The sequence below is a fragment of the Artibeus jamaicensis genome, unplaced genomic scaffold, assembly GCF_021234435.1.
Source record: "Artibeus jamaicensis isolate MK-2021 breed Jamaican fruit bat unplaced genomic scaffold, CSHL_Jam_final contig_525, whole genome shotgun sequence".
Classification (NCBI taxonomy): domain Eukaryota; kingdom Metazoa; phylum Chordata; class Mammalia; order Chiroptera; family Phyllostomidae; genus Artibeus; species Artibeus jamaicensis.
The window spans coordinates 17,158,201-17,298,997 of NW_026521874.1; the positions used below are offsets into that span (position 1 = coordinate 17,158,201).

At 47.5% G+C, this 140,797-nt stretch overlaps 4 protein-coding genes and 1 long non-coding RNA gene across 11 annotated transcripts in view; 2 read left to right on the top strand and 3 right to left on the bottom strand.

Moving 5' to 3' along the window:
* Nucleotides 1–954: 954 nt before the first annotated feature.
* Nucleotides 955–6,535, bottom strand: LOC119064873 (uncharacterized). Its single transcript, XR_005085507.2, has 2 exons — nt 6,423–6,535; nt 955–1,501 (listed from the first exon to the last, which is right to left on the bottom strand). It is a non-coding gene; the product is annotated as an uncharacterized LOC119064873 (long non-coding RNA).
* Nucleotides 6,536–6,599: 64 nt separating this feature from the next.
* RNF185 (ring finger protein 185) lies at nt 6,600–42,250 on the top strand. Of its 2 annotated transcripts, XM_037166804.2 has the most exons (8): nt 6,600–6,734; nt 19,857–19,915; nt 27,273–27,496; nt 30,288–30,306; nt 32,202–32,314; nt 33,981–34,035; nt 37,703–37,820; nt 39,762–42,250. In XM_037166804.2, exons 3-8 carry the CDS (start codon nt 27,321–27,323, stop codon nt 39,857–39,859), a joined length of 579 nt encoding a protein of 192 aa, XP_037022699.1. In that variant the 5' UTR covers nt 6,600–6,734; nt 19,857–19,915; nt 27,273–27,320; the 3' UTR covers nt 39,860–42,250. The 2 variants fall into 2 exon arrangements, with proteins under 2 accessions (XP_037022699.1, XP_037022698.1); XM_037166803.2 differs by lacking the exon at nt 19,857–19,915.
* A 4,686-nt stretch (nt 42,251–46,936) lies between these two features.
* On the top strand, nt 46,937–101,226 carry LIMK2 (LIM domain kinase 2). Of its 2 annotated transcripts, XM_037166799.2 has the most exons (16): nt 46,937–47,096; nt 60,055–60,154; nt 83,222–83,357; nt 84,269–84,378; nt 84,958–85,146; nt 86,363–86,468; nt 86,831–87,027; nt 88,901–89,087; nt 89,893–89,979; nt 90,674–90,805; nt 91,049–91,105; nt 93,216–93,281; nt 94,190–94,364; nt 95,084–95,139; nt 97,393–97,550; nt 99,490–101,226. In XM_037166799.2, exons 1-16 carry the CDS (start codon nt 47,081–47,083, stop codon nt 99,632–99,634), a joined length of 1,917 nt encoding a protein of 638 aa, XP_037022694.1. In that variant the 5' UTR covers nt 46,937–47,080; the 3' UTR covers nt 99,635–101,226. The 2 variants fall into 2 exon arrangements, with proteins under 2 accessions (XP_037022694.1, XP_037022697.1); XM_037166802.2 differs by lacking the exons at nt 46,937–47,096; nt 60,055–60,154 and adding an exon at nt 74,084–74,547.
* Nucleotides 101,227–102,584: 1,358 nt separating this feature from the next.
* On the bottom strand, nt 102,585–113,300 carry PIK3IP1 (phosphoinositide-3-kinase interacting protein 1). Of its 2 annotated transcripts, none has more exons than XM_037166818.2 (6): nt 113,216–113,300; nt 112,245–112,361; nt 112,046–112,165; nt 110,977–111,177; nt 110,801–110,879; nt 102,585–104,325 (listed from the first exon to the last, which is right to left on the bottom strand). In XM_037166818.2, exons 1-6 carry the CDS (start codon nt 113,298–113,300, stop codon nt 104,121–104,123), a joined length of 807 nt encoding a protein of 268 aa, XP_037022713.2. In that variant the 3' UTR covers nt 102,585–104,120. The 2 variants fall into 2 exon arrangements, with proteins under 2 accessions (XP_037022713.2, XP_037022714.2); XM_037166819.2 differs by having other exon boundaries at nt 104,210–104,362.
* Nucleotides 113,301–136,100: 22,800 nt separating this feature from the next.
* PATZ1 (POZ/BTB and AT hook containing zinc finger 1) overlaps nt 136,101–140,797 on the bottom strand; it is a 17,881-nt gene continuing 13,184 nt past the window's right edge. Inside the window, exons 4-5 of one of the 4 annotated variants that reach the window (XM_037166775.2) lie at nt 139,083–139,220; nt 136,101–137,618 (exon numbers count right to left, since the gene is read on the bottom strand). In XM_037166775.2, coding sequence (XP_037022670.1) covers nt 137,203–137,618; nt 139,083–139,220 — 554 coding nt within the window. In that variant the 3' untranslated portion in view covers nt 136,101–137,202. Of the gene's footprint in view, nt 137,622–139,082; nt 139,221–140,797 lie in introns of all 4 variants that reach the window. The other 3 variants (XM_037166774.2, XM_037166778.2, XM_037166777.2) reach the window with 3 other exon arrangements.

The window sequence follows — 140,797 nt, forward strand, 5'->3', positions numbered from 1 at the left end:
CTGTCTACCCCAGTGCTAAACAAAAGAACTCCAATGTGAGCCACAGAAGTCATTTTCAATTTTCTAGTCACAGTTTAAGAAGTAAAAGAAACCACCCTGGCTGGTGTGGCTCAGTGGATTGAGCACCAGCCTGTAAACCGAAAGGTCACTGGTTTGATTCCCAGTCAGGGCACATACCTGGGCTGGGGGCCCGGTCCCCAGCTGTGGTCATGCGAGAGGCAACCGATCAATGTTTCTCTCGCTCATCAATGTTTCTCTTCCTCTCCTTCTCCCTTCCTTTTCCTCTCTCTAAAAAATAAATTAAAAATATTTTTAAAAAAGTAAACAAAACAAAACAAAACAGGTGAACCCTGGCCAGTTAGTTACGAGCATGGTCCCAATACGCAAAGGTTGCATGTTCAGTCTCCAGTCAGGGCACATACAGGTAGCCACCGATGAATGCATAAATAACTGGAACAACAAAAAATTGATGTTTTCTTTCTCTTTAAAAAATAGGTAAAATAAATTTTAATAAGATATTATAAATGATCCATGTGTAAACTATTATTTCAACATGTAATAAATATTTTTAAATTATTGAGCTACTTTACATTCTTTTTATACCAAGTGTTTGGAATCTGAAGAGTATCTCATACTTATCACGCATCTCAATTCAGATTCCACACTTCCAGCACTCAGCATCCACCTGAGGCTAAAGTCCACTGTATTGTGCAGTGCAGCTCTGTAGCTTTATCTGTGTGATGATTACATAGGTGGGTATGTAAATATTCATGGAGCTGAACAAGGAAGACTTGACCGTTTTGTATGTAAATTACAAGTCTTGAGAAAAAGAGTTCATTCCCAGGTTTCTGGCCTGCCCATGGGTGGACAGTGGGTGGGGAAATTTTCTGGTATGGGGGAGGCTGAAGGTGAATAGATGAGGTGCAGGGTGGGGAAAGTCTGAGAGTCTGAGGATCTTTGTCCCTTAGGTCTTTGTTGTTCCGGACAAGTTTCCAGTCCTCAGATCAGAAGCTGTGCAGACCTTGGCTGCCCCCTGGTGGCCAGGCAGCAGGTGGCAGGCACCAGTTGTCCTTGGTACCTAGGCCTGCCTTCTCCCCAAGACCTTAGAGGGCACTGCACTGTCATTCAAACTTCTTTTCTGAACCCCACAGTCCCAAGTTCTGGCGGTCCTGGCTGTGGCAGCCATGGGCATCCCCTCCGTCTAGATTAGCAAAAATAAAAGTCACTGAGTTATGTTTGAATTTCAGATAAACAACAAATACTTTTTTAGTATAAGAATGTCACATTTGTCGTGTCTATGGAATTCGATTTCACCAGGCATCCTGTGTTTCATTTGGCCACCCAACTTCTAGCTCATCCTCCAGGACTCAGAAGCACGAAATCCAGCCCTGCTTCCTCGGTGCATGGCACTGACCACATTTCTTCACCTCGCTGAGCTTCACCTTCCTCTTCTGTAACACGGCCAAAAATTCTTCCCTCGGTGATCTATTAAAAGGACTCACTGAAAAAACACAAGAAAAAGATCTCTCCATAATCCCTGACATGGGGTAAGCCCTAAGCAAACATTCCTTCCTTCCTGGGCCCCCTGCCTGCAGGGCAGACAGGCTGCTCAGGGAGTGCCCTGCCTCCTTCCCCACATCGCCCAGGAAGAGACCCATAAATGCTTAATGCCTTCCAGACTTTCCTCTCCTTCACTAGTTTTCCCCTCCCCTGGTTGTCTAGATTTTTGTCCATGCCCCAGCTGTGTCGGGAATATCCCAGAATACTCTGGTAAAAAGACTAATTCTCAGGGATGGGGTCCTCCTGACCCAGCTCTTAGAAGATTCCAGAATATGGCCCTCTTACCACCATGTCTCTAAACAGATAATCCTATCCAGACTCGAACCTAGGAAGTCAGGCTGGTTCACTCTGCCCCTGACCCAAGTGAGGCCCTGCCCTTGGCCAGCAGGGCCACCATGTAGACAGTGCCCTGGGCTAGGCCCCAGTGGGAGGCAGGATTAAGGGACCCTGAGCTGTCCTGGGGTGGGAAACTTGGTGGCAGTGGGCTTCAGCCTAACCCTAGGACCCACATACACGGAATGAGGAACCTGAGGTCCAAGGCTTAGGTAACGTGCCTGAAGGCACACAGCGAGGATTTGCACATTTGTCCCGGGCTGGGTAACCAGTGAGGCCATGCTCCTAACTGGCTCACCTCTTCCATGGAAAGGTTGGGGTTGAGAATTTGGGGGTGCTTCTTCTGACTTATTCTCCCCTCTTGTCTGCATGCATGGTCTTCCTCTCTGAGTTTCCCATACCCCAAAGGGCAGACTAATGCCAACGTGGGATGGAGACAGCCCAGATCAAAACCTTGCTTCCCTACCCTTCCCTCAAATTGCCTAACACAAGCCCAAATCCAAAATGTCCGTTCTAACCCTCTGTTACTGAGATACCCCATCCCAGCCCCTTCAACCCCACGTCGGGTGAGGAGACTGGAGCAAAAGTGATGCCACCTCCTCACCACCTGCCAGAGCTGGGCTGGTTCCTGGGATCTTCTCTCCCCGCATCAAACAGAGAAGAAAACGGGCCCAGGGAAGGGCAGGAACCTATGGGTCTTAACCAGGTTCTGGGGGGGCCAGAAGGTCCCCCAGATTCTTTGTCTCTCCTCACTTGGCAGATATACACCTGAGGCCTCAGGTTGTTAATCACACCCCGCTCCCACGCAGTAACTTGCCTTTTCCCAGTATTCAACCCTCCCCTCCCCTAAACCCTTGACTCGGGTCCCTGTTCCCTCCAAATGAAGCTCTGCAATGGCCTTCTATTTCTCTTGTGCTTCTAATCTCCACCACGCTCCTCTGCACCCTGGCAAGGATCTGAATGCCTCCGCACGGCCTCCCACACCCACTGCCCCAGACTTTCCTTCCTCTCCAGCCCCGTCCCTGCCTCCATCCCTTCCCAGACCCCACTCTCTGGCCCAGGCTGGTGAGCAGCATTTCAACAGGAACAGGTTTTGCAGGCAGATTTCAATCTTGAGACATTCTTACCAGCTGTGTGGCCTTGAGTATGTTGCCTAACTTCTCTGGGCCTCATGTTCCTCCTATACAATTATTTGCTTCATCATTTGGAGTGAAGGTTAAATTGCATAAAGCCCCGTGGCACATTAATAAACACTCAATAAATAGTAGCTGTCATTATTAGTATCAGCGTTAGAGGGGTCAGTGGGGGTGGGGCAGGAGGAAGGTTAGGGCTATTTAAGTGAGAAAGAACCCTTCAGATGCTCAGAGCAATCAGAGAAAGAAAGCAGAACATTTCTAGTTATTTCATTCTTTCCCACTGGAATGTTTGTTTTTTTCCCCCAGCACAATTCGTTGCAAACATCAGATAATATGAAACCCATGCTGGGTTCTAGCAGGAGAAATGCAAACACCACAAACAGGGCTTCTGAGGTCAGTAAGTACGTCAGTGGGCAAAGGCAGAAAAGATACTACTTGATACATTTTTGAAGCTGAAGTTCTTCAAGTCTGTTAGTTCCAATTCTGTTATTTCTTGATAAAGTTTTTAGTAACAAGAACATGAAGAAATAAACAGTGCAGGTTCCCTCCCATTAAAGCTTCAGGAACGTGGTTAGCTCTTTCCCGAAGAGACCACGAGAATGATTTCATTTCTGATGAAGGAAAAGTTGAGCTCTCACCTTTAGTCTGCCTTATAAACCCAACAAAAGGAGCAAAGGGGAATATGATCGGCAAGTTGGTCTCAACTGAAGCTTATGGCTTCAATGTCTTTTCACAGTGATGCTACTCTCTGACTTGTTTGAAGGAGGCAATAGCTCAAGAAGGAATTTTTTAAAGTATACTGAGAGCTAACTCAGTGCTAAGCCTATTCTGCATCCTTAACAACCTTCTCAGGTAGGACTAAATCTTTGCTCTTTACCAGACGAGGAAACAGAGGCTTCTGTAAGTGAAACTGCTGTCTGAAGTCACATAGCTAGTGAGCATGGACACTTTCAATGTCCTCCAATTAAAGACCTCCAGGAACACACCTGTGGTTGGACAAGTTGAGCACGTTGGGTTTCTTACTTCCTACAGTGGGATGTGGGGAGGATGAGAACCATGAGAAACGATGAAGCATTCCAGTAACAGAGTGTTAGAGAGATTTAATGATTTAATTAAATCATCAGAATGATTGCATTTGGGGGAGAGTGAAGGAAGCAGGTTTTTAAAAAAATATATTTATTTATTTATTTATTTTTAGACAGAGGGGAAAGTAAGGAGAGAGAGGGAGAGAAACATCAATGTATGGTTGCCTCTTGCAAGCCCCACTACCGGGGACCTGCCCTGCAACCCAGGTATGTGCCCTGACTGGGAATCAAACCAGCGACCCTTTGGTTCAAAGGCCAGTGCTCAACCCACTGAGGCACACAAGCCAGTGCAAGTAGCAGGGTTTTGATCTGGATTGGATACTGTCTATGATTGGGTGTCTTGATAAATCTTGTTTAGAAGGAGGGAAGATTAGACTGAGGCAAAAGCTGCATTGGTAAATAAGCAGCAATCTCCATATAAGTCAGGTTAGGTAACTTTGTTTTTGTGGTTTGGACAATGTTCATGTTTTGTCCGGTTCAAACATAAGTATGGAAAGGTCTTGTTATTGTCTTGTTTTATCACAGTCACAGAGTTGTCTTGCCTGATGTTGATGTTCTGTGACATTTTTCAGGTTCAACGGAACACCAAGTCCTACCTGCTAGTGCCAGACCAGCTCCTGGGCATCAGGAACCACTTTTCTTTTTATTGGAGCCTGGGCTCTAATCAATGTTTATGTGACTGGAAACATACTTTGTATTACTCCTTGAACTCAGGAACCTGAGAAGAGAGCTGGCAGATGAGGAATTTCATCTATGAGTTTACTTCATCTAGTACTTTCAGAACCAACCCTTAATATAATCCCTGAGATTACTGTAGACACTTAATAAATGTTTGTTGGGTTAATGAAACAATGAAGATGGGCATCAAGGATTCCAGAGGACAACTTATTGGTGATGACTGCAGCTTCACCATCTATCAATGTGTGATTTGAAAACTTAAGTGGTAAAATTATGTAAACTTTTAAAAGTTTTCCTTTACCCCTTTACAAAATGGAGCTAATCACCAAAACCATTCATAAGGCTGCTATGAGGATCAAATGAACCATTGTGTAAAGTGTGCTCAGTTAAGCTCAGTAAATGTCAGCTATTATTATACTCAAGATAAGTATTCCATTAGTTCTGTGATTGCATGTCTAGTATTTTTCCCTCTGGGCATGAAAGCAAAGGTCTTGAATTGTCTCTTATTACATCACCAGTGCCTAGCACATAAATGAATATAAGCGAATTGGCTAGGACCCAGGCACTTACCCTATTTGGGGAGTAAATTTTAATTTTTGTTTCATTTCAAACTCAAAGAAAAAAATTGCAAAAATTATCTAAGGAATTCCCATATACCCTTAACCTAGACTCATCACTTTACATTTTGCCTCATTTGCTTAACCATTCTCTCTTGAGCATTCTCTAGTTGTCTCTCTCTTTCTCTCTCTCTCTCTATATATAATATATGCATCTTTTTTGAGTCATTTGAAATTAAGTTAGAGACATTGTGCCCTTTTACCCCTAAATACTTCAGTGAATATCCTAAGAACAAGGACATCTTCTTAACATAACCACAATACAATGATCAATTTTAGAAAATTTAACATTGATATAATATTCTAATCCACAATCCATATTCAAATTTCATCACAAGTCCCAATATTGTCCATTACATCTATTCTCTTTCCCCTCCCTCCTCCCTGGTTGTGATTCAATTTGGAATCACTTACCAGAACATTTCCTCAGCTTTTAAACGTCTTTCATGATACTGACAGTTATTTTGTACAGGGTCCCTCGATTCTAGTTTATATGCTTCCTAATGAGATTTGGGTTATGCATTTTGGATACAAATATCAGAGAAGAGATGGTGTATCCTTCTCTGCACACCTTATCAGGAAGCACATGATCTCTACTTGACCTATAACTGGCGGTGTTAACTTTGATTACTTTGATTCACTTGTTCTGTGGTTTACTTCTGTCGATGTATTATTTTCCTTTTGTAATTATAAGTAATTCGTGGGAGACAATTTTACTACATAAAACATTATGTTCATCTAGTTTTACCACTTATTATTGATTTTCTAACTCCATCATGGTAGTTGTCATTCTCTCCCATTTATTTATCCACTACATTATTTATATCAGTAAAGACTTGTGGATTATCACTTTGTTCAACTAGTCAAACTCTTGCTATCATTACCTATTTTGATGCCAAAATTGCCCTGATTTGGCCAGCGGGATCTCCTTCGAGTTAGTTCCTCCGACTGATATTTCCATCATTCGGATTCCCATCCTTACATTCTGATGCAACAAGATGTTCCAAGCTTACCTGGTATTTTCCCTGCCCTGACCGAGGACTTTTGCAAAGCGGCCAGTTAGCTCCTATATTTCTCTGTTTTCTACACGCAGACGGAACCTTAGAGCCTGAGAATTGGCACGGAGAACAGCGGAGCGGACCAACCTCTTCCGGTTGAGGTCGGAAGTATCTCAGAGGTGGGCGGTTCTACGTCAAGTGGTCAGAGTCAGCGTAAGAGGGTTCCGAGGTCCCGCCGGGGAGGCTGACTGTACCGACAGACTGGCGGAACAGTCCACGGACGGAGAGGTTGGATCGTCCTCAGCGGTGTTAGCTGAGCAGCGGCAGGTACCAGGGGGGCTGGTGGGGATAGGGGGCCAGGTAAGGGCCATCGAGGTTTAGTGGCGAGGGACAGGGTTCCTCTTTCACGGGGCCCAGGGGCTGCGACACCCGAATCCAGGGTCGCAGAAACAACACGCCTGGTTCCGCCCCGAGCCCTTTGCTTCAGAAGAGAGGTTGGGCTGGCGTTGTGGTCTTCCGTCCCTTGATTACAGTTTGGGGAAGCTGAGGCCCGGAAACGGGAAAAGGCTCCTCACGGAGCTCTCCTTTTCAGGCAAGGACTCACTCTAACTCTTCCTGTCCCCCGCTCGAGGCCGCCTCTCCTGTGCTTTTAATGAGTTTACCCCGAGTGGAGAAGCCAAGGCCAGGAAGCTTGATGAACAGAGTTGGGCTTGGGAGTAAAGGACCCGGGTTCTAGACTTCGCCACCTATTGTGCGTTCTGGGCCAAATCCCATCCCTCTGCTGGGCCTCAGTTTCCTCATTTGTAAAACAGGACAGTGTTTCTCAAATTACCCTTCTCACACCCTCTGCTTTGAAATGCTCTGGAGATGCATGCTTTACCATGGGGACTCAAATAAGACCTCGTTTTTAGAATCTGGGTTGGAACCTGGGAAATCGGTGTTTTTATCTTACGCCTCGGGGATCCTCTACATACTGACTGATGTTTGAAGCCAACTGATCTCAAGTGCTTTCCTGCTTTTGAGTACTAGATTTGCTCTGAGGAAGCTGGAGCCTATTCAGGATCTTTGAAAGAATTTGGATGCTTATTCCAGAAAAGAGCAAATGAAGGGAACTGTCTTTAAAAACTGAAAAAGTTGTTATGGTGAAGAAGGCTTCCACTTCATCTTTGGATTTGAAAGCAGCAGAAGTAGGACTAATAGGTGGATTCTACAGGAAGACAAGATTTTGATTTAATAGAAGAATTTAATGCTGGTCAGAGGTGACCAGCAATGGAATTGCCTCCCAAGATAGTGAACTTCCTGTTGAAGGAGAAATACAACTATTAGATGGCAGCCTTTTCCAACTTGAAAGCGTCTGATTCTGAGTAGTTATTTTGAATCTCTCTGATGCTGACCAACTTCTTTTTTTCTTCTTGACATTTCCAGCCTACGTATTGTGGAAGTAAGGCCATTGGGTTTGAATGTCGTGTATCTTACGTAATCTCTTCTGGGTTGTCCTGGGAACTATCCTTTTCAAGGACTTTGGAATGGCCCATGTGATAAAGGCTCCTTAAAATGTTTGTTGAATGAATAACCAAGCAGGGTCCTCAGCCCATTGGTTTGTAGCTTCTTTTCATAGAACAAGTTTGAAATGCCTCTGAAGACTTTGTGTTTGATCAGAAGCCAGCGAACGCTTTGGATCACAAAAGTGAGGAGTCTCAGGCAGAAGAAGGGCTGTTCACACCTTGAGGTTGATCTGGCTAGCCTTTCCTCCTTAGATGTAAATCCTTCTTTAATCCTCTTTCCAGCACTGTGCTGTGTAGATGGTGTGTCTACCAAGAGAATTTTTGCCATCTGTCAGCTAACATTCCATCCAATATTTAAAACCAGCCCTTGTATGAACTTGACTAGCCAGTTCATGCTCATGGGTAATCCTCTGATAGTGCTTCTAGCATGCCTAGTTTTCTAGTCAAACAGCAGAGCTCCTTATATTGTGATTTATATAACCCCAAGCAGATCTCCTTTCCAAAACAGGTTAGAATACTTGGGTTGTCCTATGGAGCAAAGATTCCATATTGTGACCCAGTTCTGCTGACATGCTTCCCAGCCCGTGCTCCCCCCCCCCCAAGGGCTTCCTGTCTGTGTTTATCTTCCTGCCTCGAGTGTGTTTCCTAGGATTAAAGAAAAAAAATTATGAAATGCTTATGCAGGTATCATCCAGGTGCTGGGTAAAATAATTTTAACGTGGTGGTGGTGTTTTTAAAACTTCTTAATTCGAACATTTCTTTTTAAGAAAGAACCAAATTGGCATTTACATTCTGCTTTTCCAGCCACTAGTCCGAACGGATGCCTCTGAAAAAAGTGTTCTGTGGTAATAATAAGTTTGGGAAAAGCTTCATATCGTTATGACTTTTTGGAGCTTCTTACATTTAAGGCACCAAGACATCCTGCAATAAAGAAATGTGCCTAACCTAGTTTAATCTAGCATTGCCAAACTTAATCGGTGAGAAGCACTTTTGAAAAAAATGAAGCACACATGGGCAAATTCTGAGCAAGGGCAGAAGCAGTCTGCAGTCTGTGGGCTGTGGTCCAAATTTGGCCCCACTGCCTGTTTTCTATGGTTGGGGAGCTGGGACTGTTTTTTTGCATTTTTAAATGATGGGAAATAAATCAAGAGAAGAAGAATATTTTGCGATATAGGAAAACAAAACCACATTCCAGTGCATATAAGTCAGGTTTTTATTGGAACATAGCCATACTCGTGAGTTTACATATTGTTTTGGGCAGCAGAGTTGAGTTGTCGCTCCAAAGAGCACATAGTCCATGAAGTGTAAAGTTGTTACTATACAGCACTTTACAGGAAAACCTGCCGGCCCCTGACCTGTGTCACATACACTTTTTAAAACTTTTTATTTTGAAATAATTTTAGCCTTGTGAAAAGAATACACAGACTTCCTATATTCTCTTCACCCAAATTTTCCTAATGTTAACATTTTACATAATCATATTAAAGTTAGACAAGAAATGTAATATTAATACAGTAGTAGTAGCTAATTTATAGACTTTATTCATGTTTTATCACTTGTCCCACTAATGTCCTTTTTCTGTTCCAAGATTTAATCCCATTTCCCACATTGAGCTTAGTTGTCAGGTCTCCTTAGTATCTTTTAATCTGGTACTGTTCCTCAGTCTTTTTGGTCTTTCACGACTGTAAATTTTTTAAGAGGACTGGCTGATTATTTTGTAGAGTGTCCCTCAACTTTTTTTTAAAGATTTTATTTGTTTATCTTTAGAGGGGAAGGGAAGGAGAGAGGGAGAGAAATAACAATGTATGGTTGCCTCTTGTGCATCCCCTGCTGGGAACTGGCCTGCAGGGAACCGGCCTGTATCCCAGGCATGTACCCTGATTGGGAATGGAACCGCAGTAGTTTGGTTCGCAGGCTCCCTCAACTTTTTTAGGTAGAACTTATGTATTATAAAATTCACCATTTAAAAATGTACAATTCAGTATTTTTTTACTATGTTCACAAAGTTGTGCAACCATCACCACTGTCTTCTTTTTTCTTTTTTTTAAAGATTTTATTTATTTATTTTAGAGGGAGAGACAGGGAGGGAAAGAGAGAGGGAGAGAAACATCAATGCGTTGTTGCCTCTCACACTCTCCACCAGGGACCTGGCCGGCAACCCAGGCATGTGCCCTGACTGGGAATCAAACCATGACTCTTTGGTTCGCAGCCCGTGCTCAATCCACTGAGCTACACCAGCCAGGGCCCAAAACATTTCATCACCCCTAAAAGAAACTGTACACATTAGCAGTCATTCCCTGTTCTCCCTCTTCCCATTCCCTAACAACCTACGTGTTGTAGCGTGTATCAGTACTTTATTCTGTTTTGGTGCTAAATAACATGCCATTGTATGGATGTACCACATTTTGTTTATCCATTTATCACTTGATGGACATTTGTGTTATGTACGTCTTTTGGTGATTGTGAACAGTGCTGCTATGATAATTCACGTACAAGTTTTTGGACATATTTTCAGTTCTCTTGATATGTATCCCTAGGAGTGGAATTGCTGGGTTATACAGCAATTCCATGTTTAACTCTTTGAGGAATCACTAAACTGTTTTCCACAGTAGCTGCACCCATTTACACTTCCAGTAGCAGTGTATATCAGGGTTTTTTTCATTTTCACTACGTCCTCTTCAACATTTGTTACTGTCCTTCTTAAAAATTATTTTTCTATCCACTTTAGTGCATGTAAAGCAGCATCTCATTATAGTTTTTATTTACATTTTCCTAATGACTGGATATTGAACATCTTTTCATGCTCATACTGGCCATCTGTGTATCTTCCTTGGAGATATGTCTATTCTCTCCCTTTGCTCATTTTGTAATGGAATTATTTGTTATCGTGTACAGCCTTGCATGTAAATATTCAAAGAGTTGCAGATCCCCTGATCTGAATGGAGTTGGATTTAGACATGCTGAAGCTCAGAATAAAGTGTTCATTTGAAAATGCTGACCAAACAGAGCTTGCCTCAACCCCAACCCCTAACCTGCTGACTCTGCAGTGCTGGGGTGGCCATGGTAGTGTAAAAGGTACCACAGCATCATCCAAGATGTGGTAAGACCAGTAGGGGATCCTGCCATTTAGGAGCTACTGTAGTGTTTGGTCAGAGCAGGGAGAGAGGGGTCTGGTGGTTTGGAACATTTGGGACGGTGGTAGCCTTGGGCAGAGCCTGTGGTGTCAGAACTGCCAGCACCGATGCCTCTCTTGACCTCAGCATTTAACTGTAGCCAGACCATCTTAAACATACACTTAAAAAAAATAACAGTAATTGTAACTGTGAAAGCAATAGATGCTCATTTTAGACATTTTGGAAAATACTGAAAAGCTCCCTCCTTCACACACCTCAGTCATCTCCATCACCAGTATCTGAAGAGAGCCCTTATTAACAGTTGCTTTATCTCCTCCTTATTTCTCTCCCACTGGGTGCATATTGGATTCACTTTACAGTTCTGTAGCTTGCTTTTTTCTGTTAACATTTTCATGTTAATGTCTCCATATTTTTGCCAGCCTTTTCTGTGACCTTTTGTGGAAATGTTGGTATTTTCTATCACTTTTTCTCATTGTGGTAAAACACATATAACAATAAAATTTACTATCTTAACCATTTCTAAACTTACGATTCAGTGATATTTAGTGTATTACCACCATCCATCTCCAGAAATCTTCCTGTTTTGCAAAGCTGAAACTATATGCTCATCAAATAGGAACTCCCCATTCCCACCTTCCCCACAATTCTACTTTCTGTCTCTATAATTTTTTAATATATTTGATTGATTATGCTATTATGCTCCCATTCTCCCCCTTCATTTGCCTCTACCCTCTCTGTCTCTATGATTTTGAGAACCTCACATATGTGGAATCCTACAGTATTTGCCTTTTTGTGGGTCGCTTATTTCACTTAGTGTAATGTCCTTAAAATTTATTCATACTGTAGCATATGTCACAATTTTCATTCTTTTTAAGGCTGAATTATACTCCATTGTATGCATATACCACATTTTGCTTGTCCATTCATTTGTCGATGGATACTTGGGCTGCTTCCGCAGTTTGGCTGTCGCAAATAATGCACATACTAACATGGGTGCTCAAATAGCTCTTTGAGACCGCAAAGAGGTATTTGTTTTGGGTATATGTCCAGAAGCAGAATTGCTGGATCATATGGTTATTTGATTTTTAATTTTCGAGGAAGCACTGTACTGTTTTCCACAGCAGCAGTACCATTTTACTTTCCCACCAAAATGGCACAAGGGTTCCAATTTCTCGCCCTCTTCACCAGCACTTGTTATTTTCTGTTTTTCTTTCTGTTTGTATTAATAGTAGTTGCAATACTGTGACTTAGAAGATACCGGGGTTGACCAAAAAGTGCATATGGTGTTTTCTGTAAAATAAAAGACATTTTTCATTTTCACCAATAACTTGATTGATTTGGATGTTTTGAGTATATCAGATGTCTCCTCTGTGGTATAATATTGATTGTTCTCAGTTAATGTCTTCATTTGATCGCTATCAACTTTAACTGGTCCACCCAACTGTGAAGCATTGTTCATTGAGAAATCTCCAGCACAAAAACTTCGCAAACCACTTTTGACATTTTATCAGTCACAGCACCTTCTCCATACACTGCACAAATCTTTTTTTGCATTTCAATTGCGTTTTTACCTTTCTGGAAATAATAAGGCATAATATGCCAAGAATGTTGCACATTTCCTTCCATCCTGTATTAAAATGGCTACACAAGAATTCACCAATTTTAATATTTTTTTAAATGCATGCTAATATGACAGCTGTCACAATACAGTCTTAACAAAATTGTTTTGAATAAAGTTAGAGACAACTAAGCGCTACTAGAGCCATCTTGCAGGAAAAACCAAACAAACTTTTTGGCCAACCCAGTGTTTGGTCCTCAGCACAATTTCTGGCTCACAACTCCCCAAAACTCTTCAGATTTCCTAAATAAGGGGGTGGGTGTGAGGGGTTGTCTTTTGTTATACTAATGAGGTGACTTATGGAAAGCTGCTGAGGATGTGAGCTGATTGCCAATGGAGCCAAGCAAATGATTACAGGGATGGAACTTTCAGTCCCACCCACCTGCCACCCCCAGGCACGGGAGAGGGGCTGAAGACTGAGTTCTTCTGCCAATGGCTAATAACTAGTGACTAGTAAAGCCTCCATTAAAGACCCAAAGGACAGCTTATTGGCCCTTCTTTTCGGAAAGCTGCCACATTTTGAAACCATAATGCCTTCGTGTGCCATGGTGCTGGGCACCAAGCCAGGCACTGTTCATGAGGACAGAAGCTCCTTTGTTTGGGACCTCGCCCTATGTATCTCGTCTTCTGGCCGATGATTTGTATCGTTTAATGTCCTTTGTAATGAGTGGTAATCTGGTGAGTAAAGGGTTTTCTGGAGTTCTTTAAGTCTGTCTAGCAAGTGAATTGAAACCGAGGAGGCAGTCATTGGAGCCTCTGGTTCACAGCCAGTCAGTCGGGGAGTCCAGGTAACAACCTGGACTTGCCATCTGCATTCTGAATTCTGAACTGCAGCTCCTGGGGCAGGGACACAGCTGGGAGCCACGGCTGCAGCAGGTGTCTCAGGTGGGCAGGCCGTCTTGTGGGGCTGAGACCTTAACCTGTGGAGTCTGATGCTTGTCTCCAGGCAGTGTCAGGACTGACTTACATTAGTGGACACCCTGGTGATGTCCAGACATTGTTTTTGTGGGGGGGCCCACACCCCACATTGGAATTGGGTCTAGGGGCCCTGTCAGTAGCCCTCCTGATGGATGTGAGGTGATACCCTGTAGTTCTGATCGGCATTGCCCTAATAATTAGTGATGTTGAGCAGCATCTTTTGTGTTATTTTTTGCCATTTGCGTATCTATTCCTTTGTTCATTTTTGAATCAGATTTTTTGTTGTTGGATTTTAGGAGTTCTGTGTGTGTTTTGGGTATTGATCCGTCAGATACATGATATGAAAATATTTTCTTCCATTCTGCGAGTTGCCTTCTTATTTTATTGGTCATCTTTTAATGAACAAAATTTTTGAGTTGCCTTCTTATTTTATTGGTCATCTTTTAATGAACAAAATTTTTTACTTTTCATGAAGTCTAATTTGTTTGTTTTCTTTTGTTGCCTGTTCCTTTGGCATCATATCTAAGAAATCATTGCCAGAAGTGTAGTTGTTTTTTTTTTAATTTTATTCATTTATCTTTAGAGGGGAAGGGAAGGAGAGAGGGAGAGAAATATCAGCATATGGTTGCTTCTCATATGTTCCCTGCTGGGAACTAGCCTGCGACCCAGGCATGTGCCCTGACTGGGAATTGAACCGCAGTCCTTTGGTTCGCAGGCCCGCACTCAATCCACTGAGCTACACCAGCCGGGGCAGAAGTGTAGTTTTTCAAGTAGGCAGTGGCTTCTGGGTTAAAGTTCTCAGGTGGCCCTAATTGCTACATGGCTGTCATAGACTCTGCCCCTGTACTCTTCACTTCAGCTGAGGGTGACATGGGTCTGTCTCTTCTTTCCTTGAGCAGCGGGAGCAAAGCACCAGAGTGGCCATGCCCTCTTACCCCAGCTGGCCCAGGGACACGCAGAGATCAGAAGCAGCAGGCCATGCCCGCTGCTTCTTTGGAAATGGCCTGGGGGACTGGCTGTCCCTGGGAGCAGTCACCACGTTGACTTCTGTGGTAGCCTCTGACTGCTTAGTGTCCACACTCCCAGTTATTTCTCAGAACCACCTCGTGGTGTAGGCATGCCGGGGTGGGGGGGCGGTAAGTTGGACAGCTCTCTGAATATGGGCGTGGATGCTGGGCAAAGGCCCAGGAAAATTACTGCTTGAGGTGCTTTTTTAAAAAATAGCAGTTAAATTCTGACTAGATTCCTTGGGGGCAGAGAAGCTTGTCTGATTTATTTTCGTTATTGGAATTCTTTAAATGTTTTCTTTAAAACAGTCTTTAAATTGTACTAACAATATCAGATGGCTCTGAACAGAAGCCTGATTTTGATTTGTAAAAGTCAGTATTAAAGATTATTCAACATGGTGTCACTTTTTAAAAAATTATTATTTTTTAATCCTTATCCAAGGATTTTTAAAAATTTTATTTTAGGAAAAGAAAGAGAAACAGAGAGAGACATCAGTGTGGGAGAGAAACATCAATTGATTGCCTCCTGTAAGTGCCCCAACTGGGGATTGAACCTGCAACCTAGGTATGTCCCCTAACCAGGAATTGAACCTACAAGTTTTTGGTGTACGGGGGCAATGTTCCAACCAACTGAGCCACCTGGCCAATGTTTGATTTTATTATTATTTTAAGATTTTATTTATTTATTTTTAGGGGAAGGGAAAAAAGAGAGGGAGAGAAACATTGATGTGTGAGAGAAACATCAGATCAGTTGTGTCGTCTTTCTTTTTTTTCCAATAAAAATACATTTTTTTCCCATTTTAAAATTTTAATTGTTGTTAGAGTACAGATTTTTGCCTTTTACCCCCAGCTCACCCCCCTCATTTTCTTCTTATCTTGTCAGAGTATTTTAGAGGCCTTTAGTTCAGCCTCAGGTAGAATCTGAAATATCGAGATTTTGTAGAATCTGAATTAATAAGGACTTACCGACTGAAAACAAAAGCAAAACTCTCGTTTTGGAACTTTTTTTTTCTTTTTCAAATTTTCTGAGGTGACATTAGTTAAGAGGGTCATGTAAGTTTCTGTGATACATGATCTGTACATTGCATTGTGTGCCCAGCACTTAAAATCACCATCTATTTGGCCCCCTTTTCCCTTTACTACCTCCCAGCTCGCTTCCCTCTGGTAACCAGCATGCTGCTCTGTCTCTGAGTCACTGGGAAACTTTTCTGATAACAAAGGAAAGGCAGACACAGTTGCCCCGTTTGCACATGAAGATCCAGTAGCGAATAGCAGAGCTGAGGCATCAGCCTAGGTCCTCTGGTTCCAGGTTCTTCCTTCACTGTATTACACTAGAAATCCACAGCCCTTAACTGGGATCACTTCAGTCTGAAGATCTTTTCTTTAATACAATGTTTTACCCAGTTACCTTGGTTTGAATTGAAATTGTCAAATCACCATCATTCATTCCCAAACATTCATCAAACATTTACTTTGCCAGGCACTGTGCTTGTGGCTGTAGGAGGTATCTAACTAGAGTAAGTTTAGTGAATAATTAAACTCTGTGTGATGCTGTGGCGGGTGTGGCTCAGTTTGGTTAGATGTCATCCTGCAAAGCAAAGGGCTGCCAGTTCAACTCCCTGTTGGGGCACATGCCCAGGTTGCGGGGCATTTGAGGCAACCAATGAATGTTTCTCCCTTTCTTTCTCCATCCCTTCCCCTCTCTCTAAGATAGATAGATAGATAGATAGATAGATAGATAGATAGATAAAATCTTAACCCTGATCTTTTTTTTTTTTCATTCAAATTCAGGACAATCGTCACTTAAAAATTTTTCCTAAAATAATTATGTAACATTTCCAGTTCTGAAAAAAAAACCACTGAAGGTCTTGTTCTTCTAGAATACCAATGTTCCTCAGTGTAGTTGGCTAAATTTAATCATATTGAATTGTGTAGTTTCAAGTACTCCTGGCCATCGGATCCGTCAACCCACACACATTTATGGGGTGATCTTGAGGTGGCTGGCCCTGTGTTGAGTAAAGCACACCTGGAGGCTGGGTCCAAGTTGAGGAGACAGACACACGAACAGGTCACTGAGGTACTGTCAAACACATTGGCTTGGGAGTTGGGAAGCTTTGCCTCTGACTGGCCAGTGACCTCACTACTCTGAGCCAGGGGACGCTGACAATGGTGTCGTGTGCTTACCTCAAAGGCGTGCTGTAAAGATTAAATGAAAGAATTCACGTCATGGGTTGAGCAGAAATTACATAGTTTATGTTACCCATAGTGATAGTAAATAGAATAGGTGCCTCCTGATTTTACCACTTTTGAGGAAAAGCTGACTCGGCCTGGCTCAAATTAGGTATGCCTCGTTCTGGATTTCCTCACACACAGTTCTGATGTCTCATCTGCTATGCCTTCAAGGAACGGTGCTCATTCCGAAAGGGAAGCTGTGACTCATTCACTGAGCAGATTAACCAAGTACCTGCTGAAGGCATAGCTCTGTGGGGAATATAAAGAAACAGTACACTCCAGTGCACCCCGTGAGAAACCTCATAGTGGAGGGGGGATGTGAGTAAAACAAAGGCTCAGAGAAAATAACTCCTGAAGTCACAAAGTGGCAGAACTGATTTGAAAGCAAAGCTGTCAAGTTCTTCTGTGCCATGCTAGTTTTTAAGGACAAAGTCCTAAGTAAAAAGTTAAGGAACGTGATGATGAAACAGCGATACAAGGGGTGACGAAAAGCAGCCTCTTGGAGGACCATTAAGCTTGTGCCAGGGCAGTTCGACTCCTACTTCATCTTTTCTTATGGAACATGGTAAGCTTTAAGAGAAAGCTTAAAGTAAAACAAACAAAAATCCCTCTTGATTCAGAAATAGTGGAAGAAAATGTAAAGAAGAAGGCCCAGCTGGCCCAGCAGTCCCCACTCAAATATAAAGGGCACAAGGCTCTCTTCCCGTCTCAGTCCTAGCCCTTGCTGTCTTTCCACCCCTGTACGTGCCCTGGGCTCCAGCCACACTGAACTTGGCACAGTGAATTCATCCACTTGTCTTCTGTGTTCTCTGTGCATCCTCCCCGGCAGCCCAGCCTTCACACACTCTGTACACACTCAGAGAGCTTCGTTTCTATGTGTTCCAAGTTCCAATCAACTTACTTGGATTTCTTCCCACCCCATCCTTCTGTGAGTGTGATGTAAACATTCTTGGAATGCAGGCCCCATCTCTGCCACATGTGGTCCAGCAGCAGCCTCAAGAGCAGCGCCGACACGCTCAGGCGCACCGCAGTTACTGGCACGTATGAACAAGCATCTGCCCAACAGAACAAGACCTCTGCTGGGTCTCCTCTCGCATCATGTCAGCTGTTTATCACTCACATTTGTAATCTTTCTAACTAGAATGAACATTTCTAGATACCTCTGCACACGCTGGTCTAGGAATTCTTAAAAGAGGCAGAGAAGGCAGCTTATGAATACCTGCAGTGCTCTGGAACCTGAAGATTTCTCCATGAGATCAAGTTCCCTGGTGATTCCTGCAGGAGTGAGCATCTCTTCCGTTCTCTCCCTGCCCAGTTCCTGTGCGGTGGGCCTGGCCAGCTCTGGGGAGGTGATAAAACGAGGATGTCGGGTCGGGTCTCTGGTCCACTTTAGCCTCTAGGCTCTGTGTTCCTCAGAGGTCATTAAGCATTGGAAGTCTGTCTTAGTCCTGGCACCACATGTGCCACCTGGACACCTCACATTTAGAAACACTTAATGTGTTTCACAAGTAGGTATGAACTTGCTGGTAAGCTCTGTCCCGGATGGACCAGGTGCTGGGTGGTCTGCAATCTCAGCAGACTTTCCCTCACATTCCAGGTATATCTGACCTCTGCACAGTCCTTAAGGACTGTAGTTAGGGGTCTTGTATCTGAAGGACAGGCCCTCCCAAACTCTGTACTCTATTGCTTTGTGCTTTTGGTAGAGTTGTGTCCTGTTTGAGAGCTGGATTTCCAAAGCCCTTCATCAGAGAATCATCTGGAATGGGAATGAGGGACACTTAGTTAATGATAGAGATTATTGGCCCCTGTCTAGATCCCGATTCTGTTTAAATCCTTGAGGGGATCTAGGGACCAGATCTCTGAGAGGGTGTCTTGTTGAGGAAAATGGGGCAAGTTTGTTGGATCCCCCTGTTAAGAATTCTTGTAATCATCCACATATCTTCCTTAGCTCCTGTTCTAGACTCCAGAGCTTCAACTTGGCCTTGCTCTTCTTTGTGGCCCTCCACCACTCCACCCCTGGCCTTGAATGTAGTTGGTTCTGTTGATAGAATGTGTAAATGGATGAGTGATTTGCTTTGTACTCACTTCAAAGAACACCGAAATTACAGCATTGCCCAGTGAATTTGAGGGAAAACAAAAAAACAGATATTTAATTTTGTAAAGCTGCATATTAAAGAGTAACCTGTAAGAGTGAAAAGAGTGCTGATGTTGTGTTGGGAAATCTGAATTTGGCACTGTATGATGACCTGGACAAATCCCCTAACCCCCCTGGGCTAATGTGCTCCTCTGTAAAATGGAGTGAAGGTCAGAAGTGGTAAAAGATATGAGTGAATTTTTAAAACTAGAAAGTGGATTCAAGTCAGGAGTCAAGAATGGTCAGGATTGGGACAGCAGCACAGAACCGGCCACAACAAGGTCTCTATGTGGTCAGGTCCAAGTGTGTAGGTCTCTACAGAGACTAGGAAAAAATTTTAGTAGGATGACATGCTCAGGGCTGCTTCCCTTTTACTCTGTCCACTCCCTAAGTTGACCAGGGCTGTCAGTCCTCTGAGCCACTGTCCTAATCCTGCTGGACTCATTAAAATGTAGCCAAATCTTGTTGTTGTACGGGTGCTCAATGGACAGTCTCCAGGGAAGGCTGCTCATGTCTCCCATGCTGCTCAGGTGTGGTGAGTTTCCTGTGCTTGAGGGTAGGGAGGAGTTGAGCACAGGAGGCTCCAGGGATGGGTGAGCAGGTGGCCTGGGAGTTGACCAAGACTAGTCATGCATGCCTGCACCCACTCAGCAAATATTTGAGTGCCTTCCAGGATGAGACTACAGCCTAGGTAGAGACCATGTGGTCAGTCTACTAAGAATTAGAATGAGAGTGATGTGTGTGAGCTGGCTAGAGTTGGAATGTGCAGGCCTGTTCCAGTGCCTGGCATGATGCAAGGCTGCTGCTCCCTGCAAACTCTGAGCTGACTTGTTACTGTCCCCTTGCCATTCCCACCTGATACCTACCTTAACCCTGACTGTCCCCTTATGCCCATTTGTAGGAGTACACACCATGAAGAGCTTTGTTGGGTCCAGGGAGTGGAGAGGGCAGTGGATCAGGGTAAGTGGCATGTATGTGCATCTCCCCAGCAGCAACAGCCCCCTCTTACCTTGGCGGGCGCTGCAAGTTACTGTGTTATCTCACTGGGCCACTTAGCAGCCCTGACACCCTCCCTTCTCAGGTGAGAAAAACTGTTGAAGCTGCGAAGGTACCTATCCTGAGTCACGTGCCAATCAGTGGTGGAGTAAGGACTTGAAGTCAGAGCTTTTCAGGATGGGGGAAAGCTGGAACACTGGAACAATTTTTCCTCTTCTTTTTTTTTTTTAACTTTATTTATTTTTATAGGAGAAGGAAGGGAGAGAAACATTGATGCAATCAGTTGCCTCTCCACACTCTGACCAGGACTAAACCTTCAACCTAGGCATGTGCCCTGAGTGGGAATTAAAACTGTGAGTTTTCACTTGGCTCCATGACGTCCAACCAACCAAGCCACATTGGTCAGGCGTTTTTTCTTTTACCCTCACCTGAGAACATCCTTTCACTGCTTTTAGAGAGAGAGCGAGGAGAGAGGGAGACCAAACCACACCGGCCAGGGCACATTGGGGACATTTTTTTAATGTACTCTTTTGTTCGATTTCAAAATTAATACACATAAAAATGTCAGTTTTGTAAATGGGGAGCTACTACAAAGTATAAGTCACTACCTCTAAACCCCCACCAATACCAAGATAATTGCTATTAACAGTTCGGTATGTTCTTCTACATTTTTACAGACATTTACTAATATTTACATTCATTATTGTAACAAATAAAATATACATACATTTTATAGTTTCCTTTTTTAAAAAACATTACGGTAACTTTCCACTCTACCCAGAGAGGGGCCCTTACCGTGTTGTGCTTGGTTCCCGTGTAACTTAAAGGGAAACTTGCGTGATGCCTGGAGCCCTTGATGTCTGAGATCCTGAAGAGGTTGGAGAGGAAGAGCAGGCCACTGCTGAAAAGCTGTGACCAAGGAGGGACTTCAGGGCGGACACTCCAGCTCCCGAGTTCACTGCTGCTCAGCCCAAAGTCGCTGACTGGTCCGACGTTGTTGACACAGGTGCCCTCTGTGCCTGTTCAGCAGTTTCCTACTGAAGTCTGGTCTGCAGCCCCCACTGCGCAGGCCACGGAGTGGGTAGCAACAAGCACTGAGTGATCTTAAGCTGGTCTTCCCCAAACTCTTAATAGAAATAAGACCGATGGGAAATAAACAGTTTTGAAAAAAAAGTTACCGTAAAAGTAATACCTACTTGTCATAAAATATTAAAATAGGATAAGAATATAAAATTCAAAGTGCCTAGCCCTTATAACCCCAGAAATAATTGGTAGTTTAATGTGTGCCTTGCAGACTTTTCTTTGCATGTCCGTATGTGTATGCCCATTAATATACTTTGTTTTTACCCATTCATACTCATACTACTGCAGCCTGACCTTTTTAAAAATACCTTTCATTAAATAAATTTACATGCACATACAAAAATAAACTAATACAGTGAATTCCCATTCACCATCCAGCTCCAACAACCATCAGCTTTCTAGTTCTTATTTCATTTTTTTTACATGAGAAACATTTTATTTTATTTTATTTATTTATTTTTTAAAATTTTATTTATTTATCTTCAGAGGGGAAGGGAAGGAGAGAGCGAGAGAAACATCAATGTATGGTTGCCTTTCATGTGTCCCCTGCTGGGAACTGGCCTGCAGGGAACCTGCCTGCAACCCAGGCATGTGCCCTGACTGGGAATCGAACCGCAATTGTCTGGTTCGCAGGCCCGCGCTCAATCCACTGAGCTACACCAGCCAGGGCTTAGAAACATTTTATTTTTTATTTTTTAAACATTTTTTTATTGACTATGCCATTACAGTTGTTCTATTCCCCCCTCCTTTCCCCTCCACCCTGCACACCCCTCCCCTACCATTCCCCCCACTTTAGTTCATGAACATGTGTCTCAAGTTCTTTAGGTTCTGTATTTCCCCTACTATTCTTACCCTCCCCCTGTTACCAAACAAGAGGTCCGAGGGAGGGGCAATACGATATTCGGCCCACCTAGGGATGCCGAAAACTGCTATACAACAGGGGCCCCTCCTAAAAACAAAATACTAATATCTACTGGGCTCTTCTGTCCGCCGCCAATTGGAAAGACATCTCTCAATGCCAGAGATTTGTGAAAAGGAAACAAAATGTTTATTTAATGTTACTCAGGCCTAATGCCTCCACTAAAATATCAAAGTCCTTTAGGTTGTACACCTACACCCACACAGCGCTCCCTTCTCCCACTGTCCCAACTCCGGGTACCGTAAATCAGGAAAAAAGCACACGTCTGTGTTGCAGGTCGCTGGCACCGTCAGCTGTGTCGCTGTGCAGGATCTCGAGTTAATCCAAAGTACTGTGGTACCCTCTCATGGTCCACTGGCAAGAGTCCTTTGTACCCAGTTCCAGTCAAAGACTCTCTTGCTTTTCAGGCCCCGCGGCCAAAGGGGGCACCCAAAGCCACGTGGGCCTCTTCTACCAAAGCTGCAGGGGTCCGCACTCCACCAAAAGTATGTAGCTTTCTTCTTCACCTGGCTGCAGGGATCTCCATTCTGGCAAAGCTGTGTGGTTTTCCCTTTCACCTGGGAAAGAGGGGGTCCAGTCCGCACCCCGCCAAAACCACGTGGCTCCCTCTTTCACCTCACCAAGAGGGGGTCCTCACTCTGCTGAAACCGCGTGGCTCTCTCTCACCTGGGCAGTTATCGCCTCATGTCCCGGAGCCCATCTTTTCCGAGCTCTCACACAGGCCTTCTCACTCAGGAGTGCAGCCCCTAGTTTTCCTGAGTCCCCGCTACTCCCTTCTCCCTGGCTCCAAACTTGGCCACTGCTATTTAACATATCTATGAAACCAGTTAAAGGTTATATATATGTTAAATAACCATTCTAGAGGTTAGCTCCAAAACTGTTGCTATGCAAAACAGCTCTCAATGGCCTGGCTCCATTTGTTTCTTCCCCCTGGGGGGAGGTGTGAGGACATCTTATATGTCTCTCCAATATTCCTACACACTTTGAATTCTGGACACTATTCCAAATCTTTTTTTGGGGGGCCCCCCTGGCTGCACCCTGTATCACCCCCATCTATTTTCTATCTACTGTCTGTGCTACTTATTTTCTGTACTTTCTCCCCCCTTCTCCTTCTCCCACTCCCCTGTTGCTAATCCTCCACGTGATCTTCATTTCTATGGTTCTGCTCCTGATCTAGCTGTCCAGTTACTTTGCTTTTGTTTTAGGTGTGGTTGTTGATAACTGTGAGTTTGCTGTCCTTTCACTGTTCATCTTTTTTTTTATCTTTTTTTTCTTAGGTAAGTCCCTTTAACATTTCATATAATAAGGGCTTGGTGATGATGAACTCCTTGAATTTGATCTTATCTGAGAAGCACTTTATCTGTCTTAACATTCTAAATGAAAACTTTGCTGGATAGAGCAATTTTGGTTGTAGGTCTTTGGTTTTCATGACTTGGAATACCTCTTTCCAGCCCCTTCTTGCCTGTAAGGTCTCTTTTGAGAAATCAGCCGACAGTCTGATGGGAACTCCTTTGTAGGTGACAGTCCCCTTAGTTCTTGCTGCTTCTAGTATTCTCTCCTTCATTTTAATCTTGACTAATGTAATGATGATGTGCCTTGGTGTGTTCCTTCTTGGGTCCAACTTCTTTGGGACTCTCTGAGCTTCCTGGATTTCCTGGAAGTCTATTTCCTTTGCCAGATTGGGGAAATTCTCCTTTATTATTTGTTCAAATAAGTTTTCCAGTTGTTCTCTTCCTCTTCCCCTTCTGGTACCCCTATAATTCGAATGTTGGAACGTTTAAAGATGTCCTGGAGGTTCCTAAGCCTCTCCTTATTTTTTTTGAATTCTTGTTTCTTCATTCTTTTCTGTTTGGTCATTTTTTCCTTCCTTCTGGTCTACTCCCTTGATTTGAGTCCCAGTTTCCTTTCCATTACTGTTGGTTTCCTGTGCATTTCCATTAATTTCAATTAGTTTAGCTTTCATATGTTTCTCTAATTTGTGGCTATAATCAACCAGTTCTGTGAGCATCCTGATCACCAGTGTTTTGAATTGTGCATTTGAAAGTTTGGCTATTTCTTCATCACTTAGATTTATCGGCTTTGGGGTTCTGAGTTGTTCTTGAGCCATTTTTGGTCTGTTCGTGCCCGTTAAGTATGAGGAGCAGGAACCTTAGTTGTTTACCAGGGCAGGGCCACTCAGGTCACTGGTTTGTGATGCTATATGTGGGGGCGGGGTCAGAGAGGGTGCAGTGGCGGTCCTCTCCGTTCACCAGTCCGTCCCCCCACCCCGGCCTGTTTATCCGAGCGGAAAGGTGCGAGCCCTCCGCCCTGTGCCTTAAGGTCTCAATGCTTGCCTCTTCACTGTTTTATCTGCACACAAATGCTCCACCGACTGCAGACAGCCAGCTGTGCCTCTTCCCTGTGTCCGCCCGTAGCTAGCCCGCACGGGTACCTGGGATCACCGCACCTGGGATCTGCACCCTCGGCTGCTTGCGCACCACCCGGTTGGGGATCTTTTTTGCCAACCCGCTCTGCTGCTGGCTTCACTCCTCTTACCGATTTAGCTGAGCATTTCGTTGTCTTTGGACTCCGTATTATCGATTTTCTGTGTGGTTTGGTTGTGTTTATTGTTGTTAAAACTTTATTTTTAGATTTGGTTGTGCGCGGACGCAAGGTGTTTCCACCTACGCCTCCATCTTGGCGGAAGTCCTCATTTTTTTCTATTTTCACTTTTCTCCTGGAGTATTTTAAAGATTCTATTTATTTATTTTTAGAGAGAGGGGAAAGGATGGAGGAAGAGAGGGAGAGAAACATCAATGTGTGCTTGCCTCTTGCATGCCCCCCATGGGGGATCTGGCCCGCAGCCCAGGCATGTGCCCTGGCTGGGAACCGCAGCCCAGGCATGTGCCCTGACTGCAAGCCCTTTGGTTTGCAGGCTGGCACTCAGTCAGTCCACTGAGCCACACCAGCCGGGGCACTCCTGGAATATTCTAAAGCAAATCCCAAACATCATATCATTCCTTCGTTAAGTGTTTCTAGAAGTTGAGAATTTTTCAAAAACATTATCATACTCAATATTTACAATTCTTAATATCAAATAATACTCAGGTTAAATCTAATTTTTATCAGTCATCTCACAACTGTCTTTTTGCAGTTGGTTTGGTTTGGTTCCAGTGAGACTCCCACACTGCCAGTGGTCAGTATGTCTCAAGTTTCAGTCTGTAACCTCACATCCCTCCCATGCTGTTTATTTTCTGGAGGACTTTGGTTATTTGTCCTGTAAAAAGTCCCCCATTCTGGATTTGCTGACTGAATCTTCCTGGAGTTGACACATACATCTGTCTGTGCCCCATTTTTCTGTAAATGGGTAAATTCATTTAGAGACTTGATAAGAGTCCGTGTTTTATTTCTAAGACAAGAGTGCGTCATTGTTGGAGCCCTGTATGTCCAGTTGCATCACGTCAGGAGGCTGTCGTTAAGGTTGATCCGTGAACCTGACTTTGTCTTTCTCATCTGTACACCCATAACCCTTCATTTTAAATGTTTGGTTTTTTTTAGAGAAATATATGTATATAATATGTTAATTATAGCTCAATAAAAATAATTTAAAAAATTTTTTAAAGAGAAAGAAATACTTAAATGATTGTGTGCAGACACCTGCAATAAAGCATCAATTGAAAACATAAAAGAAAAAAGAAAAACACATGCGTCCAGTACTTGAACTAGAATGGCAAGGAAAGGCAATCAAGTGGTCCTCACAAGCAGGCCTCCTTCTATGTATGGAAAGGAGGAAGCTTGGGATATGGGGAACTTCTTGGAGCCAAGGCCAGCAAGGCCCTGATGCTGCCGGCAGCCAACTAGCTGCCCTTCTGGGACATTATGTAAAATGATGTAACTGAGTGAAAAAGTGGCCGGGAGTCGGTTTCCTCTCCCTGCTCCAGTCACTGAGCTGCTGTCATGGTGAGGGAAACTCGTGAGTCCAGCGTTCTGAGTCGGTGGTGCATAGGAAGGCTTCTCGGCCCGAGGGGACTGTGGATTTTTGGTCCTCGCCTCCTCGTACTTGGAAGCCAGAATCGGGGTGGTCGTGTAGTGCTCCAGTCTTGTTGCGGAACCATCTGCTTTGGAGAGGTGGGTAAGATGACCCTCAGTGGCACCTTTCGAGGCCATGTAGTCCAGTGCCTCAGTTTGCAGAAAACTGTGGCCCAGAGAGAAGAAGGGAGGTTCCCAAAACCACCTGTTGACTGGAACCAGCATCCAAACCTTCGGCTTTCTGTGCCAGCCAGCTAGCATTTTCTGCTTGGAGTTTCTGAGGTGGTGAGGGATCAGGTTCTTCACAGATTCTTAATCTGCACCGAGAATTTCCGAGTATCCTTTAGGGTTGGTCTTATCCTCCCGGTTCAACTCCTAGCAGGTTCTTTGATTTGGAGGAGGTAGCAAACAGCGGTCTCTTGCTTCCAGCGTTTGGGGGCCAGCTGGTCCGTTGTAGCACAGTCGTGTGAGTGCAGATGGGGTGCAGTGAGTCCCAGTCTCAGCTCCACCTTAGTCACCTCCCTGAGACATCTGGAGCCGCCGTTTCCTAAAGAGATTGGACCAGTTTTGCCCAAAGGTTGGTATAAGTGTGCCAAATGGTTTCAGGTAGTATGAGGATAAGAGAGTTTCCTTCATTATATTTATATTTGTTTTTCACTTTTGGTAAGTCATACTGGTTTTCCATTTTCAGCAGTGTCATAAGCCTCCTTTTTAAAGGTGTTGAGGCTAAAAAGCTGACAAATTCAGACAACATAAGGCAGGTGGTATTCTAACCTGGCAGAAGGGAGTGCAGAGATCGCATTGTAGAAGACATTGAACCAGGCAGCATTTGTGGTCCTTCCTAGCTTCCTAATCTTTCAAAGTTGACACGGTTGTCTTTATGTTCTGGCATATACCAGTCACAAACATTCTGGCCTGAGCAGATTCACCTGCCAGTATAGAGGCTATCAAAAGTTAGGGCACAGCCTGTGAACATTCCTTTGATTGAGTGTGTATTTATCACCTGGGGTGGTTGTCCTGGGAGAATGTGAAGACAGTGAGACCCAGTTTCTATGGGGAGTCATCTGGAGGCTGCTCTGTGTTGGTGCAGTTTGTACATTTGTGGTAAATTCTGGGCTGTGTTCTGGAAGTTCCTAAGTCATTGCTGTCTGGGTAGTGCCCCATGGCCGTCATCCTCGCAGCTCCTGGGAAGTCTGCTCAGGGGTTCAGTCATAATCTGAACATCTGGAGCTGAGAAAAATGGGGGTATTGACATGGAGGCCAGGGGAATGAGCTGCAGAAATGGGCAGTCAAGGGCTCTCTGCCTTTTAGGATTTTCCTGGGGAGAATCTTCACTCAAGAGTTTGCTGACAGCCAAGGATGGCAAGCAAGGGGCCCTCGGCCTCTGCGTCCCCTGAGAACTCCAGCGCCGGGGGACCCAGCGGCAGCAGCAATGGTGCTGGCGAAAGCGGAGGGCAGGACAGCACCTTCGAGTGCAACATCTGCCTGGACACAGCCAAGGATGCCGTCATCAGCCTCTGCGGCCACCTCTTCTGGTCAGTACTCCTGCCACCACCCCAGAGGACAAACTGCCAAGCTTGGAAAGCTTGTAGCCCTGGACAGCCCTGGAGAAGGTTTCCTACACAGTTTGGGTCCTGATACACTCAGACCCAAAGGCAGTGGCTTGGGTTCTCCTTCCAGCTCTATTACTGATGAGCCGAGTGACTTAGGGGCAAATCCTGTCCCAAACCTTGGGCTTTGTATTCTCCTCCCTAAAGTAATAACACGATTTGTGAGCACTTCCTGCGTACTACTTGCTGCACTAGCAGAGAGGCAGTATGGTGGTTCCAAGTGAGGACTGTGGAGCCAGACTGTCTTGCTGTGGATCCTGACTCTGCCACTTTCCTACCGGGTGACGTTGAGCAAGGCACTGACACTCTGCCTCATTTTATAAGATTATTTGTGAGCATTACATCACTTGAAATATGTAAAAGGCACATGGCACATGGTAAAATATTATGTGTTAGCTATGATGCTAATATTGTTACCGTATTTTATGTAGTATACTGGAATGAAGTGGCAGATTCAGTGGCCAGTCCAGCCTCGATGGTTGCAGAACCACCTCTTAGCTCTGAGAACCTGGATGAATGTTGAGCTCTTCCCCCACCCCCCTTGGTTTTGAGTTGGACCTTGAAGGGTGAATTGGAGTATTATAAAGGTGAGAATGCCAGGTAAGACAAAGAGAGTATCACCCTAAGACAGGCAATTTCTAGGGACAGGCATTGCCTTGTTGAATTCATCTGAGACCCTAAGGCCAGTCTGTAAGCACTGTGTGTGGGTGCCGTGGACTGAGGAGTGTTCGAATAGCTAAGGGAGGGTTTGGCCAGATTATCAAACCTGGATTTAACTGAGTAGGACATAGAGCTACTGGATGTTTTTGAGCAGGGAAGTGGTGTGAAGAAAGGATCATTTAAGCAATATTTAAGGGAATTAAATTTTCCACAGTGAAATGATTACTTAATTGATGAGTGAATAGAGTGAGGTAGAGATTTTTGTTCTGGAGTCTTTCCCTAATCATTAAGTTTTATGCAGAAACTGTTGTCATCAACCCTCTCCTAGAATTTGGTGATGCTCCAGTCTTGTGATGAGGGTATCATAAAAGCAAGACTTGAAATGAGTGACAAAATTAAGAATCAAGTCAGGGTATCAGTGGAAAGAACACCGACTTTAAAATGAAGCAGATGCTTCTGGTTGGAATGCCTGTCTCTGTGCCTCGGTTTTCTTAGCTGTAAAATAGAGATACTTGCACTTTCTCAAAGGTTAGTTTGACCATCCAGTGCCATTAACAGATGCAAAGCTATTCAGCCACAGACCGACACACAGTAGTTGCTTTGTGAATGGGAGTAGCCATCATCGTTGTAATCCTTGATTTTCCCCCAGAAAAAGTTATCTCCACTTCTGCCCCACAGCCTTTGAGGGAGGTTGCCAGTGGAGATCTTCCATGATTTGGGGTGCCCCTGGCTTAGTGTGGAATGGAGTTGCAAGGTTAATGCTGGAGTCAGATGTCAGGTGTCTATTTTGTCCAGGGAGATTGCGTATCTGGATTGTGGGGCTAAACTGTGGTCCAGGAATTGGGGAAGGAATTATCCTCTGAGTCTGCTCAGCCAGAGGAGGTCTGTTATTTGAGGGACAGAATCCACGTCCACATTTTCCACTGTCCTGGCATGTGTTAGGTCTGCAGTTGATATTTATTACTTGAATGAATGAATCGAAAGGGAAAAAGTTAAAGATATGGGGTTAGAGTGACTTTTCCTTCAATTCTGTAAATGTCATTTTTTTGTACCCACTGCTGGGTGATAGGAAGGACAGTGAACTGGAAGCCAGGGAACTCAATTTCAGTCCTGCTGCTGTAGGCGGTTGTTGCATGTTTCTGAGCTTGGTTTTCTCATTTGAAAAATGAGAGATTGGGTAGCAACCTGTGTAGTGTTGGAGCAGCCTCACTGGGCTGCAGGTAGCCCCTTCTGCTGAGCAGCAGCCTCCCATTCTTCTTGTTACTTAAAGATGTTTTTAACAGTGGACCTGAACTTTGTAGGTACTTGCTGCCCGCTGAGTCCTCTAGTCTAAGGATAGCCTGAAGATCTTGTTAACTGGATCTAGAGTTACACGTGCCTTTTGAGACTGAGGAGGCTACGAAGCCACTGAAATTGAGTCCAGAACATTAACGTGTGTGTATGTGTGCGTGGATGAGAGCATGAGAATGTCCCCATGAGTTTTTCTGCCAGAGGGTCTTTAGCTTTTACTTACTGGATTCCTTTAGAAGCCAAAACCCCCAGAGTTAGCCTCGTAGAGAAGTTAGGTGGCATGGTCTGGTGCGTGGGGGTCTTCACAAATAGGGGGCCCCAGTGGTGGAGATTGGTGTCTTGACTCCATTGTTTCATTTTTCCTGTGTTTTTAAGCACAGTCTGGTTTTTTTTTTTTTTTAGATTTTATGTATTTATTTTTAGAGAGAGGGGGAGGAAGGAAAACATTTGTGAGAGAGAAGCATTGATCAATTGCCTCTCTCGTATGCACCCTGACTGGGGACTGAACCTGCAACCCTGGCATGTGCCCTGACTGGGAATCTGGTGATTCCCAGGGCTGTAGCCCAGTCTTTTCTCATTTTTGACACCAGCGATCCCCTGGTGGACCAGCGGGGTGGCAGTGCTCCACAGTCCCATCCAGCTTTCCCATGCTTCCCATCTGTCTGCCCCCGCCTCGGTGTTTCTGCTAATGAAAGCTTTTTTTTTTTTCCTTTTTCCCCTTTCTCTTTTTCTCCTTGATGCCTGGTTGCTCTGGGGACTCTGACAGTTGGCCGTGTTTACATCAGGTAAGATGCATTTCATTTTACTTTGTCTTTCATCAGCTGTGGTTGCACAAGACACCCCTCGTCTCAGGAGACTACCGTCAGAAACTGCAATCTCCCCTGCTTGTGGGCTCATTTGCTTGCCTCTCCCCCAACCCCCATCACTTACCCACCCACTGACAGGCATTTGATGAAACAAGGGGTCAGTGTGGTACACAGGATGGTCCTGACTCTGCTACCGGTGGCCTTTGTACCCTTCTCAAGGCCATTCCCTCTCTGGGTCTCAGTCCCTCATTTGTCGATTGGGCTGGATTTGATCGTATGCTAGTTTTTCATTTTTGAGATTGTGCCTCTAGAAAGTACCTCCTGTCATATCAACAGTTCCCCCTACCTTTGAAAACGTTAGGAAGGAGGAAACTTTTTGGGTCTCAACAGAGGGCTTTTGTGAGAGGAAAAAAGTCTGTTGTCCCAGCATTAGATTATGATGAAACCAGTTAGTAAATATTCACCAAGACCCAGGTGCCTGCGTGGTGAGACAGACCAGGGCTGGCGGTCACAACTGGCTGTGAGTAGTCACTCCGAGCTGGCTGTCTCCGTGGTTGTTGGCAGCAGAGCCCCACAGTAGTAGGTGGCTTGGGCATGTGCGGAGAGGACGGAAGTTCCAGACCGCTGGAGCCTCAGAATCTGGGGGGGGAGAAAGTGGGGAAAGTGAGAGGGGTTCCTGCTGAGTTCGGGGCTGTGCATTCTGATCCCAGGGGAACCTGGCGAAACATGTCTGCCATAAGTTTATGAAGAGCACAATATACATAAGTTTTGAGGCTTTCGACAATAAGATAAAGGAAATAAGATATAAAATCATTGAACTACCTTCTCCTTGGCACTGAAGTCCTAGATTCACACATCTATAATGCCCTTTATATCATTAGCTCTAAAATGATAATGTATATTCTAAGATAAATGTTGAGAATGTACATATGAAATTACTTAATGTCTACAGGAACACTACAGGTAACATGTTTCCATCTTTTTATTTTGTTTTTAAGGAAAGTAAATAGGTGCACTCCTGAGCCTCTCTCATCTCCCTCATCCCCCACCAGGCTCGTGCCTTTGCCCTCCCCCTCCGGGGCTCCAGGGGCCCTTCTTTTGTTTCCTGAGTCTGTGCAGCCCAGCTGGCTCACTTCTTCTATTTTTGTTAACTTTCTAAATAAACTTTCTCTTATAATTTGAAAAAAAAGAAAGTTAAAAAAAAAAACCCAAAATGTTTGTAATGTAACCAGCGAAAGGGCCTGGGAAATCCAAAACAGGATTCTGGTGTTCTTCATAGTGAAAGAAATAGCTGAATGCAAAAATCAGTGAAAACACATTAAAAAAGCCACTAAGCAAATTTAGATAATGAGCAGAATGTACCCTTTAGCACATAGTAGTAAATCTCCAGAAAATGACCAGATTATATCTAGATGCTGCTGTGTAGAATTCAGAGTTGCTGAGGAAATGCCGTAGAAATGAGAAGTCACAGAAATACTTAACTGCCAGGGTGTTACGTTGGGCCCCTCGGGGTGGAGATACGAGTTTTGTTACACCTGCACCTGCAGCCTAAACTGAGGCTGTGTCTGTCAGACACCTTGACACAGCTCCAGGCTTACAGTTTCTTCCTGCTGTGTTGCTGCCTGTTCTCTCCTAGAGAGAAGAAAGCATGAAGAAGCTTGCTTAATTACAATGGTATTTAAAGGCCATTTCGGTTTCACCACGACTAAATATTTATTGAGTGGCAGGAGCAGGAATCAAAGTCAGGTTCTTTGAGGTGTTCCCTGTTGGTGCTGGTGTTTCCAGTTTGAGGCCTCTGGTCTGTGTTGTTCTAGCTCTGACAGTGCTCTATGGTGGGCTTGCACCACTAATGCCTTTTTCTCTCCTGCTTGCAGTGGTTGGAGACCAGACCTAACAGACAGGTGTGTCCAGTTTGCAAAGCCGGGATCAGCCGAGACAAAGTCATCCCGCTCTATGGCAGGGGCAGCACTGGGCAGCAGGACCCCAGGTGAGGCCTTGGGGCACCTCGCACACCCACTCTTCCCCTTTGGACATGAATTCACTTCATTCCGCACCAGCTCACCTCACCTTTTACTCCGCACTTGCGGATCCTCGGTTCTGAGGCAGTTGTGATCCAGATGGAAGTGAGCCAGGAGGGGAAGAGAGCCAGGCTGCCTGCCACTTGCTGAGCTGTAATGCAGATGCCCGCAGAGTATCTGCCAGGGCAGGCAGTGTGCTCGGTGCACAACACAGCACAATCGCAAGTGTACAAAGTGCTGTAAAGGAGCAGCCTGCAAAGCAGGGTGTCCAGCAGGAGTCTGCAGGGAAGTGGGTTGCTGTAGCAGTGCTTTCATAATGGGGGCGGGGTACAGGGGGCTAGGAGTCTTACAGAGTGGAGATTTCTGGGAATGGAGGTACGGGTAGGTCTGACATTCTCCAGACACAAGTACTGAGAGCCCTTTGTGATGTGGTGCGTGTGCAAGTATGCACACGCCCACACCTGAACTCCCACCCGCCCCAGCATGCCCTGTGCCCAGATGCATTGGACTTCTCTTAAAGGTTCTCACCTTTTCACATCCATGAGCCTTTGTATTTAGATCTTTGTTTTTTAAGATTTTATTTATTTGTTTGTTTGTTTATTTTGGGGGAGAGGGAAAGACAAGGAGAAAGAGGAGTGTGTGAATGTGTGAAACATCAGTCAGCTGCCTGTCTGCTGCCTCTTGCATGCCCCCCCCCCCCCCGGGGACCTGGCCTGCAACCCAGGCATGTGCCCTGACTGGGAATCAAACTAGTGACCCTTTGGTTCACAGGCCTGCGCTCAATCCACCGAGCCACACCAGCCAGGGCAGCCTTTGTATTTGTTTTTCCTTTGCCTCTTCTTCCCCCTCTGCCAGTTCTGTTCAACCCTCCTCCTCCTCAAACTTCTGCCCATCTTTAATGAGTAGCCCTGAAGTTACCTCCTCCTTGAAATGGCCCTTGTTTTCCACATTAGCTGCTCTCACCCATGCTCCCGCCCCATTTAGTTTGCACCTCTGTTAAAGAAGCCCCTTACCATGCTGTATTGGGTTTGGTTGTAGTCCCCTTTAAACCATGGACACACCTCAAGAGTAGGGTTTGTCCTCAGTCTTAGTATTGGTAACCTACCTTGCGCTTGATGGCTAACAAGTACTCAGTCCAGTATTTGTGGAACACGTGGTGGAAGAGGCTAGGACCCAGACGTAAAAAGCATAGTGTAAAGTATTTGTTCAAGAGTAGTGGGAGGAAAAGCTGAAGTAAATAGAGGCAGATCAGAGAGACCGTGAATCTCAGTCTTCTCTGCTGACAGACTACCCTGTGTTTCAGTTTGGATTTGGGGCTTTTTATTTGCATGTAAATAAAAATGTCCCAATATCACATGGTCCAGGGACAGGTGTCTGGCTGGCATTCTTCACCCATCTGGCTCAGGCTCTCTGAGAGGAGTAGGCTGAGTGCAGTCTGCTGAGAATCTTATAAACAAGCTGATTTTCTCCTTAATTTTCCATAGGTAGGTAAAAACAATTGCAAGTAGAATAAAGAGTTATTCAGTATTTGGTTTATTTTGGCATAGGTCCGTTCATGCACTAGGCAGGAAAAGGGGCATGACCCTGGCGAAGAACTCAGAGCAGTTCAAAACATTTTCACTGTTTCCGTTTCAGAGAGAAGACGCCTCCCCGTCCTCAAGGTCAGAGGCCAGAGCCGGAGAACAGAGGGGTGAGGAAAACTCTAGGAGAAGCTTCTTGTAATGAGCCCATAGCCTTAGAAGTGTCTCTCTTGACCCTGTACTTTTTCTTTCTTGATTATAAAGGTAAAGGAAAACTTGGAAAATACAGAAAGGAAAGGGAGGGAAACCACTTATAATCACACCTTCCAGAGATAATCATGGGAAATATTTTGGTCTATTTTCTTTTTCTGTAATTATGTATACATACAAGTTTTATAGATCTTTTTATGTCTGTATTTTTTATTTGTAGATGTGCATGTTTTTTAAAAATATTTGCCTCCTGTTTTGTAACCCCCTTTTAAAATTTACTCTATATTAAGTGCCTTCTGTGTGTGGAGCATCATTCTAGGCATGGATAACACATCCGTGAACATAGCAAAGATCTTGCCCTTGCAGAGTGTACATTCCTGCGGGGGCACTTTCAGTGACAAAGCTTCTGATTTTACACGTCAGTAATACTTTATGTGGAGTGTCCCCATGCTGGGACTTCACATAGTTTATTTAATCTATTGTTGGACATGCAGCGGTTTCCTTTTTTTCCCCCTATTTTAAAAATACTCTGATGAACTTACAGATTTTTGAGCAGGTTCATGATTATTTTACTAGGATAAATTCTTAGAGGTAGAATTATTGGCTCAAAAATTTTGCACATTTAAATCAGGCGTTAGTCTTTTTTTTAAATTTTTTATCAAGATATTTTTTAAAAAAATTTTAAGTAAAATATTTATCCACACTGCCAGAATCCTACAAGTATATTTTCATTTTTCCATCTGTATGCTGTGTATGTGTGTGTATATATCTTATGTAGTTGTCATCATTCTCTTCCCTGCTTTAAATTTTAATTTTGACAGTATTTTCCATGGTGTTCTGTAGTGTCCTCTTTATTATTATTATTATTATTTAAGATTTTATTTATATTTAGAGAGAGGGGAGGGGATGGAGAAAGAGGGAGAGAAGCATCTGTGTGTGAGAGAAACATCCATCGGTTGCCTCTTGCACGTCCCCCAACTGAGGACTTGGCCCGCAACCCGGGTTTGTGCCCTGACTGGGATCGAACCCGTGCCCTTTGGTGTAGGAGACGATGCTCCAACCAACTGAGCCTCCTGGCCAGGGCACTTTTTATTGTTTTTTAAAGGTACTGTTTATTCCATTGAATATTGGTGCATTTTAATTTAGGTTTTCACATTGAAGAACCTTTTAGTTTCTTCCAGATTTTGTCACAGTGGCCATCTTGGCACTTTTTTTTTTCCTATTTGAATTATGGCATTTTCTTAGGATTCCCAGGGATGGATTATTGAGTCAGGGGGTCTCTTCTCCAGATTACCCTCAATAGTAACAGCAACAAACACTTGTTGAATGATTATTATATGCAAACAATTATATGTAAAGGGCTTTATATGCACAATCTCATTTACGTTTCACATCAATCCGTTTAACAGAAGAACAAAGCGAGGCCCCATAGATGACTTGTCCGGGGTCTCACAGATAAGGGCTGAAATCCAGGGGGGCTGCTATGGAAGTGCCTGTCCTTGACCACCGGGCAACATCACTGTAACCTTCGCAGGCTCTGCTTCCCAACAGAGTATTAGCTGCTGACCCAGGAATCGGAGGCCCTGGCCCTGGTTAACTGCCATGGACACCTCCAGCATTTACAAGCACCTGCAGCCACCAGTGACACTTTCTGCCTCTGCCACCCTAGGAAAATAAACCCAAACGTGAGGATTTGCGGGACTGTACAGATGGTGTTAGAGAGGGTCCAGGAGTTAGCCCTGGGGAGTGCACTGAATGAGGCGGTGGTTCCTGATGAAGCAGTCAGTGCCTGTCTTGGCAAGGCAGCCTCGGTTCTAGGAGCTTCGGGCTCTCACCCATCCTAGGTCTAAATAGGAAACATTTTTGCACTGAGATGGAAACTGGTTGTTTTCCTTCCATGTGGGTTTCCCTCTTGTTAAATTGACTACTAAGCTTTATAGGTAGTGACACCTAGCAAGAAGTTTGGGACTGGGTATGCCAGGCTGCTCAGTACGGGACAGGGAGCAGTCACTTTCACGATCTGTGAAAGACTCACAAATGAAAGTGCTTTGTGGAGAGAGTTTGGCCCGCTCGTTTTTCTTCTTTTTGTTTTTGGGTTTTGTTTTTTTTTGTAATCATTTGTCCTAAAGATCTACCCGGGGATGCAGGAAAGGAGAGAATTTTTTTATTGTACAACATGCATAGTCATTAACGGCGTGGGCTTTCTGGTCATACTGACTTAGCTTTAGCTCTGAGCTTGTTACTACCTTCAAGTTATTTCACCTCTCCGAGCCTCAGTTTGGTCACTTGTAAAATGTGGGTGATGCTACTGTAAGAATTCAGTGCGATTTATGTCTCCTAGTGCTTAACATGCTGCCCGGCACAGAGGTAGCACTTAGAAAATGGGAGTTACCTATTCACAGTGTTGTGAGTCCTCTTGAATCTTGCCGTGTGGAAGGTGATGCTGTGTAGGACCTGCAGGGGCAGAGCTCAGGCTGGCCCACCGAGCAGCCGACAGTGGCTGTTAGAGGGCGGGGCTGTGAAATGGACGGTGGACACAGAGACCGTGGCTTCCTGTCAGGTGTTCCTGTAAGGTGTGAATTTCTTACAACAAGCATATATTACTTTTATATCTGAATATTGGAACTTCTCTAACTTACCAGAAAATTTGAACTTCTTGATATGAATAGAAGATTTTCAGAGAAGACACATATCCATATCTTGTCCACATACTGTCATGGACCTGTGACCTCGGCGCCCAGTCAGGTGCATGACTGCTTCATCAGGAACCACCACCTCATTCAGTGCACTCCCCAGGGCTAACTCCTGGACCCTCTCTAACACCATCTGTACAGTCCCGCAAATCCTCACGTTTGGGTTTATTTTCCTAGGGTGGCAGAGGCAGAAAGTGTCACTGGTGGCTGCAGGTGCTTGTAAATGCTGGAGGTGTCCATGGCAGTTAACCAGGGCCAGGGCTTCCGATTCCTGGGTCAGCAGCTAATACTCTGTTGGGAAGCAGAGCCTGCGAAGGTTACAGTGATGTTGCCCGGTGGTCAAGGACAGGCACTTCCATAGCAGCCCCCCTGGATTTCAGCCCTTGTCTGTGAGACCCCTGACAGTGCGGTTGCAGCTTTCCTGTGTTGCTGCGCGTCACCGTAATGGTCCTTTGAGAACACGTATCAAGACTTTTACCATGACCTCCATCGTGTTGCTGTTACCGATCATGTGTAGCTTGCACTGATGTTCCCTTGTAATTGGGTGTAAGAGTTGTCACCGATTTTGCTGTTGTAAAGCATGTGAAAGATCTCACTGGCTAGCATGGGACTCTGGGAAGGAACCTGGAGCTGCAAGTGCACTGACTTGCTGCAGCAGAGTGTTTTACTTCGGGTCAGAGCCCGTTCTTTCTGGGATTCAGATCTCCTTAGCTGGGACTCCTTGTAGACGAGAGGGGCAGAGGGGCCGCCAGGATTCAGGAGAAGTATCATGTGGTCTGCCTTGGGGTTTAGATAGGAGGAAAAGATGTCCCCCCTCGGAAACAGGTGGCAGAGGACAGGGAGGAGAGGTGGGTGCTGCAGGTAACTTGACATGTTTAAAAGGTTCAGGGAAAAGCTGCTTGTTCCGCTTCTTAATTGCATTTCTTTTACACAGGGATTTCAAGGGTTTGGATTTGGAGATGGTGGCTTTCAGATGTCTTTCGGAATTGGGGCATTTCCCTTTGGGATATTTGCCACAGCATTTAACATAAACGATGGGCGGCCTCCTCCAGGTGAGACCTCATTTCCTTGGTAATTCTACTTGAAGGCTTCTCAGTATGCGGCAGTGTATAGGGTACAGATAATTGTTACTACATGGATAATTAGCTTTTTCAAAATGTGCTGAACTCGCTCCAGATTACTGGGAGTCATACTGATGATACTGCATGCTTGCCAAGTATTAGGCATGTTCAGAGTGCTTTCTGTTACAGACTCGGGGTCCTTGTGATAAGCCTGTGGGACAGATATGTGATTAGCTCTGTTTTACAAATTAGAAAATACTCAGGAATGTCTCCCAAGACATATCCCATGCACATAAAATGGAAAGGTATAAACCTTTTTGCAGCTGAAGAAAAGCCAGGTCCTGCACATGTACCATGCCCCCAACCTTCACTTTGATCTTTAGGGGCCAGAACAAGCAAGGTGACCCACAAGGAGTCAGGGCCTCTCTGTTCTCTGGCATCTCTGTCCAGTTTCCCTTGGGACACACATGGGGCTGGTCCCAAACCCCAGCCCTTTGGGAACTCTGTGTACGTCTGCCACCTGCTGCTACCATTCTATCTCCAGTGAGCTTGAGACTTGCCGGTGTAGAGCAGGGCAGCAAGGTGGGTGCCCTCCTCCGTCACAATCAGACACCTGGGTCAGGATCCTTACCATGGAACCTGCAGAGCTGCTGAGATCAGCTGAGCTCTGCTTGCAGTGCCTGGAGCCCCGTGTGTGCTAGGCACAGCAGGCACCAGTGCCTAGTTCCTCAGTGCAGTCTAGAAACTTATGCTCTAGGGACAGTAACCCACACCTTGGGCCGTCCCATCGTCCCCTGCCCCCACCCTGGTGCTTGGCACATAGCAGGCAATCGACAAGTCTCTGTTGACTGGTTGTCTGCATGAATCCCTAAGAGTACCTACTTGGGGAATAGTACAGCACCAAGAGATCTTGAGAATACCCTTTCTTACCCCACCTACCTCAAAGGTTTCTCCTCTGTTCATATGTTTTCTATGAGGAAGGAGATCCCAAAGGGCGGGAAGACCTGATAGCTTGCTTCCTTCCAACCTGGTCCAAGGTTCACCTTGGGTTCCCCAGGTGAATGTAGTTCCACAGCCAGGCTGGACTCTGGATCTCTTTACCCTCCTGCCACAATCAGACAGTTTTCTCTTGTCATGTTTGGTATAGCTTGCCCATCAGGGTATAGAGTCTCGTAACTCTCCTTCCCCAATAGGCAGGACAGTGAGCTCTGCATAGCAGCTTTCCTCGAAGCAGAGAGGAGGGAGACCCAGTTTCTCAGCCCACTTCTGCCCCTAGTTTGCTGTGCGATGAGAGAAATGGGTCATCTCTCTCGCCCGTCTGGGCTCCAGCTCTCTCCTCTGGATCAGGCAGGCGCTCCAGGAAGTACTCTCTGAGATCCCTCCCAGTTCAACAGTGTCAGAATCTATAGACTCTGTGACTCAGGAGGTGGTGCTTCAGTTTCTTCCTTTTTAAAAAAACTTAAATCGAATTTATTGGGGGTGACATTGGTTAATGAACTTAACAGATTTCAGGTATACAGTTGTATACTGCATCATACCACATTGTGTGTTCACCACCAACTTTTCTTTCTTCTTACAGAAAATGGGACTAGTACCCACCAAGCGATAATGTGTGTGCAAAACACTTAGCACACAGGAGATGCTTAACAAACAGTAGCTTTTCTTTCATTATTCCCTCTAAGAGTTCCCTGTCTTTCTTGCACCAATAGGCCAAACCCCTTAGGAGACGACGTCCTCATTGTTATATTATTTCGCATGTTTTCATAATTCCAGTTCTGTTTTGCATGATGTCATTTGAAATTTGGAAATCTTTTTAGTGTGCAGGATTTAGTGTGAGGAGTGGAAGGCTGATGCTTCTTGGCTCTATGCCATGTGGGTAGTGTGCACGGCTGCAGTGTTCTGACACTTGTCTTCTCTCTCCTGTCTCTCTAGCTGTCCCCGGAACACCCCAGTACGTGGACGAGCAGTTCCTGTCACGTCTCTTCCTCTTTGTGGCCCTGGTGATCATGTTCTGGCTCCTAATTGCCTAATGTGGGGCTCCCCATCCATGGCAGGGCCTCTGTACTGGTGACACACCACCTCCACTCTTGATGTTTGGCTTCCTGGATAATCCTGACCCAGGAATCAGAGGGGTCAGTAACACATCAAGGAATTTTGCTTCTCCATCAGAGCTTTGGGACTCAGTACCAGTTGTCAAGAACACTGGAGTATGGCCACTGCCATAAACACTCTGCTATAATCTCAGGCCTTGGCGTTGAGTCGTCTCTCATGGGATACGCCATGAAACCCTATTCCAGCCAGCTCAGCGCTCCTGACTCTGCACAGGGAAGAGGCAGAAGAGAGAAACTGTCAGTACAGTTTCACCCAAGTTTAATGTAAGAACAAAGGGATGAACCAAATGTTACTTACGGAAGCTTTCTTTCATCTCCTTTAAATACCCCTTGGTAAGTGGCCTCCGAAGTCAGTTGGGGTCCTCATACAGAGAGAGTCCCCTTCCAGATCCCACTGCCGCTCTGTCCTGTTTCCTCCTCCCTCTCCTCTCCCTCTTCCTTCTTCTCCTCCTCCTCCTGAGCAGAGATGCAAAAAATTATAATTGCAGCAGCTGAAGCTAGAATCATATCATGAATTCACCAGAGACCCAGTGATCTTTTTTTGGCTCTGGGCCATACTCAGTGTCTTTGGCCCCAGAGAGTGGCTTGAATGACCTCCTTGTTTTCTGGTAGATAATCCCAGGAGACATGGCTTCACCCACAGATTTCCCATCAGCTTTCCCCCCAAAACTACACACATGTGCCTCTCTGCTAGAGAGCACACAGCCTAGACTACTGCTGTGCATCAGTGAAGACCTGCAGTTGGGACGCCAGTGGGACTCAGCTCTGATGCAGGGACAACCGCACAGGCAGCCTTGTCCCCAAGGCCGCAGAGGTTGCACGTTGCAGGCAGATCTGCCTGCCCAAAGGAACCTGGGGCTTTGTCAAGTCAGTCCAGCTGCATGTTGAAGATCAGCCTCCTCAGAAGCAAAGTTATCCTTAATGAAGAGGCAGGGAAGAGGGAAGACCTCCATTTTGGTATGGCTTGATGGACTTCCCCAAGAACTCCTTGCATTACGTGCTAAAACCAGGGAAGCATGCCACTCCAGAGCAGGCGACCCCTGATGATTTGTTAAAATGAGGCAACGGGCCTGGGGGCCCTCAGTACGGTGATATCATGTGGTCTTTGGAAATGAGGCCTGGGGGGCCTCAGCATGGTGATATCACGCGGCCCTTGATTTGTTTTTTGACTTCACAAGATTCTTCCTCCAAATCTGATTGAGGGAGTGTGGTGCCAGGCAGGAGGATAGTTCACTAGATAGAATGATTCTTGCTCTGCCTGTCTTTCTCTTCCTAGAAAGCTAGTCCGTTCCAGGAGACCCTAAGGGTGGGAGGAGATGGTCTTCCTCTGGAGCCTGGGTCACATCCCTGGTGCACAGTTTCTGGCTTACCTCCAGCAATAGCCAAAAAATCGTAGAAAGCCCCACCTGGTGTTTTTCCCCAGATATGGCTCTGCATAGCATGTGGAAACCAAGACCTTACCCAAGATGAGAGAAGCCCTTCACCCCTCTCCACAGCCCTTATCCATCCCCCTCTGTACCTGTCAATGCCAGAGTTCAGTGTTAAAAGACAATATAAGTATTGAATAGGTGGTTCGTTTGCTGATACATTTGGTAAGAATAAGCCACCACCTCTACAGTGATAGATTTTAAACATCTTGGGGGCACCCACTCAAGAGGGCTTTTTTTTTTTTTTATCACCTGGAAATCCTGAAAGTGGGAGGTGCCCTGGATTTTCTCAGCTGGAGAAGACTTGGGGAGTAGGGGCAGATCCCTCAGTGAAGTGGCTCCACCTAGTGGTGAGGGAGAGGACTTCAGTCAAATGGGCCCACCAGAAGAAACAGGTTTCCAGAAGAAAGGTTAGAGAAGGGATATGGGTGGGAAGATGAATCACTTGGACTCTTTATTGAAATGGAGTGAGCCCAGGAAAGCTCTGCCAGCAAAGATATTCCAGGAACCTGTTAGCAAACCCATGTTGGCTACATGCCCTTTGATTTTGAACCTTATAGGTCCCCACTCACCCTCCATCAGGAGCTGGGGCAGGAAAGCTGACTTGGGACTGCTGGCCCAGCCCTGGTAGGGAACCCCCCCTTTCCACCACCCATCATCAGGCTCACTACCTTGCCCCATTGCCAAGGCAGTTTTTCTTTTGTGTGTTTTTCTATGTTCTTAAACCCCCCCCCCGCCCCCGCTCCTGCCACCTTTGTGGATCAGGACCAGGTCTGAACCACAGAAAGAAAATGACACCATATACAGTGGCACACCTTGACCAGTCACTAATTTTCACTGTTGTGAAAGTGATTTGATTTAGAATTAAATGGTTTTACATTACTGTGGGCTGTGGACTTTGTCTGTGTCACGGGTCAGGGGTATGGCTGGGGAGCAGTCACACTGATCTGGCCTCTGGGAAGCACCCGAGCATCCTTGGGAATGTCGTACTGAAGATGAAAGCTTTCCAGCACCATCAATAATGAGAAATGAGAAGTGTCGCTGGAGACCTGGCCTCATACACAGCCCTGCCCAGGGTGTGACCTGTCTGACGGTAGCAGCAGTCCTGACACGTATGTGCAAGCTGCCACGACGGACCTTAGCTGGCGGCCCAGCAGAGAGCCTTGAGGACAATTACAGGCTATTCGCTGTCAGCATTTCTCCGCCTGTTTTGCGACAGGGCAGGTGGCAGGTGGCCTGCCCTGACACTCCGCAGAAGCTCCCCAGGAGCGGAGTGCGAAATGGAAGGTGGTAAGGTTACAACTCCAGCCCAGCCTCAGGCCCCCCGGCGCACCAGAACTACATACAGGTCATCCTTCTGGATGGGGCTCTTTTCTCCCTCTTACATGCTGACCCAATAGTTACCGGATTGATTAGCGCCAAGATATAGAAGGAAATGCAAAAGTGAGAGAACTCCAGAAACTCAAACCAAATAAAAAACAGGATTTTTGTTTCCAATGGAGAAAACAACATACACAGAAGGTAGAATAGGACAGTCAAGCTTCCACGGACCAGTCGCCCAGCCCCAGGAACCAGGAACTTCAGTCCAGTCCTGTTTCATTCCCACCTTCACACTTCCCCCTCTCCCTTACCTGGACTGTTTTGAGGCAAATTCTAGTCATATGTCATCTATTATTTCAATATATGTATCTCAATAAGGATTTTTTAAAACAACCAAAATACCACTTTATATACCTTTAAAAATAAGAATTCCTTAAGGTCATCAATCATTGTTCAAATTTTCCTAATTGTCTTAACTACTTTTTATGTAGTTTATTTAAATTGACATCCAAATCAGGTCCATACATTGCTGTTAGATGTCCCAAGTCTGTCATTACATCCACATGTTCCTCTTCCATCTCTTCTTTCCCTGGCAGTTTATCTGTTATAAAACGCAAGTTCATTTGTCCTGTCCAGTTCCCCACAGCCTCAGTTTTGCTATTTACATCACCGGTGTTAACAGGCTCCTCTTGTATTTCTTGAACATTTGTTGTTACATCTAGAGACTTGGCCAGATTCAGGCTTGATTTTCTTTTTTTCTAAGACTGTGTCATAAGTGGTAGTGTACAAGCAGGGTTGGGGGGCCCCCAAAAAACAGAATCATCTTCTGGAGAGCAGGCCCCTTGTAGCACAGGTTTTCCCTGCTAGGGGAGTGTTCTAGAAACCCATCTGTATCAGTGTGCCAGCCGGCTTTGTGAGAGGCTGTGTTTGGCTTCAGTGAATTCTTTTTTTAAGACAACACGTTTGCCCATTTCACGATGGGTGATTTATTTACAGGTACAACTGCCTGCATCGTGCTGAGTTTTCAGGAGTTTTTGACCAAAAACGGCATGGTCCCCATACCCCACCTTCCTATTCACCCAATCTCACCCCAAGCAACCTCTTTTTTGTTTCCCTGGGTGAAAAAGTCCTCAGGGAAATGTTTTGCCAATGTGGAGATGTGGAAGAGGCGAGACAAAAAAACGGCAGAAGCACTAAAAGGCATCAAACTCAACCAGTTCAAAAACTATTTTGAGCCCTGGCTGTTGTAGCTCAGTGGATTGAGCACGGGCTTGTGAACCAGACAATCGCAGTTCGATTCCCAGTCGGGGCACATACCTGGGTTGCAGGCCAGTTCTCAGCAGGGGACGCACGAAGGCAACCATACACTGATGTTTCTCTCCCTCTCTCCTTCCCTTCCCCTCTAAAGATAAATAAATGAAATCTTTAAAAAAAAAACCAAACCTATTTTGAGCAGTGGAGAAAAAGTCTCATAGTGCATCAAATGGAGAGCACTTTGAAGGTGACTGAAGTTTAACATGTGAAAAATACACAATTTTTTAATAAATAAATTCCAGAGTTTTTTGTCCTTCCCCCCACCCCCACCCCCTGCCATATACTTCTTACTGCATCATATCAGGAAGCACATAATGTCTGGTAGTCCCTCTTTGTGATATTAGTTCCTCTTTACTGATAGTCCTCCTTACTGATCATTGTCTAAGAGAGCATGCATTACTGTCCAATAGAACTTTCTGCCACGATGGAGATGTGCCCTGTCTGCACTGTCCAACACAGTAACCACTAGCCACATGCAGCTTTCTGGCCCATGAAATGTGACTAGTGGTCTGAGGAACTGAATATTTAGTTCTATTTTACTTTAAACAGGCACATGTGGCCAGTGGCTATCATACTTGTGCAGATTTAGATGAATTCATAGGAGCCGCAAAATGATATGATTGAAAATAACACTGTGTTAAGAGTTTAGAAGCAAGACCACTTTTGGGCAGAATGGGGCAACAAAAGTACGGAGAATATGGGGATGCCCGTAGTTATAGGAATGGTAGAGGGGTAACAACAGGGCAGGATGTGTTCAGAAGAAGAGCTGAGTCCTGAGTGAAGGGAGCAGGGAGAGAAGCCACAGAGTGAGATGCGGTTACCTCATGGGGGCCTGGTTTGCCTTTATTTTGTAGGCAACAAATAGGGGAGCGGTTGAAGGTTTTTGAGCAGAGATGTGGCAGATACAATTTTGGAAGATTAGTCTATTTTAGGTGGGATGATTCAGGGAGGGGAGAGACTAGAGACCTAACACTGGCTCAGTTGGAAGCAAGTGGAAGGGACACTGGGAAGACTGGTGAGGGACCAGTAGACTGGTTTTCTCAGGATGGCAGAGCCTGAACCTTAAGGTGGTTTTCAGGATCTGGGTTCTCATCATTATAGGCCCAGAATGTTGATTGTGAGTGAGCAGGATTTGGCCTCAAGGACTGACCAAGCCATTGTCAGGTAATCAAACTGGACAGGTAGCTCGGGTGCCTCCGCCTTTTCTGCCCTCCAGAAGCTGCCTTTGTGTTCACAAGTGATTTTGGAAGGGTCTTTGGGTCCATACTGAAAAGACATATCATTTCTACAGACTTATGCTCTTCCTTTACATTTAAACTTGCATTTCTCAAGAGTTATCTGAACTTCTCTAGAGGGAACTTGGGGTGCCTGGTTTCCCCCCACTGCTGCTGATAAAGACCATGAGGTTGCAGGTGGCAAGGAAGTGAAATGAGAGAGTCAAGAGACACAAGAGCCAGACCTGGGTGCCTTGCTGGGAGGTAGAGGGAGAAGGGTCTTGATTCCAAAGCTGACAGTGTCTGAGTGTCAGGGAAAATACAATGTAACCCCTCTCCATGTGCAAGGAGAATAAAATCCCCACCCCCTTTTTGCTAGTCATAGGTAGCCTGGCAGAAGAGGTCCCTGGATCCTTCTCATTTTAACTCAATACACAATGTTGTGTTCATTACAATCATAGCAGAAATTTCCTCTGCTCCGAGGAAATTGTAAAGCTGACTTCCAAGGGGGGGTTCCCAGGAATTACCAGAAATCATCGCTTCCCCAGTACCTCAGCACTTCCTGCAGGCACAGGACATCGGGAGCCACCTGCCACACGCAGGGGAGAAAAATCTGACCTGCATCCGGTTTGGACTACATGGGCAGCACAGGAAGAAGGAGAATTGTGCTCCCCTTAACTTACTTGAGTACTAGGACCAGAGACGGCTGGGTTGAACTTTGTCCTTGATAGAGGCATCATGATCCGTTTCCTTGGGCCCCCTCTCTGTCCATTCTGAGTCATTTGGACACTTTTCCCATGACCTAAATCTAATCTGAGGAAATGACAGTTGCCAAAAACTCAACATAAGAGAATCAGATGAGAGGAACCTCAGGGACCAGATGACATGGCCAACCCTTTGTCACACAGAGAACCCCATTCCCCTCTCAAGCCCAGTGAATGGAAGCGGTTCTCAAGGTCCCTTAAATCAGCTAGCAGCTGTTCTAGTTCCCTGTCCAGTGATCTATCCTCCATAAAGAAGAGCCTGCAGGGAAAATCCAGTCCACAGGTGTGTTTCCTTTGGACTACATGGTATTTTTAGAATTTTTTAATGTTCCCAACATTTTTTAAAAGTGGGAAATTTCGCCCAAATATCTAGCTTTTTGGCTTATCTTGAAAAATTAGAAGGTCTGGTGTACTGGGTTCATTATGTACCTATTTGGTCTGGCTAAGGATCTGACCTTGGAATGGTGGTTGCACATACCATCTTTGACCTAGAGATTGCCTCCTGTGTGTCTGCTTATCCATAGTGGCGCAGAGAAGTGGCGTCTCTGAGCTGGAAGCTTGTGAGAAAAGTCCACCCTTAATCTTCCTCCCCCAAAGCTACTTTGTAGGGTAGACCTTGTTTCTCCATGCTCACATTCTTGATTCTATTCTACTGGAAAGAGATTTTGAAAGTCAGGAGACCTGGGTCGCCATCCCAGCTTAGCTCCTAAAGAGCTGTGCCGTTTTGAAGAAGTTGAATTAGTCCTCTCTGGTCCTCAGCTGTCCCCATCTGTAAAATGGGCTGAGGGTCCTCAGTGTTGAGGGCACCCGCCTGCGTAGCATCATCCTTATCAACTCTGGCACACACTAGGGGGCGCCAGGGCTGCCTCAGAGTCTGAGCCAAGGGGGCGGGGCCTGTCCCGGGGCGTGGTGTCGTGGGGCGGGGCACCAGCGGGCGGGCCCTGGTGCCAGGTGCGGTTTGGTCCTCCCCGGGAGCCGTAGGCAGTGCATCCTGCTCCCGCCGGGGGCTGAAGTCCTCCGGCTCCTGAGGCGGCTGCGGGAGTTGCGAGTTGCTGCTACGCCGCACGTCTCTTCCTCCCCATTTCCGCGCCCCTAAGGACCATGGCCGCGCAGGCGGGTAAGGGAAGGGCCGCGGCATCCTGTCCGCCGTCATCTAGGAAGCCGGACCCCAGGGCGCCTGAGGGGAGCCGGCGGCTTCTCGGGGCGGTCCGGGCTCCTTAGAAGAAATTGAGGCGTGAGCACAGCGCTCCCAGAGACTCGGAGACTGTAGGACTCCGGGATTTGGGGGGCTGGAGACAGAGCGTTCCGAGGGAGAGGAGGGTGGGGCGGCTTCCCGCGAGTTAGAGGTCCCCGGGAGGAAGGATGCGGACTCTGCCAGAGGCCAGTTCTTTTGCGGGACTTGGGGTCCGCAAACCCTCAAATTAAAACTTTTGTAAGGAAGCCGAGGGGCCTGGGTTCTTGTGGAGTATGGACAGTACGGGCACCTCAGGGTTCGGGGCAGTTATGGAGGGACGTAAAGTTACCCCGGGTTCTGGGATTTCTGTGGAAAATGGAGGAGAGTTTGACTTCCCGACTGGACCCAAAGCTTCTCAAGGGTGTTTTGGGGCTTTTTGCATGAAACAGGAGGGTACAGATTTCCTTGGGGTTTAAGGCACGGACTGGGGATAAGGAGAGACCGTAGCATTCTTCCTGGGGAAGGTAGTAGTAGGGGCCCTGGGGTTCTGGGTTCTCCCTTAGCCTGTCCAAGACAAGAAATGTGGCCAAACACTTCCTGGATGGAAGAGCCGTCCAAGGATGAAGGGCAGCTTCAGGGTTAGGCTAGCTGGGCCTGCAGGCCCCTCTCGGTCACCCTGCAGCTTCCTGCCCTCCCCCCAACCCGGTACCTGGGACTCTCTGTAGCCTGTGTTTCCCAGCCACCTATGTGGGTGGCCCAGCCTCTAGGTCGACCAGGGTCAGCGTCCAGAAGCTTTCTAGAGGTGGCAGGAGGGAATAGTGGAGGAGGGAGCTTGTCCTGGACATCCGCCCCCACTTCCTGGCTTTCAGCCTGTGGACAGTCACTTCCTCCATCCTGAATACAAGGACCAGGCCACCAGGGGGTCACTTCCTCACCATGGGAGCCTGGGATTTTCTCCTCATTCTTGATAATAGGCTTCTAGAGAAAGAGAACTGGGGGGAGAAATGTGCCTGTCCCTTTGCTTTTTTCAGCTTCCATAGTTCTTCATCTCTGATTTTCGATGACTTTTTCTAACCTCTGTGCAAGACAGGTTCTCTGTCTTGAACCTTGATTCTCGGAAACTTGTGAAAGAGTGCAAGTGTTTATTAATTACACTTTTCTCTGACTGAACCAAAAAGCTGTATAGCAGCATTAAAGCCTCTAGGTGCATTAGTTTATACGTTCTTCCATAAGAGTATTTGTTGGTCTTATTTCTGTACCATGCACTTAGCCAAGCACTGAGGAGTATAGTGATGAACAGGTGGACATTCCTTGCCTCTGTGGTGCTCACAGCCCTAGAGATGGACAGTAAATAATTGAGGTAGCAATTGAGATAAATGCTCTAATAATTCAAAATAAATAGGGAGGTAATAAGAGTGCACCAGGGGTGGGGAGAGTGGATAGGGAATACTTTTTCTTAAAAAGTAAGTTAATGCTACCCCTGGGACTAAGTAGAAATAAGTCCAGCAAAAAAAAGGGCAAAAGGCAGAGGGGATGATAACATGAAAAGGCCCCGAGGTGGGAAGGTGTGTGGTGCCTTTGAAGAGCCGAGAGAGTCAGTATGGCTTTTCTAGGGGGGAGGAGACCAAGGTTCAGGAATGACTTCAAGGTTCCGTAGCCAAATAAATGGCAGTGGTCAGAGTTCATGTTTTCCAACTTCAGATTTAGCACTTCATCCCTCTGCATCACAAACACCAGAATGAAGTTGCACGGGGAGTCAGAGAAGGAAGTGGGACTTAAACTTTCACTCGTTCTGGCCAAGCTGTTCCAGGACAACTCCGATTCCTGTGTAACAGGAGAATCGGCTACAGAGAAATCAAATATTTACTGAGTGCCTGCCATGCCTGAGGCACTGGGCTGGGACAAGTTTTACCTCTTCTCAATTTTAACAGACGCTAGAGCCAGGAGAGACATGAGATAATGTAGCTCTCCTTGTTTTACATATGAAGAAACCAAGGCCCAGGGACAAAAATGGATTTGCCCAGGGTCACTCGTCTAGTGATCGAGCCAGGATTAACCTAGGACTTCTCCTTCAATTCTCTTTTCAGTTAATATTCCAGGCTGCTTGAGGCATACAGTCTGGTGCACACAGTGAGCCCTCAATAAATATTTGTGGGAATAAATGTGTGGTTTGTGTCTGCTTAGAGTAATTAAGGGGGCGCAAATCAAGAGAAGCTATATAAAGCCTGCATATGGTAACATGGAATTTCAGAGGTGAGGAAGAGCTGTATTGACACATGCGTTCTGCAGGTACATTGAGTGCCTACTGTCTGCCAGGCACTTCTGGGACCTGGGGGTACTCATGGAATGAAACAGACTGAAGCCCTTGGCTCGTGCTCTGGTGGGGAGAGAGACAGTAATTACATACATGAACATCATATGTGAGGGATAAATGCTCCGAAGAGAAGTAAAGTGGGATAAGGTTAGGGAAGCCTTTCCAGTTGATGACTTCTGAGCAGAGATATGGAACAAGGGTTTGAGCCATTTGGATATCTGGGGGAAGAACTTTTTTTTTTTAATTCTCACCTGAGGATGTGTTTTTTTTTTTAGATTGTTTAGTTGAGATTTTTCTTGTTGTTGTTTTTAAGATTTTATTTATTTATCTTTAGAGAGAAAGAGAAGGAGAGAAACATCAATGTGTGGTTGCCTCTCATGAGTCCCCTGCTGGGAACTGGCCTACAACCCAGGCATGTGCCCTGACTGGGAATCGAACCGTGATCATGTGGTTCACAGGCCTGCGCTCAATCCACTGAGCTATGCCAGCCAGGGCGAGGATGTGTTTATTGATTTTAGAGAGAAACATTGATTTCCTGTACCTGCCCCAACTGGGGATCAAACCCACAACTCAGGTATGTGCCCTGACTGGGGATAGAACCTGCAGCCTTTTAGTGTATGTACAGGAAGACACTCCAAACAACTGAGTGCCCAGCAAGGCCTGGGGAAGAAGAACATTTTAAACAGGATGAAAGAAAATGAGCAAAGGCCCTGAGCCAGGAATATGCTTGGTATATTTGAAGAACAACAGGGTGTCCAGGATGGCTACCAGATTTGGTCAGGGAATGCAGCTTAAAGGAGGTAAGATTGAGAAGTTTTAGGTGGTTAAAAAGGGTGGGAGGGGTTAATATCCTGATAGGGAAGAAACAGAGTAGGATTCAAAGCTGGACAGGTTTCAAGGTCTTCACAAAGAACGGTGAATTGATACAGGAAGGACCCCCCCAAAAGCTGGAATTATCTTCTGGCAGGCCGATCCTTGTAAGACAGGCGTCCCCTCTAGAGCGTTCTAGGAAACCATCTGTATCAGTGTACCAGCTGGTGTTGTGGGAGGCTGTGTTTGGCCTCAGCGAAATAATTTTTGAGGACTTTTTCAACACATTAGCCCATTTCATGATGGGTGACTTATGAACCTACCTGCTTACAGTGTGCTGAGTGTTCAGCGTTTTTGATGGAAAACAGCATGACCCCTCTGCCTCACCCTCCCTGTTCATCCAGTTTTGCCCTGAGCAACTTGTTTTTGTTTCCCTGGATGAAAACAAGTCCTCCAAGGGAAGCCTTTTGCCAGTGTGGAGGAGGTAAAATAACAGCAGAAGCACTAAAAGACATCAAAATCATTGGATTCAAAAACTGTTTTTGAGCAATGGAAAAAAGTCTTAATACGTGTATTGCATCAAATAGAAAGTATTCTGAAGGTGACTGAACTTTAAACATAAGAATAAATACACAGCCCTGGCTGGTGTGGCTCAGTGAATTGAGTGCAGCCTGTGAACCAAAGGGTTGCCAGTTTGATTCCCAGTCAGGGCACATGCCTGGGTTGCGGGCCAGGTCCCCAGAAGGGGCCACGTGAGAAGCAACCACATAGTGATGTTTCTGTCCCTCTCTTTCTCCTTCTCTTCCCCTCTCTCTAAAAAATGAGTAAAATCTTTAAGGAAAAAGAGTAAGTACACAATATTTTATAAATAAATTCGGGGTTTTCCTGGGTCTCCCCTCATGTGAGTGGTAGAGGCAAGGATTTGGAGGTGGAGGAGTCACAGGAAGTGGAAGGTAATGCTACAGTGTGCCTGAAGCCTGACTGTGGAGTGGTTTAATGCTGGGCTTGTGGGATTTTCTTGTCTGCATAGTTTTAGAGGCAGGACGAGTCATGATATGGGCATTTGCTTTTAGACTATCAGTCTGGCATTGGTGGCAGGATGAATTGGACCAGGGTGGGGAAGGGTACCGATCTGGAGGTAAATACAGTGGGACCTGAGCTGAGGTGTTAGGAAAGGAGAAGAAGGCACTGACCAGTAGGAAATGCCTAGTGTCATGGGCAGGGCAAGGTGACTTGAGTAACCCTGGGCGCTGGATAGACGTGTCAAAGTAGGGTCCAAAATGGCTATAAGATTTTAAAGCTCAATAGAAACCCATGACATTTGAGGGGCTGTGTTAGGCTTTCCACATTTCCGCATCTTTTGAAGGCTGGGTCAATTCCCAGCCCGGGGCTAGCTTCTGATCAGTGCTGCCCAGGGGAGGAGCTTAGTTTCAGGGGCAAATGGGGGGGGGGGTAGGTGCATCACTAGCATTTCAGTGACAGACCTGCAGCTGTAACAGTTACAAGTCTCTTACAGTCTCTTACAAAACTATGGTCTCTTTTTCCCTCACTCTTGATCTTTCTTTATACAGTAGCAAGAATTAGATTCTTTTATCTGTTAATTTATCTCCAGCAGTAGCTAGAACATGAAACCATTGCTTAGTTCTATTATAGTATACCCTGAATATCAGGTCTTTCTCTCTAATTTTTCAAGAAAGAAAGTGTAAAATGTAGTCAAATACATACTTTTGAGTTAGCAGACCTGTGTTCTTTAGTTGAACATTTCAGTTTCCTCTTCTGTAACATGGAAACAATAATAGTTCTTTAATACTAGTCCTTACCTCATGGGATCTTTGTGTTCAACTAATTCATGCTTGCATAGTGCTTAGGGCACTGCCTGGCACATACAGGGAGTCACAGTAGTTGGGATTTTTAGAACTGCTGTCTGGGAATGTACGAATTGGTTAACCAGTTTTTTAATAGAGATTCTTTGTAGGCCTTCCTCCAGATAAGAAATTGCCAACTCATTCACAGCTAAGTAAACGTACGGTTAGAAGTAAGAACCTGAGTGCCCTGAAAGCCACAGGAGCCACCTGTCTAGTCTGTTACTCTACCCAGTATCTTGTGACTCTGCCACGTTTACCCTGACCCTAGCACCTGGTTTGTCCCTCTCTGACATGTGTTGTTTCTTGTATATCTTTGTTCCTTACACCCAGCAGTTTGTGACCTAGTCTGTGTATTGCACACGGGCACATTAAAAGAGCTTTTGCTGAATTTATTTTGAAAATGTTCCCTTCAGATTTTGGAGGTTAGTATAGTAAACCCAACCTTTTCTCTGGCCAACCCTCTAGATATACATGGAAGATAGAAGAAAAGCTACTCACAATTCAGTTGTCCACTAAGTACTGGGCACTATGGTATGTGTGTTCACATATATTTTATTATTGTTCTTAATCCTCTCATTAATCCTGTGAGGAAGTGGAATTATCCTCTTTTAAAATATTAAAGAGACACACTCAGAGAGGTTAAATAATTTGCCTAAAGATACAGCCAAGTTTCATTCCCAGGTCTAACTCCAGTTTTTCTGCTTGACCCTTACAAATTTTCCCTAATGAACTAAAGGGCAGAAGAGAACAACAAGAATGAAACTTCCTGAGGTGCCTCTGTGCCTTAACCTGAAAAATGAGAGGCCCCTGGTTTGGTGTCACACAGACTCAGAGCCAGAAGGAATAATTTGATCCCTTCTTTCCTGAAGGACGAATCTAAGTTCCAGAGATGTCCAGAAGCTCCTTTAAAAATCATCTTTATTCCTCAGACACTCCCTTTGGTAACATTTGGTAAGGTAGTGAGGAGAAAAAACCCTTTGGATACAGGGGAGAGTACCCACAGAAATGTTCATCAATTCTGTTAGTCTCGTTGGTAGTCACTTCATTAAAATGTGCCCCCTCCTCGCTTACCCCCTCCCGGTTCCCCATTAGTTACTGCCCCTGCCCCTCTGCTTCCTGCTTTATCCCATAACAAGTGGAATTTGTACGCCTGACCTGCCAGTTCCCAGGGGCACAGTGGTCACCTTACTTGTTTTGTGCTGTACTGAATTGGCTTGGTTTTGTTCCTGGTTCTTATTGTCTAGTGGAATATGAGCAGCATCAAAGATTATTCTCAAATGAAAGGATAGAATCTGTGCGTGTTGGTTCAGGCCAGGCTTCATGGTCTCGTGAGCTCTCAGCATTTGGGAATTTCACAGCACTTTGAAGTCTGAAAAGGACTAGTTAGCAGAAACCCAGCTCTTAGACCAAGATTAAGGTGAATGTTAGTATCTTGTGGGAAATGCACTGGCTCTGAACTGGGGTACCAGGCCAAGCCTTTCCACTGAATGAATGATGAGTTTTGAGCAAGTCTTACCTTGCCTGAGGCTACACAGGGTAATAAAAATGGAACTGATCTGGTAGTCTCAGAACCCTTTTGAGCCCCTCTCAGAGCAACTTTCTGAGGGTGAGGATACTTGATTCTCCTTCTCCAAATGCAGTTTTCTTTCTTTCTTTTTCTTTTTTTTAAGTCAAATTGAGTAGTGGGGGGTTGTTTTCCACCTTTAGTGACATTAACTTTAGTTGAGTTCTGATAATACACTACCATCGGACCAGCACAGTTTTCTTTTTAAAAAGATTTTGTTGTTTATTTTTAGAGAGAGGAGAAGAGAGGGAGAGAAACATCAGTGTGTGGTTGCCTCTCACACATCCCCCTACTGGGGACCTGGCCTGCAGCCCAGGCATGTGCCCTGACTGGGAATGGAACCAACGACCCTTCGGTTTACAGGCCAGCACTCAATCCACTGAACCACGCCAGCCAGGGCAGAAGCCCAGTTTTCTTTAAGAAAAATGAAAGGATTTGATGAGGGTAGAGTAGATGATTTTTAAAGGCCCTTCCAGCCTTACCATCCTGCATCCTAGTGTCTGCCCAGTGCGTTCCCAGAACGTTCGAGGGCCACATCGCCAATTATGAAGTTGAGTGAGGGACGTGTATACACACCGAATGTGTTGTATACCAGTATCCAAAAACGCCTGGAGGTGAGAACCTCTGCACATTGCATTGCACATTGGCCACTTCCTAAAAGCAATGAATTCTTATAATGAAGGCACAGAGTTCTGATTATTAAACACCTAATAAAGGTCCCTTATTGTTTGAGGCTTCTGGGGACATTTACCTAATCAAGCTCCCTTTCTGGGCTCTGATAATCAGTAGCCACTGTTGATAAGTCTGCCCCTAGGTAAACACAAGAGAGGGAGGGGGTGAACAGCCTGGTACACGGAGGTGTTTTCCTAGTGGAAGAATGTCCCAGGGAGACTGGACTTGGACTCCGGATTGGTCTTCCATTAGGCCTCACTGAAATTTCCATAAACTTTGTATTATTATATTTACCTTACATTTTCTAGGATGAAGGTTGTAAAAGAGTTAGGATCATCAACTTTCAGGGCTGTTAGGGAGCCAAAGATTCCAAGAGTATTCATTTGAAGAATGTCCGGGCTTAGAAAGCTGAAGGCTGTGAGTAAATATCTTTGCTTGAGTACACCATGATAGATCTGTGTGTCTTTACAAGGCCCATGTATCTACCTGTGCCTTTACCTGTAGGTAGTCACCCTGGGAGCCAGACACTTATTTCAGTAGAATTATCCCCGCTGACCGTTGGAGCTTATCTCTGGAAATTACTTTTATAGTTGGCAGTTGGGTACAACTTTTCAGTTGGGTTCACCACACAAAGATTGCACCAGGCTTTATACTAGGCCCTAGAGATTTAAAGATCTTTAAGATGTAATCTGTGCCCCTTAGAGCTGGAGAGGAGGGGGCAGAGAGGGAGGGAGGGAGGGAAACAGAAACATAATAAACTTTAATTACAGAACAAATTATAAAAATCAAGTGTAGACAAAGTGAAACAAACACTGTTTGCCTTAGGGGGGACCATCAAAGAAGGACAGAAGTTCAATGAAGGGAAAAGGTTGGTAAAGTATTCTGAGCACAGAATAGCTTGAGGTGTGAGTGTTAGGATGTAAGAACAGGAACATGAGTGGCAAGAATAGAAAGTAGATCAAGATATGACCAGAGCATCCCTTTGTAAGGGATGTTGAACAGTAAAGGTTCTTTGGGGGCACTTTGTGGAGGGCCATTCCACCCCTCAATTAACGTTAGTGAGGGACTGAAGCAGGCCAGGGACAGGTCTTGGTTCTCCTAGTCCTTTGTAGTTAATAACAGCCAACTGTACTGGTATGTGAGGAGTTTGCATTCCTGCCTCAGGACCTTTACACATGTTTCCCCGAATCCCAGTCTCCAGTGTTGCCCTTCTCTCCTCTTTTTTGCCTCGTTAATTTAATATTTATCCTTTAGAGCTCAGCCTAGAAATTACTTCCTTAAGGAATTTGCCTGCCCAACCCCATTTTCCTATTTAAAAACCTGATGTTGTTCTTTATACCACTTGCCCCACTTATAATTAAAATAATTGTTATTGTTCAATAACTAATGTTTAATCTTGCTTTTGTTTGTAGCACAGCATTAGAAGAAACAAAGTTGGCATGCAGTAAATATTGCTAAAAAATGACAAGCCTGTCCATTGAGTTTAGCAATAAGCAGCCACTGTTGACTTTGGTAGACAATTTCTGAGAAATGGTGGGGATGGAAATTAGACTGTAGTGGATTATGCAGTAACTGGAAAGAGGAAATGTGGACAGCGATGTGCAGACAACTTTCTAATACACGTGACTGTGAGGAGGGGAGCAAGTGTGGTAGCTAGAGGAGAAAACAGGGCCCAGATATATATTTTTTAATCTTTAGAAGGGAAGGGAAGGAGAGAAGGAGAGAAATATCAATGTATGGTTGCTTCTGGTTGCTACACCAGCCAGGGCTCAGATATTTTTTTTTAATGGGAAAGACTTGAACTTAATTTAAGTGATAATTGGAAGGAGCAAACGGAGAAGGCAGTGGTGGTGGCGATAACTGTAAGTGCACATCTTCCAAGAGGTGGAGTAAGATGGAATCCAGAAGAGCAGTGCCATGCTAAGCAGTTGAGCTTTTGTTCTGTAACACTGGGGAGTCTGGGTGAGCCAGCTAATACTGTGCAGTCCACAGGGAGGAGAAGCCAAAGACCTGGGCAGGGAAGGATTGGAGAGACATTTGAGAGGTGAAACCAGGTGGATGCAAGAGTAGAGGTCTTGATTTTTGTGCCCGGAGTGCCCACCACAGGGTGCTATGTAAGTGTCAAGTGGCTTTGAATTTCTTAAGACTAGAGGAGACAGGGCAGGCTTTGGAAGGTGTAGCAATAAGTTCTCTTGAATAACCTCAGTGGAAATTTCTGATCTATTTTGCATTTTGAAAACAATCAGAAATCATTCAGAGCCAAGATACTGAGTTGCCGAGTAAGTGTGTGGTCTGGTAAGAGACTGTTACTTTTGGATTAAAAATTTAAAACAAGAAGCAAGGTGTGGCTTAACATAATGAAATTTTCTAGGGTGGGGTGGCAGTTCACAAACTGACTCTGAAAGCCCTTCCATGTGAGAGTTCCAAAAATGTCTCAGACTGGTACTTCCAGAACTTGGGAGATTTATTTGGATGTCTGTGTTCATCAAGAACTCCTTTCACTAATTCATTTTCTTACCCCTGTCCATAACCCATTTAAATGAGTCTCTCAGACTTCCTGCTTTGGAGTTTGTGAAGATGCTGGTGCACCCTGGCCCATACCACCCAAAGACCAAAAAGGCCTCCCAACCCTGGCTGGTGTGACTCAGTGAATTGAGTGCCAGTTTACAAACCAAAGGGTTGCTGGTTCAATTCCCAGTCAGGGCACATGTCTGGGTTGTCGTCCAGGTCTCCAGTAGGGTGTGTGCGAGAGGCAACCACACATTGATGTTTCTCTTCCTATCTTTCTCCCTTCCTTCCCCCTCTTAAATAAACAAACAAACAAACAAATAAATACATATTTTAAAAGGCTCTTTATAAGAGTCTGAGCAAAGTGTAGATCCAGGAGGTGATGGGTATGTACAAGGTCTGTCCGGAAAAACTCTAGCCATTGCTAATATAACAAGAAGAATTTGCGTGACATCAGTGTAGCCTGGCAGCCAAGGAGAGTGGTCTGGAGTGGGCATGCAACTTCCCCGTACTAGTCAGTACAGGCAGTAGACGCTGTCGAATGAGCATGTGTACTGTGTGGCTGTCACATTAAAAAATGAATGAGCAAATAGAGCAACGAATCTGCATCCAAGTTTTTTTTTAAGATTTTATTTACTTATTTTTAGAGAGAGAGGGAGAGAAATATCAAAGTGTGGTTGTCTCTCATACATCCCCAACTAGGGGCCTAGCCCACAACCCAGGCACGTGCCCTGACTGGGAATTGAACCAGCGACCCATTGGTTCACAGGCTGGTGCTTAATCCACTGGGCCACAGCAGCCAGGGCTGCATCAAATTTTAAGCTTGAACATTCCTCTGTGGAAACTATTCTGAGGATTCAGAAGGCCACAGCTCTGGGCAACTGGTGACTGGCAGCTTCATCACGACAATACACCTGCTCATGCATCACATCTCATGCAAAGTTTTTTGGTGAAACATCAAATCACCTGGGTGACTCAGCCCTCCTATAGCCCAGATTTGGCACCCTTCGACTTCTGGCTTTTCCCCAAACTAAGATCACCGTTTTGAAAGGGAAGAGATTTCAGACTGTGATGAGATTCATGAAAATATGACAGAGAAGCTGATAGTGACTGGGAGAACTGTATGAGGAGGTCACAAGATACCTGCTTTGTAGGGGACTGAGGTTTATTGTCTGTGTACAATGTTTCTTGTATCTTTCATGGTCTTCAATAAATGTCTCTTTTTCATATCACATGGCTGTATACCTTCTCGACAAACCTCATATATCCTGTCAGTGTGGAACTAGAGGAAAGGTGGGGTGGGTTGATGTTTTAAAACCTTCTGCCAGCTGATTTAATTCTCCTCTGGGGTATGAGGACAGCTGTTGATGCCCTGGCTGCCTCAGAATGCTGCTGAGCAGTCTGGAAATGTCCGGAGCCATGCATTGTCTATTTATGGCCCCTGTGCCTATGAAACAGGATTGGTGACTGTCACTGTGCCTGTGGCAGTCTGGAGTTACCCAGAGAGAACAAAGCTGCATACACAGAGCTCACAAGGGATTCTTGTAACAATCTTGTCCTGCTTTCTAGGGCTGAGGAAGGTACCACAGCTTGATCTGAGCTGTCCTCTTTATTTCAAGAAGTTGGCATTTGAACCACACCAAGTGTATTGTGTTTTATCCCTCCTGGAGGGATGTGGACGGACTCTGCTATTGTCCATGCTAACGTCTCGGCCTACACTGCCCTTCCCCATTCTTTCTCAGCCTTTGGTAAATCTTTTCCACCTTTCATGGCTCAGCTCAAGTGTCAGCTTCCCCTACAAAGACTTTCCTGGCTCCCCTAATTGGAATGAGTAGGAATTAACATGATGGGTTGGAAAGAGCGTGGGCTTTAGAATGAACCAGACCTGAATTGGGATAATAGATTTGCCACTTAGCCTGTCCCCTCTGGCCTCAGGTTTTAATTCTCCCATCCCTTAAATGAGTATATTATATCTGTCTCACATGGTTGTTTTGAAAATTAAATGAGAAAGTGCCTTCTATAGTTCTTGGCCTGTAGGAGGCATTCATGAAATGTTTGTTATTTCCCTTCTATACCCATAACTTCTTTTCTGAACTAAAATGGCAGTTTACTTCCACTTCTGAAAGAACAGCTAAGTGAAAAATTACAATATGAGAGGACGTTTCTTTTCTAGCGGATTTGCTCTCTGAGGAGCAGGGATGATGTTTTCCAACAGTCTTTAATGTAGAGTTTGTCGAAGACCCTTGATGTTGGTTGAATGAATGAGCTCCTGGACTAGGTGATGGAAAATCTGCACAACCAGGGCTTTTGAGGAATAGGAAAAGGCAATAGCTTGATTAATATAGAGAGAAGTTTTGGATACTGGTTGGGGGGTAGTTGTAGAAAAGACTGATCATCCGAAAAAGAAACCTCATTTATTTCATTAAGCAAGGACTGACACTCATAGAAAAGGCAGGTTTTGTTACAGTAGAAAAAGGAACAGTCAGAACCATTTTTTTAAGATTGTGGGTTTTTTAATAGAGAAAGAGAAGGAGAGAAGCATTGATGTACTAGAGAAACACTAATCAGTTGCCTCTCGCACGCTCCCAACTGGGGACCTGACCCACAACCCAGGCATGTGCTCTGATTGAGTCAAACTGGTGACCTTTCCGTTTGCAGAATGACGCCCAACCCACTGAGCCACACCAGCCAGGGCAGAACCATTTTTTAAAAAATGGAATGAAGCCCTGGCTGGTGTAGCTCAGTGGATTGAGTGCAGGCCTGCAAACCAGACAATCGCGGTTTGATTCCCAGTCGGGGCACATGCCTAGGTTGCAGGCCGGTTCCCTGCAGGCCAGTTCCCAGCAGGGGACACGCAAGAGTCAACCATACATTGAAGTTTCTCTCCCTCTCTCCTTCCCTTCCTCTCTAAAGATGAGTAAATAAAATCTTTAAAAAAAAAAATGGAATGAGACAACTTTTGAGGCCATGAATTTCCTCTCCTTGGGGAGATGAGCAGGCTGTGCTTCCCAGAGATCTTGTGGAGGAGGGAATTGTGCGTCTGGCTGAACGTTGGACTAACCCTTTCAATCTGAGAGTCTGTTAACTCAGACTTCACACATTAGGAATCCCATCCCCCTTTTCCTCAGTACTTCGGGCCTCTGAACCCCTCCTTGGTTTTGTGTGCAGGTGACGATGCCTGGAGGTGTCAGGGCTGTGGGGACCATGTTGCTCCAAGCCAGCGATGGTACAGGACTGCTCACGAAGCCTGGCACAGCTCTTGCTTCCGGTAAGTGGTCTGTCCTCCTGTTTTGTCAGTGCACTGCAGGCTAGGAACTATTTCATTTTCTGGAAAATACAAAAACAAGCTTTCGACTTGAGAGTTTTCATTTCGGTGGGTGTGGGGCAGGGAGGGATGTGCCAAGGGGAACGTGGAAGAGCCACAGCTGGGCCAGGTGCATCTAGGGTTGGGAGGGTGAGAGGAGGTCTTTTCAGGGTGTCCCAGCACCCTCAATTTTTAGGGAAGGAAACCGAGGCGCAGAAACAGTGACTTTCCCAGGCCTCCACTACTGATTCTACAGATGCCTTAAGGGGTGTTTTTAGCATAGTTGGCAAAGCCAGCTCTTCTTCACAGCAGGCTGCCTTCCTAATTTCCTGCTTCTTTAAAAGAATTTTATTTTATTTTATTCTACTCTTACTCTATTCTTATGTATTTATTTACCTGGGTTCGCTTCCCTGTCTCAAAGAAATGAGCAGCAGTTTGAAGTATAGAAAGAAAAAACAGTTTTGACATTGAATAGGCCAATACAGAGATGGGGCACTTATGCTCTAAAGACCTGACTCCCTGATGGCACATAGGTTACACATTATAGAGGGCAAAATCACAAGAAATCACAAGTTAGGAGTTGGAGTTGTGCTGGGAGCTGATTGGTCAGAAGTGAGGTAAGAGTAATAAATTGTTTTTTCAGGTCTTAAGAACAGTTCTGAAGTCTTTTCTGGGTCTCTCTGTCAGGTCTCCTGGGAAAGTAAGTAGCCAGGAGATTGGTTGTTCCACCTTAGGGCTCAGGAGCTGAAACGTAATTTAGGTCAAGTTGTTATCATTAGCCTGCCAGAGGTCTGACCTTGTGACCCTTAGTCAGGTCGGGGCTACTGGGCTACTGTCTTCTGCTGCCTGGGGAGTTGCTCATTGTCCTCTCCTGCTTTTTGTAATTAATTTTATTATGGTTCTTACTGTTTAGAGGCAGCACAGTTTCTTGAAAATAACACAGATTCTAGAGTCAGATTTGTTCCTGCTATTTAAGGCTCAATTTTCTCATCAGGAAAATAAGGACGTTAAGAATCTATCTCAGGCTTATTAAGATTGAATGGAATAATATATGGCAGGGGCCCAGCATATGGTGGGCACCCACTGAATGGTTGTTCCTTTCCCCTGTGAGATTAGAATCCTCAAGAGTGAGGGCTTGTCTGTGCATTCTCAAACATAAAACAGTGCCTGGCCTGCCGTCGTTCCTCATGAGAGGTTAGGTGGGCATGCGCGGCCCTTGGGGTCTGAAGTGGTGGAGCTGTCTGTGCTCACACTCTGAGAATGAGACAGACTGGCAGGCACCACGTGCTCTAAATTCCAGCACCCACATACAGCTTTTGCTACAAAGCGCCCCCCATGCTGATATCAAATAATTTAATTGACCTTTAAGCACTTGCACCCCACGCCCCAACTACGTGAGGGGTTGGCCTGAAGAGCGCTGGCCTCTGGAATCGTTGGAGAGAAACCAGCATTTTTTTGCCCTTTCAGCTCTAACTCGGAGCTCTTCAGTCTTCTCTGTATCTATCTGATTTCCTTGGTTCCTTCTCTTACTCTCAAGGAAGTTGATTGTATCCTTACTCTGCCTTTTAGTAAGATAGGAGTAGAGTTGTCAGAGTATAATGGACCTTATGGAGAAAGGCTTGGGCTGGCGTCTTTCTTTTAGACCTGAGGCTAAAGAGCAGTATCAGAACCTAATGCATTCCCAGGTCAAGGCTTGCCTTGACCTCTAACCCATGGTCACATTTGTCCCTGCTGTTTTCCCATTCGTGTGGATATTTTCTATCCAAAATAAGCGGGACCAGATAGGACAAAGCTACTCTTTGGAATTTATGGATTCTCCTGTAACTAAAGAAGTTCAGGACTAGAAGGGACTGCAAACTGTATGATATAACCCTTTCACATCAAAGATGAGAGGCCAGAAACCAAAAAGACCAAGAGGTACACAGATAGGCCATGGGCAACAGGAGGTGGCCTTGGAACTGAAGTCTTGGATTATTTGTAGGTCTGGGTCCGTTGCTACCTTGTTGGATAGCACTCTGTGTGTGTGTGTGTGTGTGTGTGTGTGTATGCGCATGTGAGAGATACACACAAATATGTGCTCATAAAGAGGTAAGGCACCTGGCTGGTATAGCTCAGTGGATTGAGCGCGGGCCTGGGAACCAGAGGATCGCGTTCGATTCCCAGTCAGGGCACATGCCTGGGTTGCAGGCCAGTTCCCAGCAGGGGACGCATGAGAGGCAACCACACATTAGTATTTCTCTCCCTCTCTCCTTCCCTTCCCCTCTAAAGATTTAAAAAAAAAAAAAAAGAGAGGTAAGGCACATCATTATCACAGTAGGTAAGAGTGAGGGCTATTCCATAAGAAGGTCCAGTTTCAAATCCTGGCTTTGCAATTTCTTAACTGGCCTTAGATAACTTCCCTGAGCTTCAGGTGCCTCATCTATAAAATGGGACTAAGAATAGTACTCATCCCACAAGGTTGACTGGGAAGATTAGATGTATAATCTATATAAAGTGCCTAGCATAGCACCTGATACATAGAAAACTTGTAGTAGTTGTTAGTTTATGTTGTGAGGGTATGTCTATATACTTATGCATACATTTTTTCTTATGTATACACTCATTGGCCATCTGATGTGGGGCCTCAGGGATTAAGGTTAACTTTGAACTACCCTTGCATGATTAAAGCGAAGATCATGCCTGTGGGGTAAGTAGAGCACCCAGGTTGTCCGCTGTGGACAGCTTCGTCTCAAGGGCAGAGGCTTCCTAATCTAGCACTGTTAAAGGAACATACTGAAATATCTCCTGACTCCTGAGCCTTCCCACACAAACTGGATGACCTGGAGCCTGGTCATTTGCCCCAGGGAGAAGAGCTGTTTTGGAGCCAATTTAACTTTTGCCCAAGTGGAAGGAAGGACTGTATTATCTGACTCCAGAAGTAACCTGGGTTATGAGGAGCATGAGGCATCAGCCTGAATGGTCTTTTAAGGTGTCTTCCACCCCAGTTTACCTGTAATTCTCTGATGAATTCAGAGTCTCTGGGGGTGCAGGCCTTGTAGAAGCAGGACCCTCCCTCCAATCTCTCAAATAAAAGCATTCTTCCTGACGCCCCCCCTTCCTCTTCCCCTTGCTCTAACCCAGCTGGGCTGTAGTTACAATAAAGGAAATGACTTTTCTTCTCCCCTTCCCCCACACCTTTGTTTTCCTAATCACAGGGCGGGGCTGGATATTGAATGGAGAAACTTCTGGGGTTTGGCCCAAACTCCTCCCCTCACTTCTCCTTATTCTGCTCTATCCTGTCTGCAGCCACATCCTTAATCCTGACTCTGACAGCCTTCTGCCAGTTTGTCCGGTCCCTGGGACAATAGAAAGCCAGTTAAGGCTGGATGGAACCTGGGACTGTACTTGGGGGCCAGCTGACAGATCTCCTGGAAGTGGCCGGAAGTAGCCTGGTCTGTAATGGTGCTGGTCCAGTGGGGCACCCGGCCAGGATCCCTCTGATCTCTGGACACCTGGCTGACCAGACCTCTTGCTTCCTTTCCTCAGCCTTCACAAGAGACCTGTTTAGATTCTAAATACCTCTGACCTTCCCTTTCCTTGAGCAGTGCCATTGGTTCTAGAGCTGGGGTCATTCTCTCTGAAGTTTTCCAGAACTGGCTCCCTCTCATGGGGGGAGGCCAGAAAAGTAGCGGGACTGCTTGTTGTTTTGTAGCTGAAGTTAAGGTGTGGAGCTGTGAATGGTGACCTGGCCTCTTGGCGTATTTGCAAAACAAAGAACCTTGACCAGTTTTCTGACTTGTTCTTTCACTCTTGTCAGAGATGTTTGGCTCGGGAGGAGGGAAAAGCTGCCTCTGTTAGTCTTTATGGCCCCTACCCTGGGATTCTATTACTTGACCTCGTTCCTAACAGCATTATCAGAGGGGAAAATCCACCATTCTTAATTAAGGCTCTTGGGAACTGTTATGGCCTTCTTTTCTCAGGATCACAAACACATACTATTTGTTTGTTTTAAAGATTTTAATTTATTTTTAGAGAGAGGGGAAAGGAGGGAGAAAGAGAGGAAGAGAAACATCAGTGTGTGGTCGCCTCTCGTACACCCCAAACTGGGGACCTGGCCAGCAACCCAGGCATGTGCCCTGACTGGTAATAGAACCAGGGACCCTTTGGTTGGCAGGCCAGGGCTCAATTTACTGAGCTACACCAGCCAGGACCAAACACATACTATTTGAACTTTCTCTTTTGAGAAGTGATTTCTCATGCCTGTGCTCTAGAAAAGGGGTAATGCAGATAGAAAAATGTTATCACTTCATCAGGCAGCAAACCGTTCTGCTAAATTTGTGTGAGGAAATTACACTCATAGTGACCAGAGACTGTGATGTAATAGGCTGGCTGATGACCAGAGTGTTTTCTGTGATGCTGAAAATCATGCTCATTTTCTCACACAAAATCCCATCTAAACAAGCACAGTAGAATTATAATTACAGAGATAAGTTCCATTTATTGAGTGTTTACTCTGCACTAGACAAGTTCCATTTATTGACTGTTTACTCTGCATTAGACAATTTCACGTGTATTATCTCATTTAATTCTTACAACAGCCTAAGAACTGTAGAACTGTCTTAACCTATTTTACAAGTAGGGAAATTAGAGTTACTTGCTCACAGTCACAGAGCTAGTAAGTAGCATAGCTGGGATTTGAACAGACTAACTCCTTACTTAGAAGAGTCTCTTTGCGTTTTTGAATACAGATATGTCATGTAACCTCTTTGAGGCTCAGTTTCCTCTTCCGTAACTTCAGGGTAAAAACGCACACCAAGCCTGCCCCACACTAGGTGTCAGATAACATTGAAGGGTGTTGGTTCATGAGTTCTCAAATGTCAATAAAGGGGCTGTTAAGTTTCTCCTGGGTCTCCAGCTCCTGGATTCAAAGTCAGTGGAGCAACCCTGCCATCTACTGTTGTACTGTTGATGTTGCTGCTACATTTATTGACTCAAGCCTTTGATTCTGGTTTATCTCTAAGGAAACAGCCAGCCAGCAGGTCATTAAGGCTAGCTGTCCAACAGGGGACTGGGACCTTCCTGACAGAGGAAGGGAAGGATAGCACCTGGGCCTTTCTCTGCCCTCACAGGGGACACCAGCATTAACATACAATGGGCTCTTAGTATATAGCAGCAGCATGTAGCTTTCACGTGCCTTAATCTTGCTCTCTTCTTTGGGAAGAAAGAACTAAGACCCTATAGAAGCCCCACAGCTGCTGTTCTTGGCAGAGATGGAGAGGGGTCGGGGTGGGGATGGGGGCAGAGATGGATAATATATATATCAAGCACTGTATTGGGAGTTTCACTCACATTACCTGATTCAGCCCTCACAATAACCCTGCAACCCCATCTTATAGTAAAGTAGGAAGGCCCAGGAAGGTGGAGTCACTTGCCCAGGGTCACACAGAGCTGACGTTTGATCTCAGGTCTCTGTAGCTCTCAGGAGGGTTCTCTTTGCACTGCGATTCCCAGGAATCAGAAGACAACCTGGATTTTAGTCTTAACCGAGCCAGGCTAGTTGTGTAACTGTGAGCAAGTTCCTTTGCCCCCGTGAGCTTCAGTTTTTTTATCTGTAACGTGGTGAAAGTAATCCACCTCATGGGGCAGTTGTGAGGGTTAAGGAAGTAATGGAGAAGAAAGCACCGTGAGAAATGAGAATGGCGCAAGGTCTCAAGGGTTATTAGCAGCACACTGTGCTTCCCAAACTAACAATTCGCGTATAATTTTGAGCGTCTTCTGCTCTGTTAAGGGCACCAAATGAAATGCTGTTGGAGATGTGGATTTGACCTACTGGCCTGGTCTCCTGACTGGCTCCCTCATATAGCTGAAAAACAGGCAATAATATGGAGTGCTCCTAATAATGGTCTCTAGAAAGAAAATTGTAGTGGACTCTCGTTTGGTTTCTATTCTATCTCTACCTGAAACAGTATTCTGGTAGTAATGTTCCAGAGACAGACTCAGCGGCCCACCCCTGGCCGCTTTTCAGTGTTCGTCTTATAAGACCTCCCAGACTGCATTAGAGATGGTGGAGAAAAGAGAATCTGAGTTTGGAGTCAGGCTGCCTAAGTGTCCATCCCAGCTTCTCTTACCAGGTACCTGACCTTGAGTCAGCTGTTTAATCCTTATTTGCCAGTTTCCTCATCTGTAAAAGGGGAAATGGTTCTGACCTTAAAAGGTTGTTGCGTAGCCCTGGCTGGTGTAGCTCAGTGGATTGAGCACTGGCCTGTGAACCAAAGGGTCGCTGATTCAACTCCCAGTCAGGGCCCATGCCTGAGTTGTCCAGGTCCCCAGTAGGGGGTGTGTGAGGCAACCACACATTGATGTTTCTCTCCCTATCTTTCTCCCTCTCTTCCCCTCTCTCTAAAAAATAAATAAATAAATAATTTAAAAATGGAGATGGCTAACTGTACTAGTTTTCCAAAAGGAGGAAAAAAAGATCCAGGAAAAAGACCTTTTACCTTGACTCCTTCGCAAAATTCTGACAGAATTTTGGGGACAAATTCAGTGGAATTTTGTAGATGATGGAATAGGTGGACAGTGAGTACTTAGAAAAGGGAGCTAAGGATACAACAGTAGTGAATTAGTCATCACTAATTAGATTTTACTTCATGATTGTTAGTCATGAGACTCTTGATTCCACAAGCCATTTGATAAAATCTTTCATGCTACCCTGATAGTAAGAATGTGGGCAGAAAAGTCTAGAAAATTCAGATGCAGGAGTTCAACATACCCAGCAGTTTGGGGCCCTGTATTGGAGAGACGGGATTCCTGAATGCCTGGCTAGGGCTCCTGTTGAGGAAAGGGCATAGGGTTCGAGGTCAGCATAGCCAGATTTTAAATGAAGTCCCACAATTCCCAGGAGCAACCTTGGATGAATTACCTAACACCTCTGGGCTTTCCTTGCCCTTCCTGTGCTATAGGTATTTCTTGATAGATTATTTCAGGGACTAAACTAGGTGATGATGTAAAAGACCTTTGCAAAGTGAAAATGCTTTATAAATGAGTTATTCTCACTGTTCTAGTATTGTAGTTGCTCATAATGGGGATCCTGAAACATGTTTATTTATTAGACATCTAGGTGTGGGCCTCACATAGTTCAATCTTCTGGTAGACAGATATTGTCTCTGAGCCATTCCTATGTGATGTGCATGGGGACATGTCAAGGGAGCCATTCCCAGAGGAAGTCTGGAGCTCGGTAGGAGTTGGACCTGGATAAAGGAGGAGATGGTCACCAGCTAGAGACACAGAAGGCTGCAGAAGGAGCTAAGAGAGGAAAGGCTTAGGTGCTGCTGGGAAGAGGAGCCTTGTGTGGATGGACCTGGAAGTGGAGTGGGACAGGAGGTGGCTGGATGGCGACCCCGGCAGGGAAGCTGAAGAGAGCCTCAGGGATCCGAGAGATCTCTCAGGGATCCTGAGCGCAGGGCTCCCAGGCAGGCTTTGCCTTTGGACAAGAGCTCTAGGAAAACATGTGAGGAGGCAGTTCTAAACCGTGGGGCTTTTTTTTTGTTTGTTTTGGTCCATTTATCATTTAAAAAAGCAGCACTTAAGTGTAAGAAAAAAATGTAACCGATATCAAAATAGGAGAAAATAAATACTATTTCATCCCTGCTTCTTGTCTCACTACTTTAGGGAGAAGCCGATAGCCATGTGGCAGGATCTTCCAGCGAGCCTCTAAGGATTATGTACATAAACTTTTTTTTTTTTAAGATTTTATTTGTTTATCTTTAGAGGGGAAGGGAAGGAGAGAGGGAGAGAAACATCAATGTATGGTTGCCTTCGTGTGTCCCCTGCTGGGAACTGGCCTGCAGGGAACCAGCCTGCAACCCAGGCATGTGCCCTGACTGGGGATCGAACCGTGATTGTCTAGTTCGCAGGCCCACACTCAATCCACTGAGCTACACCAGCCAGGGCTTGTACATAAACTTTTTAAACAATGGGATTATACACTGGACTCTTTCTGACACTGGATTTTTCACATGACACTTGACCCAGGACACTTCTGTTGTAGTACCTAGGGTTTACCTCATGATTTTTTGCAGCTACACAGTATGTCGTTGTGTGGATGTGTTATGGTATTTAGCCCACTCCTAGTGATGGGCATGTGGATTGTTCCTAATCTTTTGGTGCTTTTTAAAAAAGATTTTATTATTTATTTTTAGAGAGAGGAAAGGGAAGGAGAACAAGAGGGAGAGAAACATTGATGTGAGAGAAGCACCAATTGGTTGTTTCTTGTTTGCACCCTGACCAGGGACCAAACCCACAACACAGTCTTGTGCCCTGACTAGAAATTGAACCAGCAACCCTTTGCTTTACTGGAGGATGCCCAACCAACTGAGCCACAGTGGTTAGGGCCTAATCTTTTGGTGTTAAACAGTTCTAGACACATGTCTTGGTATATCTGTAGGAATATTTCTCTAGGTAAAATTTTTAGCAGTGGAATTTCTGGGACTTTCATTTTAGAAAGCCAACCACTGCTATAGTATAGAAAATAAGTTGAGCCCTGGCTGGTATAGCTCAGTGGATTGAGCACGGGCCTGTGAACCAGACAATCCCGGTTCGATTCCCAGTCAGGGCACATGCCTGGGTTGCAGACCAGTTCCCTGCAGGCCAGTTCTCAGCAGGGGACGCACAAAAGGCAACCGTACATTGATGTTTCTCTCCCTCTCTCCTTCCCTTCCCCTCTAAAGATAAATAAATAAATAATTAAAAAAAAAAAAAGAAAAAGAAAATAAGTTGAAAGAAAGGAGGAGCAGGGCAGGGAAAATGGTCAGTATTGGGGGTATCAGAGCTTACCTTGCAAGGTTCAGAAGCTACAATGTCTCCAGGAGCTGCCTTCCCTCATTGGAGTCCTCCCGGCCACTAGTGGGCTCCACGTGAACACAGTTCCTAGAGACACCTTATCTGGTTTCACCTTATCTGACCAGAGCCTTCTTCAGAGGAGAGATTGGGTTATTTATTCACTCACCACTGCTCCCCAGAGTGCTCACTTGGGGCTCTTGGCTCTGAAGGCTGATGTCTCCAGCCTTCATAGGTGCCTTCAAGCCCTGCATCTGAGCTGGTTCCCAAGAGTCAGTTTGCTTGGCTCCCCACCATGTTTCCAACTTGTGAAATGTGCAGGAGATTAACACCTTTCTTGCCATCTTACCCTGTCCTTAATGCTAGTCCAAGAATCCCTGCAGATGCCTCTGGTAGCTGTAACTGATGAATCTTCTGCCAGCTGCTTTGTGGGCCTAGAAGAGCAGCTTTCCATGTAGAATTGGTATCTAAGGGCCAGAGGGGGAAATATATCCTCCAGTGTAACCATTCACCTCCCAATTCTGGGTGGTTTGGGCCCTTTGAGGTTGGACCTGAGGAACCACAGCACACTACAGTGTAAGTGGCCAACATGGTCTAAGTGAGAGCCATAGGTGGGTAGCTCAGTTGGTTAGAGCATTGTCCTGATACGCCAAGATTGTGGGTTTGATACCCAGTCAGGGCACATACAAGATTCAGCCAATGAATACATAAGTAAGTGGAACAACAAATCGATGTCTCTCTTGCATGTACATTCTCTCTTCTTTCCCCTCTGTCTAAAATCAATTAAAAAATATTTTTTAAATATTATTTATTTATTTTTGGAAGGGAAGAGAAGGAGATAAATATCAATGTATGGTTGCCTCTGGTGCATCCCCCGCTGGGAACTGGCCTGCAGGGAACTGGCCTGCAACCCAGGCATGTGCCCTGACTGGTAATCGAACCGCGATCCTTTGGTTCGCAGGCCTGCACTAAATCCACTGAGCCACACCAGCCAGGGCTAAAAAATTTTTTTTTAATGTGGCCAGCAGCTTATCGCATCTGGTGATAAGTCCTTCAAGGGTTCCTCCTGAAGTCTGGATTTATGGGAGTCAAATGGGTTCCACTCAGGAGGGGCTGTTGCTTCATCTCAGAACATGGAGCGATATCTGCCCCTCTTCTGGTTGGTTTTCATGGCGTTGAGAAATCGTCTCACTAGTTACCCACACACTCACCCACCCACCTACCCACTGAGTCCTATGAAAGGGGAGTGGGGGGAACAGAGAATGCCTGCAGCCTCCTGCTCGCATTCCTAGACACCGACTCACTGCGCCCGCCACCGCTGGAACAGCAGAGCTGTGTGAAATGTCAAGAGGAGTTATGCTCATGCGCTCCCTGGCCCCCGTCTCTTTGTGGCTTACACTTTCTTCCATCCGTGCTCTGTTCATCAGATGGAAATTAGAGGGTGCAATTAGAAGATAATTTGCTAGTTCCAGACTTAATTTTGGCCCCCCTTCTTGCTTGATAGAATTACAGGGGAACATAATAGATTTTTGGTGAGAAATAGCTGGCTCTGTGGCTGGGAGAAAGAGAGCTTCCAGCCCTCCAGCTGGGCAGCCCTTTCAGTGTCCTGTGTGTTGTTCCCCCACCTTTCATGCTGCCCCACCTCTTGTCTTGTGTGGCTCCCCCAGTCCAGGATCCTGATCTCCTAGGGCTGGCTCAAGAAGTTTAAACTCAGCTTGTGACACAAGGAAAACAGGGAGCCCTCTGTAACATCAGAGGGCTGAAAAATGTTGAAGCTGGAAGCTATTTAGAGATCTAGCCAAGGCCCAGACAGAGGCAACGGCTTGCTGAAGGCCACACATAGCTAGCCCATAGTGGTAGTAACAATAGCCTTAATGATATTAGCAGCTAACATTTATCAGCCTTTAATGTGTTCCAGACTGTGTGCCAAGGGCTTATGTGCAGTGCATTGTCGTATTCAGACCCAGACAGTCTGGCTCTGGGCCCAGGCTTGGTTCCAGCACAGCAGTGGTAAAGTTCACTATAGACAGCCTGGGTTCGAATCCTGGTTTCACGTCCCGCTTACACAGCTGTGGCCTCAGACAAGCAATTTAAACTCTCTATACCTCCATCCCTTCCTCTGCAAAGGGGAAAGTCACAGCACTAGTGACTAGTGTTGGTTAAAATTCGTGTGTGAGTGCTGCAAGCAGCACTTGGTGCAAGGTGAGTGTCTATCTAGTGCCCTTCCTGCTGCCTTTGCAGCTTGAGTGTGGTGTGTGTGTGAGACAGATACAGCTGAGTTCGACACAATGCCAAAAGCTGGTCTTCACTATTAGGGACAAAAAAAAAAAAAAAAACAGAGGTTGAGCCCTGGCTGGTGTGGCTCAGTGAATTGAGTGCCGGCCTGTGAACCAAAGGGTTGCCTGTTTGATCCCTGGTCAGGGCACATGCCTGGGTTTTGGACCAGGTCCCCAGTAGGGGGCACAGGAGAGGCAACCACACTTTGATGTTTCCCTCCCTTTCTTCTTCCTTTTCCTCTCTCTAAAAATAAACAAATAAAATCTTTAAAAAAAATGAATAAAGAGGTTGAGTGCCTTGGCTGTAGAGCAGAGGTCATCAGACTGTAACCCCACCACCAGTTTTTGTACATCCTGTGATTTTCACATTTTTAAATGTTTGTGGGGAGCAAAAGAGTATTTTGTAGCCCGTTATTCAGATTTCAGTGTCATAAATAAAGTTTTATTGGAACACAGCCACATCCATTTGTTTACCTTTTACATGAGTAAATATGGCCACTTTTATGCTGCAGTGACAGTTGAGTAGCTGTGACACAATCTGTATTTGTGTGGGCCAGCAAAACTTGAAATATTTGCTCTCTGGCCTGTTACAGAGAACATGTCCCTGCTCTAGATTACACTTACTGGGTTTGAAACCCAGTTTTGCCATTTACCAGCTATTTATCTTTAGGCTAGTGACATAGCCTTTCAGAACCTCAGTTTCCTTGTCTATTAAATGGGGATAAACATCCACGCATTGGCGATGTAAGTATGATAGGTAGTAGACGCAGCCCAAACAAACTTGCGCAGTTGTCTGTGGAGAGGCTACATGGCTTAATGGGTAAGGTGTCTAATTCCGCGTCAGAAGATAGAGAATTCAAGTCCCTAGACGATCGCTACTAGGTATGTTTTTCTCCCTTTGCTTAAAATTTCCCCCCTTTTGGGACTGGGTCCTGCTTGGGCCTCTAACCCTGGATGTGCCAGCCACCCACCTTCCCACCCTTTGGACATAGCCCTGTGCCTACAACTGTGGAACTCACCCATAGGACTCAGGGCCAAAATTTCATCTAGGGTACTGCAGGACCAACATGGGCCGGACTCTGGGCAGACCGTGCACCCTGAAGCCACTTGCTGGAGTCCTGGGAACCTACTGGGGACTGGTTACATGAATTAAAGTTCAGACAAAGAGAAGTGTGGTGAACAAGGGGGTGGCCTGGGGTGGAGTAGAGGAGTAGCTCCAGGAGGGTCAAAGGACAGATGCATTTTAAAATGTAATAAATTATTGTGATGAAAAAGGCTTGGAAATAGTGGTGATGGTTGCACAATATTGTGAATGTAACTGATGCCACTGAACTGTACATTTAAAAGTGGTCGTAATGTCAGATTTAACATTTTATATCTATACTTACCACAATAAAGGCATTTTTGAAAAACAGAGGCAGAAAGCATAACACAGGGCCTGGAACATATTAAGTACTAAATAAATGATAGCTTATAATAGAGTACAAACACTACCTTGTCACAGTCATTGTTATCTCTGTTCCCAGTCAGTAGGGGAAGGGAAAAAGGCCCCTTGTAATCCAGTCACCACTTTTGGCACAGGGCTGTGTGCCAAAAGCACTTGACTTTCCTGTCGTGGTGACAGGGTGACTTCAGTGGGGAGGAGTCTGTGCCTGGTGCAGGAGAGCTGGTATCACTCCTTCAAGTTCAGCTGTGGTCTCTGGACACTAGTGCCCCAGTCTTCTCCAGCAGCCTTGCATTTCCCCTCAGTAATCCTACAGGGAGGTGGATAAGGGGCTTTCTCAGTGGTGGGCTCTGGTTTGGCCATCCGTAGCTGAGGCTCTTCAGGCAGGCTTCCACTCCAGTTACCCAGCCCCATCATCCCCACAGGCTCCTGTGCCTGACTTCCATCATGCCCCATTTTTTCAGTTTGAGAAGCCTGGTTACCATGGCCACAGTGAAAGAAGTCCCATTGCCCACTAAGGCTGATGGGTGGCATTCTGGAATGAACAAATGAATGAAAGAGAGGGGGCAGATGACTTGGGCTCTAGTCCCTGTACTCTCTCCTACTTGCAGGAGGGCTTTGAGGGAGCTGTTTTCCTTTGAGGCTGAATGAAGCTCAGGGGTGGAGGGCTCCGGAACGGGGGTCACATGGGCCTACATTTTAATCCCAGCCCTGCCACTGACTAGTTTTTTGGCCTAAGGTAAATTACCTAATCCCTCTGTGCCTCACTTTTCCTGTTTATGAAATGGAGATGATTTCCATCTCAGAGAAATAAGAGAGTGCTTATACAGTGCTTGCCACATAGAGAAACATTTAAGTGTCAGTTAACACTCTGGGCCTGCTTCCTCATCCATAGTGATTCCCAGAAGAGGAGTGGCAGCCCCCATTGGCCAGCTCTGGAGTTGTCCCCAGGCCAGGCAGAAGGAAGGGATGAATGGGGAACCTAGTGCCAGGAGCAAGTCGATGCCTGACCAGAGAGCCCAGAACCCAGAGGACAGTTCTCTGGTCCTGTCTCTACTGCCTGAGAGCCCCTCCTTCTGGGGGCGTGGCTTGGCCTGGAGCTGGTATCCTGGGGTTTTTCTTCACCTCCGAGCAGAGTTTCCATCATTTGGGCACCTTCTCAGGCTGGGGAAACTTGGGGGCTGATGTGCTCACACTCTCTCCTGCCCTGCCCCTCGCTGAGCTCACGGATGGACACTCAGCCAGCCCTGGTTATTGTCTGCTGCGGCGCCTGCCTACAGCCTCCCTCTAGCCCAGCTCCACCCCTTGCCTGCAAGGTCTGTTTCCTAATAGCTGCTCCAACCACACACCTCGGTTCCGCGAGGAGTCCCTCCTCTTCCTCCCTCCCTCCCTCATCAGGGGTGGGGCCGAAGGGAAAGGCTAACTTGACAGCAGCGCTTCTTTCTTAGCTGGTCACCGGCCCCTGCCCAAGAATGCCTGTGCGTGTGTAGCCTCCGCAGAGAGGTGTTTCTCCCGAGGGTCTGCCTGAGCTTGAGAACTGGGGAGGAGTCATTCCAGCCATGAGCCCCTTTGGGAATCTTTCAGGGGGCAAGTGGCCCAGAGTCCTCATGCCTTTTCAGCTGCTCCGGAGGGAGAGGTGAGCGCTGGGCAGCCGGCCCGAAGCCAGAGGTGCCGGGATCCCCGGGCCTGTCATGGTGGCGGTCTGCAGCCAGCCTGAGGCACTCCCAGACGGGTTTGCAGCTGAGCTGGTTTATCTGGTGTGGGAAGAAGATGGGGAGTTACTTGTCCATCTCGGCTTACTTCACCTCCAGAGACCCCTTTCGGTGAGTTGGGGTCTGAGTCCCCCTCCCTGTCTCCTCTTCTGGTCCTGAATCTTCTCAGATTTGGCATGTCCTCTGACCACTGGTTCTGTCAGGCAGAAGCCAGTAGACTCTGTTCCCAGGCAGAACAGGCCTGGCGAAGGCTCCCCACCATGATCTGGGAATGGTGAGGTGAGGGATCTGCCCAGAAAGAGGCTCCCGGGGAATTCTGGCTCTCCTTCCTTCCCAGACACACCTAGAAGCACTTCCAAAAGATGCTGCTTGCCTGCCTGTTCCTGGTGTTACTGCTTCTGGGGGAAGAGCACAAATAGAGTTCTGTTCTTTCAGCTCTCACATATCTTACCTGCAGGCTGTGCTGCCTGCCTGGGAATTTGTCCCAACAAGCAGGATGGACAGGTTTTGCCAAACAGCATGGAAGCTGACAGAATCTAGGTGTGGTTAGCCTGGTATACAGTAGGCATTCTTAATGGCAAGCACATGTGTCTCTGGCCTTTAAAGGCTTCTGAGCTCCCAGGTGAGTGCAGTTGCTAGGGAAAGGCTTGGGTAAGTTCTTCTGAGACTGGGGCATTTGGCTTTGGAGTGTTCCTGAGCTATAGGGTTAGCCCCTACGTATGCCAGGTCCTCCTGCCTGAGTCCCTCTGGGGCCCTCTTTCTGCAGAGCTTCTCCGAGGAAGGTGTAGAAACTTTCTCACTACCTCAAACCTACCTTTCTTTGCTCTCTGCCTCACCCCACTTCCCACAGAAACTCCCCAGGGGGGGTTAGTGGCCCTCAGGGTCCCTCCAGAATGGAGTCATTCCTGGCTGGGGTGGGGCTTGTTTTCATTTCTTGAGAACAGCCTGTTGTTCCAAGGCCTGCCTCCCCCTCACCAGTGGTCCTGGTTGACTTCTCTCTCTGGCTTCCCCAAACCAGCTCCATGCCCAGACCTCGCTACTGGGGTACTAGTCAGGTGGCCAGGCCCTGGGCAGAAAAGCAGAACCCCCATGTGGTTTCACAGAATCACTGGACCCTGGTAAAGTGGGGGGAAGCCTCTGGATTGGGGGCTGGGGCAAGGAACTGGTCGTCAGTGCTGATTCTGCCAGGCATCCTGCTAGGCACTCTGTTGTTTGATCTCAGCAGCCTAAAGACATTGTGTATCCCCATTTCTCAGATGAGGCACCCGGTTTCAACAGTGAACATGTGGAGTCTCTGGCCAGCCCTTCTGTCTTCCTGAGTTTTTCTCATCTTTCTGAAGGCTGTACCTGTCCCAGAGGCACTCTAGGTTTGTTTTCCTCTTTCAGCAGAGAGGGCAGAAAAAAAGCCCCTGGAGGTTGCCTGGCACGTCAGAAGGATGGCAGAGGTTCTTTTCTGAAGAGCTGATAGGAATCGATCTTGAATTTAGGAGGCAGATTTTACCGAGTGGAATCGAGATGCCAAGTGTTTGAAGTGGCCACTAGTTTCAGCCAGGATCTCATTAATCCCTTTTACTCTTAATCCTGGAAAGGCACTTTGGGGGAGGGGTTGTTCCTTAGGAGTCAGGAATGCTGAGCCCTTTTTAATCTCTGGGGGCAGGACCTAATTTCTCAGGAGCTAGAGCAGATAATGAACTCTCGACCTGGACCTTTGAGGGCCAGGCTAATGATGTTCCCCTGGTCTTCCTGCCTGTCCTTTGTCTTGTTCTGCTCTAGCCCCTCTGGGGAACCTGACAACCCCCCACTTCCCCAAACTCTGTTTGCCCAGCTGGAAGGGTGAGGGGGGGACTGACTCACTCACTACAGACCCTCTCCCATCCCCCAAATGGGAGGCCACATTCCTGAAGCCACTTCTGAAATGAAGGTCAGCACTTATGGCTCTCTGCCCCACAGGAAGGGGCGACCCAGACCCTCCTCTCCCAGGTATCAATCTAATCAGTCACCACTGTCATTGCTGGTCAGAAGGCTGCTTCCACCAGCAACTCCCTTCATTACAGGGTGTCCACAAGGGCTGACATCTGACCAGGTGCCTGACTCCTCCGTGAGCCTTCGTTTTCTCCTCTGCGGAGCATAGGGGCTCGTGGGCTCCTAGACATGACCCTTGCCAGATTCTGTGGAACAAATTATGTCCTTGACCTCAGGCCTCTGGGGGAGTACAAAAGTCCACAGGACTTTTGAGGCTGTAGTTGCAAGGAAGATGACGAAACCAGATTCCATGGGGACGTGATCAGGCGTGACGGCCTTAAGGGAGGGCAGAGGGAGCAGGGAATAAAGAATGTAATTTCTGCCTCCTGGCAGAGACCTCAGCAGAGTGCACTGTCTTCCTCTGCCAGTGCCACTTGTGTCAGGAGTGAGGTGCAATTACAGGTGTGCTCCCAATAAGAAAACACCTCAAAAAGGAATTTACAGAAGAGCAACTTTTGTCTGACATCTTTAGAGGATTTTTTTAATAGAATTTCCCTTAATGTCCAACATTGATTTAATGGGCTTGGTTTACACATTGTCTCTTGAAGAAATCAAGTGCATCTTTGTATTTTAAAGCAACCCATGTTTAAAGGGAAAGTTGTTCTTAACCCTCCCCGGTTTAGCAGAAACTTTTGGCAGCTGCCTTAGGTCCTCTGGGATCTTTTTCTCCTCATCTGAGAAATGAAGGACTTGGATCAGGTAAATGGTTCCCAACTCTGCAATTCATGTGGCTCCTTGGAGACACACAAACTCTTTTCCATTTTTTCCAAATCACGAAGCTTTATCCTTAACTGCAGTACAACTGTCCAAGTTACTTGAAACTACAGGCTTCCTGGCTTTTGGTTGGAACTGAATCAATGCACTCTGGTAACACTTATTTCTTGCTGACCAGAGGCTCGTTGTGTGTTTGGTTACTTTTTTTAAGTACAGGACAAAAACATGTTCTATAATTATTATAGCTTAAATTGGCAGCCTATCTCAATCTATAGGGTCTACAGGAAGGAGGAGTAACAGTGGGATCTTTGGTGGTAGAAAACAGGGCTCTGATGGACTAGAGTCTTTAGACCTCTGTTATGTCTGCCCCTCCAGGCCCTGTGGTTGAGTTGGCATCTCATCCCCAGTGGTGACACTCTTAGGCTGAGCATCAGCCAGGCCGTTACCAGGACATGGGAGGGCTTGTTCTTTAACCTCTGTAAATCCACTGTAATAATGACTGTTCGGTTCCATTACCACATAAGTTGAAAATTTACCTGTAGACATTTGGCCTGAATAATTTGCATGTGAGTGAGGACTGGGTCTATCTTATTTCACTTGGCATCTCCCAGCACAGTACCTTGCCTGTTTGGTCTTGCACATCCACATAACTATTTCCTAATTAACAGGAACTGATTCCAATCTATTGATTAGATAAATAATTCATTGTAGGGTCTTCTCTACTCACAAAAACCTGGCTCTGGGCCAAGAAGCAGGTCCATATTGCTTGGGCTTGGGAGGAAAAGGGGTCTGCCTCCTTTTGCCCTTGGGGTTCTCAAATTAAAGAAGGGAGGGAGGGAACTGAACACGTACTGGGCACCTGCTGTGAGCCAGGCATCATGTTAGGCATTTGTACATAATTTAATTCTCAAAACCCCGTGAGGTTTTATCATCACCCATGTACAAATAAGGAAACAGGTTCAGTCGTGCAGTAACTGGCCTCAGATGACACACAGTAAATGGCAAAGAAGGAACAAGGACCCACGTCTTGAAAGAGTTATTTGTGAGAAACTCAATTGATTATCTTTTTATTTTTAAACCTGTTTGTTCCCTGCTGACTCAAAAGACTTCATTTGGGATATGAGCTGCCCACTGAACTGACTACCAGCATTTGGTACACTTGGTAGCTACCCAGTGCTTTGGAAGCACTGGGAGCTCCAAAGCCTCTTCCAAAGCTACCCACTTGGTGCTTTGGAAGAGGAGTTTCAGGGGTCTTCCTCACTGTGTATGGGCTGATCTCCCCTGGCTGAAGGGCTTCAGCTCTGTCAGCTCTGGCTGCTCTGAAGAGTGCGGTGACTGATGCCTTGGCCCTGGGTTCAGGGTACTACCACATCTAAGCTGGATGGCCTGCAGCCAGGGCAGATTGCGACTTTTACCTGAAACTTGCAAAAATTGAAAACGGGGGGGAAAAAATGTTGGCTTCGCAAATACATTGTGGCCACAGCCACTGAGTATCTGAGGTGGGTTTTTTTATTTTTTATTATTTTATTTTTGAGTAGCACCTTACATTTCCAGAGTGTGCTTGGATTCTTTTCTTAAAAGGGTAGAGACTGCTGGGGACTACAGGAGGCCGCACACTAAGTGAAGGAGGAGAATCTTGCCATTTAACATCCAGTACTGGGGCTTAAGGAAAAGCCTCGTGGAGTGTTAACACTAAAGGGACTTGAGCTCTCAGGGCTCCAGTCTCCTCCTTTTCACAGATGCAAATCCGAGGCCCAGCTTATTAGATGTGCGCCTTACCCAGGGGATACAGCACCGTGGAAATGGCTTCATGGCCAAGTGCACATAGGTTCAGATTCCACCTCCTTCGTGTGAGTATTAGGTGACCTGCAGAAATTACTAGCCACGTTTTTGAGTCTCCTAGTTTAACCTTTTATATCTCGTGGCGCACATAAACTAATTAGTAAAATTCTGTGGCACACCAAAAGTTATATATGAAAAAATACCAATGATCTCACCTTTACAAAGCAAACAACAAAACAAACAAGCAAGCAGAAAAAAAAAACCCCAAAAAACAAAGACACTGAAATAGAGAAGGGAAACAGAGGGGAGAAGAAGGGAAGAAGGGGAAAAAGGGGGAATTGAAAAAAAGAAGAAAAAAGAGAAAAAAAACTACTTGAAAATAACTAAATAAAATTAAAATTAAAAAAAAAAGTTATATTTTTGACTGATTTGACCGAATAAAGGTATAATTTTGATTCATTCACATCAGGAGGCTATTGTTGTGTTGGCTGTTGTAATTTTTTTTTAATTTGCCAGTCTAAGGGAAAACAGGTCAGTGTCCCTGACTAAATAGTCAGGTATTGCATGTTTTAAAAATTTGTGTAGCACACCAGTTGAAAATCATGTTCTAGTCTGTAAAATGGCTAATCCTATCACCTAGCAGGGTGTGATCAGGATTAGGGATAATATATAAGGCATCTCATAGAATGCCTGAAATATAAGCTAGGACTGTAAGTTTACAATGGCAACTTCTACAGTGACCTAAGAAGCCGTTGTGTTCTAAAGAAAAACAGCTTGGGGGCCCATAGCCCTCCTATAAGCTGTTCACCTTCCCATTCCTCAGACATTTGTGGCAGTCGACTTTGGTAATGTTGCTGGGTGTGCCTCTCAAAGGCATTCCTTGACACAGATGTGTGCATCAGTGATATTGTTCTCCAGCCAGGTGTTCTTCCCAGCAGGCTGGCATGTCTCCTGCATGCCTGCACTGGTTTCTCTCCCTGCTCCCATCCTGGGCCTGGCCAGATCACTTGCAGCAAACAAAAGCAGGATATTGACAATGGAAGGGAGGACGTGTTCTGGTGCTCCCATGCCCTGCAGCACGCATACCATTGCAAGGGTGTAATAGAGCCCAGGCCTGCAGTTGGGCACAAATATACCTGCACCAGCTTTTTTCCACTGAAGCCAAAAGAAGGGCAGGATCTGGTGACCATGAACCAAGAACCCTTTTTTTGCTTCAACCTAGACTGCTGGTTCTAGCCATGCCTATCATCAGGCCCTTTGCTAGGTGCTGAGTCTCCCAAGATTAAATGGGACACTGCTTCCATCTTCAGGGAGCTGACAATCTAGTAAAGAAGAAAGACAAGTACCCAGGAGCTTTAAGTCCAAAGGTGGGAGGCAAGAAGGAAGCTCCTGCTTCTAGTGCTGGCCCTCTGTTAGGCACCTCACAGTCATCCAGAACTCACTTAATTCTACTCTGAAATTAGGTGGCGATGTTGCCATTTCACAAATGAGAAGTGAAACAGCTGGCCCAAAATTGGTTCTGTCTTAAGTGGTGGTGCTGAGATTTAAACCTGGGGTCATCCATGGGAAAACATAGATATGCGCAGAATTGAGGGGATCTGTAGTATAGTGTAATCCCCTCATTTTATAGGTGGGGAAACTGGACCCAGAGAGACAAAGGGGTTAGTTAGTTCAAGAACATATAGCTCCTAAGAACTTGAACCCACATCTCTCCCAGTTCGGAATTCATCCAGCAGTCCTTTTACAGGAAGGAGGTTGAGCTGAATGTGCAGGAAATGGTCTTCCTCTCAGTCTCCTATAATGCATGGTTTTCGGTGTGTCACTTCTAGGCACTTCATATCCATACTCTTGATACCATACTAAGCTCTCAAGACCCTGAAATTCAGCATGCATAGGAGAAGTAGGAAATGCTACAGGGTCAGGCTGGCTGATGGCAGAAACCGTCTGTGTTTGTTGAGTTCGCAAGGGAATTGGACACTCCATAAAGAGGGATTCTCAGGATCCTACTTCTCTAGACCTTCCTAGCTCCACAGCCATTCCTGTCTCCCTTCTCTACCCTCTGCAGTGCTGAAAAGTAGTAATACTCATGTGGACTTTTACCTTGCATTATTAAAATTAAGTTTTGTTTAGACATTATCTTTTCCCACCATTCTAAGTTCTTGGAAGGCGTCCTGGGGAACCTTTTATATTTGTCTTTTATGTCTGCAGTGCCTAGCAAGTCACTGCATTAATATACTTGCCTTGCCCATCACAGTTGGCAAAGGCTTTCCTTAAACATTAACTTACTTAGTTATCACAATAACTCTTTGTAGTTGGATGCTGTTGGGCCCATTTTGTCAATGAGGAAGAACTACCGAGAGTCATCCAGAACTATCCAGATAGTGGCAGTAGGCGGCAAATAGTGTTAACTACCACCATCATCATTTTCATAATTAACACGTACTAAGCTCCTACCGTATTAGGTCTTTTATATGGACTGTGTATACTTTAATACATATGATTTCACTTTTATAGTAGTCCATTTTACAGATGAGGAACCTGGGTCAGAGAAGGGAGCTAAGTCGCCCAAGATAACATAACTAGTAAATGTCAGCGTCAGGATTCAGGCAGCACCTCAGAAGCAAGGATGTGGCCAACGTGCCTGGTGTGAGGCCTTGACAAGAGTAGAGAGTCTCTGAACTAGAAAGAAAGTGGTGGCGTGGGCCCAGCAGGCCAGGGAGCTCTTACCTGGGAGGCTCAGAAATGAGGAGGAGCTGTCTGTGCAGACATGGCCTGCAAACACATACCTGACCTGACTTAGGTGGAGCTTCCCAACTAGCTGACTGGCGGAGAAAGGGGCTATGGGTTTAATACACCGTGTACAGTGGTAATGGAGTTCTGGGTTTTCTTCCTCAATATTTTATTTTGAAATTTTTCAAATATGTAGAGAAGTTGAAAGAATAGTTCAAAGAATACTCATGTACCCCTCACCTAGATTCTTCTTTTGTTAACTAATTTATAATTTAAGCCATTTTATCTGTCTTTTTGAGCACACACACACACGGTGTTTGTTTTTTTCTGAACTGTTTAAAAGTTGTAGGTACCTTGACTTTCACCCTTAATTACTTTAATATGGTTCTTCTAAGAATTCTTCTATGTTATTATATGTAAGAAAATTGACAGTAATTTCACAATATAATCTAATGTATAGTCCAAATTCACATTTCCTCAGCTGTTAAAAAAAGTGTCACTCATGCTGTTTTCTTTTAAATCCAAGGTTTAGGCATTGCATGCAGTTGCTGTATCTCTAGGCTTTTTTTTTTTAATGTTTTAGACTTATTATTATTTTTTATTTATTTAACTTTAGAGGAGAAGGGAAGGAGAGAGGGAGAGAAACATCAATGTATGGTTGCCTTTCGTGCGTCCCCTACTGGGAACCAGCCTGCAACCCTGGCATGTGCCCTGACTGGGAATCGAACCGCTATTGTCTGGTTCGCAGGCCGGCGCTCAATCCACTGAGCTACACCAGCCAGTCTCTAGGCTTTTTTAATCTCTGTGCCACTCCCACCCGCCATGGCATTAATTTAGGAAGAGTCAAGACCAGTTAGTTGTCTTATCAAGTGATCCACATTGTAGATTTTAATAAAAATTTTATTTATTCATTTTTAGGTAGAGGGGAAGGGAGGGAAAAGGAGAGGGCGAGAAATGTCAGTATGTGGTTGCCTCTCGTGCGTCCCCTGTTGGGAACTGGCCTGCAACCCAGGTTTGTGCCCTGACTGGGAATTGAACTGTAGTTGTTTGGTTCACAGGCCCACACTCAATCCACTGAGCTACACCAGCCAGGGCCACATTGTGGATTTTTCTGATGGTTTCTTTATGCTTAGTATTTGGAGGAAAGAATGCTACACTAGTAATACTGTTGGTGAAGGGCAGGTGACTGAACTTCTTTGGTTCATCTGGAGACCTGGCCTGCAACCCAGGTGTGTGTCCTGACTGGGAGTAGGACCAATGACCCTTTGGTTCGCAGGCCGCCACCCAGTCCACTGAGCCACACCAGCCAGGGCTAGACCAGAGGTTCTTAAGTGGGGCCATGATTAGGCCTCAATCTTTGACATACCTGTACTGTGTATACAAATTATATGCCCATGTTCCTTGTATATGTACATGTTCAATGTGTATTTTGCTGGGAGAGGCTTGTTGGCTCTTATCAGATTCTCAGAGTTTCAAGACCAAAACAGGTTAAGAAACACCGGATCTAGGAGAGTTTCTCTTCTTATCTTGCCTTCAGGTGTTCGGAATGCCAGGAGTCCCTCACCAACTGGTACTACGAGAAGGATGGGAAGCTCTACTGCCACAAGGACTACTGGAGGAAGTTTGGGGAATTCTGTCATGGGTGCTCTCTGCTGATGACAGGGCCTGTCATGGTGAGTGAGTCCCTCCATCTCTGCTCCTCTTGGTCCTCAGAGTCCACTGACAGTGTCTCCAGTTCCCCATGGTCGTTCATCTTCTGGTCTTTCCATCAGCCAAGGCCTCTCCCTTATTCAATCATTTAACAGAAGTTTGTTGAGCACCTGTTAAATGCTAGGTAAGATCCTTCCTCAAAGACTTAACAGTTCAATGTTGGGTGTGGGTGGGTAGGCAGGCAGAGGGAAGACACAATACAGTGGGATGAAGGCCTTAAAGAAGAGTGTTACAGCGCCGTGACTAGTGTAGCTCAGTGGATTGAGCGCAGGCCTGCGAACCAAAGGATCGCAGTTTGATTCCCAGTCAGGGCACATGCCTGGGTTGTAGTCCAGTTGCCAGCAGGGGACACCCAAGAGGCAACCATACATTGATATTTCTCTCCTTCTCTCCTTTCCTTCCCCTCTAAAGATAAATAAATAAAATCTTAAATAAAAAAAAAAAGAAGAGTGTTACAGGTTGAGATGAGGATACCCCTAAGCTGTGTTCAGGAAATCAGGGTGACTGGAGTGGGCCAGCACTTCCCCAGCCAGAGGTTCCACCTCCCCTACCTGCTCTAAACAAAGGGCTTTAAGCCTAGTCACAGACTTGCCAGCTCTGTATTGGAGAAACTGTGAGTCTTTCTAATTGGGATATTAGTTCTAGGGACTTATCCTCATGGCTGAGACTAAAACAGTTTTTTGCAATCTCAAAAATGATAGAGAGGCACCAACCTGACACTTCCTCTGGAATCTCTAGGAAAGGAAGTGTAAATGTACGTTATTGCCAGGATCTGTAAATCCTTGATTGGAGGTCACCCACCCACCCCTACCCTCACTCTAGCAACAATGAGGACTCACTTTCTCCATCTACCTTTCTCCCCTCTTGCTCACAGGTGGCCGGGGAGTTCAAGTACCACCCAGAGTGCTTTGCCTGTATGAGCTGCAAGGTGATCATTGAGGATGGAGATGCATATGCCCTGGTGCAGCACACCACTCTCTACTGGTAAGAGGGTGGCCCTGTGTCTTTCTTCCCCTACGAAAGTGTCCGAGAGAGTGACAAGGGCAGCATGAATTGGGCAGAAAGACTACTGAGGTATCAGAGCACTGGATTCCTGTCACATGAATGCTCTTAATCAGCTCTGTGACCTGTAAGCAAGAGAATTAACATCTCTCTGACCTCTGTCCTTACCTGCTCTGAGAATAATGACACTCTGCCCTGCAGTCCTCCCAGAGGGAGAGAATGGCTGGGAAGATGCTCTCAGAGAAGGATACCAGAACATTAAAGACAAAGGCCCCTTAGTGCTCGCTCAGTCCAACTGTCTTGGTTGAGGCCCAAAGAGAGAAGGGGGCCGGTTCTCACTGAGTCAAAAGCAGAGCAAAGAGAACCCAGGCCATCTCACTGCCAGGCCCAGCCCACCCCAGAGGAGCCAGGCTTCTCATTCTGAGCAGCCAGCTGCGTCATGGCAAAGACCCAGCAGTGGAACTACAGGTATTATTGCTTAAAACCACATGGTGCAGTGGTTGCTGGGGGCTTCCAGGTGGGGCTCCAGGGTCTTAGCCCCCTGTATGCTCCTCTCCACAGTGGGAAGTGCCACAACGAGGTGGTGCTGGCACCCATGTTTGAGAGGCTCTCCACGGAGTCTGTTCAGGACCAGCTGCCCTACTCCGTCACACACATGTCCATGCCAGCCACCACCGAGGGCAAGCGGGGCTTCTCCGTGTCCGTGGAGAGTGCATGCTCCAACTATGCCACCACTGTGCAAGTAAAAGAGTGAGTATTTTGAGAACCCTGGGGCCGGGGTTCTTGAGCAGAGCCCATAGATGGACCTCCAGGGGCCGAGAACTCCAAAGTCTTGTGCTGAGTTCCCTTTATCCTCATCTTATGTCTTCTTTCTGGCACTCACTATGCTGTAACCACACCTGGGCCTTGGCACTTGTTCTCTCTGCCTAGGCTGCTTCGTATGGATACTTAATGCCAGAACCACTCACCTTGTGTGTGTCAAGTTTCAGATCATGTTTGCTCTTTGAAATTATCTGGCTTGATTACGTGTATTGGTTTGTTTATCGTTTGTCCTTTCCACAAGTTCCTCCTGAGACTCATCTTAGTCTTACTCAGTACTGCATGCCCAGGGCCTGGAACAGTGCCTGGCATACAGTAGGTGTTCATTGATTATTGTTATGTTGATTGAGTGAAGGAACAGAGGGAGGAGAAGGAGGTTAAGACTCCATCCTAGGTCTAGGCCAGATTCCAGATGGGGAAAGAGTCTGTGTCCATCTTAATACCAGTAATGAGGCACCTGTGGCTGCCAGACAACCCTGTAAATCATGACTGGGCACTTACTGTGTGCTGGGCACTGGGTGCTTGCAGTATAGATAAGAGTTACTAGGACTGGGGAAGTCAGAAAAAGGTGAGGTCTGCTCTAAAACCTCATTAGATGAAAAACGGAGGGAATTATGTTTAGGGTAGAGGTAGGGGTCTGTGATTGTGTCTGGTGTAGACTGGGTGGTTGGGAGTAGCCAGAGAGCAGGCCGTTAAGTCACAGAGGGCCTGGATTGTGAAGACTCAGCAGGTGTATTGAGGAATTAAAGCAGCAAAGTGATGCCGTCAGGTTAACATTTTATAAGGACTGCTACTGTGGTTGTTGGATGGGCAGGGAGCAAGCCTAAAGATATGGAGACTCGTCAGGTCCTAATGATTTGGAGGCTGTTGCAAGATCCAGGGGAGAGACGTTAGTAAGTATGGTGTTGGAGAGAACGCAAAATTCTCCAAAATGGCAAGGGTTGGGGGCAATGAGGGAACTCCAATTGGGAGGATGACATCCAAGTTCCTGGCTTAAGCCATTGGATGAATGCCCTTTCTCTGCAAGTGGCCTAGGCCTGGGGGGCCAGTAGGGGCCTGGGCCTGGTGAGCCTTCCCTGCACAAGTAAAATTGGTCAGGCAAGTTTTTAGGATGCCTTCACCCTTCTTCAACTCTTGTCTGGCCTAGGGTCAACCGGATGCACATCAGTCCCAACAACCGCAATGCCATCCACCCCGGGGACCGCATCCTGGAGATCAATGGTGCCCCCGTTCGCACACTCCGAGTGGAGGAGGTAGAGTGTGTGTCTAGTCTGTCTTGTGGGGATTGGACATGGAACAGACCCTCTGGGAGATCAAACTATGGTCTTTACCTTTCCCTATTCCTAGTCTATCTCCTTGTCTTGCCATTGAGCCTGTGACCACCCATGACCTCCTGTGCCATCCTGGTGTGTTCCCAGGGCTGCAGGGATGGCCTTACAGTTGGGGAGGCTGATAGGATGCCAGACAGAGGGCACTGTGTGGCTACTGACATTTGGAGGCCACCATTAGCCAAGTTGAGCATTGGCCACACTGTGCTTGGATCATCTGGGCTGACAGTGGGTGGCCTGGGATGGACAGCCTGTGGGAGCCAGCCTTATACTGTTCTTGGTTACAGGTAGAGGATGCAATTAGCCAGACTAGCCAGGCACTTCAGCTCCTGATTGAACATGACCCCGTCTCCCAGCGCCTGGACCAGCTGCGGCTGGATGCACGGCTCTCTCCCCACATGCAGAATGCTGGACACTCTCATGCCCTCAGCCTCCTGGACACCAAGGAGAATCTGGAAGGGACACTGAGGAGACGTTCCCTAAGGTGCCACCTTTCACCCAGGTTCTCTGTTGTCCTGTGCCTACGCCTCAGATGAGGCAGAGCTGGCTTTTGGAGACCAGCAAAGTTAGGAAGGGAACCAGCTGGACAGGCATGGGCTATGACGATTATGCTGACCCAGCTCCCTTCATGGAAATCACAGTTCATAGCCAGGACCTGTGAGTGATCTGACCCAGCTGTCTGTAAGGTCCCCTTAGACACCAGAGGGTCATACTATCCACTGAACTCCAGAGCTGGACAGGAGGCAGTGATACTGGACCCGGAAGGGCAGCCTGGCCTGTGGGAAAAGCATGGGACTCAGAGGCTGGAGTGGGGGCATAGATAGGATTGACGATTATAAATAAGGACATTAAAAACTATAAAACAAGAGATGCACGCAAATTGTTTACGATTTGAGGGACCAACAATCAAACACCGGTTTTCGGAGAGAGCAGGCACCAAGCAGGGAGACTGAAAGAACAGGAGTCTAGAGTACTGGATGTTTAGGCAGCCACTCCCATAATGGCACCTTTGAGCTGAGCTCCCTCTCTTCACAAATCATATCATCTCTGCTAGCCTCCTTCTGCATCTGTGAAGTGGAGCTGCAGATGAAGGTGGCTATCTCACCAATTATGTTAGGATTCTGTGTGGGAAAGGATGCAAAGTAGCATAGTGCTGGCAGAGGGTCGGCACTCGGTCAGTGTGAGGTGTTGTTAGTATTACTAGGTATCAGGTTCTTTATCCACCCTCCTCCCCAAACAGACTGAATCACTCAGGGCCCTCTTGGCTGGCATCTGTTAGAAATAGGGCCCTCCCGACAGGTGGCTCCTGTCACTCCTGGCTGTCCTCTTGGCCTCAATCAGCATGAAGCACGCTGACAGAGGCACGGTGCCAGAGGTCAGAGAAGGCCTGAGAACACATGGCCTGGAAGAGGGAAGATGTGGGTGGGGGGTGGCCAGAGAGCTGCTCAGATACCTAGAGGGCCGTCATGCAAGACGGGGTGACTCACCTTGTTTGCTTTGCCGGCACACTCGGCAAGAGGCAGAGCAAGGGCTAGGAAGCTGCAGGCAGTCCTTCCTGGGTCGCCCAGGGGAAACAGGAGTATGCCCAGAGAGCAGGCTGCAGGGTTGCAGTCCACCTTCAGTGCTACAGGCTTCATCCATCTTGTCCCTTCTAAGATTTTATTTTACTTATTTTTAAAAGAGGGGAAGAGAGGAAGAAAGAGGGGGAAAGAAACATCAGTGTGCTATTGCCTCTCACACACCCTCTGCTGGGGACCTGGCCGACAACCCAGGCATGTACCCTGACTGGGAATTGAACTGGTGACTTTTTGGTTCACAGACCAGCCCTCAATTCACTGAGCCATACCAGTCAGGGCTGTTACTGGCTACTTTAAAAAATATAAACCTAATGGGTTTATTGCTATAAAAACTATGCATTTACTATTTTAAAGTTTAGGAAATGTAGAAAGATACAAATGTGCAAATGTCCAAAATCCCATTTGGTCATTTTTTGGATGGCAGTAGGCTATCACTCTGACCCAGTTGGTGTCTCGAATCAAGCAGACATGGAAGGTGGACCATCATCTACAGTGCTGTCCTGTGTTGAGCACTATAGGCCTGTAGCATGTAGTCAGTCATTCCAGGTGAGAAGTACTCAGGGTTCTCACTCTGAATGTGTGTTCGCTGTGCTTAAACTACTGATGTCTGCAGCCCCCAAGTGGCACATCTCTCTGATATAAGAGGCCTCCCCCCCATCATAGCTCCTGAGCCACAGGCATTGGAATGGTTGGGGTAGCCCTAAGATTCTTGCTCCCAGGGTTTCCTGGCAGGTCTCTGAGGACTGCCCTGTCCATACCACGATCTTTCCTCATCCTCAGGCGCAGTAACAGCATTTCCAAGTCCCCTGGCCCCAGCTCCCCAAAGGAACCCCTGCTCTTTAGCCGCGACATCAGCCGTTCAGAATCCCTTCGCTGTTCTAGCAGCTATTCCCAGCAGATCTTCCGGCCGTGTGACCTGATCCACGGGGAGGTCCTGGGGAAGGGCTTCTTTGGGCAGGCCATCAAGGTAAGCACAGGCGGCAGCTGCTCTGCTCCTCTGCCCCCCATCCCTCTCTCACCTCCTTTTGGGGAGTTTTTATTACGTGGTCTCACCTCACACCCTGTGTGACAGCAGGCCGTCTTCCTAGCTGCTGGGAATGGTGTGAGGGCTGTACCCCTGCCACCCCAGCCCTCCCGGCCACTTGGGATGAGCTGTGCCCATGGCCCTCCTGCCTACAGTCAGTGGGTGTTTTTAGGTTGCCCAGAGGCCTCAGTGCTAGTCATGCTACAGCGGGTACATGGGGGAGTGGCTTCTGCCTCCCTGATGAACAGTAGTCTCAGGGACTAACCTCTCTCTCTTTCTTTCCTCCTCTTCCTCTACTGAGAGCTGGGAGGGGGGGTCAGGTAAGCCATGTGTCTCAGCTTTTGGAGCATTGGGGCTGGAGAGCTCACCCCCAACCCACCCAGCCTCCTAGCGCATGTCTACGGCATTGACCTTCCTGTCCCCAGACTTCTGTTCACCCAAGGGACTCACTCCCTTGTCAGATAACCAGAGCCCCTGCTTGGCTTGACAGCCCCTTCCTGCCTCATTCCACACTTCCCTTTTCTGGATTCTTGCCTCTCCTCTGTGCATGCCCAGCTCTCCAGGAAAGGGGGTGTGCTCCTCTCTGAGTCTCCTGTTGCCCTGTGCCGTGCTTCCGCACATGAACTCTATCCATCTGATCTGGCTCAGTGTGTTCTTCAGGGGATGGGATGGGGAGTCGCACAGATTTCACACAGTTCCCCAGAACTCCCTCTGGTCTCTGCACCTGTGACAGTCATCCTCTTTGTAGGTAACACACAAAGCCACGGGCAAAGTGATGGTCATGAAGGAGCTAATTCGGTGTGATGAGGAAACACAGAAGACTTTTCTGACTGAGGTGAGAAGGTGGGGTTGAGTTAGGAGTTTGATGTCACCGTTGGAAGAGGGAAGGCTTGACTAAAAGTGGTTTCAAGAATAAACTTTACTTTGGAATCATTTTCTTAAAGGCTGAGCAGAAAAGAACACTAGAGTAACATCCTTGCCCCTCTGAATTATAGCATTATTTCCTCAGTGACACATACTGAAGACAACACGAGCTGGGTACATGGGATGCAGCAGCAAATGAGGTCTGGTTCAGAGGTGCTCGCAGATAATGGGGCGATAGACATGAGAACAAACCATTCAGTGCAACTAGATGCTAAACACCCTGCTGAGGGAGCCTAGAGTGGGACCTCCCAGAGAATTGACATCCCTTGAGCATTTGCTGTTCCCATCGCCTCTCCCAAGTTGCTCCATTAATTCAGCTGGGTACACCTGTGGTCCAGGTGCTGCCCTCCAGGCCTCTGTTCACCCTTGGACCCTCCCATTCTAACCACACACACCCCGCCCCCACCCACATGTAATTCCTAGTAAGGCAAGATCCTGAGGGTAAGGCCCTCGGGGCCCTCCCCAACTGTGCAGAAGTATTTTTCCCTGTGACTTAAGATAGGAGGTAGGAGATGCAGGTAACACTGATCAAGCTGACTCCTGAAGGGAAGGGGTGAGGAAAACAATGGGAACTGCTCACCCTCCTTGGCCTTCCCCACCCCCAGGTGAAGGTGATGCGCAGCCTGGACCACCCCAATGTTCTCAAGTTCATTGGCGTGCTATACAAGGACAAGAAGCTGAACCTGCTGACAGAGTACATTGAGGGGGGCACATTGAAGGACTTTGTGCGCAGTGTGGTAAGCATACCACCTCCATGGTCCCTAAGAGCTTTGGTGGGTTGCCAGCAGGGCACCTGTGCCACCACTACCCTGAACCATGATAGCCAGGGAGACTCACTGCTTTGCCTTTGAAGGGCCATGATGGGTGGGACTGGGCACAGGCAAAAAAGGTTCACTGGCAGACCATGTTGACCTGCGGGGCCTGGACCATGAATGGAACAGGGCCCAACAGCCTCTGATGGACATTCCCTCATCCTGTAGGACCCGTTGCCCTGGCAGCAGAAGGTCAGGTTTGCCAAAGGCATCGCCTCTGGAATGGTGAGTCTTGGCAATAACCTTGCCAGCGGGTTGGCAGAGGAGGGGTGGTTGGGGCGGCAGTCAGGAGAGATGCAAGGATTGCAGACGCACTGGAAGGCAGGTTGTGGGCTGGGCAGCTCTGTACTGAGCTTCTCTGTGTACCAATGAAGTTGACCCCAAATGGCTGTTCTCAGCTCACAACTTGACTCTCAGAGAATCCAAGTGTTCAAGGGCAAACAGGACACGGGCAAGGCAAACTGGAGAAGCAGACTAGCACAGGGTGGCCTGGCCTTGCTGGCACAAAGGTGTGCAGCTGCTGAGGGCACTTGGGGCAAGCAGAGAACCTCGCTGCCTAGGAAATCTGAGAAAGGGGAAGTGCGTTTCTAGTGAGCCCCGAAGGATAGGTCAGGACTGGATAAAAGTTCCTTTTGGCATAGAGGCCCCCAGGGTTAAAGAGATGACAGCTAAGACCTGGGAGGAGAGAGGAGGAAACAGTCTGTTTTACTTGGGAAGAATGATACCGATGATAGCAGTGATGGGCCATTGTTGAGTGCTTTCTGTGTGCCAGGCACGAGCTGAGGGAATAACATGCATGTGCCTGTTTATTCCTCATGACAACCCTGGCTTCTAGACGAGATGCTGAGGCCGGAAAGGGGCAGAACTAGGAGCTGGGGCTAGTCAGTCCTGAGGTTTTAATAACTGCTCTTCATGTTGGGACTGTGAAGACAATATGAGTCTTGGGGGTACATTAAGTTCCCTGTATCTCAAGCTAAAGAGTGTGGCCTTCACTTAGGAAGCCAAAAAGACAGATGTAGATTTTTAAGCAAGTAAGTTTTTGTGGCCAGAGCTGTGCTTTTTTGTGCATGAGTCTGGTGTGGTCAGTAGGTTGGAGTGGAATTGGGAGAACTCGGGGCAGGGAGACCTGGTGGAGGGTGTGCATAATGAAACATTTCAGGTTTCTGAGTTGGGGTATGGCTAGGGGACAGGAGACTGGGAGGGAGGGCAGAGTCAGAATGGAAAGCCGGGTTGGCAGTGAGGGAACAGGTGAAGGGGAGGAGGAATCGCGGTCGGCTTGAGGTACCCAGAGAAATGTTGGTGTCATTTACCAGATATGCTTTGGAGGGGGGAGTGGCAGTGATGGTTGGGAAACACATTTGGGAAGAGCCAGGATTAGGTGTCTGCTGAGGCTGATGTGTGGTTTGTGGGAGTCAGCACATGAAGAGAAAATGACTTTGAGAAGGGCTGACATTGAGGAAGCTGGAGGGAAAAGCAGGCACACAGGAGTCTCAGATGAAGGGAGCATGGGAGAGGTGTGGCTGGCTACCTTTGAGGTGGGGATGGGCAGGTCACAAGCTACAGCAATTCAGGAAGAGCCCCCTGGGTGTGAGCGGCTCTAGGAGCCTAGGGGATGGAAGCGGTGTTGCAGGGGGCTCAGAAGGGGGGACATGACTCCTTCCATATTTGCTGGGGAAGAGGAGGGAAGGAAAAGGAAGTGGCTTCAGAGAGTGACAAGAGCCAGAGACGGAGGCCTAGAGGGGGAAAATAGCAAGTGGATTTATCTGGAAACATTTGGATGGGAAGAGAAAGAGGTTAAAGTGTAGACAGAGAGCACGGAGGGTGCCACATCTCAGGGGAGGGGAATGTCCGGAATCTAGAGCCTGCTGATCCAGGAGGAGATCACTTACCCCCCTGTCACAGGCAAGAAGGATCCAGGTAGCTGAAGCCAGAGATTGGGAGGAGGGGCTAGGAGCAGTGCATCTGAGGGTGCTCACTTCAGATATCCTGGATGTAAGTAAATGGGTCGAGGGCATGCAAGGGCTGGTGCCCAGTAAAGTTAGAGACTTCATGAGAAAACAGTGAGGGATCATTGATCCCACTGGGTTGGGATCAATGAACAAAGAATGGGCAGGAGATGGCAGCAGAGAGAGAGGAGGCCAAGGGAGCCTTTGGCTTTCCCCTGGTGTTGGGACAAGAGAGTGACAGCAGGAGGACCTGGGCTTTGGGGTCCAGGTTGGGCTCTGAAGCTGGGTTGAGGATGGCCTGGAAGAAGAGCCCGTTCTATGGCCCAAATTCAGACTCAGCATCTGGTTGATTTACTGGCCATTGGCCTCAGCTCCTAATTCTGTTCTAGGCCTATTTGCATTCCATGTGCATCATCCACCGGGATCTGAACTCACACAACTGTCTCATCAAGCTGGTATGTTTCACCTGTCTGGGCTTCCCCAGGGCCAGCCCGCAGGGCTTCCTTGTCACAAGGGAGACTGACTGTGCCTTGTTGCTTTAGACCAGAGATAATGCCTAAGGCTCCTATCTTGCTTTTTCCTCTGCCTCTGATGCCCTCTTCTGTCTCCTAGGCTCCCAGACACTTGCAGATACAGTTCCACCTTTTCCTGGTAGCAGCCCTTGAAATCCTTTGGATAGAAGGGTTTCTGTATACAGAGCCCTGTTGCTTTCCTTGGTTTTGCCCCATGATGGTCCCGTAAAGCAGCTCTCAGTGGACCCCATTTTGTATCTCTGGCACCTGAGGCCACAGCACTGGTAGATGTACAGTGACTGGGTTGGGGCCTGTATTCCTCCCACCGGCCGGTCAGCTCTGGTTGTTACAATGTTATTCCTCCTTTTGACTTGCAGTCTGGCTTCCTGAGTGTCCACTACATTGCCCTGGCTTCACCCTCTGGACCCACACCAAACAATCGTAATCCCTTTTCCACATGACTGCCGGGTAGCTATTTGAAGAGCTTGTCTCCCCCAAGTACCCCACTGGCTGCTTCCACCTTGTCTTTTTCGGTCTTATCCTGGTTCTAGCCATGGCCTGAAATCTTCTGGGGAACAAGACAGGATGGGGAACAAACAAAACCAAAGAAATGCCCTGAACTGTCCTGAGTTCCGCTCTCTAGGTCTCAGGGCTGTACCCCTCCAGGCCGTGAACACCTGGGCTCTGCTCTGTGGAGATACCAAACTGTTAGAACACACAGGCTGAGCCTTGTCTGTCTGAGAACTGCAGCTGTGTCTCAGTCTGCTTTGCTACACATCTTCTCTCCCGTTCTCAGTGACTTCTCTTGGAAATGTCCCCACCAAGTCCTGACCTGGCCTTTGTCTTACCAGGACAAGACTGTGGTGGTGGCAGACTTTGGGCTGTCACGGCTCATAGTAGAGGAGAGGAAAAAGCCCCCAGTGGAGAAGGCCACCACCAAGAAACGGACTCTGCGCAAAAATGACCGCAAGAAGCGCTACACGGTGGTGGGAAACCCTTATTGGATGGCCCCTGAGATGCTGAACGGTGAGTCCTGATGCCCTGAGGGGACATGCTCCAGAGGGGAGTCGGGGGCCACATCTTGCAGCAGAGCTCTGGGAACTCCAGGGAGGCCTGTGAAATGTAAGGCCAAGTACGCAGAGCTGAAGGATGCGTGATTTTTATCCCTTGCCAGACTGGGCTGCATAAACTCCTTCCTCCCTGAGTTTAGGCCTACTAGCTGGTCAGTGTTTCACCCAAGGCTTAGGGGAAGGTCTGACTGTGGCCTCTATGCCCCAAGGGTAGGAAAGAGCTCAGTTATTTGTTGAGCTCTAGCCTTTAGTCTCTCTCCATGCTGAGAATTGAAGTGTGGTGCCCTCTTGTGGATAATGCTCAAACCAGCCAGAGATGCTGGCTGGGACTCTGGAACCCCATAAGGTTGTAAGGCCTCAAATAGTCTCACAGAACCCTTTTCGGAATCTCAGGCCCAGAGAAGTTCTGTGGTTTGCCCAGGAGCACACACCCTGGTCCAGTTCCTTTTCACTGTTCCATGTAGTTTCATCACAGGCACTGTTGTTTTATAAGATTTTATCTGTGCAGCCCACCCAGGGCTGAGGAAAGGTGATTGTTGGGTAGAAGGCCTTTGGAGCATCCCCACAGATCCTGTTCTAGTCCTGGTTCTTGGCTGTGTCCTGGCTTGGCCCTGGACTCAGTGCAGAGCCGGTAAGGGACCAAACCTAACAGCCAGCTCTCCTTTGTTCCCCAAGGAAAGAGCTACGATGAGACGGTGGATGTCTTCTCTTTCGGGATCGTTCTCTGCGAGGTGAGCTGTCTCACGTAGACAAGGCCTGAGGCAGCTGGCCCAGCAGCTCCGCCCTTCCCCAGAACTGGCACTCCCCCTCCTAAAGATGAGGGACTCACAGTGAAATCAACACAAGTTTAGGGTTGTACAGTTTATCGCACATCTGTTAACACAACTGAGTCTCGTGGGTCCCATGAGAAGGACGCAGTAGAGTTTTTCCAGGTGAGGAAATGGTCTCAGAAAGGGGAAATGCCTTGCTCGGAGCCACAGGATCAGTACGGGGCAGGTGAGACTGGGAAAGTCAGGCGATTATTCGGGTGGCTCTCTGGCCAGAAGCAGCCTTTCCCCTTCCCAGGCCCTAGAGGCGTCTCTGCCCTCAGCCTGGAAATGGAAGTAGTCACTCCAGGAAGTGCCAGCCCACCTCGCACAGTGCTAGGCACTGTGGGTAAAGAGTGAGTCTTGGAGACATGCCTGCCCTTAGGAGCTTAGCTCAGTCTATCTCAAAGCATTTAGTTGAACACATACATTCAGAGGTTTCTGTAATTTTATTTTATTTATTTATTTTTTTAAAATTATTTATTTATTTATCTTTAGAAGGGGAAGGGAAGAGGGAGAGAAACAACAATGTATGGTTGCCTCTAGTGTGTCACCTGCTGGGAACTGGCCTGCAACCCAGGCATGTGCCCTGACTGGGAATTGAACCGTGATCCTTTTGTTCGCAGACCTGTGCTCAATCCACTGAGCTACACCAGCCAAGGCTGTAATTTTAATAAAGTGGTGAGTGGCAGAGGAGAGACAAATGGTGACTGGAATAATGAAGAAAGGTTCTTTAAAAAATTGTTTTCTTGCCCTGGCTGGTGTGGCTCAGTGGACTGAGAGATGTACATAAGGTAAAGGGATGTTCAGGTTTTTCCAGTTTCTCTTGAGTGCCAGTCTGCAAATCCAAAGGTTGCCGGTTTGATTCCCAGTCAGGGCACATGCCTGGGTTGTAGGCTCCGTCCCTAATTGAGAGCACGGAAGAGGCAACCTATCTATGTTTCTTCTTTTCCTCTCTTTCTCCCTCCGTTCCCTTCTCTCTAAAAATCAATAGGTAAAATCTTTTATTTTATTTTATTTATTTATCTTTAGAGGGGATGGGAAGGAGAGAGGGAGAGAAACATCAACGTATGGTTGCCTTTTGTGCGTCCCCTGCTGGGAACTGGCCTGCAGAGAACCTGCCTGCAACCCAGGTTGTGCCCTGACTGGGAATCAAACTGCGATCCTCTGGTTCGCAGGCCTGTGCTCAATCCACTGAGCTACACCAGCCAGGGCTAAAAATTTGTTTTCTTTCATAGAAGGCAGTTGAGCATCTACTCTGTACAAAGTACTAGGCTGGCACCAGAAGGTCTCAGGCATGACTGAGACCCAACACCGCACCGCCTAGGGCCTGAGCACTGGCAGGGAACACAGACACGGGGGGCACTGCAGGGCCGAGTGGGGGTGGGAGCTGCCCCTCCAGGTCTGGAACATTGTGCTTCTGGGACAGTGAGGCCTCTTCAAACCCTCCTCAGTGCACTCTCCCCCTCAGGAGCACACCACACCTCGCCCCCACCCTTACCCCCTGAGCTTCCATTACCATTACCTTCCTCTTGGGTAAGTTCCAAGGGCCCTTCTTTTGTTTCTGTAACTCATTTCCTGAGCCCATTCTTCTACCGCTTACTTCTATCTCTGTGGCTTTCTAAGTAAACTTATTTTAAAAAATCCTCCTCAATAATCAGGCTCTTAGTCAAGAGACAGGTATGAGGACAGCAAACTCACAGTTGTTAACAACTACACCTAAAACAAAAGCAAACTAAGAGGACAGCTAGATCAGGAGCAGAACCATAGAAATGAAGATCACATGGAGGGTTAACAACAGGGGAGTGGGAGGAGGAGAAGGGGGGAGAAGGTACAGAGAATAAGTAGCATAGACGGTAGGTAGAGGGTAGATGGGGGGAGGGCAAGAATAGTATGGGAAATATAGAATCTAAAGAACTTGTGACACGTGGACATAAAAGGGGGGATGGTGGGGGAAGGGTGCGCAGGGTGGAAGGGAATGAAGGGGGGAAATGGGACAACTGTAATGGCATAATCAATTAAATATATTTTTAAAAAACATTAAAAAAATGAGGGGGACAGTTCTTTAACCTCGGTTTCATCTTCTGCCCTCCCTTCCTGTTTACAAACCAGCGTCCCTCTCCCCTACTGTATGGCCGCACTCTCCCCAGTCTCTGACCAGCCGTCTTTTCCCTGCAGATCATCGGGCAGGTGTATGCAGATCCTGATTGCCTGCCCCGAACACTGGACTTTGGCCTCAACGTGAAGCTTTTCTGGGAGAAGTTTGTCCCTACAGACTGCCCCCCAGCCTTCTTCCCCTTGGCCACTATCTGCTGCAAACTGGAGCCCGAGAGCAGGTTGGTATCCTACCCCTGCCCCTAGCCTTCGGCTGTCCCCAACCCCTTCTCAGGCATAGGAGTGGCAGAAGCCTTGAGCTCAAAGATGTGGCTGTTGGCCACTCAAGGTGCCCCAAAACTCTGACATGACAGGTTGGGGGTGGAGCATGAGGGCATAGTGGCAAAGTGTCCTGGGTATAACAGAGATACAGCCATTAAAAGAAATTGTAACAGAACTCACCCAAACCTATACCATTCTAACAAATTAAGTGTCTTCATGTCTCCATATTCCCCTGTCCATGTCCACCTACACACTTTTTAGATTCTGACCTCAAATAGAGAAAGATTTTATATTTTGCCCTGCATTTTCCTTGTTACCATCCAGCCTCCCTATTTATCATTTGTTAACTACATGAAATTCTGTTAAGAGGCTCCCTGAACATATAATATACGTAATGTAGAGAGATGTTCAGGTTTTTCCAGTTTCTCTTTACAGTAAGTGTTACTACATTGAGCATCTTAATGCATTTAACTAATTTTCTCTGTTAAAGAAATCTTTTTAAAATCACCGTAGCCCTGGCCATCACGGCTCAGTTGGTTAGAGTGTGGTTCCTGACCAAAAAGCTATGGGTTCGATCCCCGACTCGGGCACGTGGGAAAGGGCAGCCAGGTGATGTTCTTTTTTCACATCGTTTCTCTCTCTCTCTCCCCTCCCCCCCTCTCTTTTCTCAAAAAGCAATGAAAAAAATGTCCTTGGGTGAGGAAAAAAATTACCTTAATTTTCTCAGGTTATAGCTTTCATTATTACCAAAGTTTCCCCAGGTCCTTTCAATTTTGGGCATTACAAAACTAGAATCTTGTGCTTTTTTCCCCTATCAAAAATCATGTTTCTTTTAAAAAACAAAGTCAAACATTTCTGAAATGCCTAGCACAGGAACTATACCTCTTCTGTAATCTGATCAGTGTGCCCCTCCACACACTCCTCACTCCCTAACTCCGTCTCCCCAAGGCAACCAGCAGGCACATCAGTTGTGTTTTTAAATGATTCCCTAAGGTCCACTGGAGAGTCGGGATTGGCCGGTAGGAGGCTCCATATCTTGTTCCTTCATGGGCCAAAGGACCACAATCCCTTACTAACACCCGAGTAAGAGCACGAGGAAAAATGTGAATTTACGTGGTATTTGTTCGGTAATACCCCTTCTCTCGAGACAGTCATTCTAAATGTCTGTCTAAAATACCTGCTGAGTGCCTGCCACATGCCAGATACTGTCCTGAGCCCTTGGGAGACAGCGGTGAACAAAAACATGCCCTGCCCTCTGGAACTCACGGTCTAGCGGGGAGAAGAAACCGGACTGAACTTTGGAAAGGGACTAGTGCTCCGCACAAAGGGTCCGGCTGAGGAAAGACAGTCGTTTGGGATACAAGTTGTAAGCTTACGTGTAGCGATCAGAGTGGGCTGAGAAGGTGAAGATGTTTAAGTAAAAACATGGACGGGGCGGAGGAGTAAGCCTGAGATGTCTTCTTAGGGTCCCAGGGCAGCTCGGTTACTTCCACAGCACCAGGACCTCACTGTGCGCTTCCTCCTTGGGAAGGGTGCTGAGCCTCTGACAGGCCCTTTCCCAGGCAGACCCATTGATGTGGAAACAGTCCAAGGACTGGAAAGGATCTTTTAGAAAGGCCCTTAGTCCAATTCCACCTTTGATGATTGCTTTGTCTCCCAGACATGGGAGGAGCTTTTTTACTCTTAGTTTTATTCTTAAACTAACCCCCAGACCATGCCAGCCTCCTTACAGTGTTATCTATAATCTTTACAGCAAAGCTGTTTCCCACAAAGGCACTGGTTAAGGGACTTGCCTGAGGTCACACACCTAGGAAGTGGTTAAGTCACATGCCTGGGGACCTTCTATACCACCCCATGATCCTACCCGTATTTCACCTATTTCACCCCATCTTTTCCTAGGCCGGCATTCTCAAAACTGGAGGACTCCTTTGAGGCCCTCTCTCTGTACCTGGGGGAGCTGGGCATCCCACTGCCTGCAGAGCTGGAGGAGCTGGACCACACTGTGAGCATGCAGTACGGCCTGACACGGGACTCGCCCCCCTAGCCCTGGCCCAACCCCCTGCTGTGGGCAGGGCCCTCCTGGCTTCCTGTGGATTGGCACCTTGTTTAGAAGCAGAACAAGCCATCCCTACTACCTCCCCAGGAGGCGAGCGGGCACAGCACCAGGGAAGTGCATCTCCACAAGTTTTGGGACCTGGTTACTGTCTATAAATGCAACACTCGCCTGAAAGCTGTGAAGAAAAAGAAGAAAAAAAAAGCCTGGCTTCTGGGTCAGGAGGAGTCTGTTACTCGTGACCACTCAGGAACTCCCTGGGATTCCGGGATTCCGGGCTAGTCAGTGTGATCTGGACCTGCTGGGCAAGATTCCAGGGGGAATCGGCCCCTGGGCTCTGAAGTGTCTGGTCCAGCTGAGGACAGGAGAACTTCGAGTGGTAGTGCGGCTGAGAGAAAGACTGGTGGCCAGGCCGCAGTCCAAGGATGTGAAATGACAGTGGTGCTACCCTCCTGCTCCCTGTGCTGCCCTCCCCTGGGCGGGGTCAAGGAAGTAGGTTTTGAAGAGTCCCTTAACTTGTGGTGGAATGGCCAGGAGTCGGGAGAAGGGCTGGTTTCTGTTCACCTCCCAGTCCACGTCAGGGTCAGGGCCAGTGTGCATCTTGTGCTCTCCAGCTATACTGCTGGAGGCGGGCTGAGAATCTCTGGGTTGGCACCCTTTCTGCCTGCAGCAAGAAGCCACCCACAGTGCAGGAGGAGGCTGGGCACTGGAAAGAGGCCCTGCCCTCTAGAAAGCCCATACCCTGGCTGCTGTCACTCATATTCCAGTGGGCACCTCAGTCAGAAGCTTGAGACACTTTGCCTAGACGTAGATGAGTTCTGGGGGATGGTATGGCTTGTCGCAGGCCTAGTGTATAAGGCTAGGGGAGTGGGAATCTCAGCAGTCTCTTGGCCTTGGGGTAGCCACTCCTCACCCTTCCCCATCCCTGGTTCAGGCATCAGCTTAGGTGGAAAGAGGTGGTAGCAAGAGTCCCAGAGCTTAGATGCTAGGAGAGACACCTCCCTGAACTGGGCCATCTGGCTTCTGCTTCACCTGCTGGCTGGCCCACATCGCTAGCTCCTGGCTACAGCCTCCTGAGTCACAGCCATGGGTGCAGAAAAACTCTGGGGGTGCCCTCTTCCTTGGCTCCCAGATCTCCAGGGACTCAACACAAATAGATTTGCCTCTTCCTAAGCATCTGTGAGCTTAGGCCATATTTAACAAATTGGGAATGGGTTTGGGGTATTACTGCGGCGTGTGGTGGTTGTATTGGGGGTGGGAGGGAGGAGGTGGGGTGGGAATGATTTGGGAGACTGGTTGTTGTTAATACTATCTTGTTCTGTCTGTCGGGTGACATGTGAAATACTGTTTATAGACCTGATGAGTTGTGGGATTAGCTGTCATCTCTGGCTATGCTGTGTAGACCATGCTTATGTATGGAGTGTGCAAGCTTGTGAGGTTTGAGCCCTGGGCTTGCAGAGGCAGCAAGGTCAGCACCATGTGGCTGGTTGTGCCTCAGCTGTCCCCAACGTACGTGGGAGTGGTGGGCCCAAGTTGGACCATTGAGCAGACCAAATAAATTAAGCAGTGAATAACTGAGAATACTGAGAGTGGAAAGTGACTTGGGGCCTGGCTCGGGGAGACACCTGGGGAGCGAATGCTGGCTTGTCTGCCTGGAAGTGCGAGGCCTCCCCTGCTCCCTTCTGGAGAAAATGCTCCTGGCCACCTTCAGGTCCAGGTCACCACATGTGTCTGGTCACGACCAGCATGACTCCCCATGGCAGGGAGTTCTCATGCTCCCTAATTTTAATTCTCTTTCCTTATGTAGCCACCAGCCCGCTCTTGAGAACGTTGCACATCCCACCTGAGGCAGCCCAGTCCTTGAAGCAGGGCTGACTTTCACCTTCCAGCTGAGTCATTTCTTTGGGTCCCTACACTCCCACCCTCTAATCCACCTACAGCCCTAACGCCTGGATATCCTAGAGCAGCTGTCCCCAACCTTTTCGGCACCAGGAAAATTTTTTCACGGAAGACAAATTTTTCTGGGGACCAGGATGGGGGGGGCGTGGTTTCGGGATGATTCAAGTACATGGCTTTCAAGCTCACCTGCTGTGTGGCCCAGTTCCTAACAGGCCATGGACCAGTACCAGTCCATAGCCCGTGGGTTAGAGAGCCCTGTCCTAGAGTCTTTGCAGGGCTGGGTATCACCTTCACAATGGGGAAAAAGATGAATGCAAGTTACCTTCACCCCCTGTGTTTCCCTACAACTGCTTGAGAGCAAAAGACAGTTCTTGCTTCTGCACTTAGGGGATATTGTGGAGGGGTGGCCAATGGGCGGGGTGGGATGCTGCCATCTGGTTAGTGGTTATCCTGGGCAAATATAAATCTATATACTCAAAGCTTGAAGACAGAACCTGGGTCCTACAAAAACATGCTTGGGGGTGCCCTTTGCTGTTAGATCTAGAGAGAAGTGTCTGGGCTTGGGCAGAGACCACTCTGCATGTTCCCAGAAGCTGAGAACCTGTTGTTGAAATTCCCTGCTCAAAGTCCAGCAAACACTCCTATCCACAGCTGCTTGCAGGGACCTTCCCCAGCCCAGAGCTGTTCCTGGAAGCCCAAGGGCTCATCCCTCTCTGCACACCTATCTTTTGGCTACCACAGCACCACCACCCACTACCAGTTCCAGCTCCAGCTGAGGGCTGCCTGGGCATTCATTTTAACCTCCTACCTTGGAGAGAATGTGGAAGGGGAAAGGATCTGCCCATTGAGACGCCCACACACCCATCTCTGCTGCAGCTCCAACCTGAAAGACTTGGTGATGACTGCAGTTAACCAACCATTCAGCTTTTTGCCACCTCCCAGTGACAGCCAGGGCCACAGAGGTGCTGACAAGGTAACCAAAAGCTTCCCAACAAATGGCAGGAGTGTTCCTGACACCCCACAAAAACTCGGCAATGTGGATTCCTTTCTTTTTTTAAAATTTATTTATGTAAGTCAAATGCAGAGCAATTTCCTGCACTTTATATGCAGGTGTCAGAATGAGGTATATAAGACATGTACACAGAGAAAGGCTTTTATAGAAAAGTAGAAACCAGTAATATTCTCTTCAGCATCACTTAACACCCAGGGACCCCCCGAGGCCTAGGTTCCCTCAGCAAGTCGCCCCTGTAAACAGCCTGCTAAAGAGAATAGTCCCCACTGATCCCCCTCTCCACATGGGGCAGTAGAAGGGCTTTGGGGGAGAAAACTCTGGGTAGGGAGCATTGCTAAGGCCTCCAAGTGGGACACCAGGACCTGGAGGCCCTGCTGAGCTGTGGGCACGGGGAAACGGACTCGCCTTGGCCGTGCCTATGACTTTCTCTATAATCTCGGGTGTCACTTTCCCCCTCTGGGCCCCTCTGTCAAAAAGGCTTGAGGAACCCTAAGATCCCTTCCAATGATTCTAACTTCTGCAAGTTAGGGGTTGGGCCCCAGCTCTAGTGCCTTCACTGGAAGGTACTGGCCTGGAAGCCACAGAGCAACCTACAAACTCAGGCCACTGCAGGGGCAAGTGCTGAAGCACTTGATTACCTGGCTTCTGAGCTTAGTTTCCAGGTTAACCTCTCAGAAGCAGCTCACAAGGCCCCAAAGTATGATTCCTGTAGGTTAGCTGACTGTTGTCCCTACAAAATGAAGAGAGGTCACTGTCCACCCTGGAGAGAGACTGGGGTACCCCAGGTCCACCTCATGTCCTGTGGCCTAAGGCAGTCGCGGATCCTTCTCTCCCCTCTTCCTAAGTGGAATGTTCAGTGCAGTTCTTCCTTTTTGAGGCAGGAAGAGTCCCTGGGCCCAGGCCCGGCCCATTCTCGTCAAGGCACATTGCTGCCAGCGAGCTGGAGCTCACCCAGTAAACCCCAGCCTCGATCCCATTCTCAAACCACAGGTCTGACTTGTACAAACGCATTTTGGGTTCTCAGAGGTCAGTAGGGAGTTCCATCCCAAATACTTTTAAATGAAATATATATTTTTAAATGCTCCCTCTTGACCTGCTTGACCTGAAGGATGAGTAACAGTGTGCGCCACGTAAGCCCACAGAGAGCAAACAGAAAGGTGGAGAATGAGGCCACCTTAGATAATGAAGCACAAAGGAGCCTGGGGGAGCTCCCGGTCCATCCCTGATTCAGTTCCGGGGCACAGGCAATGTCTGGAAGCCCTTGTTAGCAGCACTGCTATGGGGGCTGCCACTGTCTCCATCCACGGGCAAAACCCTGCTCCAAGGGATGGAGAAAGAGCATTGGTGGGACCCTACCCATCTTTGCCCCTCAGCCCACAGCCCACAGCACCACCTGCTTCTTTCTGTCTTAGGAGTTCCCCAAAACAAAACAAACGAACAATAAAAAAAAAAAACACCTCAGGGGAGAGTTTTAACCACAACAAAAAGTGTAGCTCCTCCCAGCTGTAGGAGGGTAGGCCACCCTGCACCAGTCCCTGCATGGGCTCCTGCCCATCGTGGGGGTGCTCAGGCCCCAGGAGTGCCTGCCTGTCCCATAAGGGGGGCACTGCCCTCCTGAAGGTCGACCGGCGTCTGACTGGCATGGACCACAATAGTCTTCTCATCCACGATCTCACAGGTGGCATTGGTGAAGGCAGACAAGGGCAGGGTGATTCTCTGCATCTCTCTCTCACACATTTTCCGGTCATGCTGCTCTTTCAGGTCCTTCCCCCTGGCAAGAAAAGAGGGAGGCACTCAGGCTGTGCCTCCTGTAGGACTTTGCTTATCAGAGAGCATCTCGGAGGCTGGGCAGGGCAGGAGCGTGCTGCGGTCACGGAGAATCAGTGGCTGATAAGGCTGGATTTCTGTTCTGCCAGACTGCCCTAACCCAACCGCTCCTACACCTCTGGTATCTTTCCTCTTCTGTAAAATGGGGCTAATAGTAAATATGAACCTCACCGAGCTGCACGGGGGCTCAAGGAAGGGAACGTGGAAGAGACTCTTAAAGCAAGACACAGTTTTGTTCTTTCAGCCCAGGACTCCAAGAGACCCAGGGAACTATCAGCCCTCACCCATGAAGTCCAGAAAACTTCCCTGACCACCCTGTCCTGAGACAGTCCTCTAGTTATTCTAAAGTCCCAGAAGGTGTGAGTCCCAGCTGGAAACAGACTGTCCCCAACCCACGCACAAGGCAAAAAGGACTCTGAAGGCTGCTGAGGTCAGTGGGAAACAAGACAATGACCATCAGACCCCTTAGGGGTCACACACCTTTGAATTCTCATAGTGCTTAGTGACCCAGTCAGCATGGTGTTGCCCTATTTTTTTAAAGATTTTATTTATTTATTTATTTTTTTAGAGAGAGGGGAAGGGAAGGAGAGGGAGAGAAACATCAATGTGTGGTTGCTTCTCATGTGCCCCAAACTGGGGACCTGGCCCCACAACCCAGGCATGGTTCCTGACTGGGAATCGAACCGGTGACCCTTTGGTTCATAGGCCGGTGCTCAATCCACTGAGCCACACCAGTCAGGGCTGGTGTTGCCCTGTTTACTCACGTGGAGCACTTCATTCTCAGCTGAACCCGAGGAACTAGGTCTCAGTGTTCATTTTATAGATGAAGAAGTAGCCCAGAGAAGTTAAGGAATCACATGGTGGGCTCAAACCAAAGTCTGCTAGACTCTGATATTCAGAGAAGTTAAGACCTGATCAGGGTCACCCCCAAAGAAATGGGGGGGCAGAGACTCAAACCCAATGTTCTGGCTGCACATACAGGGCCCTCCCCACTGGACCGGGCTGCCCGCATATTGTAGCCACAGGGTCTGGTGAGTGCCTAGAACACTGCACAGCAGGACTTGCACCCAGGACTTAGGTCAGCACCCTCCAAAGCCAGCACCCAGACACACAGGCTCAGCTGTCGGAAGAAATCTTCCTGGAAGGAGCCCCCTTCCGCCCAAAGGGGCCTTGCAACAGACAGTGTTCATTTTATAGATGAACACCGATGGATGACTCAATGCAACACAGGCCTGCTTCCTTCCTCCAAACCCCCAGGGGAGATGGCTGAGATCTGATGGACTGCACACCCTTCGTGATGTGAGGTGCAATGACAAGAGACTGGAGAAGGATACTGAGAAAATAATGGGCTGGAAAGGAAGCAGTGTACAGGTGCCTCGCAACTGTCTTCAGCCAGTTCTCTAATGTTCTAGTATCAGCTCGGCAAAACAGCCTCTCTGAGCCTTGGCTCCCGCATCTGCGAGATGAGGATTATATCTATCTTGAAATAAGATAATGAAAGTGAAAGCATTTTGAAAACAGTGGAACTGCTGTAAAATTCATAGAAGGCCCTGGCCAGTGTGGCTCAGTTGGTTGGGCGTCACCCGGCAAACTGAGAGGTCACGAATTCGATGCCCCATCGGGACACATGCCTGGGCTCTGCGTTTGGTCCCCAGTCAGGGCATCGCCCCCAGGAAGGGGCAACCAGTTGATGTTTCTCTCCCTCTCTTCCTGTCTCTCTGGAATCAATACAAAAAATTAACTCAGAGGTTATTATGATTTGCCCTGAATATGACTGGACTCACCAACCAACGTTATCTTAATGTGATTTCCCAAGGAAACTTTCCTACTGACCAGCCAAGGCAAGTATTGTTTACATGACCTCAACAACTCCCTTCCTCTCTGGGCATTCATTTCATCATCCGTATAACAAGGAGATGGACTTGGGTTCCCTCCAGGCCCCTAACATTCTGTGAGATCTCTCGCATGATACGTGCCCCGATGCCCCAGTCCTCACTGTAAGGTCACAGAAGGCAAATCTCCCAGGGTCACTGAGTTTCTGAAAGTGAAAGCCTAAGTAAGATTCCTGCCTCATCCTTCGAATTGGCCTCTGCACAGGACATCACTAACGCCCGGAGCACCTGCAGGGGAAATGGAGGGACATGGAGAGAGGGTCGTCTGGACCAAGTGCATCCTCACTCACAGCCTGAGATTCACTTTGCCCTTGAGCACTGCCCATCAGTTGCAGCTGCTGACACATAGAAGGAAATACCTACCTCCATTGTAAAACAAAAAGCCAGTTTCACCCATGCAGGGAGAAACTTCGAAGGTCTGGGTTTAATGTTATGAAGGGACCCCCCAAGCCAGCAGAAGACCAAAAAGGAATTTACAAAAGTGGAGCATGCACGTACTTTGCCCAGGCCCCAATTTCAAAACCTAAAGGTCTGGAGGAAGAGGGTACTTCCTGAGTACCTACCAAAGTGCCAAGAAACGGCCTCCCCATCATCCAAAATGAGAAGAGCTACCTATGGACCTACTGGGTGCCACACACTTTATACATGCACCACCTTTGTTCAATTTCCACACCAACTTTGCAAGGTAGTATCCATATTTTATAGATGAAGAAGCTGAGACTTTGCTTTCCTCGGCAACCTCCTCTAACAAACATCTGCCTGTGGCCAGCTGAACTTTTGATAATGGTTAGGGTGCAGCACACACATCTTCAGGGGGCAAAAAAGACTGCCCATGAATGGGGCAGAGCAGGGCTGGAAGAGCAGACGAGGGTAAAGGAAGCAGGTGCTGGGACTCATCTGGATTCTAGCCTTATCCATCTGGAAGCCTCGGAACACACCCAACCCCAAGTGCCCCCTGTAACCAATGCCTGTGAGTCCTGGAGATGCAGTGGCTGCCCCCAGCTCTCCTGATGGTCTCAGAGAGGCCACCAGGTCTGCTGCACTGACCATCAGGCAGCTCCGTCCTTTCTCCCTTTCCTTTGGTGGGGGTGGAGGTTGGGAGGGGGCAGCCAGGCTGTTGTCTGGCAGCCAAGATACAACAAAAGGCCTATTCACTGGCTCAGCTCCTCTCCTAAGGGAGTAGAATGGTGTTGACTTACAGTTTTTCCCTTGCCTTTTTTTTAAAAATCAGAAAACAAGCGCTCCCTCCAGAGCTAGCTGGCACAGACACTACACTTGGGGCAGGAACGGGGAGCTGAGGATTGGCCTTGTGGCCTCGACAACCAGAACAGAGACCTGCCACGTTAAGCCCTTACCCACCCCCACCTGCCACCCTTCTTCCCCTGAGAGGAAGCGTGGTGCCTGCTTGCTCTGCTCTTCCCAGCCAGGGGGGAAGCTCCATCCCATCAGCCTCCTGGCCTTTTGGCAGAGTTCAAGGCTTGCAGTAATTCTATCCCTGACTGCTCCAGGGCCAGCCAGGTTCAGGAGCTGTGCTGCCCAGAGAGAGCAGGTGAGGATGAAGATATTCTTTGGGAAGGGGGCAGGGTGGGTGGAGATACCTCAGACCTCCTGAGGGCAACACGGGTCTCTTCAATTATTCCGTAACTCTGAGCCACCACTGTGTTCCCGGTCGGAAGCAGTGCTGTCCCCACACTGGGCTCAGGAAAAGTTCCCCAAGGCAGCTGAGGTTCTCGATGCCAACTGTGCACCCAAACTACACTGTATCATTTCATCCTCACAGCAGACCCATATGTATGCTGTCTGTTAGGACCTGTCTTTCAGAGATGGGAAGGCAGGGGCACAGAGGTTAAATCATTTATTCAAGCAAATGGCAGAGCGGGGATTTGAACCTGGTAGTGCCTGCAGCCACCAGCAGGTCACAGACATTTTAGGAGATACTAGAGCTTGGGAGGATCATCACAGCTAACTCCTGCCCCTACACCATTTTAAAGAGGCAGAAACTCTGACAGAACCAGAGAAAGTAAATGGCTTGTCCAGTGTCACCCCCAGAATCGGGAGCGGTTCCAGACCTAGACCCTGGTTCTTTTGACTTCTAAACCCCGCTGTTTTATGTTGAATGTTTCTATTTTTCCTACCATCCTTTGCAATTCGGGGCAAATTTGCATGAAACTACTGAGTCTCTCTGGACCTTCGAGAAACACTGATAATCCTTAGACACACCTTCTAGCCATGTAGCTGGGACACTGCACTTAACTCCTCTAGGTCTCAGCTCCTCAGGGTAAAACTGTGTAAAAGTGATCCTTCTAGTGTGGTCATGAGGCCTAGACAGGATTGTCAGGGGAGAGCATTCAGTACAGCCTTACTCTTTCAGAAACAGGTGAACGTTGGCTGCTTCTGCAACTGTTTAACCTGACTGGTGCTCTTCTGTTTACATGCACTCATGACAATGATCTTGTGAAAGTGGGTGCAGGGTTGGTGCGGTGTGTGTGGAGCAGGGATATATCCCCTTTTAACAGGCAAGAAACTGAGGTGCAGAGTATCGCACTCGACAGCTCTTGCCAGGGCATTCTAATCTCTGAGGGTGGGGTACAGCTTGCTCAGCCCACATATGGTTTCCTGTTCTATGGTCTGTACTCGAGTACTTTTGTGAGGAAAGGAGGAGTCAGGTGGTGAGCGATGGGGAGTCTCATGATGAGGTGTCTTGCCCTGTACAGGAAGGTAAATTCAGTCTCATGACAGCCTGGAGGAGCCAATGTACCAGAAAGGCCTGACTTCCTCATTGGCAGGAGAACTGAACTCTGAATGAAGAAGGTTTAGCCAATTCAAGTACCTACAGGCCTGGAAACTGTCACAGGATTGGAGGAGAGTCCACTGCTACCCAGTGGCTAAGAAAGGAGGGCTCAACTCAGCCAATATGGTTTGGTTCTGATTCCGAACTGCAGGCCAGGGCCACAGCATTCCATCGACCTCTGAAATGAACACGCAGCCGTCCCCGCACCTGTCACCTCCACCATCTCACTGGGGGCAAAAACCTTGGACTGGGACTCAGGAGACCCTCTCAGGTCAAATTCGCTTCCTGAATCATAGAAAAACAGAGAAGGAAGCGGGCTTGGCTTGGTGGGTTCTAGTATAATACCCACATTTTACAGAGAAGAAAAACAACTGTCATTTATGATCACTGAACTAAGCAGTCACATGCTCTCCCCACAGCAATGCTGGGGAGTAGGAAATAGCAGCATCTTGCCCAAAGTCACGCAGACAGGAAGGTAGTGGTGGACAGGTAGTTGGTGAAGACTTGGCCTCACCAAATGCTAGGCATGTGACCTCAGGCAAGGTGTATATCCTCTCTTGCCTTGTTTCCTAATCTGTAAACTGGGAATAATAACAGCATTTGCCTCAGAAAGGTGACTGTGAGACTTGAGTTCAAGTGTGAGAACTGCTTGAAGCGGTGTCCAGCATAGGTTCCCTACTTCTGTTGTTGTTGTTTGTTGTTATTACCACCAAACACGTCCTCTTTTTCACCTATAAAATGAGGAGGTTGACTGTATCACCTCTAAGGACACTTTAGATTTATTTCATGCTGCGTGACCCACTGGAGCTATGGGCTCAGACACGGCCCTGGACACTGGAAAACACAGGCCACCAGGTCACATCCCTTACAAAAAGCCTTCTCAGACCATGGAGAGAAAAATCACACTAAGGGCTGGAAGTGAAATCCCCTGATTTTGCCCAAGAAAGGCAAGTCATTTTTCCAAAGTCAGACAGTCCTGTAAAAAGTTAATGCAACTCTGGCTTATCATCATACACCTGTCACTGACCTCGATAGCTTTTTCCACATGGTATCTCAGGGCCCCTCTCAAAATAAGCATTCCTTCTCCTGCTGTCCCAGCAGCAGGTTCCGTCCCTGAGATGCCCAGGTAGCCTCCTTGGCGTTCTGAAATATGGTGAGGAGCAGTAAATAGGCTCTTTGTCCTACAACTCACTTTTTTTCTTCTTCCTGGAGGACAGACTTATGGCTCAGGAAATTCAAACCCCAAGCAAAAGTAGTGGGTAGGTTTCTCTTCTTGTAGCAAAACTTTATAACTCCCCCCAAAAGTTCAATCTCTGGGTCCCCACAACGAGTCTCCAGCCTGATTTCTGCAGTGCCACCCATTTCTGCATCAGACACACTGGATAAGACACAGGGAATTTGGTGTCAAAAAAGCTTGGTTTGAATCCAGGTCCTGCCACTCCCAGAGTGTGACTTTGGGTGAGTCACTTCACCTCTTTGACAAAGGTTTCCTCACCTGTAAAATGGGGAACAAGAACCCCTACCTCACAAGAATTTGGGGTAAGGAGCAAAAACACCACGGGAAAGGGTCTGTCCTAGGTCACTGGGTAAAGGCTAGAACCAAGTTTCTACATCTTGAGCTGGCTTCTCTCTTTCAACACCTTTCTTTTTGGGTAAGAATGCTGCAAAAGAATCTGTCTTCACTTTGTGTACCTTTCTCCCCTCCTCTGAGGGAGCCCGGAAGAGAAGCTACTGACCTTTTGAAGGTGTATCCCAAGACGATGCCAGCTCCGACACCGACGATGATCACCATCATGGTAACACCCAGCACATAGCCTGCCGAGGACAGGACACAAGGCCCCGTTAGCCTCACCCCAGTCAATCAGCAAATATTTCCTCATGAATCCAGTAAGGGCAGGTAGAGCAGTCCTACCCAGGGTTCCCAGGTCCTTTTTCTCCTTGGAGTTCACCCGAACTCGCTGGCTGATTCCAATCACTGGCTGCACCGCTGCCCCCTCACTCCCGGCAGGCAGGGCATTGGCAGGAGCAAACACCTGCACCTCATCTCCACTTGGCACTTCAGGGGTCGCCTCAGTTTCTGTCCTGGAGGTTGACAGGTCCTGGGAAAAAGTCTCTGGAGGCGAAGTGGGAAACAGCTCTCGTTAGAGTGGCCTCAGTGAATTCCACAGCTGAACTTGTCTATAGTGTTGGGGGAGTTGAGGATCCACCTTAGATCCACCCACACTTACAGAAATCAAGCCCTACCCCAAGGGCAAGACCAAGCCAAAGAGTGCCACCCCATAGCTGGGACAAGGCAAATAAATGTAAGGGGAGGGCCATAAGAAAGGCCTCTCCTGCCTCCCCATCTTCATCTGCTCAAATCCTTCCTGTCTTCCAAGGTTCAATTCAGTTGCCATCTTCTCCAAATATCAATCACAACTCCTCTGAGCAGCTCATATTTATTGAGCCCACGCTCTGTGCCAATTGCTACGTTATATGTTTATATATTCCACTGAATTCTAGAAAAACTGTCTTGCTGCCTCGGGACCAACAAGCCTGCACTGGAGAATCTAAAACACTTGTACTCAAATCTGAACCCTGCCATTGCCTCAGTAAGTCACTTAACTTTTCTGAGGCCCTCAAACAGCTTATACAAGGGGCACTGTAATGGCCTCGGACCCGGACACGGGTCCCTGAGACTCCCTGCTGCCTCCGAAGGCCACCCTTCAGAGTGCTCAGAATTGGGGGGCTCACAGCCCAGGGGCTGGGCCTCGCCTCTTTCAGTTGTTTACAAGGTGCTGGAGGAGGATGAGCTCATTCTGAGCGGCCTCGGCCAATGAGCTTGGGATCCCGCGGCCCGGAGACAGTCCTGGCCAATCGGACCGCAGGGCATGGGGCGGGGCCGGCCGGCGAGGTGCAGCCGCACGTGCGCGGTAACCAACCGTAACGTCCCTTCCCAGACAGCCTCGGTCTCGGGGAGCCGGGGGGTCCCGGGTCGGTACCTGAGCAGCGCAGGTCTTCGCACCGCCGCTTTTCCGGGACGCCGGCCTCGCCGCTGACGTAGCACCAGGGTCCGTGCGGGTCCTGGTCCGGGTTCCGGCAGTAGCTGTGGTTGCCGGCGCCTGGTGGGGAGAGAAGGCGCCACGGGCCCGGGCCGGGACTACGGCCGCTACCCGCCCCCGACCCAGAGCGGACACTCACCCGACTCGGGGGCAGAGGCCAGGGGGCTGTCAGCATCCAGCCAATTGAGGCAGCGGAGGCCTGGCGCGGGGACGGGCTGGTCCGCTCGATACAGGTGGCCGTTGTCCCAGAAGCAGCCTGTGAGAAAGAAGAGCCCCCCAAACACTGTTGGGCCACCTGAGCTGGGGGGAGACCCTGAACCCTGCTGGGATTCCCTGACTCGCGTGGAAAACCCTGCCGGTGCCTGGAACACAGCCTTATTTATCTATCTATTTATTTATTTATTTATTTGCCGGAAAGCAACGCACAAGTGCTAAGGGTTGCAGTCCTGGAATTTGTGGCCCTCATGGAGGAGAGTGCAGAGAGGACCTGGGTGTTTGGTTCGATGGGCAGCCAGGCCTGAAATTCATCCCCGTGTTGTGATTCCATGTTACATAAACTCTGGTGTTTCCCTCTCCACAGACAGGGCCACACTTCCTAGGGAACATACCTTCCTGAGAGAATTCTGCAAAAGCCTTGACTCAGGCAAAAGAGAGCCTCAAACGGAGGGGACCTGCGTCATCTGCTGCCTAGATGTAACTCCAAACTCCCACTACCCTCTGCGGGAGAGCCATGGAAGAGGCTGCAGAAGGAGGGCTAAGTCTGGCTGCATCGTGCAGAGCCTAGAAAAGGACAGGACTTGGGGAGTAGGAGAGATGAACCCCGAAATTCCAGCCACTCCTGAGCCCACAGGCAAGGAAAAGGAAAGAGAAAGTAGCTACTAGCCTTTGTTCTTAATGGCAAAGATGGAGCTGCAAGCCCCTTGCAGGGGAAAAAGGAGGAAAAGAAAAACAATAAAACAAAACAAAAAAACCTTACAAGGGACAACAGAAACCAACTAAAAGCTCCCTTTCCTGTCATCTTCCTGTGTAGCCTAGCCATGCTGGGGTAATAGGAGCTTTACCCTCTACGCTTCATTAAGTTGCTGCAGAAAGGAAAGATTGTAATCTTACCTCCAGATCCATAGGCTTTAACTAGGAGCGTGTTGCTGACAAGGAGTGTTTGCACCCAGGCCAGCAGCATCCTCACCACCTTCATCTTGCAGGTGATTGACCAACCGGGGTCCCCTCAGCGGCAGCTCTGTAGGAGGGTTCCAGCCTTGCAGTCGGACCTGCCCTTGTTATGCTCTTCTGGTAAACAGCCTCTCTTCAGAACTGGGAGCTTCCCAGCTAGCTTTTGCAGCGAGGTGTTTTTTTCGGCTGAAAGGCGCCCCCTGGGTCCTAAGCTTCCTATGCCATGCAAGATCACTAACCCTGAGCCAAGAGTGGAACTCGGCCACGTGAAGAGAGGCAGAGAAATTCAGCTTGTGCTTAGCAGCTGGTCAGTTCGAGACCTGCACTGACTGCATCCCCAGGGCTTTTCATCTCTTCTGGTCTTATTTGTGTGAGTACAGAAAGAAGAATTCTGTCAGGGGAGTCCCTCGGGGGAGGGAAGTTTGGAATGGTAGTCACTAAGGCAGAACAATTTAAGGAGGACTTGCTAGCTACAACAACCGAGAAAAACCCAGGACCACAGAAGGGATTGGATAACAGGATCCAAGTGGAAGTAACTCTTTATAACCCTTCCTGAAAAGGAAGATGGCTTTTGTGAGTTACACATGTTCATATGAACACTCTGGTGTTGTTTTTTTAAGCATTGTAATTTTGCCAGGCTCAGATCAGTCACATTCCTTGGTTATATTTAGAGTTTGGGATTTCCTATATGGTAGGAATACAGAAGGGGTCTCTTTAGTTGAAAACACATGTTATGCAAATATTGGGATATTTGCACAAGTACATTTAATAGCCTTTCCTTTCTGTCAGCTCTGAATTCATATAGAGGAAGTTAAGTTAAACGTTTGCTCCCCCCCCTCACCTCGTGGGAAATCCATTTGCAGCGATTTATATCCATCATTAAACCTCACCACATCCATACGGCTTTGTATTGGGAGTTAGGCAAAGGGCCCTCTTCCTGTTTGGCTGACGGTTTGTGTTCCCAGGCCACTCCAGTGAACTGAGAGAGAGAGAGAGAGAACAGAGTGATTTGCCAAGACTACCTTGTGACTCAGGCAATTCTGAAAATAGAAATGAGAGACTGATTCCATCTGAGGGCTTTCACCTCACAGGCAGTCATTTAGAGAGTGGGAAAACACTTCTTCAAACATTTTGAAAGTTTTATGAAGGAAGGAAGCTAATGTCCATCCAACTAATCCGAAGTGAGTTCGAATTCATTATAGCCAGGTTTCAGACGCCGAAAGGACGGAGAGAGACATACAGTTTACTCTTAAGATAGGTCTGCTGACGTGACAGTGTTTGCTTCCTTCGGTCCTTTTAATAAGATACATTGCTTTGTTTTTGCAATCACTCTCCTATCTCAGGTTTCTGGTCCTCTGACTCCTGACTTGGTCTATACTAGGAATCACACACAGAGCCTGTACATTTACCTTTTCTCAACCATATACACAGATAGACTAAAATTTTAGAATTGAACAATTCCAACAATATTCAGGGGTCTTTTTAAACCCTTATTAAATTTACAAATGTGCTGTGTGCCTACTACACGCCAGAGATAGTTTTAGATACTGAGAATATATCAGTGAACAAAATATTTAAAATAATCCACCCTCATGCAACTGATATTCTGGTTTGGGAAAGAACTGATAAATATATAACACGTCAGGTGGTCTTTAAGTGCAGTGACAAAATTGAAACATAGTAAGGGAGGGAGTAATGGGGCGGTGTTTCACTTGCTGAAGAAATCTGACCCTCTTTTCGGGGAATCGGTAGGACATTTCAATAGACAAAGGCCGAGGAGAGAGGGTTTCTTCTTGGCACAATTTTCCTTTCAGTCCCTAAATGCTCCAACACCACTGCAAAAGATATATGATGTTATTTCGTTTCACTACCTTAAATATATGGGCTTCAGGAAATGACGGAACATGTTTTAATTTCAGAGTAGCGGGTGGTTCTTTTGAATTGATCCCTCAGCGCCTAAGTGAGTGCTCAGTAACTGGCAAAATGCTCCACCTTAGACTGTGAAGAACTAGTCTGCTAGATTATAATCCTTTTTCCTCTGAATATGTTAGAGACAGGCTGTTCACAGGCCAGCACTTGCACCATTATCCCCCGTGCCCATGTCGGGGCACCGGTTTTTCTTCATCCGAAACCCAAAGCTTCTTTACCTGTTGCTATCATTTAATTTTTCTATTTAAGAAACTGCTGTCCTCTCTAACCTACACACCTGGATGTATAGCAAAGCCACGTTTTGTGCCGTGTGTCATATCAGGAGCTGCGTTGCCTAGAAAAGATAGAGGCTAAAGAAGATTTTTTTCTCAGTTTAGTCATCTCTGCTTTTTCTCTCCTGTAAGTAGTACATTTATCAGTGTGATTTGATTTTTTTCAAGAACAATGAACTTGTCACTTAGTCCTTCGTAGGCATATTCCAACAGGTTCGGTACCTTCGTTCCTCAGGGAAATCGGATTTAGTTCAGAGACGTGGCTGTCACCATCACGGACCACATTTTGGTCTTTTCCTCATGACTCAGGTCTGAACTTTGGTTCATACGTTGGTCCGATACGGCCATATTTTATCGCCTACGGCTACTCCAAACTTCAGATTTCTTCTAAAAATATTACTACGACAATAATATCATTAGTCAGATACTGATTTGGGGTGGTTTATATTCCCGAAGACAATGCTGTGGAGTGGGATACTCATTTTGCTGACTATTTCAGGGGTGTTTGGCTGTGGGTTTCAAATTAACCAGTGCTAATCCAGAGACAAAGCCATACGTTAACTCGGGAAGCAGCCTCCGGGGCGTTTCCCAAGAAGGATGGACAGTTCGTTTGGATGACATAGTGGAAGAGTTCTGAGGAGGAAGCTATAAAGCTGTTAAAAGGCTTAAGAATCCTTTTTTTTTTTTTGTCAGCAAAAGAGGGCCAAGGTGTTGGCAAAAATCTTTGGAGTGAGAGCTAATGAGTTGGCCCCAGCTGTTCTCTTCACATCGTGTGCTCTACAAGGAGCCACCGAGCTTTCGCTGAAAGACATTTTGGTGAATAATTGCAAACTGACCAGGGGATGATTTTATTAGGAAGCTTATTAAGGAAATAACATTGCAGTGAAAACATCTAAACTCGCCCTGGCTGGTGCGGCTCAGTGGATTGAGCATGGGCCTGGGAACCAAACCACCACAGTTCGATTCCCAGTCAGGGCACATGCCTGGGTTGCAGGCCAGTTCCCAGCAGGGCATGGCCAAGAGGCAACCATGCATTGATATTTCTCTCCCTCTCTCCTTCCCTTCCCCTCTAAAAGTAAATAAATAAAATCATACATATATATCCAAGGCCATTTCTTTGAAAGTATGGCCTTCAGTGAATTAGGTTATTTCCATTTTGGTACCTAGTTAAGTGTTTAATAAAGGTTTGAAATAAAGGGGAAGAGCAGAGTACTGCATAAGGAGAAAGAGTGTAATAAGTCTATGGAGAGCAGTGATTTTTTAAGGGTAAACATAAAACACAGGTTACTTTCAGAAACAGACATTCTGCACTGGGGAACCGAGGTGCCACAAAAGCAGAGAACTTGAGAACATTGCATCGCTGGTTTGGGGGGGGGAAGGGAAGTGGGAATTTCTGAATGAGAGTGGATTTCGACTGTAGCATCTTTAGAAAACATGGCTTTTGCATTGAGGAAAATACAGGCTTCAGTGTCACTGGGAGAACATGAGATTACAAACTTAATTGGTTTGTAAAACTCGGCTGTCGTTATTTTAAGGTAGATTAACCCAGTAAGCTACCACTGTGCCTCTTTTGGAAGGGATTCTAATACTCTCCAAACTTGGCAGAGTGGATCTGCAGCTTTGAAAATTCATCAATAACCCAACATGAGCTTTAGCACTGACCTTTAAAGCAAGAGAAGTGGTATGTCCAGCAAGTAAGAGTGTCGGCTTTGGAAAGGCTTGGGTTCCAGTCTCAGCCCTGCAGAGTGATCTTAGGTCAATTACTTGGCATCCATAATTCTAAGTTTCCGTAGCCCATTACTGCAGTGGTTAAGAATAGAGGCACCACCCTGACCGGTGTGGCTCAGTGGGTTGAGCACTTTCCTGCAAACCGAAAAGTCGCCAGTTTGATTCCCCATCAGGGTACAGCCTGGGTTGCAGGGACAGGTCCCCTGCTGGGGGCGTTCAAGAGGCCACCAGTTTCTGTTTCTTCAGCACATGGCACATGGATGTTTCTCTCCCTCTCTTCCTCCCTTTCTTCCTCATTCTCTAAAAAATAAATAAAATCTTTTTAATAAAGAGCACAGGCACCAATGTCAGGATTCAAATCCCAAATCTGTCACTAACTAGTGACGTCACTTTAGGGAAGCTGTTAAACTCTATGACTTACTAGTGATGTCATTTTAGGGAAGCTGTTGAACTCTATGACTCAGCTTCCTCATAGGGAGGGAGAGAGAAAAAACTACTTACAGTATTGGGTAGTCACATTCACTGAGTCCTGAATAGATGGTAGCTGTGTCAGTTTTGAGGTTAGTAACCTGTAACTTAGAAATACTGGGTGTATTTGCTATCTTCAAAAAATGTACAATCTGGTTATAAAACTCCGAATTATACTTAATAAAGTAAAAGCAATACAGAATTTTTATACATAGGTATGAAAGATTGTGATACAGACAAAGGTTGATACAGAACAAGGTCCTTGTTCTTGAGCAGCTAAAATCTGTGATGGCGCAGATACTAGTAAACAGGCCAAACAACAGACCGAAAGAAATGCTACAGCAGAGACTAGTACTGGGGGTTGTGGGAGCTCAGGGAGGGTATATGGCCTAGTTTTAGGAGGTCAGGAAAGGCTTATCAGAAAAAGTAAACTATGGAGGGTCAGGAGTTAGTATTCTTGGCAGGCGAGACAATGTGCAGAAGCCTGGAAGTGTAGGCTAGCACTATGGTTAGTGAGCGTTTGGGTGGTGATTAAAGTGAGGCCAGAAAACAAAGAGGTGAGCACTCGCTGACCGGGTTATGAAGGTTCTCCAGTGTGAACTTTACCCTGAAGACAGCAAGAAGCCAGTAAAGAGTTTTAAGCAAGAGAATGACAAGAATCACATTTCAGTGAGATCTTGCAGGCCTCAATGTGGAAGATCAGAGAAAGTCAAAACAGAAAGCCAGGAGACCAGCAAGGAGGCTTTTGTATGTTCTAAGTAAAAGAGAAGAGTGGTAGCCCTGGCTGGTATAGCTCAGTGGATTGAGCACAGGCCTGCAAACCAGAGGATCACAGTTTGATTCCCAGTCAGGGCACATGCCTGGGTTGCAGGCAGGTTCCCTGCAGGCCAGTTCCCAGCAGGGGGCGCACAAAAGGCAACCATACATTGATGTTTCTCTCCCTCTCTCCTTCCCCTCTAAAAGATGAATAAATAAAATCTTTTTTTTTTTTTAAGAGAAGAGTGGGCCTGGACCCAAAAGGCCACCTGGGTTTAAATCCTGCTCTGCCACTTGATAGCTTTGCGACTCAATGCAAATTACTGTACTTAATCACCCTATGTCTCTGCTTGAATTGGAGATGATGATAATAAGCTTTACCTTAGAGGCTTGTTGTGAGGGTTAAAGCACCTGGAACACACGTGCCAGGCACACAGTAAGTGCTCCATAAATGCAGGCAAGGAGGCAAGCTAGGAAGAAGAATAAGCAAGACTCTGTGAGTGAGGGGATGTGTGGAGCAAACAGGAGAAGCTAAGGAAGTTGGTTTCTGGTTTGGGAACTTAGGAAATGGAGGTGCCATTCACAGAGATAAGGAACAAGAGGAAAAGCAGGTTTGGGGAGGGCGGAGAAAATGTCGCCAAAGATGAATGGATTGCTACCAGGAGAGAATGGTGTTCGAGAAGCTAAGGTGGGGAGAGTGTTTCCGGAAGGAGGAAGTGGTCAGCACTGCTACCAGGAAGGTCCAGAAAGATAAGAGCTAGAATGAATCCATTGGTTTTAGCTACAAGAAGGCCACTGGTGACTGTCAGAAAGATGTTTGGCAGTGGTGCTGTGGAGCGGGGTTAGCTAAATATATGGATTATGGAAGGAAAAGGAGACGATGAAGGGAGACTGAGAACGGACATCTTCAAGCAGTGTAGCTGAGAAGGACTGGAAGTGGCTGGAGGGATTATGGGCAAGACTGACATTGGACCCAATGAACTGATTTGGCCTACTGGTGGGGTGGGTTTCTGCGTGGTTGTCTTCATTCTAATTGCTCGGTAGACAGGGAGGTTAAGAAGTGGAGCTGATTTAGGGACAAATAATGGCCTTGCCTTACTCGTTTTGATCTTGACATAAGGGCAAGGTGTGCATATAGAAATGCCCAGCAAACAGTTTGATATGGAGCTAACAGTAGGCCAACTGGACAGAAAATCAAAGTAAGACTCGGGTGAGTGCAGATAACTTGAGGAGGTACTAGAATAAAGGCAGGCTGGCGAGAAGGCACAAGGGAACTTGGGATGTAGCCTCAGCATTTATGGGCCCAACGAGAGTATGTGAACTCCACAAAGCAGGATGCTGGTAGCGTGGGAAATGGGTCTCAAAGCAGAGGTAAGACGAAACCAGGCCTCGAATGCAGACTTCATAGCTTAACAAGAGCATTTGCAATAAACAGGGGAGTTCAGAAATGGAGCCCAGGAATTCTCAGCAAATGGTTACTCAGCCTTTCTGAACCTGTCTACTTTCTTTATCGGAGACTGCTTTTCTCTCTTCATCTCAGTTTCCCACCGGCCGGCTCTCCCATTCTGCACTGTTGTGTCGATCACTCTCTTCAAAACTTTATTCACCATCTTTTCTTATGGTTTGTTTCATCCCATCTCCTCTTAAGAGATATACTCTAAAGAATCTGTATGTCTGGGCCTTACCAGTGTGGCTCAGTTGGTTGGGCATCATCCCACAAAGCTAAAAGGTCACTGGTTCACCACTGGTTCGGGTCCTAGTCAGGGTACATGCCTGGGTTGTGGGTTTAGTCCCAGCCAGGATGGGGCATGTATGAGAGGCAGCCGATCAATGTTCTCTCCCTCTCTTTCTCCCTTTCTCCCCCTCTTTCTAAAAAATTTAAAAAATGAAAATCAAGTTAAAAATCTGTATGTCAGGAAACACTAATATATATATTTTAAAGATTTTATTTATTTATTTTTAGAGTAAGGGGGAGAGAGGAAGAAAGAGAAGGAGAAAAACATCAATGTGCAGTTGCCTCTCTCAGGTGGCCTGCTGGGCTGAGGGGACCTGGCCCACAGCCTAGGCATGTGCCCTAACTGGGAACTGAACCAGCGACCCTTTGGTTCACAGGCCCACGCTCAATCCATTGAGTTACACCAGCCAGCCAGGGCAGGAAATACTAATATATTTTATAATATATATTCTTCAGTCTCTTATAATCAGATGGAGAGAGAAGAAAAAAATCCAAATCAGATCATAGACTGTGGCTGGGAGGAAATTCAGGGACAAGAGAAATCAACATCATTATGAGGCCCGGCCCTAAGATCTGATTGCTGCCCTTCCCACCCTCTGTGAAGCCCAGAAGTGAGCAGCGTTATGGGTGGTGTCATAAATAGACTCAGATTGGCCCCAGCGTGGCCAGACCCTCAGTGCAATAATAGAAAATTAAGTACTAGCTCCAAACACTCAGTGTGTTCTGTGCATTCCCCAGTGATATTTTCTACCTAGAGCTCTCGTCCACATTTACTTTAATGGCTCAGTTGGAAGTCAGCCATCACTGCTAAGTGTTCTTGAGTTTTTATGCAGCATTGGCAGCAGCTTCCTTATCATCCTGACGTTGGAAGTGAGAGATCTTGCCCTGTTGCAGCCGGGCTGATGCTGCCCAGGCAGTGGTGGAGTATTCCGCTTTCTAGGATCTTGTCCTCTCCCACACTGCGTGGCCCAACCTTTTGTCACCTTCCCGAGTCGTCATGTTTATGAGGAAGCCTCCCATTCCCAGAGTGGCGGTGTCATCAGCTGATGCTGTGCTTTTGTTCTGAGTTTCTGATCTCTTGGAGAGAGTGGGAAAATCTCCAATAAACATGAAACTGTTAATATAGGTAAAGCATTTAGAAGAGAGCCTCACACTTGTTAAGAACTCCTGCTATGATTATGAATATTGTTGTAACTGCCACCATCTAGGGTCAGAAGCTAGAGCCCAGCTACACCTCTGGTTTTGCTCTGACGCTGGTTACGCAGATCCAGACTATCTGGAGATAGCTTTTATCGTATTTGGTTTCCTCTCAGTTTTGTGACCATTGTCAGCTCAAAGAATCTTAAGAAGTTTAAAGTGTTGTCACTTGAGTATTTTTGCTTGTTAGAGCTTTACCGTCTCCTCTCTGGATTCCTGAGAGACCTAGTCCTGACGTGACAGTGGGATGAATAATCACAGGGTGGGTGGGTGCTTGTCGGCCACTCGTTCGTCTTCTGTGGAGAAATGTTTGTTGCAGTCCTTATTTCTTAATTGGGTTGTTTGTCTTTATTGTTATTGAGTTGCAAGTTTCTTATATATTCTGTATAATAGATTTTTTATCGAGATATGAGCTATTTTCTCCCAATTTGTGGGTTGTATCTTTATTTTTTTGGGTAGTCCTTTGATGCACGAAAGTTTTTAATTTTGGTGAAGTCTAGCCTACTTGTTTTTTCTTTGGCTGCTTGTACCTTTGGTGTCATACTTTGCACGTGTACCAGCCGTCCCAGCACCGTTTGTTGGAAGGCCATCCTTTGCCCACGGAATGATCTTACCCTTGTGGAAAAACCAGTTGACTGTAGATGTATGAATTTATTTCTGGACTGTCAGTTCTATTCCACTGATATCTGTGTTTATCCTAATACTAGCACTGTAGTGTTTTGATCCCTGTGGTTTTGTGAATGCTCTGCTTTTATTACTCCAGATGTACTTCTGAGTTGTAGTACATTTGCATACTATTATCACCTTTTTACTTTTCACTTTTTTTCGGAGCATGTATTTCCACGTGGACCGTTTATATAATCAATACCCGTATTATTTAGAATAGTTACAAAGTGTGTGTTTTATTGCCTTATTGTGCTGTGCATGGTTTTGTCAAGCTCTAGTTTTGCTGGGTTGGTTTCTACTGGTCTACAAGCCTTGTTTGCACCATTTCTCCTGAACCCAGACTCAGGAGAAGTAGCTGTCAGGTGCCCCCCTGAATGCCAGGGAGTGACGGCTGCTGGTTTTAGTTCTTCCTCACCAGAACTTGAACTACTCCCATATGCCTCAGCCCAGACCCCATACTTCCTGCCAGGTGTGGACTGAACTTCTGAGGCCTGCCAAGGAAACCTCTTTCTTTCTTTTTTTAAAACATTTTATTTATTTTATTTTTAGAGAGAGGAAGGGAGGGAGAGAGGGAAACATCAGTGTGTGGCTGACTCTCATGTGGCCCTCACTGGGGACCTGGCCCGCAACCCAGGCATGTGTCCTGACTGGGAATTGAACTAGCGACCCTTTGGTTTGCAGTGTAAGCACAATCCACTGAGCTACACCAGCTGTGCAGGAAACCTCTTTCTTGAATCAGAACTTCCCTGAGGTCAGGAGTGGTACCAGCCTGATAACCTGCTGTATGCTTTTCTGTAAATTATGGCCCCAGAAATGCCATATGGCTGAGGAGACACACGGGAAAGAATCTGTCTTTAGAACTTCTCTCGTGCATTTGCAAGTGGGATGTGCATAGGTAGTGTGTCTCCGTCTTTAGAAAGGGAGGGCTTCCAGACATTATGGCACTTGTTCAAGGCTGCCCAGTGACCTCACTGTGCTGCTCGGAACAGAATTCATCCTCCACTCCTGTGGATTCTCTTATCATCATCATTACTAAACACTCCTTCCCTACTGGGCAATAGAAGATAGAGCTTACATCTCAGTATTTTCCCCGAGGGAGGTTTTGAGTTTCATTTTACCTGTTCTTGTGAATAACACAGATAGCAAGCCCCAGCAAAATAACTCACATACACTGTGCCACTCTCTTTTTTTATGGTTATATTTATTCATTTCAAGAGACAGGGGAAGGGAGGGAGAAAGAGGGGTAGAAAAACACTGGTGTGTGAGAGAAGCATCAATTGGTTGTCTCCAGCACACACCCCCAGCTGGGGACCTGGCCCCAGGAATTGAACTGGGGAGCTTTTAGTTCGCAGACTAGCAGCACTCAGCCCACTGAACCACACCAGCCAGGGCCGCTGGGCCACTCTTTAAAGGACCAAGATCATAGGCTCTGGCAATGGATCTGTGAGAAAAGGGGATGGGAGAGAAACTGTTCACAGCTTCAGAGTATTCTGAACTCTCGGAATTTGGGATGAGCAGAGATGTTCAGTTTTCCCCCATAACAAATAAGGTCTGGACTGTAGTGGTTATTGACCGAGTTGTTGATTCTCTATTAGCTTTTCCTATGGGAATTTTCAAGCATCGGCAAAAGTACAGAGAATGATATGAAGAATTACTTGGTGCCTGTCCCCCAACATGTGGCCACTCTCGTTCCATCTTCACCCCCAGTCACTCCCCCTCCCCACTGGATTGTTTGGAACGAAAATCAGTACATGGACCAAGCTTTCAGTTTCAGTTTTTTATTGACCAAACTTTCTAGTTTCACTAGAAGCCATTTCCCTTAGATACTGGGGGGTATGCTCCCACTGCTTTCAGCAGTTTTGTTGAGCTCAGCAGGCGTTTTCTGGCAGTTTTTGTATCAGTGAAAATCATAGGAATTTTCTGGCCTCAGACTCTTTTTTTTTTAGCAGAAAAATTGTTTTATTTTATTGATTATGCCATTACAGTTGTTCTATTTCCCCTCCTCCGTTCCCCTCCACCCTGCATACCCCTCCCCCACCATCCCCCCTTTAGTTTATGAACACGTGTCTCAAGTTCTTTAGATTCTATATTTCCCCTATTATTCTTGCCCTCCCCCTATTTATTTTCTACCTACCATCTATGCTACTTATTTTCTGTACCCTCTCCCCCCTTCTCCTTCTCCCACTCCCCTGTTGTTAATCCTCCATGTGATCTTCATTTCTATGGTTCTGCTCCTGATCTAGCTGTCCTGTTACTTTGCTTTTGCTTTAGGTGTGGTTGTTAATAACTGTGAGTTTGCTGTCCTTTCACTGTTCATCTTTTTTATCTTCTTTTTCTTAGATAAGTCCCTTTAACATTTCATATAATAAGGGCTTGGTGTTGATGAACTCCTTGAATTTGATCTTATCTGAGAAGCACTTTATCTGCCCTTCCATTCTAAATGAAAGCTTTGTTGGATAAATCAATCTTGGATGTAGGTCTTTGGATTTCATGACTTGGAATACTTCTTTCCAGCCCCTTCTTGCCTGTAAGGTCTCTCTCTCTCTCTCTTTTTTTTTAATTTCTTTTTTTAATTTAAAAAAAATTTTATATGATTTTTAAAAAGATTTTATTTATTTATCGTTAGAGGGGAAGGGAAGGAGAGAGGGAGAGAAACATCAATGTATGGTTGCCTTTCTTGCATCCCCTGCTGGGAACTGGCCTCCAGGGAACTGGCCTGCAACCCAGGTATGTGCCCTGACTGGGAATTGAACCACAATTGTCTGGTTCGCAGGCCCGCGCTCAATCCACTGAGCTACACCAGCCAGGGCTAATTTTTTTAAAAATATATATTTTATTGATTATGCCATTACAGTTCTATTTCCCCCCTTCATTCCGTTCCACCCTGCACACCCCTCCCCCACCATTCCCCCCCTTTAGTTCATGAACATGTGTCTCAGGTTCTTTAGATTCTATATTTCCCATACTATTCTTGCCCTCCCCCCTATCTATTTTCTACCTACCGTCTATGCTACTTATTTTCTGTACCTTCTCTCCCCTTCTCCTTCTCCCACTCCCCTATTGCTAACCCTCCATGTGATCTTCATTTCTATGGTTCTGCTCCTGATCTAGCTGTCCTCTTAGTTTGCTTTTGTTTTAGGTGTGGTTGTTAATAACTGTGAGTTTGCTGTCCTTTCACTGTTCATCTTTTTTATCTTCTTTTTCTTAGATAAGTCCCTTTAACATTTCATGTAATAAGGGCTTGGTGATGATGAACTTCTTGAATTTGATCATATCTGAGAAGCACTTTATCTGCCCTTCCATTCTAAATGAAAGCTTTGTTGGATAGATCAATCTTGGATGTAGGTCCTTGCCTTTTATGACTTGGAATACTTCTTTCCAGCTCCTTCTTGCCTATAAGGTCTATTTTGAGAAATCCGCTGAGAGCCTGATGGGAACTCCTTTGTAGGTGACTGTCCCCTTATCTCTTGCTGCTTCTAGAATTCTCTCTTTCATTTTAATCTTGGCTAATGTAATGATGATGTGCCTTGGTTTGTTCCTTCTTGGGTCCAACTTCTTTGGGACTCTCTGAGCTTCCTGGATTTCCTGGAAGTATTATTTCCTTTGCCAGATTGGGGAAATTTTCCTTTATTATTTGTTCGAATAAGTTTTCCACTCGTGGCTGTTCCTCTTCCCCTTCTGGTACCCCTATAATTCTGATGTTGGAATGTTTAAAGATGTCCTGGAGGTTCCTAAGCCTCTCCTCATTTTTTTTGAATTATCGTTTCTTTATCATTTTCTGTTTGGTCATTTTTTTCCTCTTTCTGGTCCACTCCTTTGATTTGAGTCCCAGTTTCCTTTCCATTACTATTGGTTTCCTGTGCATTTCCCTTCATTTCAATTAGTTTAGCCTTCATATGTTCCTCTAACTTGTGACTAAAATCAACCAGTTCTGTGAGCATCCTGATCACCAGTGTTTTGAACTGTGCATCTGAAAGTTTGGCTATTTCTTCATCGCTTAGATTTATTGGCTCTGGGGCTTTGAGCTGTTCTTCTTGAGCCATAATATTTTGCTCTGTTTGTGCCTGTTAGGTATGAGGAGCGGAGCCTTAGGTGTCACCAGGGCGGGGCCACCCAGGTCGCTGGTTTGTGACGCTATATGTGGGGGCAGGTCAGAGAGAGACCACCCAGGTCTCTGGGTTGTGATGCTGTATGTGGGGGCGGGGTCAGACAGGGACAATAGCGGTCCCCTCTGCCGCTCTGGCTGCTGGGGCCTGCGCCCTCTGTCTCAGTCTCACTGCTCGCTTCTTCTCCAGTTATCTGCGAGTGAATGTGTGACTGCGGTCAGCCCTCAGTGGGTCTGCCAGCTGCTGCTCCACACCTGGGATCTGCCCACTGCCTGCCCACCTGGGTTGCACTCTAGTCGGTCCGGTGGATCTTTCCTGCCGGACCCCGCTCTGCTGCTGGCTTCACCCCTCTTACCGGTCTGGCTGAAAGGTTCATTGGTGTCAGACTTCCATAGAGTTCAATTTTCTGTGGTTTGGCTGTGTTTTTGTTGCTAAAACTTTGTTGTTTTTAAACTTGGTTGTGCGAGAAGGCACAGTGTTTCCACCTACGCCTCCATCTTGGTGGAAGTCCAAACTCTTTTCTTTTGTTTCTCCCAAAGTCCCGTCTACCCCTCACACACCTTCATTCACTTTGTTTTTGTTTTTTTAAAAAAATATTTTCTTTATTTATTTTTCGAGAGAGGGGAAGGGAAGGAGAAAGAGTGGGAGAGAAACATCAATGTGTGGTTGCCTCTCATGTGTCCCCTGCCGGGAACTGGCCTGCAACCCAGGCATGTGCCCTGAGGGAGAATGGAACCTCAGTCCTTTGGTTCGCAGGCCCACGCTCAGTCTACTGGGCTACACCAGCCAAGGTTAAACAGAATTCTTTATATGCAGTGTCTAGCCTGACATGTGTTAGGTGCTTAGTAAATAGTTGTTTGTGCCTGAGTGGATGAGTTCCATTCGCCTGAACCTCACAATCAGCTGTGTACTTGGTTCTGGGGGATTTTAAACAGGGAGAAAGTTGTCTGAGCCTTTTGAGAAGTACTGGTAGCTGTTATGCTTGACCCTCCTGTCTAGCTGTAGAATCTGAACCTTGCTGGCTCCCCCTGCTGGTCCCTTCTGGGCAGTTGCATATAGGTGCATTTGGAGGCCAAGGGTTGGGGCCAGAGCCAAGCTCTGCCCAGGGAAAATAGAACGTTGCTGCCAGTTCAGGCAGGTCTGAGGGGGACGAGAGCAGCTTGCTGAGGACAGTTCTGGGAAGTGCAGCTTTCTGTGTGGGGGGCAGGGTACAAGGTAGCCCACTGCCAGCACCAGTCAGGAGAGCAGGGTGAGGGCCTGCAGCACCGAAAGACCATGGGTATCATGACCACATGGGCCCATAACAAGCTAGTCATTTTGTGAGGTTCAGCTCCTGTACTGACAATAGAGACAGGCTTCTTCTCCCCTCAGACAAAGCAGCCTGGGTTCAAACATGGTCCCCATGCGGACACAGTGGCTACAGAGTTTTATGTTGGCTGCCTGTGAAAGTTAAGGCAAGGAGGGTGGTAAAGGTAGATGGGAGTGTCCCCAGAGTTCGTGTACAGAGTCCCACCTCCCTCCTTTGAAGACCAGTAGCAACTTTGTGGAACCCTGGGTGAACCCAGCAACCCAGCAACCCATGTCCTGCTGGGGCCTCGTCCCTCCACCCTCTGTAAATGCACTAAAGTCCCTGCACTTACCCCCCAGGTCACATTTCTAGTTGTTTATACGTATTCGTCTTTTCCACAACACAACTTTCCAGAAAATGGGCTGTGGCAGAGCGAACGTTGCCAGACTCCCGCCAGCTGTAGGCATCTGGTGAAGGAGGGTTGAAGAGGGTGAGACACTAGGGGCAGATCCCCTCCCCTTCTCTCAAACCCCGTGCCCCAGGTGCTAGTGTACTTACAGCTCACAGCTCCACATGGAACCTAGGCTCGCGTTCCCTTTCAGGACATAGCGGTAAGCATGTGACTTTGCCCAGGACACAAGGAAGGGAACCCACTCCAGAAGAACCCCAGGGTGTGAAAATTGCCATTGGACTTGAGCAGGTGTAACTATGAAATGGTCATTAGGAAGAAATGTTTGGGAGGAATTAATTTCTGTACTGGGTGTTGGGGATGTAGCAGTGGGCAAAGCCTGCATTCTAATGGGGGAAGGCAGACCATAAACAGATACATATATAATATGTCAGGGGTACCAAGTACTAAGAAGGAAGAAAGGCAGAGAAAAGGCATAGGGCAAGAGTATGTTGTTTTAGATTTGGTGGTCAGGGAACACACATCTGTCAAGGTGAAGGGGCGAGTCCTGTGACTGTGTGGAGAAAGGGTATTCTAGGCAGGGGGACTCAGGAGTGCACAGGCCCTGACGCAGGAGCAGGCTTGGCTTCTGAGTGACAGGGAGGAGACCAATGTGGCTGGAGCTGGGTGAGTGAGGGAGAGTGGCAGGAGCAAGGTCAGAGAAAGAACCAGAGGTCAGGTCATCTGGGACCTTGTCCCCCTGGGCAAGGGCTTCCCGTTCACTTTGAGTGAGATGGAAAGTCGTTGGAGAGTTTGGAGCCAAAAGTAACGTGAGCCAATTTACCTTTAAGAAGTCTTACCCAGGCTGCAGTGATCACAGGGAGGCAAGGATGGAGAAGGGAGATCCGTTGGGAGGACAGTTTCTAGACAGAGGTGATGTGGCTTGGATGGGGTAGATGCAGTTTAAAAGAACAGCCAGCAGGGTCAGTTCATGCACTGAATGTTGGGTCTGAAGGAAAATTCACCCGTTCTGCTTCTACTTTTAAGTGAAATACCTATTTGATCTCCGAGTGGAGATGCCCACTTCAAATAATAATTTCAAATAATAGGCTCCTCAAAAGAGTACGTAGTCCTGGCTGGTGTGGCTCAGTGGATTGAGTACGGGCCTGTGAACCAAAAAGTCAGGGCACATGCCTGGGTTGCAGGCCAGGTCCCCAGTAGGGGGCGCACAAGAGGCAACCACGCACTGATGTTTCTCTCCCTCTCTTTTTCCTTCTCTTCCCCTCTGCCTAAAAATAAATAAAATATCTAAAAAAATTTTTTTAATTTTAATTTATTTATCTTTAGAGGGGAAGGGAAGGAGAGAGGGAGAGAAATATCAATGTATGGTTGCTTCTCATGCATCCCCTGCTGGGAACTGGCCCACAACCCAGGCATGTGCCCTGACTGGGAATCGAACTGCAATCTTGTGGTTCGCAGGCCCATTCTCAATCCACTGAGCTATACCAGCCGGGGCCTAAATAAAATCTTTTTTAAAAAAGTATAGCCAATAACGTTTACACAGTGCTTTACAATTGACAGTGGTCCGACATAAGGAAGTTTGCTTTCTTTCCACTTTACAGATAAGAAAGGTGACGTTCAGAAAGGCTTGCAAGAGAGAGCCCATTTGTAAGTGCCACGCAGAGGAAGACGTTTTGAAGAGCAGCAGCCAATCAGCAGAGAAACAGCTGCTTCCCCGAGGCTGTCTGGTAGGAGGACCCGCACCTCCCTGGCCAGTTCCCAGCCAACCGCAGAGAGAACGGTTGAGGAAGTGGTGGTGGACCGGCCTCCCACTCTCAGCCCAAACCTCGGCTGCGACCAGGTGTAGCTCCCCGGGGGCAGGCCAGGGCCAGAACCTTTGAAGGTAAGCTTGAGATGCACGTTTTAAAAAGGAATGTTTTTATTTGTGTAAACATGTAAAACAAATCTTAAATACCAGAAAGAGACTATTCTAATTCACAAAAGTGGCCAGGAATCTGTGGCATCCATCATCAAGCTATGCAGTGAGACAAAGGGGTTTGACCTGGCGTCACCGAGGTCATCTATCCAGAACGACCAAAAAGCTCCCTGTGTGTAGAGACGAGACGCCCAGCAAACCCGCTGCAATCGCATTTCCTTCCCGTCTGTTTTCCACACATCTTTTTAAATGTTGTTTAGATCTTACCGCTCAGGCGATTTTGTTTTGTTCACAGCCTGTTGTTTTCTTATAACCACTTTAAACATTTCCCCCGATGGTATTAAACATTTTTCAGTAATCGTCATTTTAAATGGCCTTCTGTTAACCACATTTTACAATTATCTTTGAGCGTCAAGCTTTTAAAGATAACTTTGTTAGATAGCTTCCTTCAAGAAGAATTACTGGTTTGGAGGATATGATCATTTTTAGACTCTTGATAAATTATAACAAACTATTTTCTTTAAAAGTTTTGCAGCCCTAACTGGGTAACTCAGTTGGTTAGAGCGTTGTCCCAATTTACTGAGGTTGTAGGTTTAATTCCCAGTCAGGGCACATGTACAAATTAACCAATAAATACATAAATAAATAGAACAACAAATCAGTGTTTCCCTCTCTCACTCACCCTCTCTAAAAATCAATAAATGAAAAAAATTGTTTTACAGTTCGGCCATCACGGCGACCATGCAGGCAGCAGACGCAGGCCCCACCAGAGCCAGCGGCCAGGACAACCGGGATGGCGTGGGCAGCCCCGGCGACGTAGGCGCAGCGGCCGCTGCAGCTGGCAGAGCCTCCGCACTCGTGACCAGAAGGTCAGGAAATCGACCGCATACATTCACCCTCAGTGTGCCTTTCCCGTCCCCCTTGGAGGCAGACATCGCCTGTGGGTCCCTGGCCCCTGATGCAGAGCCCCACCGAGATGCAGTGCGGAAGGAGCTCACGGTGAGCGGCAGTGTCCTGGCGGTCTGCTGGAGAGCCAGAGATTCTCGCCTCCTCCGAATTTCTATCCTCAGCTTCCTTGACCAGCTTTCTCTGGTGATGCAGACCATGCATCGCTTTGGGCCCCCTCTTTCCCGCTAAACCTGGGCTGGGAAAAGGGGCCTAAGGCCCAGCCTTGTGTCTGGTGCTGGGCAGTGGACCCTTCCCATAGCAGGGATTCATTCCTGCAGTAGTTGCCACTTTATTCTGGGCCCTAATGTTTTGCCTGTCCTGGCCCTGAGGTGCTTGTGGTCCACTTGCTGAGTTTAGTAAATAAATGGTGGTAGTAGTATTATAATGAGAGTTGTTGTTTAAAGATTCGTTATTTATTGTAAAAAAAAAACTGGCTACAAAATTCCTCTCAGGAAATTGTCTTTGTTCATTCACCCCCACACTGGGTCAGTCTCCCAAACTAACCCCCCTGCAGTCTGCCTTGACCACCCCTTCTTCACAATCTGGTTGCCGGCTGACTTTTTCCAGCAGTTTTTACCCAGTCTGAAATGGCTCTTTTCTCCCTCAGTGACATGAAGGGACTTGTCACTTTGACTGTCTGCTGGTATTTGGACTTCAGAGGCAAGTTTGCCTATGTTCTCCCTTCTCCCAGCCACCCTGCTTCCCCCACACCCAACCCTGTATGTCCAAGCCCTGAGCACGCTGCAGGGTCTCACCCCAATACCACCACCTCCTCAGACCCGGCCAGCACTTCATCGGAGCGTTTCTTTCCCTTCACCTTCCGTGCCACGTTCTCTCCTTTGGCACAGACACTTGGTTATGTGGCCCTCCCATGCCCTGGACCACTCTGTATGCGTTCGCTCCTTGAGAGCAGGAACTGAGTCATTCTTGGCTCACAGCAGCCATCAGAGCACCTGCTGAACGAATGTGTGGCTGCTGAGTGCAAACACTATTCTAGGCATTGAGAATACAGAGATGAATTGCCTTTGCATGAACCCCATTTGTGAAGAAACCTGGTCTCCTGCATGGACACAGATGCATGAAAAGATGATGTGAAAGTAGAAGTACACACCGAGCAGGGGCTCGGAGGGAAGCACAGTGATGGAGCCCTGGGCTCAGTCATCGGAGAGTCAGGTGTGAGCCTTGGCTCTGCCACTGCACAGCTAGGTGGCACCGGCAACGACGTGACCTCTGTGAGCCCCGGTGAAAGTAAAGTGGACCCACCTCGTAAGGGTGTTGATGTACCTAAGGCCCCTGGCATTGTGTGTGATACCCATGAGTAATGTAATAAGTGAAAGCTGTCTCCTTTCTGGGAGATAAGGGACAGGGGCCATCTGAGCTGAGCTTTGAATAAGAATTCCTCAGATAAATGAAAGGCAGAGGAAACTACATGAATAAGCAAAACGTTTCTCCTCATCCAAAGAAAGGCTTAAAAATGAAATACAAACACAGGTCCGGCCACTCACGGGGTCTGTGCTCCTTCACGCGGACACCAAAGCTTTCGGCAGGCTCAGGGCACAGGTTTTGACTCAGGAGAAAATCAGAAGAGAAAGGCCCTCGGAGGAGGGGGCGGGGAAATGTCAATAGTCACGCAGTTTTCTTCTCCGCGCCGCCACAGGCTTTGACCTTGGCCTGGTGTGGACTGGCCACGGGGTAGGGCCTTGGAGGTCGGGGAGGCTTTCCCTGAAGCAGAAATTATTTTCCTGCGGTGCCATCCATGGCGATACAAAGACGCTTTTATTCAGAGGCATCTACCTCCACACTGCCGTGTCCTCAAAGAAACTTGTTTTGTCAGGATGGATTAGTCTCTCAGATAAATATTTGGCATTTGCTTTCACAGCAGTTTAGTGCGAAATGCAGATCCAGACATTAATTATTCTCTCCTCCTCCTCCTCCCCTCCCTCAGAGAGAGCCTCTTTGCAGGGTGTAAGGGACGCCCACCACTCGTGCAGAGGTCTAGAGGAGGGCCAGGCAGACGGCCGCGGGAGATGGGGGGAGACGTGTGCTGCGCGAGGCCTGGAATTCTGGGGGCCCTGCTGCCAGGCGCTGGGGGGCCCCGTGAGATTATGTAAACTGGAGAACCACCAGCCGGTTTCCTCCAAGGGCACAAGGGCTTGTCATTCAACCTGAGAGGGGCCACGACTGTGGGATTTACGCCTGCAAGGGGCGCTCAAGGGGACCGTGGAAATCCAAATTCCCGGCCAAAACTGTTACTCTCTCTTTATCCTGGGTGCCCCCAACTATAAGCCTTCCAGGAAAGCCAGAAAGCAGAGGTAGATAAGCAGCCAGAAAGAACTAAGTGAACAATAACAGGATTCAGTCGCTGACCTCATTCAACATTTCCTCCGCTGCTGTCTCCTGCCAGCTCCCTGCTGACCCTCTTCCCTCGGTCCTGCCCTCTGCCCTGCTCCTACCCTCAGAAAAGGGGCAGACAGTCCTTGTTCTGAGCACATCAGGCCCATCTTTGTGCGGGGTCCTTAGAACAGCCTTCACTGGGGGACGCGGGATTGTACTCTGCGTGGATCAATGGATTGATCGGCAGACCAAGAAATCACAAGCTCTGGGTGTCAGATCAATTTAACACACATGAAGCGTGAACGAGCCCACGGCTGGCTGGGACTCGAGCCTGGGTGACATCCAAGATCAGAAACCCAGGCAAGGCCCGGAGAAGCAGGAAGAGGAGCTGATCTCCTGCCGTGGTTGGCAAATGCCGGCCTGTGGGGCCAAACCCGGCCTGCCGCCTGTCTCTGCCACTGGCCTACGAGCCAAGGGCAGTTTTGACTTTTTTTAATGCTTGAAAAATTCAAAAGGAGAGGAGACTTTTCTAACATGTAAAGTTTTATGAAATTCAAATTTCAGCGTCCAGCAGAGCTGAGTGGCTGTGGCAGAGACCATGTGGCTTACAAAGCTGAAAATGTCCACTTTCTGGCTCTTTGCACAAAAAGTTCGCTTATCCCTGCTCTTGCTTATTTTTAGGAGTGTAGTCGGGAGGAGGTAAATTACAAGGGAGCCTTTTGAGTGTTTCCTAATGTGCTTTCGAGGTACCAGTCCATGTAATAATCCTCACAGCAGCCCTGTAAGAACTCTCATCCCCGTTTTCCACGCTAGCGAGTGGAAAGCCTCCACAAGAGGCACCTGCTCGGAAAGTGGGTTTCCTGTGATCTGACCCAGCACTGTTTCGGAAGACCACCAGGAACCAGGGCACAGCGATGATGACCCAGGGGAGGGGCAGAAGCCGTGCTGAGGCAGGCAGAGGCGGCGTGGGTGAGACTCAAATACACAGAGCCTCCAGGTGGAGGGTGTTCCCTGCGCACGGGAGGAGGCACTGGGAATGGCTGGTATGTGCTGAGTGAGAGGAGCTGAGCCTGGGAACTACGGTTGGACTGGCTCCTTGGTGGGGCAGCTCTGCCTGGTGGTGCCTGGAACACCCTCATTCAGTGGGGTCCAGGGAGGCTTGGGGTGGGGTGCACATCCTGCCAGGTCAGTCCAAGAGTGAAAGCATGCTTGCTCGCACTCAGTCTCCAGGCGCTCCCTCTGGCAATGATCCTGCCTCCCTCAGTGGTCATTGCCTGCTATGCTCTCAGGCCTTCATCACAGGGCCCGGCAGGGCAACCAGAGCCTCTCTGTGCCGAGTATGGTGGGCCTTCACGTTGCGTGTAAAGGCAGTATGTGTCGCCGGGAGCTCGGGAATAAAGGTCCTGGAGTCAGAGGACAAACCCAAGTTTCAGTTCTGGCTCTGGCACTTTGTGACCTGGGGTGGGGTGCCTTCAGCCGGGTGAGCCTGCTGCTTTTGGTTTGCCATCTGCAGCAGGGCGGCAGTGACAGAAACCACCTCACAGGTCATGCTGAAAATTAGGCACAGAGTGTGCCAGCTCATGGTGACGGTCTCCCTCAGTCTTCACAGCCCACTTCCCCCGTGAGGTAACCGAGGCTCAGAGATTTGCTCTGGGTTGGCAGTGGCCACGAGGTGGAGCTGGGCAACTCAAGCTCAGGCTCTTTGCACTTGACCATGGCAAGAGAAGTCATTCCACCTGTGTGTACCCACGTCCTGCAGCTTTTTATCCTCACAACCTGAAGGGTGCCTCCTGGGGAGGTGAGGAAGTTGGGGGAGCGGGAGGCAGGCAGGGGCACTTCCGCTTGCTGCCCAGGCCTCCAGATGAGTGGTGCTTTGGAAGCAGCAGTCTGCTCGCTTGCTTTGTCGTCTGTCCCCTCCTGCCATGTGACCAATACTGCTTCCTAACTGTGGTCCCTACCTGTGCGGACACAACCAGGACCTAGGATGTCTTAAGTCTTTGGTTCAAGGCCATGTTCTTTGCTTTAATGCCCAGCTGGCAACTCTGTAGTGGTCACAAAGCTCTAAGTCCAGTGCCTCAGCATTCAAGTGGCTTTTCTCTGATATACCGAACGGCCCAGGCCTCCATCCCACAAATTCCCGAGCCCGGCAACAGACCCAAGATTTCGTGTAGGTGGTTTAGAGGGCTTTTTAAAAATCCAGTTCCGAGCCTGCCTTTAAACCAGGACAATGTAATCATGGATATTAATGTGGGTCTAAATCATTTTGCGCATCTGTTCCTCCCGGTCTGTCTATTTTTCTCCGTTACCATTTTTTCCCTACTTGTTTGGAGGTTAAACGGTGCTTCCGTTTGTTCAGCGGTTTCTCAGAAGCCCCGACTGCCCTAAGTCTGCCTGCTCCTCTTGCTCAGAGTCACGCTCCCTTCTCCCCTCATTTGCTGTTCTTTCCCGCATCACCACTAAGGTGCAACCAACTTTTACTTACCTCATAGGTAACGTGGGGTCGGGGACATCCAAGTGACGGAGCTTCTCAGAGCCCACTGCCCATGAGGGTCTGCAACCTGCTCATGTCCCTCCTGAGGTCCCGGCCAGTCCCCTCTAACTCCGGGCCTCCTCTCCCAGAGACCCACTCCCTGCCTCTCACCTTCCTAGACACTGACACCCCCCACCCACCCTCCCACCGTCACTGTTCCTGCCTCACACCGTCACTGTTCCTGCCTCACACAGTGGTTCTCCTTGAACTTCTTGTTACCCGAACTCAGGTTAAATCTGCTCACATTAACCGTCTCTCTCCTGTACCCACAAGGGTATCCATTCACCCTGTACCCCTGGGGTTGGAGGCTGAGCACGGCCCACAGCAGTGAGGACACGAGGGAGCGAACAAGTGGGTGAGAGCCAGCAGCTGGGTCCTCATTGGTAACTAACATTCCCCCATCAGGCCCAATGCGGCGGGTGCAATGAAGAGGAAGACGGGTCTCCTGCGATCCTACCCCTACCCTGGGTGCAAGGGCATAGGCTGCCCACCCTCCCGGTCCCAGAGACTCCCACGGCTGAAAAACCAGACGCAGGGGGGCAGGTAGAGTAACGTACTAACGTCTTTAATACAGTCTGATCAGATCAATTCACACCACGAGGTCAACCTGGGCTTGCTCACGTGTGACCTGAGCAAGGGGCACCATGTCCCCACCCGCCAGCTCTCCTGCCTTCCTGGCTCCCGACAGCACTGACACCCCCTCCCTCCCTGACCAGACTGGCATTTTTAAAATTTTGCATAAAACTATTTCTTCCATAGACTTCACCAATCGACTAGCCAAGTTAATTATGGTACATCTAAACAAAGTTTAATACTAACCCTAACTTGTGACTGCGGTTTACAAAGAGCTCTGTATCACCTGGGATAGCTTTCAGTAGCAATTCACTACAACTGGTCCTAAAAAATAATAACAATAATAATAATAATTAGAGAATTAAAACCCAACAGCAAGTTGAATGGTTAAAATCACGTAAGAACTGTAATTGGGGGTGGGAGTGTCCTCAACAGCTAAGCTTGTCCTAGTAGCAAAATGCTAGCCTCCAAGCAGGGCTCAGAAAGGTCTGGGGCCATCCAGGTCAAGGGTCAAGCTACGAGAGCTCTTGGAGGACACTCGCCCCATGGTCCATGGGATGCTGCAGGCTTCCAGCTTCCTTAAAGACAGGTGGGCTTCTGAGTTGTGTAAGTGGGTGGAAACCCTACTGTGTTTTCTTTTTCAGGAATATGAGATGGAGGAATGAGGGGACTGGAGACATGGGAGGGGACCAGAATCACTGAGGTCCCAGAAGGCCATCAGGTATGGGTTTGGGTTGGGGGGGGGTCACTAAGAGCTGGGCACCAGGAATTCCAGCTTCCGCCCGTTAGAGAAACTGGGACTGGTGTTGCCTTGGAGGCCTATGTAGTGTTTCCTGCCCTTGCCCCATACTGGGTCTCGCAGATATTTCCAGAGGATCGGATGAGGATCTATTTCTAAAGACCGTGGGGGGAATGAGCAGTGGAGAGGGGTGGGATGATAAGGTGGGGTGGGGGTTAAAAACGAAGAAAAACCTCTCAGCTACAGAACCCGAAGACATTACTTCCCTCCACATTCACAGCATTTCTCAGCAGTTCCCCCCGACGGTCGTTTCCCGGGGGACACAGCATCTGCCTCACTTCCCCTCAGGCCCCATGGGCTGCTGGTCGACCTCAGGGTCTACTAAAGAGGATGCAAACGCCGACTGAACAATCTGAAACCCAAAGGACTCGAGGAGAGACATGTTCTGCTGGGGAGAGAAAGGTGAACTGAGGGCTGGGCCCAGGTCCCCCAGAGGGCCCCCAAGGGCCCGAACGTGCACCTTCTGGATGTGTTTGTTCAAGTAGGACTTGGAGCGGAAGAAGCTCCCGCATTCAGGGCAGGGGTACTTCTTCTCCCCGTCAGACTCCATCTTGTTTTTGGGGACCGCCATGTCGCAGGAGAAGGAGCCATTGGTGCTCTGCTTCTCCGGTGTCTTCAGATCACTGGCGTCTGACAGGTCACCGTAGGAGTCAGAGCTCTCAATCGGATCCTGATGTGAGCATTTCTGGCCTTCTAGGAGAGAACAGAACACAGAGCAGAGATGAGGCCAGGCTTTGGAGGGGCCCCCTCCTGGAGGGGCTGTGAGGAGCCAGCTCACAGGCCTGTGGAGGGCAGCCGATGGCCATCCACTGTCCTGGCAGAACCCACCGAGGTTCAGCTGGTCAGTCTGGGAGCCTGGTGTACCTACAGGGGTGAGAGAGCAGGGCCCTGGGGCTGCCAGCCTCCCCTGCTGAGGACTCTTCATGCAGGTGCACACGTATCGCTCACCATCATGTCAGCCTGCTTTGAGGAAGGGGGTACAGAGAGGGGACCTCCACTGCTTCTGCCCAGAACAACTCAAAGACCCCCAGCTCCTAGGCGCTCTCTCTTGGGTGCCTCTAAAGGTGGAACAGCTGTTCTGAGGATGCCAAACAGGTATGTCAGTGGCCTCTGCACCAGACTAGCTGCACCCTAGCAAGGCAGACCCGAGCCGCAGGGTCCTCAGGTCAGCAGACCCCACTGACAGCTGAGACAGAAGCCAATCCTTTCCCAGTGCTGCAAACACACGCCCTGCCCTTACCGCCTTCCTTCTGCCAAAACCTTTCCTGGGCCAACTGGCCAAAGCACAGAGGTTACAAGCAACTTTGAACAACTCAGTTGGCTGGCTGTCCCCACGCGGGGCCCAGGACAAGCTGGACCTCAAGACAACCCTCACTGCCTGCTCTGCCCTGCCTGGCCCACAGTGGGGTCCTCCACCAAACAGCAGCTTCCTGCCTGGGTTCAGAGCGCCATGCCGGGAAGGGAGGTCTGTGATGGGAGCGTGGAGCATGCCATCTCTGCCATCCACCAAGCCCCTGGCATCGTCCCCAAGGCAACAACAACTTGAAATACCGCAGAACGACAGGAGTCAACAAGTGAGGGTGGGGCTCAGGGAGCTCTAGGCAAACCGTCTTGGAGAAAGAAGCAGTCAGCTCATTTACCGCCATGCATCTCACAAACGCAGCCACAGGCCCTCTGGAAAGGGCTGCTCACAGCAACCAGTCACACCTACCGAGGGGGAAACCAGCCTTGGCTCCCTCCTGCCCTACAGGGTCAAAGGAGTAAGCATTCAGCCACAGCTCCACACTACCCTGTAAGGGCCACAGGCAACAGACAAGCCCACAGTAACTCATCATGCAGGGCTCCTCTTCCTGCCCTGGGCCTGGGACATCCCTGCAGGGCTCTAGACGGCCGAGGCCGGCTGGGAGCAAGGGAGGAGGGCTGGGGACGAGGAGGCGGGGGCTGGATCATGGCAGTGCCCTAAAGCCTCACTCACTGCCCTGGAGTGAGATACCCACTGGGACTTTTGTCCTGGAGGCCACTGCCACTCAGATCTCTGAGCCTCCTTGAGGCGGCCAGCAAGCTGGCAGCCTTCCCGCCTCCCCACACCCGGCCCAGCGCCCCCACAACACAGTCTGCGCAGAGAAGCAAAGTGCAGAGCAAGGGGTCGCTTGCCTTTGTTGCCATAGGTCCTGGCGCAGTGGAACGCTGCTCCCCCATTCGGTATGGGCTCCTGGTGCCTGGAGACCTGGGGAAGGGGAACACCGTGGTGGGTTTTAACATGGACCTTTAAGTAGGAGGCAGAGGAGAAACCTAAACAAGACAAAAGGAGATGAGATCCCACGGCCAGCACAGAGATACCTGTCTGCTTCCCCCAGGCCTCTCCTCTGGCCGCTCTGGCTAGCATTCCCAGGTCAGCTGCACCTAGAAGGGGCCCCGGCTTGGCTCAAAAACAGCTGCAGCCACGGAGCCACCTGGCTCAGGATGAAGCATGGCACTGTCCTCGAATTCGTTTCTCTGCAGAGCCCACTCTGCAAGTCTGTGGTAGAGGGCCCAGGCTGGCTGCCTGGACAGACGGATAGTTGAGATCCTGCTCCTGCCTGGGCCAGAGGCCAAATGCCTCTAGGCTCACTTGGCACCTCAGCAAGAAGTGGTCTGAGTGGAGGTCCCACAGCCCCAGGCCAGCCACAGAAACCAGGGCTGGCAATGTAGCCAGAAAAGTCCACGGGGCTCCAGGGCAGCCGTGGGCTGCCAGCAAGAAGGCGGCGGCTTCCTAACACTAGTCAAGGGTGAAACAAACCAGCCGGGGGGCAAGATGAAATTCCGGAGGAATGCCTCCAGGAGTACTCCTTCTATTTCTTAGGACACGTTCTATTTTCCTAACTTTTTCACCTTCAGAATAACTGGATTTACTAACTGTGTAGACTTCTTGAAGAGTAGGAAAAATAGGAAGTTACGTTAAAGGGGTGTAGTTATCTCTTATTCACGGTGGTCTTCTCGGTTCAGTTCTGGAGCATCATCAGGTTCCCCGACGGAAGAAACAAGGATACTCTGTCTTTATTTTGGGGAAGAGGCAGTCCAGCCACTGTGGGGCTACTCCAGCCCAACCCAGATGCTCTGGTCCGTTTGAGCCACGTGATGTCTCAGGCCGGGAAGAGGTGGTCTCCAGCCAACGTGCATGCCACTCGTGGTCCGAGGATATGGAACCAGGTGGGTGGGTCAAGGGATTTCCACTTGGGTTTCACAGGAAGGAGCTGTGTCAGCGAACCCCACTCATGGTCAAGGATCGGAAGGGGTCTTCAGCAGGAAGCGAAGCTTTTTAGCCTAAGGCCCTCTCGAAGTACCAGTGCCTTGACGATGTCCCTTTAATCCACTCCAGATCTGGCTGGCACATTCTCAGGTATTTTCATGCCCTTTTAAAGGTACAGTTCCCGGGCAACAATGGGATCCATTATTGACAAGTCAGAGGCTGGTGCGTCCTGTGTCATGCCTGCACGAGGCCCGCTGGGAGAAGCCCGGATCGGCACGACCTTTGGAACTCGGCTAGAACTACCGTAAAAGTTCACCTTCAGCAAGAGGCGGTGGTGTGCCAGGCCCCAACACACTGCACGAATTATTCTGCAGTATCCCCCCCACCCTAGGGGATGGGAATTATTGCACCTGTTTTACACAAGAAAAACTAAGGTGCTTGCTGAGGTTAAGTAATTTGCGTCTCACGTACAGCTACTAAAAGGCACAGCCTGGGCTCCCACCCCAGGACCATGTGTCAGATGTGGTCCTTAACCACTGGGCAGACTCTTTCTAATTGGTTCCCTGTCTTGGCCCTGGTCCTAAAAGCATCCCTTGGACTTCTGCAGCAGGTTTCGTCATCACCATTTACACTCACGTGC

Excerpts from the sequence above, each read along its gene's own strand:
- RNF185 (XM_037166804.2), top strand. The coding sequence starts at position 27,321 with ATGGCAAGCAAGGGGCCCTCGGCCTCTGCGTCCCCTGAGAACTCCAGC. Across the intron at positions 32,315-33,980 it reads ACTGGGCAGCAGGACCCCAG|AGAGAAGACGCCTCCCCGTC; the intron begins GTGAGGCCTTGG and ends TTTCCGTTTCAG. Across the intron at positions 37,821-39,761 it reads CGATGGGCGGCCTCCTCCAG|CTGTCCCCGGAACACCCCAG; the intron begins GTGAGACCTCAT and ends CTGTCTCTCTAG.
- LIMK2 (XM_037166799.2), top strand. Across the intron at positions 83,358-84,268 it reads TGATGACAGGGCCTGTCATG|GTGGCCGGGGAGTTCAAGTA; the intron begins GTGAGTGAGTCC and ends TCTTGCTCACAG. Across the intron at positions 90,806-91,048 it reads AGGACTTTGTGCGCAGTGTG|GACCCGTTGCCCTGGCAGCA; the intron begins GTAAGCATACCA and ends CTCATCCTGTAG.
- PIK3IP1 (XM_037166818.2), bottom strand. The coding sequence starts at position 113,300 with ATGAAGGTGGTGAGGATGCTGCTGGCCTGGGTGCAAACACTCCTTGTC. Across the intron at positions 112,362-113,215 it reads TAAAGCCTATGGATCTGGAG|GCTGCTTCTGGGACAACGGC; the intron begins GTAAGATTACAA and ends TCTTTCTCACAG. Across the intron at positions 110,880-110,976 it reads AAAGGACCTGGGAACCCTGG|GCTATGTGCTGGGTGTTACC; the intron begins GTAGGACTGCTC and ends TGTCCTCGGCAG.